The 143,456-nt window shown below is 43.9% G+C and overlaps 6 protein-coding genes, 1 long non-coding RNA gene and 1 pseudogene across 12 annotated transcripts; 1 reads left to right on the top strand and 7 right to left on the bottom strand.

The window, feature by feature from the left end:
* Positions 1-206: 206 nt before the first annotated feature.
* On the bottom strand, positions 207-17,045 carry LOC140076759 (cytochrome P450 2G1-like). The gene is made up of 9 exons (XM_072123447.1): positions 16,813-17,045; positions 13,190-13,352; positions 12,835-12,987; positions 12,126-12,286; positions 10,914-11,090; positions 9,638-9,779; positions 4,198-4,385; positions 2,846-2,987; positions 207-533 (listed from the first exon to the last, which is right to left on the bottom strand). Exons 1-9 carry the CDS (start codon positions 16,987-16,989, stop codon positions 352-354), a joined length of 1,485 nt encoding a protein of 494 aa, XP_071979548.1. The 5' UTR covers positions 16,990-17,045; the 3' UTR covers positions 207-351.
* Positions 17,046-23,248: 6,203 nt separating this feature from the next.
* Positions 23,249-34,310, bottom strand: LOC140077376 (cytochrome P450 2G1-like; annotated as a pseudogene).
* On the top strand, positions 26,242-55,228 carry LOC140077377 (uncharacterized). Of its 4 annotated transcripts, XR_011849777.1 has the most exons (5): positions 26,242-26,517; positions 30,919-31,209; positions 31,395-31,581; positions 45,677-45,967; positions 49,269-49,474. It is a non-coding gene; the product is annotated as an uncharacterized lncRNA (long non-coding RNA). The 4 variants fall into 4 exon arrangements; XR_011849778.1 differs by lacking the exons at positions 26,242-26,517; positions 30,919-31,209; positions 31,395-31,581; positions 49,269-49,474 and adding exons at positions 38,889-39,192; positions 55,105-55,228; XR_011849776.1 differs by lacking the exons at positions 26,242-26,517; positions 30,919-31,209; positions 31,395-31,581 and adding an exon at positions 38,889-39,192.
* Positions 35,269-49,453, bottom strand: LOC140077375 (cytochrome P450 2G1-like). The gene is made up of 9 exons (XM_072124480.1): positions 49,277-49,453; positions 45,919-46,081; positions 45,661-45,813; positions 43,970-44,130; positions 43,463-43,639; positions 42,992-43,133; positions 39,727-39,914; positions 37,836-37,977; positions 35,269-36,765 (listed from the first exon to the last, which is right to left on the bottom strand). Exons 1-9 carry the CDS (start codon positions 49,451-49,453, stop codon positions 36,584-36,586), a joined length of 1,485 nt encoding a protein of 494 aa, XP_071980581.1. The 3' UTR covers positions 35,269-36,583.
* LOC140077374 (cytochrome P450 2G1-like) lies at positions 49,782-64,361 on the bottom strand. Of its 2 annotated transcripts, none has more exons than XM_072124477.1 (9): positions 64,105-64,361; positions 59,348-59,510; positions 58,798-58,959; positions 57,495-57,655; positions 56,991-57,167; positions 55,527-55,668; positions 54,728-54,915; positions 54,229-54,370; positions 49,782-52,257 (listed from the first exon to the last, which is right to left on the bottom strand). In XM_072124477.1, exons 1-9 carry the CDS (start codon positions 64,279-64,281, stop codon positions 52,076-52,078), a joined length of 1,494 nt encoding a protein of 497 aa, XP_071980578.1. In that variant the 5' UTR covers positions 64,282-64,361; the 3' UTR covers positions 49,782-52,075. The 2 variants fall into 2 exon arrangements, with proteins under 2 accessions (XP_071980578.1, XP_071980579.1); XM_072124478.1 differs by having other exon boundaries at positions 49,783-52,257; positions 58,807-58,959; positions 64,105-64,360.
* A 1,528-nt stretch (positions 64,362-65,889) lies between these two features.
* LOC140077373 (cytochrome P450 2G1-like) lies at positions 65,890-74,934 on the bottom strand. 2 transcript variants are annotated; one of them, XM_072124475.1, is made up of 9 exons: positions 74,684-74,934; positions 71,879-72,041; positions 71,338-71,499; positions 70,035-70,195; positions 69,532-69,708; positions 69,032-69,173; positions 68,218-68,405; positions 67,315-67,456; positions 65,890-66,218 (listed from the first exon to the last, which is right to left on the bottom strand). In XM_072124475.1, the coding sequence occupies exons 1-9, from the start codon at positions 74,891-74,893 to the stop codon at positions 66,037-66,039; spliced, it is 1,527 nt and encodes a 508-aa protein (XP_071980576.1). In that variant the 5' UTR covers positions 74,894-74,934; the 3' UTR covers positions 65,890-66,036. The 2 variants fall into 2 exon arrangements, with proteins under 2 accessions (XP_071980576.1, XP_071980577.1); XM_072124476.1 differs by having other exon boundaries at positions 71,347-71,499; positions 74,684-74,933.
* Positions 74,935-88,347: 13,413 nt separating this feature from the next.
* LOC140076776 (cytochrome P450 2G1-like) lies at positions 88,348-114,869 on the bottom strand. Its single transcript, XM_072123474.1, has 9 exons — positions 114,643-114,869; positions 110,801-110,963; positions 109,429-109,581; positions 102,595-102,755; positions 93,875-94,051; positions 92,400-92,541; positions 91,591-91,778; positions 89,968-90,109; positions 88,348-88,556 (listed from the first exon to the last, which is right to left on the bottom strand). Exons 1-9 carry the CDS (start codon positions 114,817-114,819, stop codon positions 88,375-88,377), a joined length of 1,485 nt encoding a protein of 494 aa, XP_071979575.1. The 5' UTR covers positions 114,820-114,869; the 3' UTR covers positions 88,348-88,374.
* Positions 114,870-127,064: 12,195 nt separating this feature from the next.
* LOC140076496 (cytochrome P450 2A4-like) lies at positions 127,065-137,503 on the bottom strand. The gene is made up of 9 exons (XM_072123025.1): positions 137,272-137,503; positions 136,077-136,239; positions 132,622-132,774; positions 131,236-131,396; positions 130,607-130,783; positions 129,354-129,495; positions 128,999-129,186; positions 128,769-128,910; positions 127,065-127,783 (listed from the first exon to the last, which is right to left on the bottom strand). Exons 1-9 carry the CDS (start codon positions 137,449-137,451, stop codon positions 127,602-127,604), a joined length of 1,488 nt encoding a protein of 495 aa, XP_071979126.1. The 5' UTR covers positions 137,452-137,503; the 3' UTR covers positions 127,065-127,601.
* Between the last annotated feature and the right edge of the window lie 5,953 nt (positions 137,504-143,456).

The raw sequence follows: 143,456 nt of genomic DNA on the forward strand, positions 1-143,456 counted from the left end.
TCAACAACAGCATGCCACCAGGAGGAACTTTAAAGGATGCTCTCCCATGTGACATACAGGTACATATTACTTAATGGGTTAAGGGTAACTAAAAGAAAAGTGTAGTTTCCCTGTACTGGTTCCTGGTTCTTGTGTTGTGGCAGCCGCCAAGTCCTTGGCACAGCCGAAGCTAGAAGACATGTTGGACCATAAGACATTACAAACCATTGGATTAAATAGTTTATTTGTAATTATATTCGATTTTCTTATATTCATAACTCTTAAAAACGAAAGTTTCACCAAAAACAGTTCAAGTGAACAAAGTAAATCCAAACAAGTTTCAAAATGGTAACAGGTGCTGAACCTGTTCCATTAACGTGGAAGGAAGGCAATTTTATAGGGCTTTGGGACGTTCCCCAGTCCGGAAACATTTGGACTCATATCAACTTCTTCTAGGGGTAGCGGGGATTTCAAGTCAAAATTTTGCAGAATGGTGATAAGGAAGAGAAAGAGTTCCATCCGTACCAAAGCTTCTCCGAGACAATTCCGCTTTCCTAAGAAAAGGATACAATATTTCAGAAGTTGGTATGATACATTTGTCTTTTTGTAATGAGCGATACTTAGTTCCATGGAGGATTTGGTGTCACAGATAATAGTTTTTTCTTAGAAATTTATGTATAAAGGTTTTTATACTATTTAGCATTGGACCAATGGACCAGGTACAAATAATGTGTACTGTATATATTCTGGTGGCCTCTAAAAATTCATTGGTTGTCCTATGATCAAAATTCATCCCCTTAGAGTTTTTTTTTTTTTGGAAAGTTTGAAAAAAAGCATAGAAGATAAATAAATTATCATTTTATTGGACCTTTATATTGACCACTCAGACCCCAGAACATAGGCAGAACATTGGCCCTATAGTGAATTAGGATTCTGGGATCACCTGTCCGGTGCACCAAATTGACAATAAACTGGATAGTAATGTAGCAGCCTATTGTGTGAGTGATCAAACCCCTTGTCCACTAACATTAGAGTTGCCAGGCGGACATATATTGAAAATATAGAAGTTGATTTATAAAGGTCTATATAGGTTTTTAGAACTTGCAAAGAATGGAGATGTCTGTCATTTTTATTGTAGCTCACAACTGTGAGAGACGGAATTTTAAAAAAAAATCCAGAAAATCACATAATTCTTAAATAGTTATTTAATTTTACAGCACGAAATAAGTATTTGATCCTATAGAAAAATAGAACCGAAAATTTGCTACACAAAAATTACAGAGGTCAGAGGTTTCCTGACCAAGTTTAAGGACACTGAGGCAGGGATTTTAGTCCAGTCCTCCATACACATCTTCTCCAGATCTTTCAGGCTTCTGGGCTGTCACTAGGTCACTAGTCACTAGGAGTTTCAGCTCCCTCCAAAGATTTGTGATTAGGTTCAGGTCAAGAGACTGGCTAGACCACTCCAAGAACTTGAAATGCTTGCATTGAAATGTGGCTGCTTAGTTGCCCTGGTTGTGTGTTTTCGGTCAATCTTCAATGCTCTTACTAAGTGAGGGAAGTTTTTGTCCAAAATCTGGCAAGAAATGGCCCCACCCCCCCCTTCAATATGGTACAGTCGTCCTGTCACCTTTCCAGAAAACTACCCTAAAGTATGATGTTTCCCATGCTTCATGTTTGGGACGGTGTTCTTAGGTTTGTAGTCATCCTTTCTCTTCAAATCCAACAAGTTGATACTAAAGATTTCTATTTTGGTCTTATCTGACCACATGCCCTTCCTCCCTTCATCCAGATGGTCAGTGGGGAACTTCAAATGTTTCTGGACATGTGCTGGCATGAGCAGGTCCTATATAATTTGAATACATGACGGCATAGTGTGTTACCAATGGTTATCTTTGAGACTGTGTTCCCTGTTGGCTTCAGGCCATTGACCAGGTCCTTCTGACTTTTCTCGGAATCCTACTTACCCCATGAAGTAAGCTCTTGCATGGAGCCACAGACTGAGGAAGATTGAAGGTCATTTATTGTTTCTTCCCTTTTCTAATAATTGTATTGTCTTCTCACAAGCTGCTCGCCTATTGTTCTGTAGCCCATCCAAGCCTTATACAGGTCTACAATTGTGTCCGTGGTGTCCTTAGATTGCTCTTTAGTCTTTCCCATGGTGGAGAGCTTAGAGTGTCACTAATTGAGTGTATGGACACTCAGTAAACAAGCTTAGACAGGGGCAATATATACAGGAAATATGTGCAGAGTAGGAGGGGCTTCTTAAAGACAAAATAACAGCATTGAAAGAGTCAGAATAGTTGTTGGTTAGTAGTGGATCAAATACTTATTTCAACCGATAAAATGCTAAATAATTATTTAAAAATCATACAACACAAAATACATTTTTTTTTAGATTCTGTCACTCACAGTTGACCTACAAGAAAACTTACAGACCTCTACATCCTTTGTAAGTGGTAAAACTTGGAAAATCGGCCAAGGATCAAAAACTTATTTTCCCCACTGTATACAGGCAGTCCCCGGGTTACATACAAGATAGGGTCTGGAGGTTTGTTCTTAAGTTGAATTTGTATGTAAGTCGAAACTGTATATTTTATAATGGAAGTTCTAGACAATTTTTTTTCTTTTGCCCCAGTGACAATTGGAGTTTCAAAATTTTTGGTGTAATTGGACCAAGAATTATCAATAAAGCTTCATTATAGACATATTTAGCTGATCATTGCAGTCTGGGACTATAGTAAAGCATCCAGAGAGCTTCACCAGAGGTCACAGTGGGCAGAGGTGTCCGTCTGTAACTATGGGTTGTCTGTAAGTCGGGTGTCCTTAAGTAGGGGACCGCCTGTATATGTGTGCTCAAAACTACCTGCAGCGAAAGGCATGAAGGCCCCATTCCTTTGAAGTTCTCCTTTCATATTAAGGAAATTTTCTGGGTTAAATTCTTTTGGGTATTTAAAACAAGTTGGATCCTTTAGCACCGATGTCAACAATGGGAAAACATTAATATCCTGAAAAAAAATGAAAAAAATTTAAAATTAGATTATTTAAAGGAGTTGCCCAGAAATCTCAGGCTTATGTTTGGCTGCAGTCAGCAAGTAATGAAAAACAGGACACTGCCACTTCCAGTCTAGTGTAGCCCAGGAATAGAGGGGAGACCAGTGATGGTGCTGCCATAGTGGGCATTCAAAAGTTAGTATTTAGCTTCTTTATTGATAACAGTTTTCTTTTTTTTGAGATTATTGCTATTTACATTTTAAGGGGTACATTGTTAGTTGATTGTAGCCTCTCTTAGAGAAAGCAGAGGAGAACCAGAGGCAATGGGGCACATTTACTAAGGGTCCACAGACCGCATTTAGTCGTTTTTCCAAGTTGCGCCGCATTCAACATTGGTTTTTGTGCAATCGTGCCAACTTTCATGCGACACAAATCAGGGGGCGTGGCCTTCAAACAACCTGACTGATTCTAACTAAGTGCGGGATTTAAAATTCAAATTGTGTCGCAAGACAATGCACTTACATGCACCCGGAAGAAGAATGTGAACTCCGACGGACCTCAGCAGGGAAGCGACACAGGCAGGATATCGGGCCCACAATCTTAGTGACTCCCTGCACAGCGCATTATACACGGACAATGCACTTACATGCACCCGGAAGAAGAATGTGAACTCCGACGGACCTCAGCAGGGAAGCGACACAGGCAGGATATCGGGCCCACAATCTTAGTGACTCCCTGCACAGCGCATTATACACGGACAATGCACTTACATGCACCAGCAATAAGAAGGTGAACTCCGGGGACCTGAGCGGGGAAGCGACAAATGCTGGATATTGGGCGAATGATCTTAGTGACTCCCCGCACAGCGCAGTATACACGGACAATGCACTTATATGCACCAGGAAGTAGGGGAACTCTGGCGGACCTCAGCGGGGAAGCAACACATGGAGGAAATCAGGCACACAATCTTGGTGAATCGCACCGGACTTCATCCTCGTCGGACATTCCGGATTGGTGATTGCGACAGGACCGGGTAAGTAAATATGCCCCATTGTATCATTGTAGGCTCAATTACTCTTTGTTGGTAACTTGAGGCAACCAATGTTTTAAACACTGAGATTACGTAAAGGATTTGGATTTCTAAATTTAAAAAAATAAACTTTGCAAATATTTTTAAGGCTTTTAAGGTGTTCATATTAGATTTGTTTCTTTCTATACATGTACCTTAGGTAAAGTGTAGCCTTGCAGCTTGACCTCGTTTGTAGTTTTCCTTGGGACACCAAGAGGTATGAGGTCTATAAACCTCTGCATTTCATGAATCACGGCTTCCGTGTAAGGCATTTGGTTCCTGTCTTGTATTGTTGGGCTTCGATCTCGACCAATGACTTGGTCAATCTCCTTATGAACTTTTGCTACAGATGGAGATGAACAAGATTAGCTAATGGCAGATGCTAGGTCTTTAAAAATGACAAGCACTTAGCAAAGACCTGGAATGATGGTCAATGATCACACACTATGAATCCCTAAGAGACGGTGGTCTTTTCAGACCAAAGCATCTGAGAGGTCGATATCAATGCAAAAAAAGTAAAGCAACATTGCCCCTTGTGGATGATGGAGAAAAAAAGATTTTTATTTTTATCTGACGGCTCCCAGATATGCTGATGCTTATTTATTATTATTATTATTATTATTATTTTTCTAAAAAGTTTTTGTCTTCAAAATACAACACAGTAACAAACGCAGTAGATTGGACCAATACAAGGCTAACTATACACTTGTGTTATATAGAGACATATAATGATAAGAGAATTACATTGACAATCGCTGTAGATCTGGAAAGTGAGTGTAGCATTATGGTCAATAAAGTCTATTAAAGTTTATTGCCCATGGCAACCAATCACAACTCCCCTTTAAAATATTCGTGAGCACTGGTAAAATGAAAGCTGAGCTGTGATTGGTTGAAATATTCTGACTTTCAGACAGCTTGATAAATCTGCCCCATTGTCAGAGATGGGGAAAGATGCCCCAGTACTGCTACCATTCTATTCTGTAGTACTTCATTCTTATTCAGGTAGGTCTTTAAAAAGGACCTGTAACCCAAAATTTCGACAGTAGTTACTAAAGTAAGCAGCTCCTAGTGCTTGAACAAATTCTGCAGTGTTAGAAGGATAGTGTAAACATTCGCAAACCGATGTATTCGTTAGGGGTTGGGGCGCAGTTAGGGGCGGTGACTGCGGCATGACGTGTGGCAGTCACCGCCACCTTATGGAGCGAGCGGGACGATCTGGGGAAGAGGCAGCGCCTCGGACCGCCCCCTCATGAATACATCGGACAACTTTGCGAGAGGTCTGATTATTACATTGTGCCCCGCCGTAGTGTTAGATAGTTACCGGAGGTTTCTGGTAACACCATCCTTCTAACACTGCGGTGTTTGTTCACAAAGGTCCTCTTTAAGGTCACCCAAGCTTTGTCAGTGGAATTTCCACACCAACACATCAGTTGATCTGTTACTGCAGATATGTGATAGTCCCGTAAGCCTGTGAGGCCCAAATCCCCTCTCTGTCTAGGTAGAATATTTACTGCCACTCTTTGGGTGTTGGCAGAGGAGAAAAAGTACTGTGTATCGGCAAAGTTCTAAAGAGATAAAGAAACCGCGGTATAATGCACATTTTATATGCGGCAATTCTGCCAAACCAAGATAAATTGTTTTGGAAAAGCTGGAGAGCTCTTTGTCTATATTCGCCAGCATGGGAACAAAGTTAGCCTTGTAGAGTTTGTGCAGAGTTGAGGTTAGACGTATCCCTAAATATTGAATTGAGGAGGATTGCCAGTCCAAGGGGAAACGCTTTTAAAAATAGATCAGTTGTTTTTGGGAAATTGCTATTGGGAGGACCTGACATATTTTTTTTGTAGTGGGAAGCCGCACCATATTCCTGAATTATGTTGACGATGAAAGGGAGAGATTGAAAGGGATTTGTAGAGGTCAATATAATTTCATCCGCAAATAGCGCTATTTTCGTAGGGCCCACTTTTATACCTGAGGCGTTGGGATCTGATCTTATGAGCTCAGCAAAGGTTCTATTGAGAGGATGAAGAAACGAGGGGAGGGGGGACACCCCTGTCTCGTACCATTGGGAAGGGTGAACTTGGTGGAAAGCAAATCGATTGTGTGAAGACATGCTTTATGGTGTGAGTATAAAGAGTTGATTGCTGTTTGGATGGCTCCAATTTGGTGAGGGCTGCGAAGGCGTACAACCAATTAACCCCATCGAACACCTTCTCGGCATCTATTGTTACAAAGGTCGTCCCTATGTTGTGCCGTTCACGGAATTGTAATAGGGTGATAGGCCTATGGGTGTTATCTGGAGCTTGTCTCCCCAAAGTGAACCCCACCTGATCATTCTTGATTTAAATCCGGAACAATGGCTTGTAATCTTCTCGCTAAAGTCTTCTTTGGATATATATTTAATATGACAGTTAAGAACTGATATGGGCCTAAAATCTTAGGGGAAGTGGGTGTTTCTGCAGGTTTGGGGTTGGTGACAATGTGGGCAGCTAACATATATTTGGGGAATTCACCTGGAGCAAAGACCAAATCAAAGGGAGTTTTCATGTGGCATATTATGGTGTATGAAAATTCCATAATAAATGAAATCTTACTTTTTTGGTGTTTTTTGTTGAGAGCTAGTAGGGCTTCTGCTTTCTGCCACAATCCGATTGCGTGCGCTAAAAACCCGGGGCAATACAGGGAAAATCGACGCAAATCGGAAATATTCGGGCGAATCGGGCGAATCGGGCCCTTAGTAAATGACCCCCAATGTGTCGCAAGATCACGCACTCACATGCATCAGGAAGAAGAAGGTGAACTCTGGCGGACCTCGGCACAGCGGCGACACCTGCAGGAAATTGGACACACGACCTTAGTGAATGTTGCCGGACCCGTATCCTCGTCGGAGAACTCGCCGCAGGATCGCGACAGGACCGGGTTAGTAAATCTGCCCCAATTTCTTCTTCTTTATTTGCTATGATCTGTAGATTAAGTCACTCAGATAAGACGGTGTCAACGCTATATATACCCAATATGTGCGGTCAAAACACCAGCGAATACAATAGGAACCAGAAAAGATCTGGTGTTATAATAAGGCCTTTTCAATAAAATGCACTTTATGTAAAACTTAATATGTGTTTATTGGTATACATTAAAATCATGAAAAAAACTCATCTGAGAATGATGTGTTTTTATCACCAACCACCTGAGGTATCAGGTGGCTGGTAACTCACCCCGGCTGGAGTCCTAATACGGACAAAGCTTAAACACACTGGCACAACAGATATAAATATAAGGGTAACCATGCATAATAGTAAATGAACCATATAACATCACCACTGGGAGTCAGGCTGGGGGGAGCGGCTCTGGTTGGGAGGGTTTCTGCTTTTTGTTGGGAGGCCTCCTTCAAACAAGAGACCTTTCAAAGGGACTGTTTAGCCCCCGAGCATTAATATAGACCATTCTAATCCCCATTTGTAAACCTGAGGGAAGAGGCCTCTCCTAGCTGCTCATCATGCATAACCATTAAGATACATAACACTTGAGCCCTTAGCAAATAGCATAAGAATAGAAATGTGGGTTGGTTATAGATGAAGTTGGCCACCCTACACAATAAACTTGTTAAACTGAAAAACAAATGTTGAACCGTAGGCACTACTAGTGTGCCAAAAGAGTAAACAGATTGTACACCGTTTTTGGAAGTCACCAAAGGTGTGTTTTCTTGTGGGATAAAATTTTCCATAGGTACTCATGGATAGGACCTTACAGTTAAATTGCCCCCTGATTGGAGCCCCTAAAGTTCTCCCACCGCCTGCCATTCTCAATCAAGGCACTGAGGATTTTTCCAGAAGAGGTGCTGCACCTTCCCTCTTATGAGCTGTCCTTAACGGTCCTAGATGGATCCAGGAAACATCCACTATTCAATAATCCAGTAGAAGAAACTCTTTTGTGACCGGAGCTCAAAAACGAAAAAGACGATCCATGCAGGTTTCCTCCTTATTTGTGCACCAAACACAAGGGATCACTTTCAGGGATAAGTCACCATTCAGACCAGAAACCGTCAATATTTTCACTCCTGTCCTAGTCTCCTCCACTCAATATGTAGATAAAAAATGTGCATATCACAAATAACTCCACGAGGACAAGGGGCAAGGATTGGCGTCCTCGTGGAGTTATTTGTGATATGCGCATTTTTTATCTACATATTGAGTGGAGGAGACTAGGACAGGAGTGAAAATATTGACGGTTTCTGGTCTGAATGGTGACTTATCCCTGAAAGTGATCCCTTGTGTTTGGTGCACAAATAAGGAGGAAACCTGCATGGATCGTCTTTTTCGTTTTTGAGCTCCGGTCACAAAAGATTGACTGGAAGACCTTCCTGGCTTGCAATGTGGCTGTAGAGAGGTCCACAAAGAGCTTGATTTCTTCATATGGCGATGGTAGGGATTGCATGTTTAGGAAGACTAGCCATTTAAGGGACTCTATAAGCCCTGTCAATGCAAAGTTCATATTCGGTCAGCTCCGGAGGAAGTGCTCTAGTGAGCTTCTGGACATAAGAATGTAGCATATGACCTGGAATCATTTCAGAGATACCTCTAAGTTTGACATTATTTCTTCTCCAAGTTGATCAGCTCAGCCTGAATAGGGCTGACTTTGTCTTCTAAGGTGTTATGTGAGTCCACCAAGCTGTTATGGGCTATTGTAACTTTCTCTATCTTGGCCTCAGTTTGTGACACTCTGTCGCCTATATCGGTAACTGATCTTTGAATTGGAGCAATTGGGCAGGAGAGGTCTTTGTGGAGTGAGGAGCGACAGGCCTCTAACATTGCTGTAAGCTTGACTTCTGGAACCATTTTGTCTGAGGTTTGAAACTTTGCAAACACATCTGGTGTTTCAGGTTGGATAGCAGATGTATCCTCTGAGTATGAATTGTTATCATTCATCTTCTGCCTTTTCTTGGCTCAGCTTGCAGATGGTGAAGAGGATGAAGAGTTATGGCCTAACTGAGAGCCAGATACAGAGTTAGTGTTCTCCACAAGCTGAGGAGCTAAGAGAGGCATGCTGTACTTCTCCTGTATTTAGGATGGAGAGGACACCATATGGCGGCAGCCTGGCGGCGGGGTAGAGTCCCATTTATTGGGAATCTGGAATGGGGGGTGTATCCCCTACATTCTCTAGGTGCAAACCATGAGGGCCAACTGGTAGCAGGAGCTTAAGAGGTTTACTACGCTGCTGCTTTGCTGCATCATCACAGTGCACGGTTGGAGAAGAGGAGCTGCGGCCATCTTGCTGCATTGTGGTGTTGCATGTAAAAAAAGCTTTAAGCAGCTTATTGCTGGATCGGTGCAGTTTCTTTTCCTCCCCACCTGTCGTAATGAAGCTCCAGGCATCTTGGAGGGTTTGTTACTGCTGGTTAAGGGGGGTAAGTTGCAGGTTTTAATGCTGTGGAGACGGAGCTCCTCTCTCATGTGGCCATTTCAGTCAGAGGCCAATCCACGCCCCATCCTTATTAATTATTTAAACTTACATATTTCTGATCTCAAAAAAACTATTTAAACAGTAATTTCTAATGATTTCAACTTCTCTTATATAAATGCACTTGATTTTCCAACTTACCAAGGACATCTGGGTGCTTCAGAAGGATTAGCAGAGAGTAGGTCATGGTTGTACTGCTGGTTTCTACTCCAGCAAAGAAAATCTGAAGGGCGCTGGTGAGCAAATTCTCCATGTTAAATTCACTGTTTGGGTTGACCTTTTCCTGTCGAAAGAAAATAGTTTTTCAAAGAGATTGATTTGGTAAAATGTTAATAATGTCTTTAAAGGACATCTACCACCAGGACCAAAGATTGTAAGCCAAACACACTGACATACAGAGTGCGCGTCCTCAGGCAGGATCGGCTCTTCTTTAAGCATCTTATGCACTGTTTTATATTAAAAAACTGTAACAATTATGCAAAGAAGCCTCAGGTGCTCCAGACTTTGTATATGTTAATAGAGCTTGGAGCCCCCCAGGGCATAATTTTTAAAGTCTTTTTTTAAACAAGGTCATAAGAAGTTTAAAGAAGCAGATCCTGCCAGAGCAGCCACACACCAGTATGTCAGTGTGCTTGGTTTACCATGATTGATCCTGATGATAGATGTCCTTAAATTAACCTCTTGTTTAATATTCTTATTTAATAGTCATGCAGGTAGAGCTACACAGCACATATTTCATTCTGGAGGACCTGAAATATTTCTATATTATGCGGACAGTTTGCAGTTTTCAATAGGAAGACTGAAATGTCTTGTTCCTCATAAGTTTACACCCTCGATCAGCTGTTCTTGGGGAAGTCAGGAAGAATATAACATTACATGGTGCTGTCCAAATAAATCTATGTAATACATGGATGTCTCAGGTCTACAATAGTAGAAGCTCCTCTTACATGTTCTGCAAGGAACCCTCTCTATGATCTCCATGGGGGGATATTGCTGGTGCACCGGCATATTTTCGCAGCGCGATACATCAAGAGGGTGCCGCCTCTTGATGTATCGGGCAGGGAGCTGTGCAGCATTTATTCCATGCCAGGCAGGGCTTGGTGTAGAAATAAATGCAGCCGGCGACTTTTCACACTCCCAGCCGGCCGCGCCACCCCTTCGGGTCTTTTCACTCTCCACTGGCGTTATGGTGGCCGAGTAAGCAAAATAATCACAAGTGCTAGCAATAAGCAGGGGTCCTGATAAATATTGGAAGGAACTGTAGTCCAGATTAATACCTCTTTACATTATTTGACAAGGCCAGTTTGGATTTTTCAGGCTCGGGGTTAGATATGAACAAAACTCGGTAGTCTTACGCACAGTAGGTTTATGGACAGTGCATGATCATGATGGCTTCTGTTTACATTCTGTTCCATACCTTTTCCATTTTAATAAGGAAAGCGTCAACGTAATCTCTTGGATTATTGGGATCCAAAGTCTTCTGGTTAATCTTCACTTTGTCATTGACATACTGGGTCAGTTTGTCCAGGGACTTGAAAAACTTCTTATGATACCAAGGAACATATTTCATCACTCCAGGAAACATATCAAAGATCTAAGAAGAGCAGTGAGAAGATTTAAAGTCAATACATTTTAATGGGCAGTAATAATATTTTTCCATTATTATGGACATGAGATTTATTTACTATGCCACAAGGTCTATGGATGAAGACTTGAGAAGGACATATGAAGAGAACTTTAAGGCACTGGAGGCAGTTCAGGGGCACGCCATCCACCTGATTACCCTTCTGTTCAGAAAACACTACTAAATGGATAGTCAACAGACGTTCCCCCCCTTTGATAAATTCATCACATGGCTTGGGCCTTAAAGGCCAAGAAATTTGTGTTATATTCTTCAGTGGCTTTATTTTTAGGGTAAAACTAACATAAATGTTGAATTCATTAATGTTTCACACTATTCTAGTGCTGCACCAGATTCATAAGACTTTCAGACTTCTTTTAGACCTGATTTTAACTGGTCTAAGCTATGTGTCGCAAATCTGGTGCACAGATTTTTATGCAAATCCATAATTTGTTGATGCCGGTGCAATAATAAATTCCCCCAATGAGTAAAGTTCCTCTCTTGGAATTGATCCAATGGGGGTCATTTATCATACGCAGGCTTCGGCCTCTTGATGTATCCAGTGGGGTCCTGCACAGAGTTTATCTCTACGCCAGGCCCCGCCGGCAACTTTTTACATTTGCAGGAATGCCCCATGCCGGCCAACTCCCTGCCAGCTGCGCCCACCAACCAGCTGGCTGCTGATCCCCCTTACCCCCATCGTGAAGGGGCAGATTGGGGAAAATAATTGCAAGTGCTAGCTATAGGCTAGCTTAGTTTAAAGTGGAGGGAAGAGGATAAGGGGGGCAATGGATAAGAGTTTTGACAATGCTTTTCGATGCATAACCTGGGCCTTAGTCAAATAAAATTATAATATTTCTAACCATAGTTTTATTTTTTTAAATATTACAAAAGTAATTATTGCTATTACAAAAAAGTATTAGATCTACATATATTTACACCCCTATAAAGGACCCGGACATGTGATCATTTGTAAAAAAACACAGGAATATTGTAATTTGCCCTTACCTGTCCCCAGGGTGAGCTCGCTGTCACAAATGACTCGTATATACAGGATAAGACAGTAGCAATGTCCTCGTCCTCATATTCACAACGATTTCCAAACATGACGGAGAAGATTATGTTACAAAGGGCTCTACTGAGACACTGCCGAGGATCAAAGAACGACTCTAGAATTGATAGGTTAAGAATAGTTTTATGTTTTATACGGTATTTGAGTCACACCCTTCAAAAATTTATGTAGAAATTCTGTAATATGTCACCCTACATCAACTCATGGAATCACCATTTCCCCGACAGATGGATATACATTTTCTATACATTTAAACTGTTCATCATAAGGTGCAGGTACTTGCCGCCCCATAATGTACAGTTATGACATGGTGATCGCCTGGACTCAGAAGCTGAGCCATTGCAATCACCGCCGGATCCCGGCAGCATGTGAGAGCTGGGTTCCCGCAGCAACAGCTGAGATCTTAACGACCCTGATCCTGGCTGTTTAACTCTATAGACGCAGGGGTCATGGTGACTGCAGCATCTATAGGGCATTACAAGGACGATCCGGACCTGCCTGTTAGAACTTGAGCCCCTCAGACTTATCTGAAAATTTGATCCTGGTGGTAGATGTCCTTTAAGAACACCAAAAAATTTTGCTCAGAAAATGTATCGAGCTGTAATAGAATTCATGGATAACATTTATTGTAACGATTCTACAAACCTTTGGATTTCCTTAGCTCTTCGATCAGATAATGAGTCTCCTCTTGAATCCGGACCTCTATATTTCTTTTCCCTATTCCAAAATCCCGTAACGCGGAGAGAGAAAACCGCCTGAGCTCCTTCCATCTCTCTAAGTTTTTGGTAAATATTACCCCTGCAAAATAGATATTATGCTTAAACCACTTTATGTCCAGTATAATAGATAAAAATAGAAGACAGATGAACCCACTGATACAACGCCCATAGTCGTAAGGTACAACAACGTTTCAGTGTTTTAGTAAAGACTGTGGGACGGAGGCTGCTCAGTCTATACATGAATTATAGCCGTAATAATAAACCATACGACAGATTCTTACCATAGTTTTTGAAAAACTCATCCCAGATCGGCATATCTCCTCGGTTCAAGTAATCGTCAACTTTGTCCAAATAAATTTCCTTCACAGCCTTGTATCCAGTGACAACCACGACCGGACGAGATCCCAGGTAGACCGTGAACACATCACCGTACTTGTCACGCAGCTGAATTCACATAATAAATCGTAATAGTAATTCCAAAATTATTTTTCTTCTTAAAGCTTTTTCTTAAAATGTGATGTGAGTATAGAACGAGATCACACTGACCAGATGACTAGAACTAAAATCTTTCAAATTACAAAAATAAACAGTCAGGTTGTCCTAAACTGGTTTGTTACTGATGATGGTCTTGGTTGAGACAGACTACGAATCATCATGGTCCATTGATACATTTTTTGTTTATATAAAAAATGTATATACTGTACATAAAATGGTTGTATCATAGTATCATAGTATAGAAGGCCCTTATAACCCAGCGTCAGCATGGGTTTATGAGAGATCGGTCCTGTCAGACTAATCTGATTGGTTTCTACGAGGAGGTAAGTTCAAGACTGGATCTGGGGGACGCTGTGGATGTTGTGTATCTGGACTTTTCAAAGGCATTTGACACCGTGCCACATAAAAGGTTGGTATATAAAATGAGACTGCTGGGAATAGGAGAAAATATGTGTATTTGGGTAAGTAATTGGCTTAGTGATAGAAAACAGAGGGTCGTCATTAATGGCACATTCTCAGATTGGGTTGATGTTACTAGTGGAGTGCCACAGGGGTCAGTATTGGGGCCACTTCTTTTTAATATTTTTATTAATAACCTTGTAGTGGGTTTACACAGTCAAGTTTCAATATTTGCAGATGATACTAAGCTGTGTAAAGTAATAAATACTGAGGTCGATAGTTTAGCATTACAGAGGGATGGGCAGAGAAATGGTTGATGAGGTTTAATGTAGATAAATGTAAAGTTATGCACTTGGGCCATGGAAACAAAAAGTATAATTATGTTCTAATCGGTCAATTACTTAGTAAAACTGAAGCTGAAAAGGACTTAGGGGTATTGGTGGATGGTAAACTTAATTTTAGTGACCAGAGCCAGGCAGCTGCTGCCAAACCAAATAAAATTATGGGATGTATCAAGAGAGGAATAGATTCTCATGATAAAGACATAGTTTTGCCCTTATACAAATCGCTGGTCAGACCACACATGGAATATTGTGTCCAGTTTTGGGCACCAGTGTATAAAAAGGATATAGTAGAGCTGGAACGGGTGCAGAGGAGAGCAACCAGGATTATTAGGGGAATGGGGGAACTAGAATACACTGACAGATTAAAAAATTTGGGATTATTCAGTTTAGAAAAAAGACGACTGAGGGGAGACCTCATTACAATGTACAAATACCTGAACGGAAAGATCTTTTTATACCCAGGCCTGTGACCAGGACAAGGGGGCATCCTCTACGCCTAGAGGAGAGGCGATTTTACCATCAACATAGACAAAGGTTCTTTACTGTAAGAGCAGTGAGACTATGGAACTCTCTGCCGCAGGAGGTTGTTATGGCGGACTCTATGTACATGTTCAAGAGAGGCCTGGATGACTTTCTGGAGAGCAAAAATATCACGGGTTATGGGGATAAAGGTTGGACTTGATGGACTTGCGTCTTTTTCCAGCCTTATATACTATGATGCTATGAAACTTGACTGTGTAAACCCACTACAAGGTCATTAATAAAAAATATTAAAAAGACAATACTGACCCCTGTGGCACTCCACTGGTAACATCAACCCAATCTGAGAACATACCATTAATGACGACCCTCTGTTTTCTATCACTAAGCCAATTACTTACCCAAATACACAGATTTTCCGCTATTCCCAGCAGTCTCATTTTATATACCAACCTTTTATGCGGCACAGTGTCAAATGCCTTTGAAAAGTCCAGATATACAACATATACAGCGTCCCCCAGATCCAGTCTGGAACTTACCTCCTCATAGAAACCAATCAGATTAGTCTGACAGGACCGATCTCTCATAAACCCATGCTGACGCTGGGTTATAAGGTTATGTACAGTATAAAAAATGTAAAATCTTGTAAAGAAGTATATACTGTATTGTCTGCAATAAGCACCAAATAAGGTGTATTTCCAGGAAACAAAATCAATGTCAATGTTGACATGATGGTTTCCCATGAACAGGACAAAACGCTTGGTCGGCAGTAGTACTTGCCAAGCAGTAGTGATATTGAGTTGTGGTATTGACCAAACAATATTATGATCCTTTCAGCCTATCACATGACCTCATTTAAAATATCAGTAGTAGTTAAAGTCTGGATTCAAATGGATTCATGCAATTGAGTTGTGTTGGAATGGGACCCAACTCAGCCAAGACCACCTTCAGTTACAAGTGGTTCAAAAGTTGGGACTATGGTTATTCATCACTGGCTCTGGGGTTACTGACTTTTTAGAGCACTATACAAAATTGAAATGTGAATGAGTCCTTAGTGCTTGTATGTTTCTATATATAAAGTATACAAGAATACAAAAACTTGAAAATTCTGTACGAGTATCGGACCCCCTGCCAGTAACACCCGCTATCAGCGTCAAACCCTTGAAATGTCAACTGTCATTTAAATCCCGGCATAACATGGGCTCTGCCATTATAGGGAGGATCGTTGCTCCCCATGACATTATCGGGGATTCATAATTCCCCCAAAAATGGTGGTGCACATGTACAATGTTCATGCACCACATTGATTTGACCACAAAAGTCAAAGACCACAAAGTCACTGGTAGTGAAAGAGATAACACTGATTGCTGGCATAGGGTGAACTGAGCCAAACCTAGACCCGAACCTGAACTTTTGACTAAAGTTTGGGTCTGAGTTTAGGGGCCAAAACGGCAAAGTTTGGCATCGATTACAACTTTGTGGTTTGGGTCTGCTCAACACTACTCATGGTCAGTCTGTGACCATGGCAAAAGCTTTATGACATTTAATTCTCATAATATATTGATCCTGAATAGACAAGTCATTAAACAATTATAGAAATTTACTACGCCCAAAAGATAAATATTGTCCCATACCGTGAGACAATGTAGAAGAGACAAGAACATCTACAAAGTATAATGAATAAAATTTGAAAGGGAGGGGCAAATTAAAGTTGTACATCTCATTAAACCTGGAGGAGAACATCTCAGATACCGGCAACTAAACTTCTTTTCAACAAATCAGCTCACATTTATTAAAGTGTCTGAGACAGTTTTGTGTCCAACAAAATACTAAAAATGTGCACCTAAAGGGGGTGCTGGTGCTTGCGCCACATTTATAACTGACCTCCTCCACAATTCTGTCTGTGCCACAATTTTACGGCATGAACAAAGTGCACCAAAAAAAATTGTGCACACTTCCCGTTCCAGTGTAGGAGGCACCGGATTCATAAAGTCCATGCGCCACTTTTGATGAACCGGCCGCACTCTGCACACTGCACGTGCAAATTTCACATAGTACAGACTGTCCTAGTTTTGATAAATATGGGCCAATATGTCATTTTTTGGAGGATCATGTCCTACAAAAGTAATGCTAGACAATACATCTGACCACCACCACTATGTCATGTTATCTAATAGATACTTTACCTTCATCAGAGAATTTACAAAATCTCCTCCAATATCGAGCATGTTCCCGAGCAGTGGTAGAGGGGTTGGTCCAGGAGGGAGGTTCCCATGATTCCTAATTGACTTAAGACTTAAATACAAGATGGAGCATAAGATAAAGATGACTAGTAAAAAAGTTGGATCTTGTGGCAAATCCATCAGTCGGCTCTTGTGAACAGAGGAGCTCTCCAAATTTCATCAGCTTCGTATCTTCGTATCATATCATCCTTTTCTGAAGAAGACTAAAAATAGGGGTGGAGCAGGATGATGAAACATGGGAAGGGTAATCACATCACAGGCCAAATAGCTATCTAGCTTTATTCAACTTGTTGTAGCATGCACCAAAAACTGTAGTCAAGGAGGACTAGAAATAAGGGGGGGAGGGAGAGTAAAAGTGGCCTCACGTTGTAGGAAGTTCTTGTTGTATGAAACGGCTTTATATTATTTATTATTTAAGTGGACCTTGGAGTAGATTTTTTTTAGAATTTTGGTTTGTGATATTTATTATGTCTCTAATGAAGCTGAAGATGGACAAAACCAGTTTGCAGTGTTCTGAAGACTTTTTTTAGGATTGTCACAACCAGTTTTGCAAGATCACCTGGAGGGAGTAGTGTATTTCTTCAAACCATAAATCATATGTTTAATTTAAAATTTCATGACCTCAACCAACTCTTTACATACTTTTATAGGTGGCGCTGTCCCCACTGTTCCTGGGTAATCAGTGCCTTTTGCTTCAGCATCCAGTATTTAGTGAATTCCACAAAAACAGCCCCTGAAGGGAATCTGAATTTGTTAAAGTTTTGGGGCATCTGTCAGATTAAACTTGGCCCCAGAGGAGGTAATTTTGATCAAGTTGAAGCCAAATGGATATACCAGCTGGACTCTTAAAAAGGAAATCTACCACCAGGATGAAAGATTGTTAACCAAGCACTGACACTGGCAGGATCGTCTCTTCTTTTAGCTTCCTAAGAATTCGTTTTTACGAAAAAAGGTTTTAAACATTATGCAAATGAGCCTAAGGTTGAAACTATTTACACATTAGAATAAAGAATAGACCATAAATTGTTCAAAATGTAAATATATTTATGAAGCTCATGGATCTTACATGTAAAAGCACAGCATGAAAATATCTGAATACACCACAATACAATAGACTACTACGCCCTCTAATACAGCCACCACAGTATAAGGTGTAGAATCTCATAGCACATTTACCTTTTTAGTAAAAGCTTATTACAAAATTGTTTGTAAGGCAAAAATTAGGCAAGTAGACGAAGCAAACTACAAACTGGGATCTTAAAATTCTAGCAAGACAGAAAATGGAGAACAAATGAGACTTAGGCTCATGCACACGAATGTCCTGGCCATAGCTCGGGCGGTGGAGAGGGAAGCGGAATCTCGCCATCGAGATGCCCAGGGCTGGTGCCGTAGTACGATTAAATATAGGACATGTCCTATATTTTCCCATGCATGTTCATGGTGTGGTGAGACAACTCATGCCCACCGCATTGTGACCGGGCAACATAGGCATCAATGGGAACTGATATCCAGGCGCAAATTGTGCGGCCGAGAATTGGTTATGTAGGGTCACGTTTGTGCGCATGAGTTCTTAGTCTGTGTTCCCATTTGGACCTGTTCTGTATGGTCCAAGTCTTCTGGTTTTGGCCTAACATAGATGGAGGAAATAACTGAAGACCTAACAAACATGTGAACTGGCCATTGAGGCTGGATTTACACATGGCGTTTTAGTAGCGTTTAAGTAGCTCCCGTTGATTTGCATTGTGTACATGTAATCTAATCACATGTGTTGCACTGGAAACACCTTACAGAACAGAACCTTACACCAATTGGTGATTGCAGATGGAGTCCGGGTCTTGCGCTTGTAAAAGCAACGCAAATGCATGTGTGAACGGGCCCTGGGTTTTTGCACACGTTGCAGATTTTTGTTGCTCAATGCGGAAAATAGAATCAACTTTTTTTGAACATTCTTACAGATTTGTGATAGGGTTTTTTTTTTTATTTTTTATTAATAAGTATTGGAGAGTGAAAATCTTTCTGAAATCTGCATCAACGTGCGGTTTTCATGCAGAATCCCCTCAGCCTAAGTGGATGGGGAAAAAAAGAGGAAAAAAAATTCAAGTAGAAAATCAGCATTAAAAAATGCTAAAAAAAGCTACACTAAAGAGACAAATTTGTATGACATTTGCATGAAAAATGCACATATTACGTGTATATTGGATGCAGATTTTCCACATGTTTGATTTCCTCTTTTTTCGGAAGTGTTTGCATAGAGCTATAAGGGGCAATACAGACTGGTTGGTTCCAATTCACCTATATTCTAAGTAACTATCAGACTTCAGTCTTCATCCGAAATCTGGAACGTTCTAAGTCTATGAGTAGAAATGAGCGAGTATACTGGTCCGAGCTTGATGCTCGTTCGAGTATTAGGGTACTCGAAACGGCTTGTTGCTCGGACGAGTATTTCGCCCACTCGAGAAAATGCTTGAGTCAATGCAAATTGTCTAAGTTAGCAGATGTATGGAAACATCCGCAATGTGTTCTTCAGTGAAGATGTTTGCAGATGTTGGCAGATGTTTTCACTGAAAGAACACATTGAAAGAACACAGTGAAGAACACATTGCAGATGTTTCCTTACATCTGCTAACTTATCCGAAGACACGCGTGCAGAACGGTGTTCTTCACAATAGTATGTGAAGAACAATATGTGTGAAGAATCTTTATTGCGAAGAACACCGTTCTGCACGCGTGTCTTCAGATAAGTTAGCAGATGTACGGAAACATCTGCAATGTGTTCTTCAGCGAAGAAGAGATTGCAGATGTTCTATACATCTGCTAACTTATCAGTCATTCTTTCTCAATAAAATGACACATTTTATTGCCGAGCCTTCGAGCATCGGGAAAAGTTTGTCTCGAATAACGAGCACTCGAGCATTTTAGTGCTCGCTCATCTCTATCTATGAGTAATAAGCAGGTGACATAGTACAGACCAGTAAATAATAAAGGAGTTTTGGTCTTTTATTCCTTAGACTTATCATGAGGTTCCAGCAGAATAAAATGACACCAGCTGCAGCTTGGAGAAGTTTTCAGCTATAACCTACACCAGCATCCTGGCACTATTTTTCCTAAAACGTCATTTGAAAGTAGCGAGAGGGCAGAAAAGTCCCAATTTTCTGGCCATGCACCCGGTATTGGGAGCAGTGTACGTGTCATGATAAATGCTTCCCCATAGATTCCCAAACCATTGTTACTTGTTATCATTTATAAAATATGAAATAACTTCAAAGCTGCACTAAAAAACATAAGAAAAATAAAATCCCTTCCCGACCAACGGTTCAGACCATTAGGTGGGAAGAGTTTATTACTCCAGGACTTCATCACCTTCCACATTTTGCAGGTTAGCGGGGAATAAATGCCAATGTATAGGGTTTGGGAAAGTTCGCCACTCCGGATACATTTGGGTTTAAATCAAGTTCTTCTCTCGGCACGGGGGATTTCAAATCAAAGTTTTGTAGGATTGTAACCAGGAACAGGAATAGCTCCATCTTTACCAAGGACTCCCCGAGGCAAATCCTCTTCCCTAAAACAATAAGCATGAGAAGAGAAGGCATTAGTTAAGTGACTCAACTTAAACCCTGAAAGCTTTTTAAAATACAAATCATATGCAAATATTAGTGAGTTTGCTGAAGATGACGACCTCAGTAGAGGACACACAATGTAGGTGGAACATCCGATCTGTTGCAGAGTAGATTGGGCACTGATCTGTTTCCATGGCTTGACATGACACTGTAATAAATGGCATTACCATTAGGGGCAGAAAACAAAACCATTTGGACCCTCTTTTGGTCTCTAGAGAGCCGTGATGGGAAGTCCAGCTCTTTACAGTGAGTTGGATCATTTGGCTCAACTCACCATAAAGAGTCAGGTTCTTCTGTCTCACAAACTGCTCTCTATGTACTTACACAGAGAGAGGCTTGCAGGCAGCCAGCCACCCATCTGTCAGATTAAACTTGGCCCCAGAGGAGGTAATTTTGATGAAGTTGAAGCCAAATGGATATTCCAGCTGGACTCTTAAAAAGGAAATCTACCACCAGGATGAAAGATTGTTAACCAAGGACTGACACTGGCAGCAGCGTCTCTTCTTTTAGCTTCCTAAGAATTCGTTTTTACGGAAAAAAGGCTTTAAACATTATGCAAATGAGCCTAAGGTTGAAACTATTTACACATTAGAATAAAGAATAGACCATAAATTGTTCAAAATGTAAATATATTTATGAAGCTCATGGATCTTACATGTAAAAGCACAGCATGAAAATATCTGAATACACCACAATACAATAGACTACTACGCCCTCTAATACAGCCACCACAGTATAAGGTGTAGAATCTCATAGCACATTTACCTTTTTAGTAAAAGCTAATTACAAAATTGTTTGTAAGGCAAAAATTAGGCAAGTAGACGAAGCAAACTACAAACTGGGATCTTAAAATTCTAGCAAGACAGAAAATGGAGAACAAATGAGACTTTGTCTCATGCACACGAATGTCCTGGCCACAGCTCGGGCAGTGGAGAGGGAAGCGGAATCTCGCCATCGAGATGCCCAGGGCTGGTGCCGTAGTACGGTTAAATATAGGACATGTCCTATATTTTCCCATGCATGTTCATGGTGCGATGAGACAACTTGTGCCCACAGCACTGTGACCGGGCAACATAGGCGTCAATGGGAACCGATATCCAGGCGCAAATTGTGCGGCCGAGAATTGGTCATGTAGGGTCACGTTTGTGTGCATGAGGCCTTAGTCTGCGTTCACATTTGGACCTGTTCTGTATGGTCCAAGTCTTCTGGTTTTGGCCTAACATAGATGGAGGAAATAACTGAAGACCTAAAAACATGTGAACTGGCCATTGAGGCTGGATTTACACATGGCGTTTTAGTAGCGTTTAAGTAGCACCCGTTGATTTGCATTGTGTACATGTAATCTAATCACATACGTTGCACTGGAAACACATATGCGATTGGGCCGGGCCTCGTCTTTTTGCATTTGCATTGCATTTCTAAATGCAATACAAATGCAACCTGTGAATACTGTGGCTGCGAGCACACGTGCGGTATGCGTGGTGTTCGCATCGAGTTTCAAAACTCAATACACAGACTCCTCGTACAATCACCTATTGGAATAAGATTTGCATCATGTTTAGTGAACAGAACCTTACAATTGGTGCAATTGGTGATTGCAGATGGAGTCCGGGTCTTGCGCTTGTAAAAGCAACGCAAATGCATGTGTGAACGGGCCCTGGGTTTTTGCACACGTTGCAGATTTTTGTTGCTCAATGCGGAAAATAGAATCAACTTTTTTTGAACATTCTTACAGATTTGTGATAGGGTTTTTTTTTTTTATTTTTTATTAATAAGTATTGGAGAGTGAAAATCTTTCTGAAATCTGCATCAACGTGCGGTTTTCATGCAGAATCCCCTCAGCCTAAGTGGATGGGGAAAAAAAGAGGAAAAAAAATTCAAGTAGAAAATCAGCATTAAAAAATGCTAAAAAAAGCTACACTAAAGAGACAAATTTGTATGACATTTGCATGAAAAATGCACATATTACGTGTATATTGGATGCAGATTTTCCACATGTGTTTGAGTTCCTCTTTTTTCGGAAGTGTTTGCAGAGAGCTGTAAGGGGCAATACAGACTGGTTGGTTCCACTTCACCTATATTCTAAGTAACTATCCAACTTCAGTCTTCATCCGAAATCTGGAACGTTCTAAGTCTATGAGTAGAAATGAGCGAGTATACTGGTCCGAGCTTGATGCTCGTTCGAGTATTAGGGTACTCGAAACTGCTCGTTGCTCGGACGAGTATTTCGCCCACTCGAGAAAATGCTTGAGTCAATGCAAATTGTCTTAGTTAGCAGATGTATGGAAACATCTGCAATGTGTTCTTCAGTGAAGATGTTTGCAGATGTTGGCAGATGTTTTCACGGAAAGAACACATTGAAAGAACACAGTGAAGAACACATTGCAGATGTTTCCGTACATCTGCTAACTTATCCGAAGACACATGTGCAGAACGGTGTTCTTCACAATAGTATGTGAGGAACAATATGTGTGAAGAATCTTTATTGCGAAGAACACCGTTCTGCACACGTGTCTTCAGATAAGTTAGCAGATGTACGGAAACATCTGCAATGTGTTCTTCAGCGAAGAAGAGATTGCAGATGTTCTATACATCTGCTAACTTATCAGACATTCTTTCTCAATAAAATGACACATTTTATTGCCGAGCCTTCGAGCATCGGGAAAAGTTTGTCTCGAATAACGAGCACTCGAGCATTTTAGTGCTCGCTCATCTCTATCTATGAGTAATAAGCAGGTGACATAGTACAGACCAGTAAATAATAAAGGAGTTTTGGTCTTTTATTCCTTAGACTTATCAAGAGGTTCCAGAAGAATAAAATTGACACCAGCTGCGGCTTGGAGAAGTTTTCAGCTATAACCTACACCAGTATCCTGGCCCTTTTTTTCCCAAAACGTCATGTGAAAGTAGCGAGAGGGCAGAAAAGTCTCAATTTTCTGGCCATGTACCCGGAATTGGGAGCGGTATACGTGTCATGATAAATGCTTCCCCATAGATTCCCAAACCATTGTTACTTGTTATCATTTATAAAATATGAAATAACTTCAAAGCTACACTAAAAAACATAAGAAAAATAAAATCCCTTCCCGACCAACGGTTCAGACCATTAGGTGGGAAGAGTTTATTACTCCAGGACTTCATCACCTTCCACATTTTGCGGGTTAGCGGGGAATAAATGCCAATTTATAGGGTTTGGGAAAGTTCGCCACTCCGGATACATTTGGGTTTAAATCAAGTTCTTCTCTCGGCACGGGGGATTTCAAATCAAAGTTTTGTAGGATTGCGACGAGGAACAGGAATAGCTCCATCTTTACCAAGGACTCACCAAGGCAAATTCTCTTCCCTAAAACAATAAGCATGAGAAGAGAAGGCATTAGTTAAGTGACTCAACTTAAACCCTGAAAACTTTTTAAAATATAAATCATATGGAAATATTAGTGAGTTTGCTGAAGATCACGACCTCAGTAGAAGACACACAATGTAGGTGGAACATCCGAACATCTGTTGCAGAGTAGATTGGGCACTGATCTGATTCCATGGCTTGACATGACACTGTAATAAATGGCATTACCATTAGGGGCAGAAAACAAAACCATTTGGACCCTCTTTTGGTCTCTAGAGAGCCGTGATGGGAAGTCCAGCTCTTTACAGTGAGTTGGATCATTTGGCTCAACTCACCATAAAGAGTCAGGTTCTTCTGTCTCACAAACTGCTCTCTATGTACTTACACAGAGAGAGGCTTGCAGGCAGCCAGCCACCCATCTGCTCTCCAATTTGAACCCAAAAGGTTTAAATAAGGTGTGGTCTCAAGATAAGGGCAGGGCCTTGTATGATAAACAGCTCCTGTCTGTCACTTAAAGAACTTCTACCACCAGGATTAAGGATTGTAAACCAAGCACACTGACATACTGGTGTGTGCCTCCTCTAGCAGGATCTGCTATTCTTTTTGATTCATATTTAAAAAAGGCTGTTAAAGTTATGCAAATGATCATGAGGGGCTCCAAGCTCCATAGCTGTTCATCGTGCCTGGAGCCCCTCAGACCCCCCAGAGGACATAATAAACTAAAAGAAGAGCGGATCCCACCAGAGGGGACTCACACCACTAGGTCAGTGCTTGGTTTACAATTCTTCATCATTGTGGTAGATGTCCTTTAAAAGAGCCGGCTCTTAGAGTCTACTCGAAAGGACCGTTAAAACAAGACTGGAAGCAAAATGAGATACAGCTGAGCATAAAGGATACAGGTTCTGACACAAGACTCCTTTAAGGGAGAAGCATACAGCATGGATACATGATCTCTCCCTTACACATCTGCCTGAGACATAACTAGAGTGGTATGGAGACTTACCTGCAGCTAGGGGCATGAATGCGTCGTTCTTCATGAATTTTCCTTTCTCATTCAGGAAATTCTGTGGGTTAAATTCCATCGGATACTTGATGCAGGTGGGATCTTTAAGAACTGTTGTCAGCATTGGGTAGATATTGATATCCTGAAATACATGTACTGAAAAAATATAATTCATTTTAATTTAATTTCTTCAAAAACAACACATATTTCCAACCAAAGGGTTTTTTATAATGCTATTGTTGACTTCGTCCATATCAGATCTCCAGTGGTCAGACATTATATTTCCCACCAATAGCAGATTCTAGATCAATCAAAGATATTGTTTTGGCTTTGCCTCACCATGTGGTGGCAGCTGGTTTCCTAGAATCCCAACTGATCTGATAATCATGGCCTTAGCAATGGGATAAGTTGTCCACATAAATTCCACTGGTAATACAAGATGTAACTCAAGATCAGGACTTCTTATGTAGCCCATTGTACTTACAAAGTAACTTAGCTTTTTACAGCCATTTGCATCGGCCACATCACGTAATCCACCCCTAAATAGCCCTTTAATATGGCCCCTGAAACCTCAGGGGGATAGACACAAGTTGGTGAAGCAGGAACTGCACTCCACTGCACTGAGCTGATACAATGACAGCCGATATAATGAGAAAAGGGTGGCGTGATATCGTTGTCCCTCAACCTCCCACACCTTGGCTGGAGGGTATTAATAATTAGGTGTCATTCTCAAGCCATTGGGCATCTGGTCATCCAACCACTTGGTGGCAGTATTTTGAATACTGACCGTTACATGGCATGTATTGTACTAGTCACTGGGGTGGCTTGGAGGGGGGCCGTGGGAGCTGTTGCTCTGGGCCCAATCAGCTGAAGGGGCCCACTCATGTGCCTACCATCTCAAATGTGCTGTTGCTCTGGTCTCTTTTCGGGAAGTGTAATTACGTACGATAATGATTTCTCTTATCCTGAAGGGGAGAGATAATTATTGAGTAAAGTAGTTGGCAGCATCACTCAGCCTCCTGCTAGGGTAAGACGTTCTCAGTACAGTCCTGACTATGGAGGTCGGATAAGAAGTTGAAGAGGGAATTCTACTCTCATAATCCTTGCTTCCCTCCTTAGAAGCAGGAAAAGAGGCAGCTTTGTATGAGACCCCTAACCAGGTCTGTGTGTATGACTAGGGGGGTGGGGGGTTAGGATCTAAAGTAGCTGCAGCTTCAGTAGAATAAGTATTTTTTCTGTCCCCCTGCTGTTACCCCCATGCTCCTATCTCAAATCACACAGTATGTCCTTATGACCCACAGAGAACCTTCCGACCCCTGATTTGGCAATTCCGTGCAGCGCTGCGTAATCTGTGTGTGCTGTATAAATAAAGGAATTATTATTATTGTTTTACTTGTTGCTCACCAGACTGTAGCAGTGAATATGTCTGAGCTGTACACAATGCACCCAGGTACTCTCCTGGCTCTGGCTGTATAAACTGGTGCCAGGACCCGGACCAGATTGGCACTTGGAGGTACTTGTCAGCTTTTTCACCCCTCCTGGGTCCTCTTCTGCTTTGGGCACCGCTCTGCTCTGGGTCCCAACACCGACACATACAACCTGCACCATGACTCACTGAAGAGCGAAGCCTTGAGCATGGTAGAAGCTGCTTTTGATGCAGGGTGAGAGAAGAGGAACCAGGAAAGGTGAGATCTTATTTACCTCTCTGCTCTAGGGGGTCTCTAGTGTTGGCTTAATCTGGGGGTCTCAAGTATTTGGTCTCAGTCTCCTGTATTTACTGCCTGAACCAATGGTCTCCATCATTTGCCTGATCAGGTGTATAAACCATTTGCCCTGGAAATCTCTGGATCTAGCCATCTCCTCTAGGGGTCTCTAGTATTTGCTGTCTCTTCTGAGGTTCAGTCCCCCCTTGGGGTCTTCACTATTTTCTGTCTGTTTTGAGGGTCTCCAGTATTTGCAGTCTGCTGTGGTGTTGCTTAGTATTTGCCAATTGCTCTGAGAGTCTCTCATCTTTGTGCCGGCTCAGTCGTGAATGACCCATCAGTACAATATACATATATTAGAAGTATTATTTTATATAATGTATGTATAAGTGTACAAGCCCACACTCCAAAACTTACTGGTAGGTTGTTTAGATTGTGAGACCCATGGGGGCAGGGACTGATTTGGCAAACTCTGTGCAGCGCTGCGGAACAAGTTGGCGTTAATGTACCTTTGGTAAAGTGTAGCCATTCAGTGTGACTTCTTTTATAGCTCTCCGTGGTGCTGCCATTGGAAACATATCTGTGAATCTTTGCATTTCATGGATCACTGCATCTGTATACGGCAGGCGTGTCCTGTCTTGTAATAATGGGCTCCGATGTCGTCCGATGATGTCATCAATCTCTTTGTGCACAACGGCTGCAGTGGTGAAAAGAAATTGAAGTTCAACTAATCGATTTATGAGACCCACCTTCAATATGTCTTTTGGAAAACTCCAATGTTTGGTGACTCCCATTTCCACCATGCCCCAGAATTATAGGGATTTTCTAGGATTAATGACTGCTCGTTAGGATAGGTCATCAAAATTAGACGTGATATACACATGGAAGAGCTGTTAAAAACGAAGGCCTTTGTCTTGATGTCCATTGTCTACCTAGACCTGGTTGAAGCTCAGTCTCATTCAAATTAATGGGACAGGTCTGTAATACCAATCACAAGCACTGTATAACATATGGCGCTGTGCGTGGTAAGAAGTGAGTAGACTACATGTCTGTTGTCTGTTTAAGCAGATGATCTTGGAGGATGTTGGACCTCCAGTGATATAAATTTACTGTATACTAGTAACAGGAAAAACCATTTAACCACTTCACAACCAGTCAACGTAATATTACGTTGACCAATATTTGAAGGGTTGTATAGAGAGGGCAGATGGACGGAGACGTCTTCATTCCCGGCGGAAGTCCACTGTATGTTAACACATACACCTTCTGCTAACCAGTTATATGCCATGAAAGGCAAACTGTAATAGATAAGCAGTATATACAAGATATGCTTCATACATCTGTAAAACATCTGCCATTCATTTTGAAACATTCTTATTACCAATTTCAATAGCAATCCTAATTGACGATAACACCCTGTAGATTTTTTGTAAAAAAGATGGATGGACTAGAGGACAGGTAAGGACACACCCCACTATTAAGAAGGATGTGATTGGTTCTGGGCATCTAGTGTTTGAATAAAGAATGCCGGTCCTAAAATTGGGAAACTATATGAAAAAAAAGGTAAAGAGGTGGTTTGAAGGATTGTACTAGTAGTTTAGCTTCAGGTGTTTCTGACATTAAGAACACTAGAATCAGAAGAAGATGAAAGTGGTTGAAAGGAGATTTGGCATTTTATGGATTTTAGGACAATCACTTTATTCTAAACAATTTATGAGCATGTCCCGTTACATTGTTGATGTCTAAAGATGTTTAGCCAAGGTTATGGTTTGGTCATTAGTGGTATCGTGACCACTTACCTAGGACATCTGGGTATTTCATGAGAATTAGCAGAGAATAGACTATGGTTGTATTTAAGGTCTCCACCCCAGCAAAAAATATCTGGAGGGTGCTGGCAAGTAAATTCTTCATGTTAAATTCACTGTTTTGGTTATTTTTCTCCTGTCAATGGAAAAAAGACATAAAAATATAATATAAATTATCAACAGAAGAGGAAACCAAAAGTCACCTGACTTGCTCTATGTTAGTGGAAAATTCCATAGTAGTCCACAGCAGCATGTTGGCTGACAGGTTGGCTAAAACCTGGAAGTCCCATTTGCATGGACCGGATGGAGGACCGCCAGTCCTTTGTTCACCGTATTGCAGGAGGTCTAGATAATTGGAGGTAGAGTCATGGTGATCACCTCTGTGTGAGGTCTTCAGCTTGATGTTTATGATTTCTACAATAGAATTGCTCAAGATAATTACTCATACACTTTTACCAATATACCTTTTCCATCTTAATTAGAAAGGCATCAACAAAATCTCTGGGGTTATTTGGATCCAAAGTTGCTGGTTGATTTTCATCCTGCTCTCAACATACTGTTTAAGATTCCCAAGAAGTTTATTGATTTTCTGGTGAGGTCCTGGAATAAAACCCATTAGCGTTGGAAACATCTCATATATCTGAGAAGGAAACAGAGTGGAAAGATATTTATTCATATAGAACAAATTATAGGTGTTCATAATCTGGTTTTTGGGTCATGCAAGATTTAAAAAAGATAAAACAATACCACAATACCAGCACCTACCCACAGGATGTTTCCAGTATTGCAACTCACTGAAGTGAATGGAGCTGCAATGCCACCCCCAAACTGCAGAGGCACTGTTTCTTAGTAACTAATTTGTGACCTGATGCAAGAAGCAGAGCTTTATGCTGATTGGATCTAAATAAAACCCTGAATCATAAGAAATGTTTTCTACCTGCTGTTCACCCGTCTCTTACCTGTCCCCACGGTGAGCTGATAATCACAAATGTGTCATGTATATAATTTAACATTCTAGTCATTTCTTTGTCTTCATAGTTAGAGCGATGTCCAAACATGATGGAGAAGATGACGTTGTAAAGGGCTTTGCAGAGAGTTTCCCGAGTATTAAATATTGTTTCTAGAAAGATGTAAGATTGTCAAAGAAATGTATCGATGCTGAAGGTTTAGGTAGAAGCACCTACGGTGGGTTGTTTGTGTGTGATGTCCAAAGAGACTGAGAATGGAGAAAACATGTGACATACAAGTGTAGGAATTAATTACTCTCACCTTGATACTAATTTATAGATTATCATTAGAAGAGTCAGGTAGTGGCATGTTATGCTCCCAGTGGTGCAGAGGTCCAGAATTCCTTGTGGTTTGAAATCACTTCAAGAAAACCTACCACCACATATCTACCTATAAAGGTAAATCGAATGGTAGATGCATCTATAGGATTAATTTATTATTTCCCTAATATGCAGATTTACTAAAGAGGCTACTGGGGCGTGGAGTAGCTGAAGCTGAGGCTACACGGCGCGGCTATTCCACGCCCAGTAGCCTCTTTGATCCTCCTACCAGATGTCTTTGGCACGAAGCTCCTAGTAGCTGCGCGCCCTCGTCCACAAAAAGCCTGCCATCTGCACATGCGCAGTAACTCCGGCTTCAGAGCAGTGACCACGCAGAATCGGGGCTGCTGTTCTGCACATGCACAGACGGCAGGCTTCGAGGACGAGGTTGTGCAGCTACAAGGAGCTGCCTGCCGAAGACATCTGGTAGGAGGGTCAAAGAGGCTACAGGGGCATGGAGTAACCGTGCTGTGTAGCCTCAGCTCCGGCTACTCCACGCCCTAGTAGCTTCTTCAGTAGCCCTTAAAAGTGCTATCCTCACGTCCTATATATGCACCTACCACCTGATCTACCTTTATAGTTAGATCCATGGTAGTAGATTTCCTTTAAACCTGCACTTTTGTAATTGAAAATTAAATTAAAACTGCTACTACGTGTTTCGAGCTCGGACCCATCCACCTGAGAAGAGCCATAAATTGAGGGGTTCCAGCACCTTCAATTTGGTCATTCCATCCAATCACGCTATTTGCATAGAAATGTTTAGCCAGTTTTGGGATTATTTTTGTTTATTTTCTACAGCACACCTACAAGTTATGTCATTACATACATAGTAGGAGATTCCATGCAACAGCACCAAACATTCCTTTGTCTATAAAGTATGGACGGCATGGTACAAAAGTCTGCTGTGTATATGATGCCTTCTGTACCAGTAATGTGCTCATTGGCTCATTCTTGTTATAGGAGATTACAGCAGATTTGACCATACAAAGCTGCAGACAGAGTCCAACTGCAATTTTATGTGTGTGCATGCGCGCCATGTCATGGGATGGCCTAAGAGTGACACCAAATGGTTATGTTTTGGATTGCAATGTGTGTTGGCCAGAATTGATGGCCTATTCTCAGGTTTGGCTGTTAATCCTGGCCAATCCATTTAATTAAAGTCTCTATTTACTATCTCTTGGCACATCAGGAAGGGGAGAGGTTCTCTGTTCTGGGTGGTTCTTAATATATTTACCTTTTGTATTCTTTAGAGCTTCTACCAGTTGTTGGGTCTCCTCATGGATTCTATCTTCAAGGCTTCTTTTACCGAAACCGAAATCCTGCAGGGTCATGACAGAAAAGCGTCTGAGCTCCCTCCACTTGTTCATATTGAAAGTGAAGATGAGGCCTATAAAGCACAAATCTTAAATCTTACTCAATGGTCTAATACAATTATACATCCCAATCAGACGAAGTTATGTAAAAGAGGCCTGAATGGACTGCTCCTACTTACCAGTGTCCTTGTAGAAGCCATCCCAGGCCGGCATATCTCCTCTATTCAGGTAATCATCACCGTTGTCCAGATATATTTCACTCACAAGCTTGTATCCACATACCACCACCACTGGGCGAGAGCCCAGATGCACCGTGAACACATCACCATGTTTCTTTCTCAGCTGAAAAAAATTGAAAGAACCAGCAAGATGTATGTACTGAACTAAACCTTGTCTACATCTTCTGTCTACAGCTCTGGATTAAGAGCAGCCATTTGTCCTGAGTTGAATGTGTCCAGGTACGACTGGATGTGATTACATCATTGCGTCAATCCACCCCTGAGTAATCCGTGACCAGGTTCAGTTCGACATTACATCCACTGGTACTGGAACCTTGCACTTTATAGACATAAGAACAGGGGTAGTCCCTACAGAACAGAGGTAAGTGTTTTCTTTTGTTCTCAGTAGCAACTATTGTACTATAGGGTTCTTTGACTATACTGACAAATATAAGGTCCTGGAACTACAATGGCTAATATGGGGCACTGTGACTATATTGGCTATGATGGGGCCTATGACTATACTGGCTACCCTGGAGCACGTGACTATACTGGCTACTATGGGGCCTGTGACTATACTGGCTACTATGGGGCCTGTGAATATGCTGGCTGCTATGGAGCCTGTGACTAAACTTGCTACTATAGGGCCTGTGACTATACTGGTTACTATGGGGCCTGTGACTATACTGGCTGCTATGGGGTCTGTGACTAAACTTGCTACTATAGGGCCTGTGACTATACTGGCTATGATGGGGCCTATGACTATACTGGCTACTATGGGGCCTGTGACTATACTGGCTACTATGGGGCCTGTGACTATACTGGCTACTATAGGGCCTTTGACTATACAGGCTACTATGGGGCTTGTGAATTAACTGGTTAACATGAGGGCCAGTGACTATACTGGCAACAATGGGACCTGTTTCTATAGTGGATACTATGGAGTGTGTGACTATACTGGCTTACATGGGGACTTGTGACTATACTGGATAATGTGGAGGCCTGTGAGGCTGTGACTACTTTTTACTATGTGGTCTTTGAGAAAATTGACTAATATGGAGGTCCGTGACCACACTGGCTCCTATGGGATCTGTGCATATACTAGTTAATATTCAGGCCCATCACTATACTGGCTTATATGGAACCATACTGGCTACTATGAGTGTCTTTGTCTATACTTGTAATTATGTGGCCTATGACTATACTGGTTAATCTGGGGCCTGTGACTACAGTGGTTACTATGGGGTCTCTAGCTATATTGGCTACTAAGGGGTTTACAACTAAACTAATGTGGGACTAGTAAGGGGGCACCATTACTATATAGGCTAATCTGGGGCACCTCTAATGTATCAGCTTATGTAGGGGAGGCGTCTTTCTATAGTTTGCCTCAAGCAGCAGAGATTCTAGTTTAAAATAATTAAAACGTGAATGAGGATCCAGTGCTGCTCCACGTGTCTGATGCTTCAGATATTTGTCTCCATTATATATATTTTATCAGCTGTGCCAACTTGTGCCCTTGGGAAATGCATAAGGTTAAGTGAATTACTTCATGGTTAGGTCAACCCTCATCCGATATACTGTCAAACAATTGCAGAAATTAACCACACCCAAAAGATTAATTTGGTCCAATAACGAGTCGCTTCAAAAATGCACAAGAACATTTATAATAGAAATAGTTTTTTGTCTTTATGAAAAGTATAAGAATTAGATTTTAAAGCCGATAGATAGATAAATAAATGTTTTATCAAAGACAAATCGAGCTCATAATTCAGTATCCATGGTGCACAGAGAAAACAGAACCCCCCGAAACCCCAAAAACTTGGAGGACTGGAGAATCATATTAAAAAAAAACTTTCCAGCACAACAGATACAGTATAAAGGAAGAACTTTTGCAGTTGATTAAAATCCACCTATACTTGTGCCAATGGAACGCCAAACATACATGTACGCGTTTCGTCAAGAAGACTGAAGTCTTCATGATGAAACGTGTTTGTCTGTTCTCTGTCTCTTTGGCATTTCCTGTATAGAGATTTTAAACAACTTCAATAAAAATTTCCTTTTTACTGCCCACTGTGGATGTGTTTGAAATTTTTCTTCATCTGAAACCTGGAGGAGAATATCTCAGGTGCCTTCATTTGGGTCAACAACTCTTTTGTCTTTTTGGATCCAAATCTGCATATAATGTTGTTGTAAAGCAAAAAAATTGATAGAAAGGTAGAACAGACAGAGACAGTGAGCCCTAGTTCTAGCTAACCCAGCAGTTCCTACATAATTGTCCACCCTACCCTAAGTGGTAGGTGACAACTGGTTGATGTTTCCTTACAGCCACACAGTGAATACACAAGACAAAATAAGCAAGACTAGTTGTACAAATATGTGCCAAAACCAAGAGAAGAAGTCAGTACAGAATCCAGAGACAAACATATGGTCAGAATACAGGCAATGGCCCAGATATATTATTGTGTCTGTGCCTGTTCCCTTTCCTAAAGCACTTAGATACAGTAATTGCAGACTTCAAAGTTTGCATGAAAAAAGTGTATTTGCAGCTTTCAAGTTGGGGTGGAAATCAATAAAGACATCTACGAGAGAAATAAGCCAACCCTAGTGCAGGACAGAACTGGCACATACGTTATATTGTAACTTTTCTAAGAATACATTTGACCACCACCATGTACTTTCTCATTGTAGGTACTCACATTCAGCAGAGAATTCACAATATCTCCACCAATATCAAACATGTTTCCCAGCAGTAGAAAAGCTGTTGGTCCAGGGGGGAGATTCCCATTACCCCAAATTGACTTAACACTTAAATATAAGATGAAGCAAGAGATGAAGATGACTAGTAAAAGAGTTGGATCTCGTAGCAAATCCATTACGAGTCAGTTTTAGGGAAATGAGGAGCTCTCGAAAAGTCGACAGCCTAAAATCATATCATCCTTTTTGTAGAAGAATCAAAATTGGGTGGAGCTAGATAAAACATCTGACTAGTAATCCTATCACAGGCTTGAAAAGTATCAGGCAACATGTTCTGCCATGCACCAGAGACACGAGCCAAGGAAGAAGTAAGGCAGATAAGGCACGATCTCAACTCAGTTGAACTCATGCTCAACTCTTCAAGTGCCAACCGGTAAATGAATATTCTCCGTATTACTTATTATTTTGTTGGACTCTGGAGTAGATTTTTATAATGATTGTTATACTTTAACAGTCCAAATTATGTCTCTAATGAAGCTGAAGAAAGATAAAATCAGGGATTGGTAGATTTTATTAGATTTTGCCAGATCACCTGGGGGAATCGTTTGTTTGTTCAAACCAAATTAAGAAACATGTTTCAAGGCAATATTTCCGCACCTCCACCTCCTCTTTCCACGCTTTAATAGGTTGAAGCTCTACAGTTCCTGGCACAATGGGAATTTTCTTCTCTAGCTCTCGCTGTTCTTGGGTAATCAGTGCCATCGGGTTCAGCATCCAGTTTGTCTCTACGGTCAGGTGGGTAATCTGGCGCTGTCCAGCAGGTTGTATAGAGGCTTATACGGATAATGGGGCACATTTACCGTTCTGGTCTCTGCACAATCCGCAATCCGGACAGTCCGACGAGGATGCATCCTGCCACAGTTCATGAAGATTGTGCGCCCGATATCCTGCATGAGTCGCTTCCCCACTGAGGTCCGCCGGAGTTCACCTTATTCTTCCCGATGCATGTAAGTGCTCGACTTGCAACACAATTTTTAAGTTAAATCCTGCGGATTGTCCGACGACACGAACACCACCCCCCTCCCCCCCAATTTGTGTCGCATGAAAGCCGGTGCGATTGCTCCAAAATTTGATCACGTGCGACAAAAACCCCTTTTAAATGTTTACTTCCAGTGGACAGAAATGTGACCAGGTGCACAGCTCGTTATATCACACAGCTCTGATTATTCTCTATGATACTAACGAGCCGAGCACCTGTGTGACCATGGTAAAATTTCTGTCCAGTGGAAGTAAACAATGAAGGTTTGTATAGCAGGACAGCAAGCAGAGATCTAGAAAACCGTGAGGAATTGATGCAAAAAGTATATTGGAAAATTGTATTTTTCATTGTACAAACAATAATATTAATTTGCAGACGTGTGAGTGCTCCTTTGGGTTCCTGATATCAGCACCTTGGGACTAGACTAATCTAATCTTATTTCAGTCACACAAAACAACCTTTAAAGTGAACAGATTTATCTACATGCAGTTATGGCCACAGTGGGAGGAGTATCAGATGTACACAGGAAGATGAAGTAGAATCATTTGGCGTGTATAAGATACATTATTATTATTATCATTATCAGTAACATTATTATTTTTATAAGTATTAGTATTGTTATACATTTATAGTAATGTGTTAGAGCCAGAGACAAAACTAGGAAAATGCCCTATAAGCATGAGCATCGCTGCATTGTCTCTACATACTGGACTAAGAGCTTCAGCCTCATTGGGGCACATTTACTTACCCGGTCCATTAGCGTTCCAGCGGCGGCTTCTTGGACGAGCGTTCAGGTCTTCCAGCGATTCATGAAGGTCCTGCGCCTGAGGTCCACCAGGTGTCGCTGCTGCGCCGAGGTCCATCACTGATCTCTTCCTGGTGCATGTGAGTATGGCCCGTGCAACCAATTTTTTGTTTTAAATGCGGCGGTTTTTCCGAATCAGGGAAAATCGTCGCAAATCGGAAATATTCGGGTAACACGTCGGGAAAACGCGAATCGGGCCCTTAGTAAATGACCCCCATTGTGTAGTAGTAACTTAAACTCCAGTACATTATTATCCCCTAAATTGGTGACTTAATTAATTGGGGCATGTGATTTTCAACTATGACATCAAAACAATGCAGTTGCATGGATCATACCAAATAGAGACTCCTAAACTTATGACTTATTAAATATTAAGGAGGATATTAAACAAAGGATAAAGACCTCCCAGCAAGCAGTGAGGGCTCTGTTTCTAGCTTCTCATGTGATGCTGGGTTAAGGCATCATGGGATTGATCACAAATAGCACAAATATAAGTCCTATACTACTTATATGTTTTATGCAATTAGGTAAGTGGTGCAAGGCTAGAACAAAAAAGGTGAAACCAAAATATTCTGTACCCAATGGTTCCTCGCTGATCATAATCTGGTGGATTTCTTAGCGAGGAGTTGGGCTCATTCTAGGTTCTGCTACTGTGTTCTATCAGCTCTTTGTGCACAGATATGGAGTACATTGGTGCTTTCTTGTCAGACATTATAACGTTTAGATACTTTTAGGACAGTACATGACACATATGTCAATAATCTATATAACAAGTACAGAATTGGAATAAATCAATGCTTTGCAAATATTCAATGTGTAATCAGCAAACAAATGTGTGACGTCCAGTCAGCGGGGAATAAAAGCCAATTTATAAGGTTTCGGGAAGTTCCCCAGTCCGGATACATTTGGGGTTATATCAAGTTCTTCTACAGGTACGGGGGATTTCAAGTCAAAGTTTTGTAGGATTGTAACCAGGAATAGGAATAGCTCCATCCGTACCAACGACTCCCCAAGGCAAATCCTCTTCCCTAAAAAAAAGAAGTATAAGAATAAAAGACATTGGGGGACATTTATAAAACCGGGTCCGTCAGATTTACAGCTCAGTTTGCACATAAATACTTGTACAAACAACTTGCATATATATTTATGATGTGTTTGCACCGGTTTTGTGTCGCTTCTGCATCGTGTCCGCCACAACGCAAAATTCGGCACCTAATGAGGAAATCCTGTGCCGATACGCACCGGGCACCACTATTTTGTTGACAGTGTAACATAATCATGGCGCACGCCCATTAAACTGAGTGCACCAAAAAAACCTGATGTACTCAGTTTAAGTGCAATTGGTGCCTGCAGGGTGCGTCAGAAGATTGAAAACTCACTCATGACCCAATTATAGGGGGGGTACACAAGGCGCGAGGCCCAGGGCCCCCACCAACCGTAATCCGGCCCCTGGATAAATCTGGACTATTATATATTTGGCAACTGACTCAACTTGAGCGCTTAAAACAATAATGTTTTGTGTATAATATATACTTTATATATACTCAACAGGGTTGAGTGGATTGCTCAAGATTTGGTTTGTGTGGCCGGGTACCCAATCATGAAGGTTACTGGAGGGGCGTGAGCCTGAATGCCAAAACTGAACTTCTGGCCAAAGTTTGGATCTAGGGACCCAAACCCTTAACATTTGGTACTGACCCAAACTTTGTAGCTCAGGTCAACTCAAAATAAGAATATTCTTGAAATATAGACTATTAACTGATCTGCTGCCTCAATAGACCTAAATGGAGTAGATATCATTTAGGCAGAACATCTGGATACCCTGTGGTCTGTGGCAGAGTGGACCTGCAAATGATGTGATTCCTCTGCTGGACATGCCACTAATAAATGGAAGATACAACTAAGGGCAGCCAAGAAATTCTCTAGGATAGGTCTGAATGGCATCCTGCATGCACCGCATTTGCCCACAGATGTTACAGATTGTCCTATGGTCTAAGGAAGTTTGTTGATCTCTTTGAGTCTGGTTGTGGTTACAGACAGATAGATAGAGAGACAGACAGATAGGTAGATGGATAGATAGAGTTGTATATAAACTTACCTGCCGCTAGGGGCATGAATGCGTCGTTCCTCTTGAATTCTCCTTTCTCATTCAGGAAGTTCTCTGGGTTAAATTCTGTCGGATACTTGAAGCAGTTGGGATCTTTTAGAACCGTTGTCAGCATTGGGTAGATATTGATATCCTGGAATTTACAGGAAATCTCATAGCGATTATACAGTTTGAGAATACACAGGGACAGGTATCATCAGGCAGGGTCTTACTCTTGCTTTTCAATGTCTTTTGCTCACCAGATTTATCATAGTGACCTGAGGGACGCACCTCATGAACAGGTGGATCAGCGGACAATAAGTCAACTTGTGAAGCGCGTGAGACATTGTTGTCTTTGGTAATTGATATTCAGTCCACAAGTAATTGAGACATTGACCTTTTTGGGTGAATTCCCATCACTGTTGTTGGATTTTGTTTTAATAAATTGTTTGAGACATTTCATGCCTCTACTTATCCCCTTTGGCCATTTTAGGGCTTTAGGACCAAACCCAATTTTTAAAACCTAACATGTGTCACTATTGGTGGTTATAACTTCGAAAAGTGTTAACATATCCAGGGGATTTTGAGATTGTTTTTTTCACAACACATTAGTTGAACAATTTGGAGGCAATATTTTGTGTTTAGTTTTGAAAAAGGTGGACATTTTGCAAAAAATGTACTTTTCGGGGAGATGGTTATACCACCAAAATCATGTGCTATATGTCTGCTTTATATTGCAGGGAGGGAATTCTACTCTCATAATCCTTGCTTCACTCCTTAGAAGCAGGAAAAGAGGCTACTGCGGATGAGACCCCTAACCAGGTCTGTGTGTATGACTAGGGGGGTTAGGGGTTAGGAGCTGATGCCTGTTATTGCTCATTAGTAGCTGCAGCTTCAGTAGAATAAGTATTTTTCCTTCCCCCTCCATTTACCCCGATGCCCCTATCTGAAATGACACAGCTTGTCCCCTTATGACCCACAGAGAACCTTCCGAACCCTGATTTGGCAATCTCCGCGCAGCGCTGCGTAATCTGTGTGCGCTGTATAAATAAAGGAATTATTATTATTGTTTTACTTGTTGCTCACCAGACTGTAGCAGTGATTATGTCTGAGCTGTACACAATGCTCCCAGGTACTCTCCTGGCTCTGGCTGTATAAACTGGTGCCAGGACACGGACCAGATTGGCACTTGGAGGTACTTGTCAGCTCTTTTCACCCCTCCTGGGTCCTCTTCTGCTTTGGGCACCGCTCTGCTCTGGCTCCCAACACCGACACATACAACCGGCACCAGGACTCACTGAAGAGCGAAGCCTTGAGCATGGTAGAAGCTGCTTTGTGATGCAGGGTGAGAGAAGAGGAGCCAGGAAAGGTGAGAACTTATTTACTTGTCTGCTCTAGGGTGTCTCTAGTATTGGCTTTATCTGGGGGTCTCAAGAATTTGGTCTCAGTCTCCTGTATTTGCTTCCTGAACCGATGGTCTCCATCATTTGCCTGAACTGGTGCATAAACCGTTTGCTCTGGAGATCTCTGGATCTCTAGGGGTTTCTAGTATTTGCTGTCTTCCTCTGAGGTTCAGTCCCCTCTCGGGATCTTCAGAATTTGCTGTCTGCTCTAGGGGTCTCCAGTATTTGCAATCTGCTGTGGGGTTGCCTAGTATTTGCCATTGTCTATGGGAGTCTCATATCATTCACTGAAAAGAGCTGGTTCTTTGTGCCGGCTCAGTCGTGAATGACCCATCACTACAATATACATATATTAGAAGTGTTATTTTATATAATGTACGTATAAGTGTACAAGCCCTCACTCTTACTGGTGGGTTGTTTAGATTGTGAGACCCATGGGGGGCAGGGACTGATTTGGCAACCTCTGTGTAGCGCTGCGGAATAAGTTGGCGTTAATGTACCTTTGGTAAAGTGTAGCCATTCAGTGTGACTTCTTTTGTAGTTCTCCGTGGTGCTGCCATTGGAAACATATCTGTGAATCTTTGCATTTCATGGATCACTGCATCTGTATACGGCAGGCGTGTCCTGTCTTGTAATGTTGGGCTCCGATGTCGTCCGATGATGTCATCAATCTCTTTGTGCACAACGGCTGCGGTGGTGAAAAGAAATTGAAGTTCAGCAAATCGATTTATGAGACCCACCATCTATATTTTCTTATGGAAAACTGCAATGTTTGGTGACTCCCATTTCCACCATGCCACAGAATTATAGGGATTTTCTAGGATTAATGACTGTTCGTTAGGATAGGTCATCAAAATTAGGCATGATATCCACATGGAAGAACTGTTAAAAAAAAGGCCTTTGTCTTGATGTCCGTTGTCTACTTGGACCTGGCTGAAGCTCAGTCTCGTTCAAATTAATGGGGCGTTGTGTGTGGTAAGAAGTGAGTAGACTACATGTCTGTAGTGTGTTTAAGCAGATGATCTTGGAGGATGTTGGACCTCCAGTGATATAAATTTACTGTAAACTAAGAACAGGATAACCCTTTAACCACTTAACAACCGGTCAACATAATATTACGTCAACCAGTTTTGAAAGGTTGTATAGTGAGCTGATGGATTGAGCCCTCTCCATTCCCGGCAGGTGTCCACTGTATGTTAACACAAACACCTTCTGCTAACCAGTTATATGCCATGAAAGGCAAACTGTAATAGAGAAGCAGTATATACAAAAAATACATAATACATCTGTAATACATCTGTCAATGGAAGAATGGAGTACAGCAGTGTTCAGAATAATAAGGACAGAATGTAACTGAAGAACAAAATCATACTCATCAGCAAATCCTCAGCCAGACCTTACACAGGGCACAGATGTTACAGAAAATAAAAAATGTAGTCGTTTTTATTTCTGCAGAAATCTGTTCTTAATTCCCACTAACTTATCCTAAAATGCTAGTACAACCCTTTCACTTAACTGTCTTTTTTCATAAGGTTTCCGATTTGTAGCACCAACTGTTTCTTTTTAACTACCAGATGTTCAGAACCAATCACATTCTTTACAGAACACCCAAGGGACCCATCATATTTTATTTTCTGGTGAGCTGTGACCCCTGGGAATGTGATACACCCTACTATTAGGAAGGATGTGATTGGTTTTGGGCATCTAGTTTTTGAATGAAGAATACCGGTGCTAAAATTGGGAAACCATTTTAAAAAAAAGGTAAAAAGGTGGTTCAAAGGATTGTACTAGTAGTTTAGCTTCAGGTGTTGTCTGAAATTAAGAACACTAGAACCGGAAGAAGATGAAAGTGGTTGAAAGGAGATCTGACATTTTATGAATTTTAGTACAATCACTTTAATCCAAACAATTTATGAGCATGTTATGATAAAATTGCAATTCTTTTCCAATTGCTGTGGACCTGATTTAATTTCATCCAGAGTGAAGAACTAAGACACCCGATTTCTCGATTTAATGCACAATCTCTAAGACTGAAGTTAGAAGTGGACAGTTGACCCTATTTTCCTGCTTGGGTGGTGAGAGAAAACTGTGTCCCGTTACATTGTTGATGTCTAAAGATTAGAGATGAGCGAGTATACTCGTCCGAGCTTGATGCTCGTTCGAGTATTAAGGTACTGGAAACGGCTCGTTGCTCGGACGAGTATTTCCCCTGCTCGAGATCAAGCATTTAATTAAAAATACACAGTGAAGAACAGTGAAGAATAGAATAAAAACAGTGAACACAGGATCATTTAAGTGAAAAACACAGTGAAAAACACAGTGAAGAATAGATTACAGATGTTCGGCACATCTGCTTACTTGTCGGAAGATACGCGCGGAACAAAATAGTATGTGAAGAACAATATATATGTGTGAAAAACACATTGAAGAACTCGGGCAGCAGCAGCATGGAGACATCGGCGGAACGGGCAGCAGCATGGAGACATTGGGGGACCGAGCAGCAGCATGGTGACATCGGGGGACCGGGCAGCAGCATGGAGACATCGGGGGAACGGGCAGCAGCAGCATGGAGACATCGGGGGAACGGGCAGCAGCAGCATGGAGACATCGGGGGAACGGGCAGCAGCAGCATGGAGACATCGGGGGAACGGGCAGCAGCAGCATGGAGACATCGGGGGAACGGGCAGCAGCAGCATGGAGACATCGGGGGACCGGGCAGCAGCAGCATGGAGACATCGGGGGACCGGGCAGCAGCAGCATGGAGACATCGGGGGACCGGGCAGCAGCAGCATGGAGATATCGGGGGAACGGGCAGCAGCAGCATGGAGACATCGGGGGACCGGGCAGCAGCATGGAGACATCGGGGGAACGGGCAGCAGCAGCGGGGAGACATCGGGGGACCGGGCAGCAGCATGGAGACATCGGGGGAACGGGCAGCAGCAGCATGGAGACATCGGGGGAACGGGCAGTAGCAGCATGGAGACATCGGGGGAACGGGCAGCAGCAGCATGGAGACATCGGGGGAACGGGCAGCAGCAGCATGGAGACATCGGGGGAACGGGCAGCAGCAGCATGGAGACATCGGGGGACCGGGCAGCAGCATGGAGACATCGGGGGAACGGGCAGCAGCAGCGGGGAGACATCGGGGGACCGGGCAGCAGCATGGAGACATCTGGGGATCGAGCAGCAGCAGCATGGAGACATCGGGGGAACGGGCAGCAGCAGCATGGAGACATCGGGGGATCGGGCAGCAGCAGCATGGAGACATCGGGGGAACGGGCAGCAGCAGCATGGAGACATCGGGGAGCGGCAGCACGGATCCCGACAAGTAAGCAGATGTGCCGAACATCTGAAATCTATTCTTCACTGTGTTTTTCACAGCGTTTTTCATTTAAATAATCCTGTGTTCACTGTTTTTATTCTATTCTTCACTGTTCTTCACATCTGCTAACTTGTCGGGAGATAATATACGCGTGGAACAGTGAAGAATAGATTGCAGATGTTTGCATACATCTGATAACTTATGAGAAGACATTCTTTTTCAATTAAATAGCACATTTTATTCCCGAACTATGGTCCCTTTGAAAAATGCTCGAGTCTCCCATTGACTTCAATGGGGTTCGTTATTCGAGACGAGCACTCGAGCATCAGGAAAAGTTCGTCTCGAATAACGAGCACTCGAGCATTTTAGTGCTCGCTCATCTCTACTAAAGATGTTTAGCCAAGGTTATGGTTTGGTCATTAGCGGTATCGGTGCCCACTTACCTAGGACATCTGGGTATTTCATGAGAATTAGCAGAGAATAGACTATGGTTGTATTTAAAGACTCCACCCCAGCAAAAAATATCTGGAGGGTGCTGGCAAGTAAATTCTTCATGTTAAATTCACTGTTTTGGTTATTTTTCTCCTGGCAATGGAAAAAAGACATAAAAATATAATACAAATTATCAACAGAAGAGGAAACCAAAAGTCACCTGACTTGCTCTATGTTAATGGAAAATCCCATAGTAGTCCACAGCAGCCTGTTGGCTGACAGGTTGGCTAAAACCTGGAAGTCCCATTTGCATGGAGCTGGATGGAGGACCTCCAGTCCTTTGTTCACCGTATTGCAGGAGGTCTAGATAATTGGAGGTAGAGTCATGGTGATCACCTCTGTGTGAGGTCTTCAGCTTGATGTTTATGATTTCTACAATAGAATTGCTCAAGATAATTACTCGTACATTTTCACCAATATACCTTTTCCATCTTAATTAGAAAGGCATCAACAAAATCTCTGGGGTTATTTGGATCCAAAGTTGCCTGGTTGATTTTCACCCTGCTCTCAACATACTGTTTAAGATTCCCAAGAAGTTTATTGATTTTCTGGTGAGGTCCTGGAATAAAACCCATTAGCGTTGGAAACATCTCATATATCTGAGAAGGAAACAGAGTGGAAAGATATTTATTCATATAGAAAAAAATTATAGGAGTTCATAATCTGGTGTTTGGGTCATGGAAGATTACAAACACATGGCTGGTTTCTTTAAAAAGGATAAAACAATACGCCTACCCACAGGATGTTTCTAGTATTGCAACTCACTGAAGTGAATGGAGCTGCAATACCACCCCTAACCTACAGAGGCACTATTTCTTAATAACTAATCTGTGACCCTATGCAAGAAGCAGAGCTTTATGCTGATTGGATCTAAAAAAAACCCTGAATCATAAGAAATGTTTTCTCCCCGCTGTTCACCCGTCTCTTACCTGTCCCCACGGTGAGCTGATAATCACAAATGTTTCATATATATAATTTGACATTCTAGTCATTTCTTTGTCTTCATAGTCATAGCGGTGTCCAAACATGATGGAGAAGATGACGTTGTAAACGGCATTGCAGAGAGTTTCCCGAGCATCAAATATTGTTTCTAGAAAGATGTAAGATTGTCAAATAAATGTATCGATGCTGAAGGTCGTGGTAGAAGCACCTACAGTGGGAGGTTTGTGTGTGATGTCCAAAGAGACGGAAAAAAGGAAAAACATGTCACATACAAATGAAGGAATTAATTACTCTCACCTCGATACTAATTTATAGGTTATTAGAAGGGTCAGGTAGTGGCATATTACGCTCCCAGTGGTGCAGAGGTCCAGAATTCCTTGTCTCATTATGTATACAAATAGCAAGTTAGGAAGGAACAACTGGTTTGAAATCGCTTAAAGGAAACTTACCACCACGTATCTACCTATAAAGGTAAATCGAGTGGTAGATGCATCCATAGGACTAATTTATTATTTCCCTAATATGCTGGGCGTGGAGTAGCTGGAGCTGAGGCTACACGGTGCGGCTACTCCTACCAGATTTCCTTTGCACACAGCTCCTTGTAGCTGCACGCCCTCGTCGGAGAAGCATGCCATCTGCGCATGTGCAGTACCTCCGGTTTCAGAGCAGTGACCACGCAGAAGCGGGGCTGCTGTTCTGCGAATGCGCATATGTCAGGCTTCGTGGGCGAAGGTGTGCAGCTACAAGGAGCTGCCTGCCGAAGACATCTGGTAGGAGGGACAAAGAGGCTGCTGGGGCATGGAGTAGCCGTGTTTCGAGCTTGGTCCCATGTTTTAACTTAATTTTTTATCAAAAGAAGAGCCATAAATTAAAGGGGTCCGAGCACCTTCAATTTGGTCGTTCCATCCATTATACAATTGTCGGATTATTTTTGTTTCTTTTCTACAGCATACCTACAAGTTAGGTATAGATAGTTAGATAGTAGAAGATTCCGTAAAAGAGCACCTAACATGCCTTTGTCTAGCAGATTTGTCCATACAAAGCTGCAGAGTCCAACTGCAATCCTGAAATATAATTTAAAATTTATATTGAATTTTATGTGTGTGCATGCGCCCCATGTCATGGGATGGCCTAAGAGTGAAACCAAATGGTTATGTTTTGGATTGCAATGTGTGAACTTGTGTTGGCCAGACTTGATGGTCTATTCTCAGGATTGGCTGTTAATCCTGGCCAACCTGTTTAATTAAAGGAAACCTACCATTTCAAATGGTAGGTTTAAGCTGTAAACACTGAGCACCAGCTCAGGGTGAGCTGGTGCCGGTGCTTAGTTTCGTTAGTGTTAAAACCGCGGTATCGCGGTTTTAACACTTTTTAAACTTTATAGCATAAACTGCGCGCCTACATAGGAAATGCCGCAGGCATTGCGCGCGCACGTTCGCGCGCAGCGCCGAAGCGGCTTCTGCTATAAAGTTTAAAAAGTGTTAAAACCGCGATACCGCGGTTTTAACACTAACGAAACTAAGCACCGGCACCAGCTCACCCTGAGCTGGTGCTCGGTGTTTACAGCTTAAACCTACCATTTGAAATGGTAGGTTTCCTTTAAAGTCTCTATTTACTATCTCTTGGCACAGAGGAAGGGGAGAGGTTCTCTATTCTGGGTGGTTCTTACTATATTAACCTTTTGTATTCTTTAGAGCTTCTACCAGGTGTTGGGTCTCCTCATGGATTCTATCTTCAAGGCTTCTTTTACCGAAACCGAACTCTCGCAGGGTCATGACAGAAAAGCGTCTGAGCTCCCTCCACTTGTTCATATTGAAAGTGAAGATCATTCCTATGAAGCACAAATCTTAAATCTTACTCAATGGTCTAATACAATCATACATCCCAATCAGACAAAGTTACGTAAAAGAAGCCTGAATGGACTGCTCCTACTTACCAGTGTCCTTGTAGAAGCCATCCCAGGCCGGCATATCTCCTCTATTCAGGTAATCATCACCATTGTCCAGATATATTTCACTCACAAGCTTGTATCCACATACCACCACCACCGGGCGAGAGCCCAGATGCACCGTGAACACATCACCATGTTTCTTTCTCAGCTGAAAAAAATTGAAAGAACCAGCTAGTTGTATGTACTGAACTAAACCTTGTCTACATCTTCGAAAGGGAAAATAAAGTAGAGTTGAACAGAATGGTGGGACTGAAGTCATCAGCTGGTTAGTGATTCAGCTCTGGATTAAGAGCAGCCATTTGTCCTGAGTGGAATGTGTCCAGGTACGACTGGATGTGATTACATCATTGCGTCAATCCACCCCTGAGTAATCCGTGACGAGGTTCAGTCCGACTTTCCATCCACTGGTACTGGAACCTTGCACTTTATAGACATAAGAACAGGAGTAGTCGCTACAGCACAGAAGTATTTTCTTTTGTTATCAGTAGCAACTATTCTACTATAGGTTCCTTTGACTATACTGTCAAAAATGGGATTCTACAATGGTTAATATGGGGCACTGTGACTATATAAGATACTATGGGGCCTGTGACTAAACTGACTAACATGGGGGCATGAGACAATACAAGCATGTGTTCCTGGGACTATACTGGTTATTTTGGTGCCTATGACTGTACTGGCTACTATGGGGCCTGTGACTTTATTTCCCATTATGGGGCCTGTGACTATACTGGCTACTATGGGGCCTGTGACTATACAGGCAACTATGGGGCCTGTGACTATACTGGATACTATGGGGCTTGTGACTTAACTGGTGAACATGAGAGCCAGTGACTATACTGCAGTGATGGCGAACCTTTTAGAGACCGAGTGCCCAAACTACAACAAAGACCCGCTTATTTATCGCAAAGTGCCAGGACAGAAATTTAATTTGTGATTTATACTCCCTTCTCTGTCACAGTTTTCATTGATACCAGCACCTGAGGACACCAATAAAGCAGGAAATAGTCCCAGGTAGAGCTGCCACTTTAAAATAGCTCTGTGCACAGCAAGTCCTGGGCTGTCTGGGACTGCAGAAAGATACATGGAGTCATCTCTGGTGATGGCCTGAGTGCCCACAGAAAGGGCTCTGAGTGCCACCTCTGGCACCAGTGCCATAGGTTAGCCATCACTGCTATACTGGATAATGTGGGAGCCTGTGACAATACTGGCAACAATGGGACCTGTTACTATAGTGGATACTATGGTGTGTGTGATTATACTGGCTTATATGCGGACCTGTGACTATACTTACCAATGTGGAGGCCTGTGACTATACTTTTTACTATGTGGTCTTCGACAAAATGGACTAATATGGAGGTCCGTGAGCACATTGGCTCCTATGGGTCCTGTGAATATACTAGTTGATATGTAGGCCCATGACAATACTGGCTAATATGAGGACATGGAACCATACTGGCTACTATAAGGGCCTTTGTCTATACTTGTAACTATGTGGCCTATGACTGGTTACTTTGGGGTCTCTGGCTATATTGGCTACTATGGGGTTTGCAACTAAACTGGCTAATGTGGGACTAGTAAGGGGGCACCATTACTATATAGGCTAATCTGGGGCACCTCTAATGTATTAGCTTATGTAGGGGAGGCGTCTTTCAATATTTTGCCTCAAGCAGCAGAGATTCTAGATTAAATTAATTAAAACGTGAATGAGGATCCAGTGCTGCTCCACGTGTCTGATGCTTCAGATATGTGTCCCCATTATATTCACACTTTGTAATTTTTATTATCAACTGTGCCAACTTGTGCCCTTGGGAAATGCAAAAGCTTAAGTAAATGACTTAATGGTTAGGTCAACCCTTATCAGACATGTTATCAAATGATTGCAGAAATTAACCACACCCAAAAGATTAATTTGGTCCAATAACAATTATGCTTCAAAAATATACAAGAACATTTATAATAGAAATAGTTTTTTGTCCTTATGGAAAGTATAACAATTAGATTTTAAAGCCGATAGATAAATGAATGTTTTAACAAAGAGAAATTGAGCTCCCTACTCCCTCATAATTCCGTATCCATGGTGCACAGATAAAACTGAACCCCCGAAACCCAAAAAACTTGGAGGACTGGAGAATCATATTAAAAAAAACTTTCCAGCACAACAGATACAGTATAAAGGAAGAACTTTTGAAGTTGATTAAAATCCACCAATACTTGTGCCAATGGAACGCCAAACAGCCATATACACGTTTCGTCAAGAAGACTGAAGTCTTCATGATGAAACGTTTTTGTCTATTTGCCGTCTCTTTGGCATTACCTGTATAGAGATTTTAAATGATTTCAATAAAAATTTCCTTTTTACTGCCTACTGTGGATGTGTTTGAAAGTTTTTCTTCATGTGAAACTAAAGTTGTACGACCTACACAACCTGGAGGAGAACATCTCAGGAGCCTTTATTTGGGTCAACAACTCGGTGTTGAAATCAAAATGTGCGTATAATGTTGACGTAACCCAAAAAATAGATAGTAAGGTAGAACATACAGAGACAGAAAGCCATAGCTCGAGCTAACCCAGTTGTTCCTACATAATTGTCCACCCTACCCTAAGTCGTAGGTGACAACTGGTCGATGTTTCCTTACTGCCACAAAGTGAAAACACAAGACAAAACAAACAAGAATAGTTGTACAAATATGTGCAAAAACCAAGAGAAGAATTCAGTACAGAATCCAGAGACTGATGGTCAGAATACAGGCAATGGCCCAGATATATTATTGTGTCTGTGCCTGTTCCCTTTCCTAAAGCACTTAGATACAGTTAAGTTTGCATGAAAAAAGTGTATTTGGAGCTTTCACATACATGTATTTGTTATCTGGTTGCGGCACAATTGTGTTGAATTTTGCACCACATTTATTACTGCCCTACAGCATGAAGCAAAGTGCACCAAGAAAACAGAGGTGCAACTATTGCACATTCTGAAAGCAGATGAAATTAAGTAAGAGTCTGCAACATTATTAAATAATGTGGACAGATTGCATACAGTATATCTGGGCCAATATGTAAAAGAATCCAAAACATGGAAGTCCAGTAAAACTTACAATGAGATATCAGAGTCTGTCCATCCCAGCTAACTTAACCATCTGCAGTCCAGAACAAAGTCAACAGGAGGCAAACAGGTTGGGGTGTAAATCAATTAAGACATCTATGAGAGAAATAAGCCAGCCCTAGTGCAGGACAGAACAGGCACATATGTTACATGGTAACTTTTTGGGGATCAGGTTCCATGCAAGCAATTCTAAGAATACATTTGACCACCACCATGTACTTTCTCATTGTAGGTACTCACATTCAGCAGAGAATTCACAATATCTCCACCAATATCAAGCATGTTTCCCAGCAGTGGAAGAGGTGTTGGTCCAGGGGGGAGATTCCCATTACCCCAAATTGACTTAACACTTAAATATAAGATGAAGCATGAGATGAAGATGACTAGTAAAAGAGTTGGATCTCGTAGCAAATCCATTACGAGTCAGTTTGAGGGAAATGAGGAGCTCTCGAAAAGACGACAGCCTAAAATCATATCATCCTTTTTGTAGAAGAATCAAAATTGGGTGGAGCTAGATAAAACATGTGACTAGTAATCCTATCACAGGCTTGAAAAGTATCAGGCAACATGTTCTGCCATGCACCAGAGACACGAGCCAAGGAGGACCAGAAGTAAGGAAGATATTGGAGGATCTCAACTCAGTTGAACTCATGTGCCAACCCAATGTATGAATAATCTCCGTATTACTTAATATTTTAACAGTCCAAATTATGTCTCTAATGAAGCTGAAGAAAGAGAAAATCAGCGATTGGAAGATTTTTATTAAAAGAACCATTTTGCCAGATCACCTGGGGGAATAGTTTGTTTATTCAAACCAAATTAAGAAATATGATTCAAGGCAATTTTTCCGCACCTCCACCTCCTCTTTCCACGCTTTAATAAGTTGAAGCTCTACAGTTCCTGGCACAATGGGTATTTTCTTCTCCAGCTCTCGCTGTTCTTGGGTAATCAGCCATCAGGTTCAGCATACAGTTTGATAATTAGTCTCTACGGTCAGGTGGGTAATCTGGCGCTGTCCAGCAGGTTGTATAGAGGCTTATACCTATAATGTTTTCAAAACTAACAATACTGAATATCCAGGAACTGTGGGGGATAAAGAATTTCATTTGTGCCGGAATCAGTGTAGTGACACATATTAGAAAGCTGGTGGAAAGGCCCTTAAACTGATCTTCATTCACCAGGGATGAGAGAAGGGAACTGTATGGGACATTAAAGGGGTGTTCTCATTTCGGCAAGTAATTGATATTGTTTGAATAATGAAAAGTTATACAAATTTCTAATTTACGGTACTTTCTGTATCAATTCATCACTGTTTTCTAGGTGCATGGCTCGTTATATCACACAGCTCTGATTACTCTCTATTATACTTACGATCCGTGCACCTGTGTGACATCACATGAGCGGGGATATAACGAACCATGCACCTGTGTGACATCACATGAGCGGGGATATAACGAACCGTGCTCCTGTGTGACCATGGTCAGATTTCTGTCCACTGGAAGTAAACATAAAAAGCTTTCTATAGAACGACAGCAGCAAAAATCTAGGAAACCGTGAGGAATGGATGCAAAAAGTTGTATTTTTCATTGTACCAACAACAATATTAATTTGCCGAAGTGGGAATATCTCTTTGAGTTCCTGATATCAGCACCTTGGGACTAGACTTATCTAATCTTATTTCAGTCACACAAAACAACCTTTAAAGTGAACAGATCTATCTACCTGCAGTTATGGCCACAGTGGGAGGAGTATCAGATCTGTACAGGAAGAGGAAGTAGAATCATTTGGAGTGTGTAAGATACATTTTTAATAGTATTATTATCATCAGTATTATTATTATTATCATCAGTATTATTATTATTATTATTATACATTTATAGCAATTTGTTAGAGCCAGAGACAAAACTCGGAATAGCTACGCCCCACATCAAAATCCCCTTTAATATAAGAATGAGCATCGATGCATTGGGGGGGATTTACTAATTCTGGTGCAAGCACAACTGGCGGCATCGGAGATCAGTCTCCGGAAAGCACAGCCCGATGTTTCAAAGTGGCGCACGGCTGTAAGTAAATAATGGGTAGACAGAACTAATCAGTCGTGCGCCATAAAAATGCCGACATCAGGGATGTGCGCCAAAATCTTACATGGACTGCGCCTTAGTTTTGCTCTCTGACCAATTTTTTCCTGGTCTATTGTGCGCCTAAAAATGCAGACAAAATACACATAAATGTGATGGATAATGTGGGAAAGTTAGGCCACGCCAACTTAAGCCAAAAAAAGACAGAAGAGTCGGGATAGTCGGAAACATCTGTTATTTCTGGCACAAACATCTGTTCTTTCTGGACAAAGAGCTTCAGCCTTCAACTCCAGTACATTACTCTCCCCTAAATTGGTGATTCTTCCCCCTTAATTAGGGCATATGATTTCCAACTATGACATTAGGCTATCTGGAGAAGGAAGTTGCATGGATCATACCAAATAGGGACTTTAGAGCAGGGGACTGCAACCTCCTATCAGACTGGTGAATTATCAGCTCCTTTCACTCAGTTATAATGAAGTCTCCTTAACTTATGACTTATTAAATATTAAGGAGGATATTAACCAAAGAATAATAACATCCCATCAAATGGTTCTGATTCTGGCTTCCCATGTGATGGTGGACTAAGGCACCATGAGATTGATCCCAAACAACACAGAGATACGCCCTGTGCTACTTATATGTATTATACAATTAGGTGCAAGGCTAGAAAAAAATGAAGATCAAACCAAAAATATTGTCTACCCAATGGTTCCTCGCTGGTCATAATCTGGTGGATTTCTTAGCGAGGAGTTGGGCTCATTCTAGGTTCTGCTACTGTCTTCTATCAGCTCTTTGTGCACAGCTATGGAGTACATTGGTGCTTTCTTGTCAGACATTATAACTTTTAGATACTTTTAGAATAATATGTGACACTTATGTCTACAATCTATATAACAAGTACAGAACTGGAACAAATCATATTCAATGTGTAATCAGCAACCAAATGTGTGACATCCAGTCAGCGGGGAATAAAAGCCAATTTATAAGGTTTCGGAAAGTTCCCCAGTCCGGATACATTTGGGGTTATATCAAGTTCTTCTACAGGTACGGGGGATTTCAAGTCAAAGTTTTGTAGGATCGTAACCAGAAACAGGAACAGCTCCATCCGTACCAACGACTCCCCAAGGCAAATCCTCTTTCCTAAAAAAAAGAAGTATAAGAATAAAAGACATTGGGGGACATTTATAAAACCGGCTGCATCAGATTTGCAACTCAGTTTGCACATAAATACTTGTACAAACAACTTGCACATATATTTATGATGTGTTTGCACCGGGGTTGTGCTGCTTCTGCATCGTGTCCTCCACAACACAAAATCCAGCACCTATAGAGGGAATCCAGTGCCGATACGCACCGGGGACCACTATTATGTCGACAGTATAACATAATCGTGGTGCACGCCCATTAAACTGAGTGCACCAAAATAAAAAAAAAAACCTGATGTACTCAGGCACAATTGGTGCCTGCAGGGTTTGTCAGATTATTGAAGACTCATGGCCGAATTATAGGGTGGCACACAGGGCGCGAGGCCTAATGATAAATCTGAACCATTATATATTTGGCAACAGACTCAACTTGAGCCCTTAAAACAAGAATGTTTTGTGTATAATATATACTATATATATATATATATATATATATATATATAATCAACAGGGTTGAGTGGATTGCTCAAGATTTGGTTTGTGTGGCCTTCACCAATTATGAAGGTTACTGGAGGGGCGTGAGCCTGAATGCCAAAACTGAACTTCTGGCTGAAGTTCGGGTCCCGGGAGCCAAACCCTTAACAATAGGTACTGACCCAAACTTTGTAGCTCAGGTCAACTCAAAATAAGAATATTCTTGAAATATAGACTATTAACTTATCTGCTGCCTCAATAGACCTAAATGGAGTAGATATCATATAGGCAGAACATCTGGGTACCCTGTGGTCTGTGGCAGAGTGGACCTGGAATTGATTTGATTCCTCTGCTGGACATGCCACTAATAAATAGAAGCTACCACTAAGGGCAGCCAAGAAATTCTCTAGGACCCTGTTGAGGAAACAAGATAACCCATGATGGGCATGGAGGATATACACTCACCGGCCACTTTATTAGGTACACCTGTCCAACTGCTCATTAACACTTAATTTCTAATCAGCCAATCACATGGCGGCAACGCAGTGCATTTAGGCATGTAGACATGGTCAAGACAAGCTCCTGCAGTTCAAACCGAGCATCAGTATGGGGAAGAAAAGTGATTTGAGTGCCTTTGAACGTGGCATGGTTGTTGGTGCCAGAAGGGCTGGTCTGAGTATTTCAGAAACTGCTGATCTACTGGGATTTTCACGCACAACCATCTCTAGGGTTTACAGAGAATGGTCCGAAAAAGAAAAAACGGCAGTTCTGTGGGCGGAAGTTCTATGGGCGGAAATGCCTCGTTGATGCCAGAGGTCAGAGGAGAATGGGCAGACTGGTTTGAGCTGATAGAAAGGCAACAGTGACTCAAATCGCCACCCGTTACAACCAAGGTAGACAGAAGAGCATCTCTGAATGCACAGTACGTCGAACTTTGAGGCAGATGGGCTATAGCAGCAGAAGACCACACCGGGTGCCACTCCTTTCAGCTAAGAACAGGAAACTGAGGCTACAATTTGCACAAGCTCATCGAAATTGGGCAGTAGAAGATTGGAAAAACGTTGCCTGGTCTGATGAGTCTCGATTTCTGCTGTGACATTCGGAGGGTAGGGTCAGAATTTGGCATCAACAACATGAAAGCATGGATCCATCCTGCCTTGTATCAACGGTTCAGGCTGGTGGTGGTGGTGTCACGAGGAATTGAGGCAGTTCTGAGGGCAAAAGGGGGTCCAACCCATTACTAGCATGGTGTACCTAATAAAGTGGCCGGTGAGTGTAGGTCTGTATGGCATCCTGCACCATGTTTGCCCACAGATGTTACAGATTGTCCTATGGTCTAAGGAAGTTTGTTGATCTCTTTGAGTCTGGTTGTGGTTACAGACAGATTGTTAGAGAGACAGATAGGAGATAGATAGATAGAAAGAAGATAGATAGATATGAGATAGATATGAGATAGATAGATAGATATAGATAGAGTTGTATATAAACTTACCTGCAGCTAGGGGCATGAATGCGTCGTTCCTCTTGAATTCTCCTTTCTCATTCAGAAAGTTCTCTGGGTTAAATTCTGTCGGATACTTGAAGCAGTTGGGATCTTTTAGAACCGTTGTCAGCATTGGGTAGATATTGATATCCTGAAATTTACAGGAAATCTCATAGCGATTATACAGTTTGAGAATACACAGGGACAGGTGTCATCATGCAGGATATTGCTTTTGGATGTCTTTTGCTCACCAGATTTATCATAGTGACCTGATGGACGCACTTCATGAACAGGTGGATGGCGTCTCAGCGGACAATAAGTCAACTTGTGAAGAGCGTGAGACATTTGCATAATTTTAAAAACCTTTGTTTTGTAAAAACCAGGTCGTCAGAAGCTACAAGAAGAGCAGACCCTGCCAAAGGGGGGCACACACCAGTATGACAGTGTGCTTGGTTTACAATCCTTCATCCTTTAACTATTGTGTTGCTATAATATATATATATTGTACCTTTGGTAAAGTGTAACCATTCAGTGTGACTTTTTTGGTTGTTCTCCGTGGCACTCCCATTGGGAGCAGATCTGTGAATCTTTGCATTTCATGAATCATTGCTTCCATGTACGGCATGCGGTTCCTGTCTTGTAATGTTGGGGCGCGATTTCGGCCAATGATGTCATCAATCTCTTTGTGCGCTTTAGCTGTGGTGTAAGAAAACAACTCAAGTTCAGCAAATGTGACCTACCTTCCAATAGGATGTGGAACCTTCTTGAAAACTGTCAATGTGCAATGTTTGTCTATAGGAATGCGAGGTGACTCCCACTGCCACCAGGCCCCAGAATTTAATAGATTTCCCAGGATTAAAATAATAATGACTGCTCCTTTTATAGGTTCTGGCATCCCAATGGATCATCTGGTCAATACAGACAATATCTGCTTTGCCGTTCAAATGAATGGAGATGAACTGCAATCCCAAGCATGGCCAAGATACAACATACAGCGCTGTGTTTGGTAAGAAGTGAGTAGAAGGCAGAACATGTTGATCTCCAATATATAGGGGCTGTCTTTTAAAAGCTATACTAATTATGACCAGCTTGATTGATAGTGGGGGGGGGGGGGGTCAACACCAGGCACCACTAGCTGTTATACTCTATGGATGGAGTTATGGTCTTCCAACTCTGTCTGCAGTATATCATTGCAGATTGGTCTGGTTCCTCACCCCCACCAATCTTCTAGTATTCCAACGCTTGGTGACTAGTATTATAGGTATCTGGAAAATCCCTTTAAAAATGTTATAAACTGTCCCACTTACCTAAGACATCTGGGTATTTCATGAGTATTAGCAGAGAATAGGTTGTAGTAGTACTTATGGTCTCCACCCCAGCAAAAAAGATCTGGAGGGTGCAGGAAAGTAAGTTCCTCATGTTAAATTCACTGTTTTGGTTAATTTTCTCCTGGTGAAAGATACAAAAAAGATAATTGAAAACTATTTTCTGAACAGGGGACTGAAAGTCTTCTGGTTCCGGAGTTCTAGTAGAAGTCACTGGAGCACAGAGCATAGCTCCATCCTCTGCACCATCATTGACTTATATTGGACTACCAACTTGGCTTACAGGTTGGCTGAAACCCAGAAGTCCCACTGGCTTGGAGCAGATCATTCAGGGGTCTTGTGATTGGAGGAAAGGCAGAGGTCTAAAGATCTAATGTTCTCAGCTTAATAGATATGCAATGTTTTTTCTAAAAAAAAAATCTCTAGAAGAATTACTAATACTCTATAACAGTGATGGGCAACCTTTTGAGCTTGGTGTGTCAAAATTCGCCAAAAAACCGAGCATAACTCGGGTGCTGTGTCACCTTCAGATAGAAACCAAATTTTGTAATAACATGTCCAGCAGCGGCCTCCCCTTATTAATAACATGTCCAGCAGCGGCCTCCCCTTATTAATAACATGTCCAGCAGCGGCCTCCCCTTATTAATAACATGTCCAGCAGCAGCCTTCCTTCCCTAATAAAATACCCCAGCGGCCTCCATTTACTACTAAAATACCCCTAGCGGCCTCCCTTTACTACTAAAATACCCCTAGCGGCCTCCCTTTACTACTAAAATACCCCTAACGGCCTCCCTTTGCTACTAAAATACCCCTAGCGGCCTCCATTTACTACTAAAATACCCCTAGCGGCCTAGCTTTACTACTAAAAAACCCCTAGCGGCCTCCCTTTACTACTAAAACACCCCTAGTCGCCTCCCTTTACTACTAAAATACCCCTAGCCGCCTCCCATTACTACTAAAATACCCCTAGCCGCCTCCTTTTACTACTAAAATACCCCTAACCGCCTTCCTTTAAATATAATATAATATGAAACTTATATACATACTCAGTGATGTCTTCTTCCCTGTAGCTTTACTGGCAGGTCTGACGATAATGGCGGCTCGGCTCCTCCAGGTTGCACCGCGCGCCTCGGGCCACGTGACTAACGTGGCCTGAAGTCAGGTCGCTTCAGTTACGTGACGAGCAGCGCACACTGCAGCCTGGAGGAGCCGGAGGAGTTGCAGACAGTGGGCGGACCAACGCGGCGCCGGACAGGTAAGCAGGGGGCAGAAACACAGGGACGGGGGCGGGACATTAACACAGGGGCAGCACATGACATAGGGAGGGGGGCGGACCGCGGGCGCTGGGCGGCCGCGTGTCACCAAAAATGGCTACGCGAGTCAGTGCTGACACGTGTGTCATAGGTTCGCCATCACTGCTCTATAATTAAAATTTTACCAATTTACCTTTTCCATCTTAATTAGAAAGGCATCAATATAGTCTTGGGGATCATCAGGGTCCAAAGCCTTCTGGTTGATTTTCACCCTCGTATCGACATACTGACTAAGATCCCCCAGAAGTTTACTGATTTTCTGATGAGGTCCTGGGATAAAACCCATTAGCCATGGAAACATCTCATATATCTGAGAAAGAAGCATACAAGGGGAAATATATTTATTCATCTAGAAAAAATTATATGTGTTAAAAATCTGGCTTGGGGTCATGAAAGATTATTTTAAAAAACTGTCTAGTTTTCTTAAAAATAAAACGCACAGGATGTGCTCATTGAAGTTTTGGAGAATGGAGATACATTGCAATGCCACCCCCAACCTGCAGAGGCACAGTTTTTCAGAAAATAAATGCCCATGTCCCATTATGATCCCTATAGTTATCAATTGAGTGCCCACGCAAGAAAGAGAGACATCTGGTCAAATCTAAAGACAACCCCTGAAATATATGAAGTATATTACCTGTCCCCAAGGTGAGCTGATAGTCACAAATGTTTCATATATACAATTTAAAATTGTAGCTATCTCTTTGTCTTCATAGTTGTAGCGATGTCCAAACATGATGGAGAAGATGACGTTGTAAAAGGCTTTGCTGAGACTCTGCCGAGGATCGATGAATGTATCTAGAAAGTAGATTTAGAGCAAATCAACCACTAAAAAAACATTAAAGCGAATCTACCACCAGGATGAAAAACTATACAAATCAGCCTGAGGGGCTCCATGCTCCATTAACACCAATGGAACCTGGAGCCCCTCAGGGTCATTTGCATACAGTCCTCCATACCGGTGGTAGTTGCCCTTTAAAAAACCTACAATTACTCATCTCCTCTTCATCTTGATCAGGACGATGTCCGTCGCTAGTCTTGAGACGACAGAATCACCAAGAAAAGAAAGTTTTAATTAGCAGCATGGTGTGCGGAGACAAGATGTCCGGTGCTCTGGGCTGCTAATTATGCACATGACTGCACCTCCATTTCACATGCTGGGAGACGGAGGTGACATCACACTAGAGGCATGCATAATTAGTAGCCTGGAGCAGCGGACATCTTGTCCCTGCGCTCCATGCTCCTAATTATAACTTTCTTTTCTAGGTGAACTCGGTGTGTCAAGACTAACGATGGACAGCACCGGGATCAAGATATAGAGGAGTGGAGGTGAGTATTTATAGTTTTTTTTTATGTTTTTTAGTGGTTGATTTCATTTAAGATTTTTAACACAAATAGAAAGTATAGACTAGTTTTGTTACCTTTATACGTTTTGCCTACTATTTAAGTCAATGAATATATATGAGTATACACAAAAGCAGGAGACATGGTAAGTTACAGGCACTGTTAGGTTTTGTCCCTGGAGATCTGCGTAATCATACAAATCATCATGAAAAATTGATTTATATTTCATGATCGTAGCTGGACTTGCGGCACTGGGGGAGTGTCCTCACACCACTGCGTTCTTTGATTTCTTCATTCAAAGTACTCTCTATCCATTCCCCCTCCTCGGCTGTAATATCTAGCTAGGAGCCTGCTACAGCTCTCACACAGAAGTGCACCAACTGCAGCTACAACCCTGGAATATAAATCCATCCTCAATGTCCTGCTTCTAAATTGTATCGCAAACTGATATTTTATATGTTATATTGTAAGAGTTCCCGCCATTTGGTAGCCTTGTAGATCAGAGTAATCCCCCCCCCCTTCCCGGTAAGAAATGGGTCCTGAGTATAGGCCATCTATAGTTTATCTTAGATCCTTTGTCCTGGAGTGGTTCTTACTATATTGACCTCCGGAATTCTTTAGAACTGCTACCAGGTGTTGGGTCTCCTCATGGATTCTATCTTCAAGGCTTCTTTTGCCAAAACCAAAATCTCGCAGGGTCGTGAGAGAAAAGCGTCTGAGGTCCCTCCACTTGTTCATATTTGCAGTAAAGACGAGGCCTATGGACAACATTTCAGTATGAATGTTACTCAGTGGTCTTATAAAATCTTACCTCCCATTGAGCCTGGTTTCAGTGGCACAGTATCTGATTTTGGGATCTCTCTATCATTCTCCAGGCAACAATGGAAGAAAAACGGGGCCACAATGGGGGAAGGAGACATTAAAAGAGTGATATCAGTTTAGAGGGCACAATAGGGGGCTGATGAGGTTATAAGTGGGGTCAACGAAAAGGCTGTAAAACATGAAGGATGCTAAAGAGGGCATTTTACATTGTGAAGGCCAAAAGGCCTATTTTTGGGGAATATTCAGTGTGGGGGACCAAACCAAAAAAAAAAACCTTCTGAAAAACACCTGTAAAATTAGCCAGAATGGACTGCTCCTACTTACCAGAGTCCTTGTAGAAGGCGTCCCAGGCCGGCATATCTCCTCTATTCAGGTAATCATCACCATTGTCCAGATATATTTCGCTCACAAGCTTGTATCCACATACCACCACCACCGGGCGAGAGCCCAGATGCACCGTGAACACATCACCATGTTTCTTTCTCAGCTGAAAAAAATTGAAAGAACCAGCAAGTTGTATGTACTGAACTAAACCTTGTCTACATCTTCGAAAGGGAAAATAAAGTAGAGTTGAACAGAATGGTGGGACTGTAGTCATCAGCTGGTTGGTGATTCAGCTCTGGATTAAGAGCAGCCATTTGCCCTGAGTGGAATGTGTCCAGGTACGACTGGATGTGATTACATTATTGCGTCAGTCCGCTCTGTCACCCCTGAGTAATCCGAGACCAAGCTCAGGCAGACATAGCATCCACTGGTACTGGAATCTTGCACTTTATAGACATAAGAACAGGGGTAGTCGCTGCAGCACAGAGGTAAGTATTTTCTTTTGTTCTCAGTAGCAACTATTGTACTATAGCAGTGGTGGCAAACCTATGGCACGGGTGCCAGAGGTGGCACTCAGAGCCATCTCTATGGGAACCCAGGCCCATTACCCCAGCATAGAGTTTTCCAGATACTTCCTGCAGGAAGAGGAAGTAGGTGTAGATAGGGCTGGATTATTATTGGAGCTTCTGTCCACAATTCCTCTTGCTCAAAAGAACCCTGGAGGAAAGCTACATTGATTATCTGAATATCCCTCCTTCACTTAATGGTTTTGGTGTCCTCAATATGCCAATACAATTGAAAGTTGTGGAAGAGCAGGGAGCAATACATTGCTGATTAAATTGCCCTGTTGGCAATTTGTGATAAATTTGTGTTTTTGGCTGTAGTTTCGGCACTCAGCCTCCAAAAGGTTCGCCATCACTGTACTATAGGGTTCTTTGACTATACTGACAAATATAAGGTCCTGGAACTACAAGAGCTAATATGGGGCACTGTGACTATATAAGATACTATGGGGCCTGTGACTGTACTGACTAACATGGGGGCCTGAGACTATATAAGCTAACATGTGGTCCTGGGACTATACTGGTTATTTTGGGGCCTATGGCTATACTGGCTCCTATGGTAACTGTGACTTTATTTCCCACTATGGGGCCTGTGACTATACTGGCTACTATGGGGCCTGTGACTATACTGGCTACTATGGGGCCTGAGACTATACAGGCAACTATGGGGCCTGTGACTATACTGGCTACTATGGGGCCTGTGACTATACAGGCAACTATGGGGCCTGTGACTATACAGGCAACTATGGGGCCTGTGACTATACTGGCTACTATGGGGCCTGTGACTATACTGGCTACTATGGGGCCTGTGAATATACAGGCAACTATGGGGCCTGTGACTATACTGGCTACTATGGGGCCTGTGACTATACTGGCTACTATGGGGCCTGTGACTATACTGGCTACTATGGGGCCTGTGAATATACAGGCAACTATGGGGCCTGTGACTATACTGGCTACTATGCGGCCTGTGACTATACTGGCTACTATGGGGCATGTGACTATACTGGCTACTATGGGGCTTCTGACTTAACTGGTAAACATGAGGGCCAGTGACTATACTGGATAATGTGGGAGCCTGTGACAATCCTGGAAACAATGGGACCTGTTACTATAGTGGATACTACGGTGCATGTGATTATACTGGCTTATATGTGGACCTGTCACTATACTGACCAATGTGGAGGCCTGTGAGTATAATTTTTACTATGTGGTCTGCGACAAAATTGACTAATATGGAGGTGCTAGTTGATATGTAGGCCCATGACTGTACTGGCTAATATAAGGACATGGAACTATACTGGCTACTATGAGTGTCTTTGTCTATACTGGTAACTATGTGGCCTATGACTCTGGGGCCTGTGACTACAGTGGTTACTATGGGGTCTCTGGCTATATTGGCTACTATGGGGTTTCATAGTTTCATAGTTTCTACGGTTGAAAAAAGACACTTGTCCATCAAGTTCAACCAAAGAAGGGAAGGGATTGGATGAGGAAGGGATTTAGGGGAAACAATTCTATATAACATAACCATCAATGTTATTTAGGTGTAAAAAGGCATCTAGACCCTTCTTGAAGCTCTCTGCTGTCCCTGCTGTGACCAGCGCCTGAGCTCGGCTATTCCACAGATTGACAGTTCTCATAGTAAAGAAGCCCTGTCCCCTCTGGTGATTAAACCTTGTTTTCTCCAGACGGAGACAGTGCCCCCTCGTCTTTTGATTTGATTTAATCTGGAACGACTTACCACCATATTTTTTGTATGGACCACTCATATATTTATATAAATTAATCATGTCCCCTCGTAGTCGTCTCTTTTCCAGACTAAATAAATCTAGTTGTTTTAATCTTTCCTCATAACTAAGACCCTCCACACCCCTTATCATTTTTGTGGCTCTACGTTGAACCCTCTCCAGCTCCAGGGCATCCTTTTTATGTACCGGTGCCCAGAACTGGACAGCATATTCCAGGTGTGGCCGAACCAGTGCCTTGTATAGTGGTAATATTACATCCCTATCAAGAGAGTCCATACCACTTTTGATACATGACAAGATCCAACTAGCTTTAGAGGCAGCTGATTGACATTGTGCTGTTATTCAATTTATGATCTACTAGTACCCCCAGGTCCTTCTCAACAAAGGACTCTCCCAGATTTACTCCCCCAAGGACATATTTTGCCTTTGGATTATTGGCCCCCAGGTGCATAACCTTACATTTATCCAAATTAAACCTCATTTGCTAAGTGGATGACCAAATATTCAGTTTGTCCAAGTCACCCTGCAGCATATGAACATCCTCCATAGACTGTATTACACTACACAGTTTGGTGTCATCTGCAAAAATAGACACAGTGCTATTAATTCCTACCTCTATATCATTAATAAATATAACTAAACTGGCTAATGTTCAACTAGTAAGGGGCACCATTACTATATAGGCTACTCTGTGGCACCTCTAATGTATTAGCTTATGTAGGGGAGGTGTCTTTCTATAGTTTGCCTCAAGCAGCAGAGATTCTAGATTAAATTAATTAAAACATGAATGAGGATCCAGTGCTGCTCCACGTGTCTGATGCTTCAGATATTTGTCTCCATTATATATATTTTATCAACTGCGCCAACTTGTGCCCTTGGGAAATGCATAAGCTTAAGTAAATGACTTAATGGTTAGGTCAACCCTCATCAGACATGTTTTCAAATGATTGCAAAATTCAACCACACCCAAAAGATTAATTTGGTCCAATAACAAGTCGCTTCAAAAATGCACAAGAACATTTATAATAGAAATAGTTTTTTGTCCTTATGGAAAGTATAACAATTAGATTTTAAAGCCGATAGATAAATTAATGTTTTAACAAAGAGAAATCGAGCTCCCTACTCCCTCATAATTCAGCATCCATGGTGCACAGAGAAAACTGAAACCCCAAAACCCCCAAAACTTGGAAAACTGGAGAATCAAATTGAAAAAACTTTCCAGCACAACAGATACAGCATAATGGAAGAACTTTTGAAGTTGATTAAAATCCACCTATACTTATGCCAATCGGACGCCAAACACACATATATACGTTTCGTCAAGAAGACTGAAGTCTTCATGATGAAACCTGTTTGTCTGTTCTCTGTCTCTTTGGCATTACCTGTATGGAGATTTTAAACAATTTCAATAAAAAATTCCTTTTTACTGCATACTGTGGATGTGATTGAAAGTTTTTCTTCATATGAAACTTGGAGGAGAACATCTCAGGTCCCTTCATTTGGGTCAACAACTCTTTTGCCTTTTTGGACCCAAATCTGCTTATAATGTTGTTGTAAGGCAAAAAATAAATAGTAAGGTAGAACAGACAGAGACAGTGAGCCCTAATGCTAGCTAACCCAGCAGTTCCTACATAATTGTCCACCCTACCCTAAGTGGCAGGTGACAACTGGTCGATGTTTCCTTACTGCCACAAAGTGAATACACGAGACAAAATAAGCAAGACTATTAGTGCAAATATGTGCCAAAACCAAGAGAAGAAGGCAGTACAGAATCCAGAGACAAACAGATGGTTAGAATACAGGCAATGGCCCAGATATATTATTGTGTCTGTGCCTGTTCCCTTTCCTAAAGCACTTGGATACAGTAATTGCAGACTTCAAAGTTTGCATGAAAAAAGTGTATTTGGAGCTTTCAAGTATATTTGTTATGTGTGTAGCACAATTTTGTTGCAGTTGCATTTTGTCAAATACTTTGGAAAACTGTGCACCTAGGGGGCGTGTTGGTGTGTTCCTAGGTTGCACCACATTTATTACTGACCTACAGCATGAAGCAAAGTGCACCAAGAAAATAGAGGAGCAACTGTTGCACATTCTGAAAACAGATGAGATTAAGTAACACTATTAAAAAAAATGTGGACAGATTGCATACAGTATATCTGGGCCAATAGATAAAAGAATCCAAAACATGGAAGTCCAGTAAAACCTCCAATGAGATATCAGAGTCTGTCGATCCAAGCTAGCTTAACCATCTGCAGTCCAGAACAAAGTCAACAGGAAGCAAACAGGTTGGGGTGGAAATCTATGAGAGAAATAAGCCAGCCCTAGTGCAGGACAGAATGGGCACATACGTCACATTGTAACTTTTTGTGGATCAAGTTCCAGGCAAACAATTCTAAGAATACATTTGACCACCACCATGTACTTTCTCATTGTTGGTACTCACATTCAGCAGAGAATTCACAATATCTCCACCGATATCAAGCATGTTTCCCAGCAGTGGAAGAGGTGTTGGTCCAGGGGGGAGATTCCCATTACCCCAAATTGACTTAACACTTAAATATAAGATGAAGCATGAGATGAAGATGACTAGTAAAAGAGTTGGATTTTGTAGCAAATCCATTACGAGTCAGTTTTAGGGAAATGAGGAGCTCTCGAAAAGTCAACAGGCTAAAATCATATCATCCTTTTTGTAGAAGAATCAAAATTGGGTGGAGCTAGATAAAACATGTGACTAGTAATCCTATCACAGGCTTGAAAAGTATCAGGCAACATGTTCTGCCATGCACCACAGACACGAGCCAAGGAGGACCAGAAATAAGGCAGATAAGGCAGGATCTCAACTCAGTTGAACTCATGCTCAACTCTTCAAGTGCCAACCGGTAAATGAATATTCTCCGTATTACTTATTATTTCATTGGACTCTGGAGCAGATTTTTATAATGATTGTTATATTTTAATAGTCCAAATTATGTCTCTAATGAAGCTGAAGAAAGATAAAATCAGGGATTGGTAGATTTTTATTAGATTAACCATTTTGCCAGATCACCTGGGGGAATAGTTTGTTTGTTCAAACCAAATTAAGAAACATGTTTCAAGGCAATATTTCCGCACCTCCACCACCTCTTTACATTCTTTAATAGGTTGAAGCTCTACAATTCCTGGCACAATGGGAATTTCCTTTTCTAGCTCTCGCTGTTCCTGGGTAATCAGCCATCAGGTTCAGCATACAGTTTGCTAATTAGTCTCTACGGTCAGGTGGGTAATTTGGCGCTGTCCAGCAGATTGTATAGAGGCTTATACGGATAATGGGGCACATTTACTTGTCTTGTCCCTGCGCAATCCGCAATACGGACAGTCCGACGAGGATGCATCCTGCCGCGATTCATGAAGATTGTGCGACCGTCTTCCTGCATGTGTCGCTTCCCCGATCAGGTCCGCCGGAGTTCACCTTCTTCTTCCCGATGCATGTAAGTGCTTGGCAATTTTAAGTTAAATCCCCGGTTTGTCCGAAGTCGTCGGATTGTCCGACGGCACGCACAAGACAATCCCCCCTGATTTGTGTCGGTGCAATTGCTCCAAAGTTCGATCGTGTGCGCGAAAAACCTCTTTTAAATCCCTGTCCCAGCGGCGCAAAACAGAAATTGGCAGGATGTCCGATGAAAGAGCGGTTCTCCAGGGATGAGAGTAGGGGACTGTATGGGACATTAAAGAGGTGGTCTCATTTCAGTACGTAATTGATATTGTTTGAATAATGAAAAGTTATACATTTTTCCAATATACTTTCTGTATCAATTCCTCACTGTTTTCTACATCTCTGCTTGCTGTCATTCTATAGGAATCCTCATTGTTTACTACCAGTGGACAGAAATCTGACCATGGTCACACAGGTGCACGGCTCGTTATATCACACAGGTGCGCGGCTCGTTATATCACACAGCTCTGATTACTCTCTATGATACTAACGAGCAGTGAGGGCTCTGTTTTTAGCTTCCCATGTGATGCTGGGCTAAGGCATCATGGGATTAATCACAAATAACACAGAGATATGTCCTATACTATTTATATGTATTGTACAATTAGGTAAGAGGTGCAAGGCTAGAAAAAGATAGAAGATCAAACCAAAAATATTGTCTATCCAATGGTTCCTCACTGGTCATAATCTGGTGGATTTCTTAGCGAGGAGTTGGGCTCATTCTAGGTTCTGCTACTGTCTGGAGTACATTGGAGTACATTGGTGCTTTCTTGTCAGGCATTAAAACTTTTAGATACTTTTAGAATAATATGTGACACTTATGTCTACAATCTATATAACAAATACAGAACTGGAATAAATCATATTGAATGTGTAATCAGCAACCAAATGTGTGACGTCCAGTCAGCGGGGAATAAAAGCCAATTTATAAGGTTTCGGAAAGTTCCCCAATCCAGATACATTTGGGGTTATATCAAGTTCTTCTACAGGTACGGGGGATTTCAAGTCAAAGTTTTGTAGGATCGTAACCAGGAACAGGAATAGCTCCATCCGTACCAACGACTCCCCAAGGCAAATCCTTTTTCCTAAAAAAAAGAAGTATAAGAATAAAAGACATTGGGGGACATTTATAAAACCGGATGCGTCATATTTACAGCTCACTTTGCACATAAATACTTGTACAAACAGCTTGCACATATATTTACGATGTGTTTGCATCGGTTTTGTGCTGCTTCTGCATCGTGTCCGCCACAACACAAAATTCGGCACCTATAGAGGGATTCTGGTGCCGATACGCACTGGGCACGACTATTTTGTCGACAGTATAACATAATCGTGGCACACGCCCATTAAACTGAGTGCACCAAAAAAAAACTTTATGTACTAAGCGCAATTGGTGCCTGCAGGGTTGGTCAGATTATTGAAGACTCATGGCCGAATTATAGGGGGGCTCACTAATGATAAATCTGGACCATCATATATTTGGCAACTGACTCAACTTGAGCCCTTAAAACAAGAATGTTCTGTGTATAATATATACTTTATATATACTCAACAGGGTTGAGTGGATTGCTCAAGATTTGGTTTGTGTGGCCGGGTACCCAATTATGAAGGTTACTGGAGGGGCGTGAGCCTGAATGCCCAAATTGAACTTCTGGCTGAAGTTCGGGTCCGGGGACCCAAACCCTTAACAATCGGTACTGGCCCAAACTTTGTAGCTCAGGTCAACTCAAAATAAGAATATTCTTTAAATATAGACTATTAACTGATCTGCTGCCTCAATAGACCTAAATGGAGCAGATATCATATAGGCAGAACATCTGGATACCCTGTGGTCTGTGGCAGAGTGGACCTGGAATGGATTTGATTCCTCTGCTTGACATGACACTAATAAATGGAATCTACCACTAACGGCAGCTAAGAAATTCTCTAGGACCCTGTTGAGGAAACAAGATAACCCACGATGGGCATGGAGGATATAGGTCTGTATGGCATCCTGCAACACATTTGCCCACAGATGTTACAGATTGTCCTATATCCTTTGTTGATCTCTTTGAGTCTGATTGTGGTTACAGACAGATCGTTAGAGAGACAGATAGATAGAGAGACAGGTAGATAGATAGATAGATAGATAGATAGATAGATAGATAGATAGATAGATAGAGTTGTGTATATACTTACCTGCCGCTAGGGGCATGAATGCGTCGTTCCTCTTGAATTCTCCTTTCTCATTCAGAAAGTTCTCTGGGTTAAATTCTGTCGGATACTTGAAGCAGTTGGGATCTTTTAGAACCGTTGTCAGCATTGGGTAGATATTGATATCCTGGAATTTACAGGAAATCTCATAGCGATTATACAGTTTGAGAATACACAGGGACAGGTATCATCAGGCAGGGTCTTACTCTTGCTTTTGGATGTCTTTTGCTCACCAGATTTATCATAGTGACCTGAGGGACGCACTTCATGAACAGGTGGATCAGCGGACAATAAGTCATCTTATGAACAGCGTGAGACATTGTTGTCTTTGGTAATTGATGTTTAAGTTCACAAGTAATTTAGACTGTTGTTGACTTTTGTTTTAATAGATTTTTTGAGAGGAGGAAATCAACATTGGATGCTTCTACTTTGAAAATGCTACAGTCACCATGACCCTCAATGGTTAAACAGCCAGGTTGAAAGCTTTTGTTGCCTGTGTGAATACCGCTGTATGTCTAGATGCAATGTCTTCCAGTACAATTACGCCTCGGTGCTGGAAGTTTTTACATTTTTCCCCAGAAGTCAAATATCCCTAACTTTTTGTATCCCTAACATATCTGAACATGGAATAAAAACACCACCGGGTCTTTTCTTCACAATGGACCTTTGAGCTGAGTTTTCAGTTTTTCAACAATTGAAAATTTAAGGAAAAAAAGCTTTAAATACCTTTGTTTTGTAAAAACCTGGGCATCAGAAGCTACAAGAAGAGCAGACCCTGCCAAAGGGGGCACACACCAGTATGACAGTGTGCTTGGTTTACAATCCTTCATCCTTTAACTATTGTGTTGCTATAATATTTCTTTATATATATATATATATATATTGTACCTTTGGTAAAGTGTAACCATTCAGTGTGACTTTTTTGGTTGTTCTCCGTGGCACTCCCATTGGGATCAGATCTGTGAATCTTTGCATTTCATGAATCATTGCTTCCATGTACGGCATGCGGTTCCTGTCTTGTAATGTTGGGGCGCGATTTCGGCCAATGATGTCATCAATCTCTTTGTGCACTTTAGCTGTGGTGTAAGAAAACAAATCAAGTTCAGCAAAAGTGACCTACCTTCCAATAGGATGTGGAACCTTCTTGAAAATAGTCAATGTGCAATGTGCAATGTTTGGCTATAGGAATGCGAGGTGACTCCCACTGCCACCAGGCCCCAGAATTTAATAGATTTCCCAGGATTAACATAATAATGACTGCTCCTTTTATAGGTTCTGGCACCCCAATGGATCATCTGGTCAATACAGACGATATCTGCTTTGCCGTTCAAATAAATGGAGATGAACTGCAATCCCAAGCATGGCCAAGATGCAACATACAGCGCTGTGTTTGGTAAGAAGTGAGTAGAAGGCAGAACATGTTGATCTCCAATATATAGGGGCCGTCTTTTTAAAGCTATACTAATTATGACCAGCTTGATTGATAGTGGGGGGGGGGGGGTGTCAACACCAGACACCACTGCCGATCAGCTGTTATACTCTATGGATGGAGTTATGGTCTTCCATCTCTGTCTGTAGTATATCATTGCAGATTGGTCGGGTTCCTCACCCCCACCAATCTTCTAGTATTCCAACGCTCGGTGACTAGTATTATAGGTATCTGAAAAATCTCTTTAAGAAAGTTATAAACTGCCCCACTTACCTAAGACATCTGGGTATTTCATGAGTATTAGCAGAGAATAGGTTGTAGTAGTACTTATGGTCTCCACCCCAGCAAAAAAGATCTGGAGGGTGCAGGAAAGTAAGTTCCTCATGTTAAATTCACTGTTTTGGTTAATTTTCTCCTGGAGAAAGATATAAAAAAGATCATTGAAACTATTTTCTGAACAGGGGACTGAAAGTTCTCCAACTTCTCCAAATTCTGGTTCCGGAGATCCAGTAGAAGTCACTGGAGCACAGAGCATAGCTCCATCCTCTGCACCATCATTGACTTACTTACTGCACCGACTTGGCTTAGAGTTTGGCTGAAACGTAAAAGTCCCACTGGCTTGGAGCAGATCATTCAGGGGTCTCGTGATCGGAGGAAAGGCAGAGGTCTAAAGATCTAATGTTCTCAGCTTGATAGATATGCAATGTTTTTTCTAAAAAAAAAATCTCTAGAAGAATTACTAATACTCTGTAATTACATTTTTACCAATTTACCTTTTCCATCTTAATTAGAAAGGCATCAATATAGTCTTGGGGATCATCAGGGTCCAAAGCCTTCTGGTTGATTTTCACCCTCGTATCGACATACTGACTAAGATCCCCCAGAAGTTTACTGATTTTCTGATGAGGTCCTGGGATAAAACCCATTAGCCATGGAAACATCTCATATATCTGAGAAAGAAACATACAAGGGGAAATAGATTTATTCATCTAGAAAAAATTATATGTGTTAAAAATCTGGCTTGGGGTCATGAAAGATTATTTTAAAAAACTGTCTAGTTTTCTTAAAAATAAAACGCACAGGATGTGCTCATTGAAGTATTGGAGAATGGAGATACATTGCAATACCCCCCCAACCTGCAGAGGCACAGTTTTTCAGAAAATAAATGCCCATGTCCCATTATGATCCCTATAGTTATCAATTGAGTGCCCACGCAAGAAAGAAAGACATCTGGTCAAATCTAAAGACAACCCCTAAAATATATGAAGTATATTACCTGTCCCCAAGGTGAGCTGATAGTCACAAATGTTTCATATATACAATTTAAAATTGTAGCTATCTCTTTGTCTTCATAGTTGCAGCGATGTCCAAACATGATGGAGAAGATGACGTTGTAAAAGGCTTTGCTGAGACTCTGCCGAGGATCGATGAATGTATCTAGAAAGTAGATTTAGAGCAAATCAACCACTAAAAAAAACATTAAAGGGAATCTACCACCAGGATGAAAGACTGTATACAAATGAGCCTGAGGGGCTCCATGCTCCATTAACACCAATGGAACCTGGAGCCCCTCAGGGTCATTTGCATACAGTCCTCCATCCTGGTGGTAGTTGCCCTTTAAAAAACCTACAATTACTCATCTCCTCTTCATCTTGATCAGGACGATGTCCGTCGCTAGTCTTGAGACGACAGAATCACCAAGAAAAGAAAGTTTTAATTAGCAGCACGGTGTGCGGGGACAAGATGTCCGGTGCTCTGGGCTGCTAATTATGCACATGACTGCACCTCCATTTCACATGCTGGGAGACGGAGGTGACATCACACTAGAGGCATGCATAATTAGTAGCCTGGAGCAGCAGACATCTTGTCCCCGCGCTCCATGCTCCTAATTATAACTTTCTTTTCTAGGTGAACTCGGTGTGTCAAGACTAACGATGGACAGCACCGGGATCAAGATATAGAGGAGTGGAGGTGAGTACTTATAGGTTTTTATGTTTTTTCAGTGGTTGATTTCATTTAAGATTTTTACAATAAATAAAAAGTATAGACTAGTTTTGTTACCTTCATACGGTTTGCCTACTATTTAAGTCAATGCATATATATGAGTATACACAAAAGTAGGAGACACAGTAAGTTACAGGCACTGTTAGGTTTTGTCCCTGGAGATCTGCGTAATCATACAAATCATCATGAAAAATTGATTTATATGCCATGATTGTAGCTGGACATGCGGCACTGGGGGAGTGTCCTCAAAACACTGCGTTCTTTGATTTCTTCATTCAAAGTGCTCTCCAGCCATTCCCCCTCCTCGGCTGTAATATCTAGCTAGGAGCCTGCTACAGCTCTCACACAGAAGTGCACTAACTGCAGCTACAACCCTGGAATATAAATCCATCCTCAATGTCCTGCTTCTAAATTGTATCGCAAACTGATATTTTATATGTTATATTGTAAGAGTTCCCGCCATTTGGTAGCCTTGTAGATCAGAGTAATCCCCCCCCCCTTCCCGGTAAGAAATGGGTCCTGAGCATAGGCCATCTACAGTTTATCTTTATCCTTTGTCCTGGAGTGGTTCTTACTATATTGACCTCCGGAATTCTTTAGAACTGCTACCAGGTGTTGGGTCTCCTCATGGATTCTATCTTCAAGGCTTCTTTTGCCAAAACCAAAATCTCGCAGGGTCGTGAGAGAAAAGCGTCTGAGGTCCCTCCACTTGTTCATATTTGCAGTAAAGACGAGGCCTATGGACAACATTTCAGTATGAATGTTACTCAGTGGTCTTATAAAATCTTTCCTCCCATTGACCACAGTATCTGATTTTGGGATCTCTCTATCATTCTCCAGGCAACAATGGAAGAAAAACCGGGCCACAATGGGGGAAGGAGACATTAAAAGAGTGATATCAGTTTAGGGGGCACAATAGGGGGCTGGTAATATGTGGGGTCAACGAAAAGGCTGTATAACATGAAGGATGCTAAGGAGGGCTTTTTACATTGTGAAGGTCAAAAGGGCAATAATATATTTTGGGGGAATATTCAGTGTGGGGGACCAAACCAAAAGAAAAAAACACCTTCTGAAAAACACCTGTAAAAGAAGCCTGAATGGACCGCTCCTACTTACCAGAGTCCTTGTAGAAGGCGTCCCAGGCCGGCATATCTCCTCTATTCAGGTAATCATCACCTTTGTCCAGATATATTTCGCTCACAAGCTTGTACCCACATACCACCACCACGGGGCGAGAGCCCAGATGCACCGTGAACACATCACCATATTTCTTTCGGAGCTGAAAAAAAGATTGGATGAACATTGAAGGGAACCTGTCATCAGGAAGGTCACTTTTACATGATGACAGGTTCCAATAGCCTCTGGCATGTTGATTTAAAGAGCCCCAGTGGTGCATGAGAATAATTCCAGTGCTTTTTAGGTGTTTCCTTAATTTTACCTGCTCTCTGCCAGCAGTGCGTGGTGACTCCCCAAAGGATTTTGGTATAAAAACCCCTTGTATAATGACTCCCCCAATGTGGTCTTTACCCCACTTTAAGGCAAAAATACTTGTTGCTCCACCTGCAGCCCCCACATTCAATAATTCTCTTCCCCTATACGCTAAAACTCTTGTACCCCAATAATAAATAACATTTATGGTGTGAATAGAGTTGTAGTCAGGATATTGAGAACTAACAGAATTGTGCCACGCGATCCGACTAGGCACTAACTTGCCCCTTTTGGTGCAAATTTTTTTCTGCGTTGTCACAGTGCAGACACAAAACTGGCTCAGACACTTCATAAATACATGTACACGCAGTTTGCACGTTTTTTTTGTAGTCAGACAGAAAACTGGTGCAAAGGCTTTAATAAATGTGGGCCATCGTGTGACTGGTTTGAAAGCGTTTTTCTTCATTGCCGGAAGTGCAAATGCTTTCAAACCAATCCAAAAGCCCGGTAACAATTGGGGGGTCATTTACTAAGGGCCCGATTCGCGGTTTCCCGACGTGTTACCCGAATATTTCCGATTTGCGCCGATTTCCCCTGAATAGCCCCGGGATTTTGGCGCACGCGATCGGATTGTGCCGCATCGGCGCTGGTATGCACGCAACGGAAATTGTGGGGCGTGGCCGAACGAAAACTCGATGGATTCGTAAAAAACCACAGCATTTTAAAAAAAATGCGCTTACCTTCACGGTGAACTTGAGGGCATTTCGGCGGGCCTCGGGGAACTTCAGCGCAGCAGCGGCACCCGGTGGACGTCGGAGGAACTGCCTTAGTGAATCCCGACCAGACCCGAATCCACCGTAGAGAACGCGCCGCTGGATCGCGAATGGACCGGGTAAGTAAATCTGCCCCAATGTGACATTAAAACACATGTGTTTCAGAAATGTGATAAAAGATGTATTGCAAACGCCACATGTGACCGCACCCTGACCGATCCGCATGCAGGTCCCACGGTAAATAGCGCTGTCTCTCTTGGACCTGTGTTGTATGTTTCCATCATGTCCTTCTAGTATTCAAAGTACTGAAGCCCATTTTTTCTGCTATAAGTAACAGAAGAATAATAGGTGGAACCCCCACACATGTAACAAAATGGGAAATGGTGGGAGGACGGAGACCTTCTATACAGTTTCCGTAATTCTCTTTTATAACAAAAGTGAAACTATTAACCGTGTTGTGATCTGACACTGTATGACCGGTCAGGATCTGACGTCTACGAGAACAAGGTCTATCCACACAGCATTTATAATGGTGAAATGTGTGATAAATCCACAGCGGAGGTGTATATTAAGAGGTTTCTGTAGCAACTTGCAGATGAGATGTGTAACGCGATGTGCTGTGGCAGTTGAGGTGTGTATTATAAGGTTCTGCAGCAGATGAAGTATGTACTATGACGTTCTGAAGCATCTGAGGTGTGTATAATGAGGTTCTGTAGCTGCTGAGGTGTGTATAATGAGGTTCTGTAGCTGCTGAGGTGTGTATAATGAGGTTCTGCAGCAGCGGATGTGCCTTGGGAAGTGGGACCCACAAAATTTGCCAGTCTGGGACCAGATATTCCTAGTGGTGGTCCTGCGCACCAGCATGTAAGTGTTCTGATACTGATGATTGATGTCCTTTAAGACATCTACTAGGTCCAGGAGGTTAACTTTCTGGCCCCTGCGATCCACGTATCGGATCACAGGCACACTCGTGCCCTTCTACATGGCGGCACCCCGTCCCGAGCGCACTCTGCTCTCTGTGTTTCTGCCCCTGTCCCGGCTGGCCAGCTCCCTAGGGCGCACTCGCAAATTTGAAGGGCCAGCGCGCCACTGATTGGCGCTGGCCACTTCTGGGATTCCTTAAAAGCCGGCTGCTCCCAGAAACCCCCTCCGGATCTTATAGCTCCTAGCCTTTGAGAAACCTTCCTATGTGCATTCCTTGTATTCTGACCTCCCGTTATGAACCCTGGACATGACCCTAACCTTGCTCCTTCGCTGACAGCCCTGACCTCCTGCAACGTCCCTGTTTCTGCACCCTTGCCGTCTGTCCTGACTATCTGCCTGTCCCCAACCTCGCGACTGTCTAGCTTTCCTGTGCCTCGACCTTGGCTGCCACCGCGGGCAAGTCGTACCTGTGGAACGTCCTGGTGGCACCACGCTGCAGCACGACCATCCTGCTTTGCGGCGGGCTCTGGTGAAGACCAGGTGCTACCAGGTGTCGGCTTGTGTCATCGCCCACGGTGGTCCAGGGGGGTTCACTAACCCTGAAGCCTGACAGTCACTAGAACTCGGTTGAAGGACTTCCAAACCGTCATGAGAATAGGGGTTTCTTTTACCAGAAAAGGACACGTTTAGAACAAGTTTTGTCTACAGTGTAAGTACCTTTTAGATCAAGTCTGTGGTTAGATTGATTTCAATCTATTACCTTGCATTAAATAAGGAAGAACTTGAAATCACTTACCTTCATCAGAGAATCTACTATATCTGCTCCTACATCCAGAGCATTACCCAACAATGGAAGAGGAGTGGGCCCCGGGGGGAGACTCCCCCTACTCCACAAAGTTTTTATGCTTGAAAATAAGATTATGCATGAAATAAAAAAAGCAAGAAAAAGAAGCAGATCTTGGGGTAAATCCATCACTGTCTTGTCTGCAGGCAACAGAGGCTCCATATACTGTACAGTCAACAATACGTTTACATATCCAAAATACTGGGAGGAAAAAAAGGGGCAGGAGTCTGGAAATGTAACTGTTTCGAATTATGCTTTGAGCTCATTGGCTGGCCTAACATTCACCCTTTGTTCTGTGTATGTTGTTGTACATTCTTGTGTCTACAGAATATTAGATAAAGAGATGAAAGAATTCCCTGTTGACATTTCAGAATGGACCTGGACTTCTAATATATAAAGCTGAATGTATGTGAGTGTATATGTCTGCCAAAGGCATCTGCAGCGTCGCGTTTACAGTCACCAAATTTTGCACAACCGCTCTCTGTGACCCAGGGACTCTGTGAAATTTTCACCTTGTGCTTTCCAAAATCTACTTATTACCCACCATATACAGGAGCCATTGTCTATTGCTGCTGTGGCAGTTAGAAGCTGAGCCTTGATTGGCTGCTGTTCTGCCACAGGTCATTAGTATGAGCTCTGAGCTTTGATTGGTTACTATAGTCAATGAGTATAAGACGCTTAAGTGTGAGGTAACATGGATAGGGGTACAGAGATAGGGGCAGATTTATCAGAAATATCTGAGGTAAAACTGTTCCAGTTACCCACGGAAACCAATCAGAGATCAGCTGTAATTTTTTAAACACCTTTGGGAAAATGAAACATGATCTCTGATTTGTTGATATGGGTAACTAGAGCAGTTCTGCTCTCAGACACTTTGGATAAATCTCCCCATAGACAAGGTGACAGTCGGAGACAGAGACAGTCACTGGAATGAGAATGTCTGAGACAGTCACTGGAATGAGAGTGTCAAAAACAGTCACTGAATGAGAGTGTCAGATAAAGTCACTGAAAGAGACTGCCAGAGACAGACAGTCACTGAAAGAGACTGCCAGAGACAGACAGTCACTGAAAAAGACTGCCAGAGACAGACAATCACTCAAAGAGACAGTCAGAGACGGTCAATCAAAGAGACAAAAACGGTCAGAGACAGTCTAAGACAATCTATAGATACATATAAAATATTTTTTGTTAACCCATTATATTTTGTTATAGCTAAGAGCAGTTAGTGGACCAGAAGTGGACCCTCCTCTAGCTCCATGAACTCCAACTCTTATAGGCTTTTATAGGTTTTCTACCACCACTTGTCGCATAGTTGGAATTTTCTCTGTAGACCCCTCCACTCCCGATCAATTTATCAATATAAGGCTGGGTTCACATCACATTTTGTTATATACGCTATGCATCGGGACAGCACCGGACCCTTACGCTTAGCTTATCAATTGAGAAATAGTGGCAGACGGAGGTCTAGTAGCTGCTTCTGACCAATATTCCTCCTGTATGTCAAAAAATGCAAGATTTATTGCCTCACCCCCACAGCCCCATGGAGTCCATACGTTGTTCAGCAGGAGGGGCACACCATTGATGTCCCTGTCCATATTAGAACAATGACATCACTGGGGAACAATCCGTTCATAGGCAGCAGCCAATGTACACTCCTCCACGGCACTCAGGGGGGGGGGTGTTTCTCGGTTGACATATCCCATGTATCCTGACGTGTCCTTACAACGTATGCCCAAAAATATGGTGTGAACCCAGCCTAATTATTTTCTAGTCTCTACCATCACGTGGGCAGTGGCAGGTTCTTTGCTCCAGAACAGGACCAACCATCTCGTTAGCCTAATTAGCATTTTGTGTACTTAGAGTACCATGAAGCTATGCTAATCCCTTCTTTCAGATGTCAGATTGGCGGTCTTGACTCGTGACTAGTTATAAGTAGACCTGAACCAGCAATGATTGGGTATGTGCCCTAAACTAAAGCAACATGTTTGGGTTCCTGTTCCGGATCAGGTGAGGCAATCCTCTGGAAATTGATGGCATTATGGAAGTTTCCACAGAACAGTCCAAAAGAAAATACCTTTACTCTATTCAAGTAAAAACCTAAAGTTGGTGGTACTTGGTGGTCACAGAATCAAAGACACATAGTTTGGCTGTGCAGTCTCTGACAGGAGTATAGTGTAATAGTACACCACTAATAATTCCGGTTGTTGGGCTTGTTGGTTGTTTATCTGAGGGGCTCACAGCTTGGCAGTTACACATCTATCATAGGCACACAACTTTACAGTTAAAATTTTTACTGCAACCATTGTAGCCCCTTGCACCCTTGCTTTGTAATTTACAGTTTTCTGAGTTTTTAAGTTACACTTTCTCCAAGATACCATAATATGTTGTGACTTCACCATACTACAAACCTTGTTAGACAGCAGCACTTCCCCCCTCCCACTGTTTGAGATTACATCATACAGAAGGAGCAGAGGAGACAGTGTAACAGCCTGTAAAGCTATTGTAAGCTGTATAGCATTAAGGGGCTCTGGTAATGCCCCCCGAGCCCTTCTGGCTCATTAGCATAATTTAAAAAAAAGTTGATTTTAGAAAGAAGGAGGCCATGAATTACACATATAAGAAGATAACCATGTTAATAGACAATCAAAGTATAATGTGAGGAGAAACATCCAACACCCAACATGCCCAAAGGATCCTGAGAATTGTAGCTTCACAACAACTCCTGTACAGGATTATTACTGCCCCTTGTATAAGAATCTTGGTAATATCTTATGTAATTGTCGGCCTTTGCCAAAAAAACATTATGAAATATCTGTGCTGATGTTGACGTCCTGCCATCTGCGCTTATCAAAAGAAGCTGCTCTGAAAAACATGGATATATTCCAAGTAGGACAAAGGGAGACATATAATGAGTTACTATGGAGAATGTAGGTCTAGAAACATATAGACAAATCCTGCAGATGTAAAACATCTTCATTGCCGTTTCCCCTCAAAGATGGTGATGGATGGTCAACAGCAGATTGTCCAACTCTACACAAACAGATCCAATCATCAACAATGGATCTGTAGATGTCTGAGAAATCGGTGATCTGACGTAAAAGTGATCTGTATTACAACCAGTATACTGTATGTTCATATGGATTCAAATGTCAGGGAAGAAACTAGAACTTGTCACCAGGAGCCATTTTTCAAAGTTGACCATTTTCTCTCCTAGTCAGTGTATCGTGTCCCACAGGTGTGGTAAGTGAGGAGCAGTTTCCCACCCTCGGGAAATGGCACCGTGTCCTCTCCGTCCTCCTCTCGCTGACTGCGTCAGGAACGAGGGTAAAGGGAGGAGGGAGATGAGCTTTTTTTATTTGAAACCGGCTGATGATGGAACAGTATGGAGAAAGACAGGAAAATATCTAATAAGACGTGAAGGTCTGTGCTTGAAACCTCTGGGGCCATAATATGTCTGTTCCCTATATAAGGAGACCATCACTAGAGGCAAAAGATTATAGTTGATGGCCTAGTAGAGATTTTTCTACTACCACCAGGCTCCTGAAGTGAAACAAGTAATGTCCTGGGCTGTCGAAGACCTCATGTGGTCAACCTATGCATTGCAGATCACCAGGAAGTCCTAGAACAATGAAACCTCTGTTATCATCTGGGAACGTGATGGATTACAATTAGAGATGAGCGAGCACTAAAATGCTCGGGTACTCGTTATTCGAGACGAACTTTTCCCGATGCTCGAGTGCTCGTCTCGAATAACGAGCCCCATTGAAGTCAATGGGAGACTCGAGCATTTTTCAAGGGGACCAAGGCTCTGCACAGGGAAGCTTGGCCAAACACCTGCGAACCTCAGAAAAGGATGGAAACACCACGGAAATGGACAGGAAACAGCAGGGGCAGCATGCATGGATGCCTCTGAGGCTGCTTAATCGCACCATTATGCCAAAATTATGGGCAACAGCATGGCCATGACAGAGTGACCGAATGAAGCTAGATAGCATCTAAAACATCCAATAATTGACCCTGACACTATAGGGGACGGCATGCAGAGGCAGCGGCAGCAGCGGCAGGCTAGAGAGTGGCATGGCGACATACCCTAAATGGACTCAAACCAATGGGTGGCAGAGAGGAACCAAAGAAGGTGAGCAAGAAGCACTCAAATAATATCGGTACATGATAAAAGTTTGCCAGTATATTTTGTGGATTACACAGCAGGGTGGCGACAAAGTTAACATGGAAGCCATGAAAACAACCCAAAATTCTGCCTGACACAGCTCGTTTGATAAGGGGACCATGTATGGAGGCAGTGAACTAGTAGTAGATTAAAGGTGCTGCAGTTAAAACTATGTTAGTTGGATCCTGGCATGGAGCTGGCGCTCCGCTGCCAGGCGAGCTTTCGCCAATCCAAGCCCCTGTCTCTAGGCTACTCCCCAAACAGCACTTCTAAGAACCTTTTGTATAAGATCAAGTGTAGTAGCGTTCTTATAAGTTTAGGATATGGCGGGTGAGGGGAATGTAAACAGATGCGCAAGAAGCGCTGAAATAATATCGGTAAATGATAAAAGTTTGCCAGTATATTTTGTGGATAACACAGCAGGGTGGCGACAAAGTTAACAAGTTTGATGTGGAATGCCCTGTAATAGCTCTTGGGCGGTGTGCCTTTTATCGACTAGGCTCAGCAGTTTGAGCACCGCCTGCTGTTGCTTAGCGACGGCACTGCTGCTGTGCCTAGAGCTACCGACTGATGGCGCCATGGCCACGGATGGTAATTCGGAGGAGGAGGAGGTGGAGGAGGGGTGGGAGGAGGAGGAGGTATACTAGGCCTTTGAGACCTGGACCGAGGTAGGCCCCGCAATCCTCTGCGTCGGCAGTATATGACCAGCCCCAGGGTCAGACTCGGTCCCAGCCTGCACCAAGTTAAGTGTAGTAGCGTTCTTATAAGTTTGGGATATGGCGGGTGAGGGGAATGTAAACAGATGTGCAAGAAGCGCATGATGCGCATGGAGCTGGCGCTCCGCTGCCAGGCGAGCTTTCGCCAATCCAAGCCCCTGTCTCTAGGCTACTCCCCAAACAGCACTTCTAAGAACCTTTTGTATAAGATCAAGTGTAGTAGCGTTCTTCTAAGTTTAGGATATGGCGGGTGAGGGGAATGTAAACAGATGCGCAAGAAGCGCTGAAATAATATTGGTAAATGATAAAAGTTTGCCAGTATATTTTGTGGATAACACAGCAGGGTGGCGACAAAGTTAACAACTTTGATGTGGAATCCATGAAAACAACCCAAATTTCTGCCTGACACACCTCGTTTGATAAGGGGACGATGTATGGAGGCAGCTATATGGACGTCTTTTGGAGGTAGCAATGGAGACAACGTGTGGAGGCTGCTATGGAGACAATTTAATTTGGATAGTGCCTGTATGTGGCAGTCCAAAAAAGTTTTCAAACCAGAGGAGCAGGTAGGTGGCCCTCCAGAAAAATGAAATAGATTGAGTGCCTGTATGTGGCAGTCCAAAAAAGTTTTCAAACCAGAGGAGCAGGTAGGTGGCCCTCCAGAAAAATGAAATAGACTGAGTGCCTGTATGTGGCAGTCCAAAAAAGTTTTCAAACCAGAGGAGCAGGTAGGTGGCCCTCCAGAAAAATGAAATAGATTGAGTGCCTGTATGTGGCAGTCCAAAAAAGTTTTCAAACCAGAGGAGCAGGTAGGTGGCCCTCCAGAAAAATGAAATAGATTGAGTGCCTGTATGTGGCAGTCCAAAAAAGTTTTCAAACCAGAGGAGCAGGTAGGTGGCCCTCCAGAAAAATTGAATAGATTGAGTGCCTGTATGTGGCACTCCCAAAAATTGTTTAAAACAGAGGACCGGGTAGGTAGCCCTCCAGAAAAATTAAATGCATAAAGTACTATAGCTAGAGCCAGTGGGCCCTGTCAAAAATAGCCAGTTTCCTCTGCTTTAGTGTACAAAGAGGAGGAGAAGGAGGAAAATGAGGAGGAGGAGGAGTGCATAAATTATTCAGGTTGAGCTTCCTTCACCTGGTGGAGATTGGAAATTATGAGAAATCCAGGCTTTATTCATCTTAATAAGCGTCAGCCTGTCAGCGCTGTCAGTCGACAGGCGTGTACGCTTATCGGTGATGATGCCACCAGCTGCACTGAAAACCCGCTCGGACAACACGCTAGCGGCAGGGCAGGCAAGAACCTCCAAGGCGTACAGCGCCAGTTCGTGCCACATGTCCAGCTTTGAAACCCAGTAGTTGTAGGGAGCTGTGTGATCATTTAGGACGATGGTATGGTCAGCTACGTACTCCCTCACCATCTTTCTGTAAAGATCAGCCCTACTCTGCCGAGACTGGGGACAGGTGACAGTGTCTTGCTGGGGTGACATAAAGCTGGCAAAAGCCTTGTAAAGCGTACCATTGCCAGTGCTGGACAAGCTGCCTGCTCGCCTACTCTCCCTCGCTACTCGTCCCGCAGAAGTACGCCCTCTGCCGCTAGCGCTGTCAGAAGGGAAATACTGTTTCAGCTTGTGCACCAGGGCCTGCTGGTATTCATGCATTCTCACACTCCTTTCCTCTCCAGGGATGAGAGTGGAAAGATTTTGCTTGTACCGTGGGTCCAGGAGAGTGAATACCCAGTAATCGGTGCTGGAATAAATTCTTTGAACACGAGGGTCACGGGATAGGCAGCCTAGCATGAAATCTGCCATATGCGCCAGAGTACCAACGCGTAAGAATTCACTCCCCTCACTGGCCTGACTGTCCATTTCCTCCTCCTCCAACTCCTCTTCTTCTGCCCATACACGCTGAACAGTGAAGGACTCAACAATGGTCCCCTCTTGTGTCTCGCCAACATTCTCCTCCTCTTCCTCCTCCGATATGCGCTGAGAAACAGACCTAAGGGTGCTTTGGCTATCAACAAGGGAATCTTCTTCCCCCATCTCTTGTGACGAGCGCAAAGCTTCCGACTTCATGCTGATCAGAGAGTTTTTCAACAGGCCAAGCAGCGGGATGGTGAGGCTGATGATGGCGGCATCGCCACTGACCATCTGTGTTGACTCCTCAAAGTTACTCAGCACCTGACAGATATCAGACATCCACGTCCACTCCTCATTGTAGACTTGAGGAAGCTGACTGACCTGACTACCAGTTCTGGTGGAAGTTGACATCTGGCAGTCTACAATCGCTCTGCGCTGCTGGTAAACTCTGGATAACATGGTTAATGTTGAATTCCACCTCGTGGGCACGTCGCACAACAGTCGGTGAGCGGGCAGTTGGAGGCGGCACTGCGCTGCCCTGAGAGTGGCAGCATCTGTGCTGGACTTCCTGAAATGCGCACAGATGCGGCGCACCTTCGTGAGCATATCAGACAGATTGATGTATGTCTTGAGGAAACGCTGAACTATCAGATTTAACACATGGGCCAGGCATGGCACATGTGTCAGTCTGCCGAGTTGCAGAGCCGCCACCAGGTTACGGCCGTTGTCACACACAACCATGCCTGGCTTCAGGTTCAGCGGTGCCAGCCACAGATCAGTCTGCGTTGTGATGCCCTGTAATAGTTCTTGGGCGGTGTGCCTTTTATCGCCTAGGCTCAGCAGTTTGAGCACCGCCTGCTGTCGCTTAGCGACGGCACTGCTGCTGTGCCTAGAGCTAGCGACTGATGGCGCCATGCCCACCGATGGTAGTTCAGAGGAGGAGGTGGAGGAGGGGTGGGAGGAGGAGGAGGCATAGTAGGCCTGAAATACCTGGACCGAGGTAGGCCCCGCAATCCTCGGAGTCGGCAGTATATGACCAGCCGCAGGGTCAAACTCGGTCCCAGCCTCCACCAAGTTAACCCAATGTGCCGTCAGCGATATATAGTGGCCCTGCCCGGCAGCACTCGTCCACGTGTCCGCGGTCAGGTGGACCTTGTCAGAAGCGGCGTTGGTCAGGGCACGGATGATGTTGTCTGACACGTGCTGGTGCAGGGCTGGGACGGCACATCGGGAAAAGTAGTGGCGGCTGGGGACCGAATACCGAGGGGCGGCCGCTGCCATGAGGTTGCGAAAGGCCTCGGTCTCTACTAGCCTATAGGGCAGCATCTCCAGGCTAAGCAATCTGGAGATGTGGACATTAAGGGCTTGGGCGTGCGGGTGGGTTGCACTATATTTGCGTTTTCGCTCCAGCGTCTGGGGTATGGAGAGCTGAATGCTGGTGGATGCTGTGGAGGATCGTGGAGGCGACGATGGGGTTTTTGTGCCAGGGTCCTGGGCAGGGGGCTGACTATCAGCTGAAACAGGGGAAGGAGCAGTGGTGTGCACGGCCGGAGGTGAACGGGCTTCGTGCCACTGAGTGGGGTGTTTAGCATTCATATGCCTGCGCATACTGGTGGTAGTTAAGCTAGTAGTGGTGGAACCCCTGCTGATCCTGGTTTGGCAAAGGTTGCACACCACAGTCCGTCGGTCATCCGGTGTTTCCTTAAAGAACCTCCAGACTTCTGAAAATCTAGCCCTCGCCGCGGGAGCCCTCGCCACGGGAGCTTCACTACGTGACACATTTGGCGCTGATGCACCTGCTCTGGCCCTGCCTCTCCGTCTGGCCCCACCACTGCCTCTTCCAACCTGTTCTGGTCGAGGACTCTCCTCCGTCTCAGAAGCACTGTGTTCACCCGGCCTCTCAACCCAGCTTGGGTCTGTCACCTCATCATCCTCCGATCCCTCAGTCTGCTCCCCCCTCGGACTTCCTGCCCTGACAACAACTTCACCACTGTCTGACAACCGTGTCTCCTCATCGTCGGACACCTCTTTACACACTTCTTCCACTACGTCAAGAAGGTCATCATCACCCACAGACTGCGACTGGTGGAAAACCTGGGCATCGGAAAATTGCTCAGCAGCAACCGGACAAGTGGTTTGTGACTGTGGGAAGGGTCCAGAAAACAGTTCCTCAGAGTATGCCGGTTCAAATGCCAAATTTTCCTGGGAGGGGGCAGACTGGGGGGGAGGAGGCTGAGGTGCAGGAGCTGGAGGAGTGCCGATTTCGGTGACATGGGTGGACTGCGTGGAAGACTGACTGGTGGACAAATTGCTCGAAGCATTGTCGGCAATCCACGACATCACCTGTTCGCACTGTTCTGGCCTCAACAGTGCTCTACCACGAGTCCCAGTAACTTCAGACATGAACCTAGGGAGTGTAGCTCTGCGGCGTTCCCCTGCTCCCTCATCAGCAGGTGGTGTCTCACCCCGCCCAGGACCACGGCCTCTGACCCCTGCAGTAGTTGGACGCCCACGTCCCCGCCCTCGTCCTCTACCCCTAGCCCTCGGGTTAAACATTTTGAAAATGAAAGTAATAACTTTAATTTTTTTTAACTTTTTTTTGTGTTTTTTTTTTTTTTTTTGTTTGTTTTTTTTAGTTTTTAAAACCAAACGATGCTATCCTATTGCTATGGCTATTTTCTAGCCAAGTATGAAAGCACACTGCTATGCCAGATGAGATGACGCTGAGTTATGAAAAAATAAACGTAAAATAAAAAGAAACTGCCAGACTGTGCCTAATTGAAATCCAACCCCTAATAAATTTTCCCACTTCGGTCTTTGCGATGGATATGTGCGTCATTAAGTGCTAAACACAGCGGTCGCAAGTCTCACTCCAAATTCCTCACAATTTGCTAGTAGATGCACTGCAGCAAGGACAGCCACCAGCAGATCAACCAGGAATAAAATATATATAACGCTATTGTAGGCCTAAGTAAGACGTTTGGATTCTCCTATGGCTATTTTCTAGCCAAGTCGGAAAGCACACTGATGAGATGACGCTGAGTTATGAAAAAATAAACGTAAAATAAAAAGTAAATGGCAGACTGTGCCTCATGGAAATTAAACCCCTAATAAATTTTCCCACTTCGGTGTTGGAGGTGGATATGTGTGTCACTAAGAGCTAAACACAACGGTAGCAAGTCCCCCTGCAAATTCCTCACAATATGGTACTAGCTGCACTACTAGTGCCAGCAAGCCCAGCCACAAGCAAACAAAAAAAAAAAAGTATAACGTTATTGTAGCCCTAAGAAGGGCTGTTGGGTTCTTGTTGAATCACTCCTGCCTAACACTATTCTAATAGAACAGCCTAACGCTTTCCCTGACCAGCAGCAGCTCTCTCCCTAGCGGCATCCAGACAGAGAATGATCCGAGCAGCGCGGGCAGCGGCTAGTCTATCCCAGGGTCACCTGATCTGGCCAGCCAACCACTGCTATCTACGTGTAAGGGTACCACGTCATGCTGGGTGGAGTGCAGAGTCTCCTGGCTTGTGATTGGCTCTGTTTCTGGCCGCCAAAAAGCAAAACGGCGGGAGCTGCCATTTTCTCGAGCGGGCGAAGTATTCGTCCGAGCAACGAGCAGTTTCGAGTATGCTAATGCTCGAACGAGTATGTTCGCTCATCTCTAATTACAATCCATTGGAATTGAATGATTTCTATTTTTATATTTTCCATTTTCTTACACTCAGATTGTATAATCCTCCTTGATTCAGATATTACAGCTATTAACAACTAAATTTATCCTAAAAATGGGTCAAGTGAAAGTAGTTAAAATATATATGTTAAGCCAACTCACCTACCCCTTGTAGTGGCAACATCTGGTGCAGGGATAACTCTTTTCGGCAGCTATAGTAAATGTGTAGCTAAAGATGATTTTTATTGCACTCTGCTCGAGTCCAACAATGGTCCTAAACTTTATTGTTCAAATTACATGTTCTCAATACAAGTTGAGGTCCACAAAAAGGCGTGGTGTTCGACATGTTTCGGTTAGAATGTAGCTTTAGTCATAATTAGAGATGAGCGAGCATACTCGTCCGAGCTTGATACTCGTTCGAGTATTAGCGTACTCGAAACGGCTCATTGCTCAGACGAGTATTTCCCCTGCTTGAGATCGAGCTTTTACTTAAGGAAACACAGTGAAGAACAGTGAAGAATAGTGAAGAAAACAGTGAACACAGGATCATTTAAGTGAAGAACACAGTAAAGAACACATTGCAGATGTTCCGTACATCTGCTAACTTATCCGAAGACAAGGGTGTTCTTTACAATAGTATGTGAAGAACAATATGTGTGAAGAACACATTGCAGATGTATGGAAACACATTGCAGATGTTTAACACGGGTCATTCTCCTTTTTGAATAAAAAAAACCCAAAGAAACAGGACTGACTTCCTTATTTCTCAATAAAATGACACATTTTATTGCAGAGCCTTGGTCCCCTTGAAAAATGCTCGAGTCTCCCATTGACTTCAATGGGGTTCGTTATTCGATACGAGCACTCGAGCATCAGGAAAAGTTCCATTCGAGCAACGAGCACTCGAGCATTTAAGTGCTCGCTCATCTCTAGTCATAATCTAACGTGTCAATCACAATGATTTTTTGTGATTGACATGTATTTAAAATTTGGAATTTTAAGTATAGAACCAATGTTTGACGACAGCACTGGAGTCCTGGAAAATCGTTGCCGTGCTGTAAACACAAAAAGTTTCCACAAGTCAACTCAAGCTTTAACCCCTTAAGGACGCAGCCATTTTGCAGGTTAAGGCTCAGCCCGATTTTTTGGATTCTGACTTGCTTCGCTTTATATGGTTATAACTTTTGAACACTGTTACTTATCAAAACGATTCTGAGATTGTTTTTTCCCCACATGTTGTACTTCATTTTAGTGGTAAATTTTGGCAGATAAGTTTTGCGTTTATTTACAAAAAAAAGAAAATATGATAAATTTTTTGAAAAATTTGCCATTTTCGAAATTCTAAATCATTGCGTTTTCAGGCAGATAGATTTACCACCTAAATAAGTTGCTGAATAACATTTCCCATTTGTCTACTTTACATTTTCATAATTTCTGAAATGTTTGGATAATTTATTTTGATGTCACGCGGCTTACAAATAGAATATCGCTTTTCCGGATTTTCAGAATTGACTATTTTGGGGATAAATACAGTTTTGAATGAAATTTTACATATTTAGCATCAAAACCCCCTATATAATCTACCCATTTTCAAATCTGCACCCCTCAAGCTATCAGAAACAGCTTTTACGAAGATTGTTAACCCCTTGAGATCTTCATAGTAATTGAATCAAAATGTAGGTGAAATTTAGAATGGTCATACTGTTCCCTTATACGTTCATTTAGCACTAAAATTTACACATTTCCAAAATATAAAAAGAGAAAACCCACCATACAATTTGTTCTGCAATTTCTCCTGAGTGCAGCGACCCCCCACATGTGGCCGTTACTTGTTTTATGGGCGCACAGCAAGGCGCAGAAGGGAAGGAGCGCCCTGCAGCTGCCAGGATTTTAGTTTCCTCATTGGCCCCTTTTGAAGGCTATAAAATTTTCGCTTTTTCGATATTGGGGCATGTGACGGCATTTTTTTTGCGGGATGAGATGCTTTTTCCATTGTTACCATTTTGGGGTTGGTATCACCTATTGTTGAAAATTTAGGAACTTTTTTTGAGGGCAGGAGTAGAAAAGCATCAATTCTGTACTGGATTTTTGACTTTTTTTTTTTTGGTGTTCACCGTATAGACTAATAATCATGTTATCTTTATTCTATGGGTTGATACGATTACGGGGATACCAGACATGAATATATTTTCTTACGTTTTACTAAATTTGTCAAACAAAACCCTAATGTGGGGAAAAATCTATAATTTTTGTATTGCCATCTTCCAAGTGGCATAACTTTGTTACGTTTTTGGCTACGGAGCTGGTTGATGGCTTGTTTTTTGCGGGGCATGTTGTACTTTGCACCAGTATCATGTCTGAGTACATAGGGTTTTTTGGTCGCATTTTATAGCATTTTTTGTGGGATTGAAAAGGTAAAAATCATAATTTTTGGAGGGTTTATAACAGTTTTTTTTTACGGCGTTTATCGTGGGGGTTCAATAATGATTTACTTTTATTCTACGGGTTGTTACGGACGCGGTGATACTATATATGTGGGGTTTGTGTTATGATTTAGACTTTTTTTTTGAGTTATATGTCTCTTTATATGTTTTGGGGGTTTGGGGCATTTTTAGTGATTTATGACTTTATTTTTTTATTGAATAACTTTTTTTTTTTACTTTTTTACTTTTATACCATGGGATATGAACAAGCAATCCTCTGATTGCTTGTTCATGATAATATTCTGCAATACTCATGTATTGCAGGGTATTATCAGTGTCAGCCTATGCACTTGCATAGGCTGGCACTTTGCCAGTAAGATGACGTCACAGACGCCATCTTACTGGCAATTCTTGCTAGTAACTCTGGGGTCCAGATCGGACCCCAGAGTTACTATAGCAACGATCGGCGCCCCCCGAAAACGGTTCGGGGGGGCCGATCGTGGGGGAAAGACACCCCAGATACTTGTTAGATGCCGCGGTCGCGCTGACCGCGGCATCTAAAGGGTTAAGCACCCGCGATCGGAGACAACTCCGATCGCGGGTGTTACACTGGGGTGCCGGCTATTAGTTACAGCCGGCACCCCGTGTTTCCCGATGCCGGTTCGGCTCTGATCCAGAGCCGAGCCGGCATAAGCGCCGTGGCGGATATATCCGCCACTGAGCGCTAAGTCACTGCGCTCCGTGGCGGATATATCCGCCGCGGAGCGTGAAGGGGTTAAAAACTGGTAACAGATGTCGAATTCTTCCATTAACGTGGAATAAAAGCAATTTTATAGGGTTTTGGGAAGCTCCCCAGTCCAGATACAGTTGGATTAATGTCAACTTCTTCTAAAGGTAACGGGGATTTCAAGTCAAAATTCTGCAGGATGGTGATAAGGAAGAGAAAGAGCTTCATCCGTACCAAAGCTTCTCCGAGACAATTCCGCTTTCCTAAGAAGAGAAACAAATGGAGTTTCACTGATAAAAATTGTTCCTAGAACAATAACTTTACGATATTCATTGGACCACAAAGGAAGGTTTGCAAGTTCAACTTCCGGTGGTAGGTGCATCTAACGTATGGTGGATAGTGGATATATATTTATCTTTTGTAATGTGAATAGGTTATACTTTTTTGTATTGGCAAGACACTGTTAATTATTCAATTATTGGACAACACATGAATTAAAAGAAAACCTACCACTATGGACCTACCTAGTAAGGTAAATGTGGTGGTAGGTGCAACTAATGTGTGTAAGGATAACCCTTTTAAGGGCTAATACGTTACTCTCCTCGATCTTTTCTAATCTTTAATCAGGGTAATATGCAAATTTTCTAAAGAGGCTACTGGGGCATGGAGTAGCTGGAGCTGAGGCTACACGGCACAGGTACTCCACGCCCCAGTAGCCTCTTTGATCCTCCTACCCAGAAATCTTCCGCTCTCCAGCCCTGGAGTGGCCGCACCGTGTAGCCTCAGCACCATCAGGTGGTGCCTCTGAAATATACAACTCATCCACAAAAACCAAACCTTCATTCAGCTATAAAAATAGTGGAATGAAAAAGTATTAAATTAGAAAGTTGTTTCTAATTGAATAATTGCCATACAATGCTATTGCGAGAACAAAGCACATAAACTAACATTAGTAAATTAAGATAAAGCCTGGAAAATCGTTGCCCTGCTGTAAACAAAAAAAGTTTCCACAAGTAAATTAAGATAAAGCAAAAATAATAAGCCATGCATCTTACAGCAGCAGATAGGCAACATTTTCTGTATGGTTGGGAGTTCCTCTGGAATCTTAAAGGGGTCTTCCCATCTGGGCATTCACATTTATTTTAACAAATTTGCCATATGTAAACATTTCTTCAGTTGGACGTTATCAAAAAAATGTTCCTTTGTGAAGATAATTTCTTATAAATGTAGCCATGTTGTCCCCTAGAAATGAGACTGTGTCCTTGGATACGACCACCCTGCACTCTGGCAGCAGTGGCCAGACATGCACTATTGACCCCTGTCTAAACACCTGGATTCAGCGTTCATTACCACAGGACGGCTTTGGGACCTGCAGTTACTCCCGGACATTATAAATACAAAAACTTTTTGTTTCTTTGTGCAATCACTCCAGCTGCGGTGGCCGTATCCAAGGACACAGTCTTGTTTCTAAGGGACAACGTGGCTGCATTTATTAGAAATTATCTTCACAAGGGAACATTTTTTTTAATAACATCCAATTGAAGAAATGTTTACATATGGCAAATGAATTAAAATAAATGTGAATTCCCAGATGGGAAAACCTCTTTAACTATTTAGAGTATATCATATTGTAGTAGCCCAATACAACTTTACTGAAAACATAGCATAAACTACCTGCAGCCAGAGGCATGAAGGCGCTATTCTTCTGAAATTCCCCCTTCTCGTTTAAAAAGTTTTCTGGGTTGAATTCCTTTGGGTACTTGAAACAAGTTGGATCCTTGAGCACCGATGTTAACAATGGGAAAACATTAATATCCTGAAAAAATATAAAGCATTCCAAAATGAGATTATACATGAGCCATTTGGGCATTTACACCCAACTCTAAATATGCTCTTTGTACGGTTTTACCAACAGTGCTGCCTGGTGGCAAACGGTTACTAAAGAAGTAGTTAAAGTTGGAACAGGTATTTACTAAGACAGACAAATTGGGGGTCATTTACTAAGGGCCCGATTCGCGTTTTCCCGACGGGTTACCCGAATAGTTCCGATTTGCGCCGATTTCCCCTGAATTGCCCCGGGATTTTGGCGCAAGCGATCGGATTTTGCCGCATCGGTCCCGGCGTGCAAGCGACAGAAATCGAAGGGGCGTGGCCAAACGAAAACCCAACGGATTCGGAAAAACCGCCGCATTTAAAAAAAAAAATCTGTCGCAGAGCTTGCACTTACCTTCACTCAGCCCGAGCAGGTGAACTCCAGCGCGTTCAAATGCTTTTCAGCGCAGCAGCGCCACCTGGTGGACGGCAGAGGAACTACCTTTATAAATCCTGGCTGGACCCGAATCCAGCGCAGAGAACGCGCCGCTGGATCGCGAACGGACCGGGTAAGTAAATCTGCCCCATCAAAATCTTGAGTTGACAAGGGAGCAAGAATTAACAGTAATGGATCTTTATAAACACCTTATAGTTGATCATTGCAGCCTTCGACTGAAGTAAAGTAAATTTCCAGCATCCAGAGACCTTCACAGAGGTCACAGTGGGCAGAGGGGTGTGTCCTTATGCCGGGGACTGCCTGTACTTACCTTTTCTATCCCCCATTGTTCCAGGTAGTCTGGTGGTCACTGCAGATCTTTGTCTACTTGTCCTTCAGATGGTCACTACATTCATGCACCAGACTTATGTTTGGCTTCTGTGGCCAGCATCGATGAATAGCCTAGTGATGAGCGGACCTGAACCAGGTCTGTGCTGAACACTAGTCCCCGAACCTGGACATCAGCCAGAAGTTTGGTCTTCAGGTTCACCTTGAAAAACTAGTTGATGGGCAGCTAAGGAGCCCATCAACCCACTTTTCACACCCACTGGTGTTAGCAGCGTGTTTGGGGTTGGGTACCCGAATGAAACTTTTTGCAAAGTTCACCTGATTTTGAACCCGGCCTTCTCAGCTCCTCACTAGACATCAGCACTTCCAGACTGGCTGAGGCTGGAAATGATGAGGCATTATGATGGCATTATGCCATTACAAAAATAGTACATTTTTAATTTAGCTTTTGGTATTTTTGCTATATACATGTCATAAGATACGTATAAGGGGTTTATTGTTAAATGCCAGCAAATACCACTAAACAAAGCAAAGGAAAAACCATAAGCAAAATAGAAATGTAAGATCAATGGTTCTCTATTGGCAGCTAGAAGCGACCAAACATTTCAAACTCTCAGATAATGTAATCCAACCATTCTAATAATCATCAGTTATTTACCTTATATTGATTATTAAAATTTGACTTTGATTTCCACATGTACCTTAGGTAAAGTGTAGCCTTGCAGCTTGACTTCCTTTGTAGTTTTCCTTGGGACACCAAGAGGTAGGGGGTCGGTAAACCTCTGTATTTCGTGAATCACGGCTTCTGTGTACGGCATATCGTTCCTGTCATGAATTGTTGGGTTGCGATCTCGACCAATGACTTGGTCAATCTCCTTATGCATTTTTGCTACAAAAAGAGATTAGCAAAAACGTCCCCATGTATACATCTCATTAGAATATAAAATTTCAAACAATATATTTGACTCCTTTTCACGATCAACTGCATAGCAGATGCTAAATATCTCTAAATCTCTAATAATATGATACTTATCACATAGCACAGACCAGGAATAAGGGTCATTGATTAGCGATAACTGTGATCACAGACCGTAAACCCCTCAGATGTTGTGGTCTTTTCAGTCCACAGCATCTGAGTGGTTAATTTCCATGAAAACAGATGGATGGAGAAAGATATTACCATATATACTCGAGTATAAGCCTAGTTTTTCAGCACAAAAAAAATATGCTGAAAACCCAAACTCGGCTTATACTCGAGTAAAAAATATATAGGTTTTACCAGGTTTTTGTGGTAAAATTAGGGGCCTCGGCTTATACTTGGGTCGGCTTATACTCGAGTATATACGGTACATTTCGATTTGCAGACCCCTAGGCACCAATTCTATTTAACTCCTCAACCCTGAATGATTCTGATCCCAAAGAATAACTTTTGGAACAGTCTTTTCATGTGATTTTAGGTTCTCTTAAAAATATAAAATATATATAAAAATATACATGGTTTCCAACTTACCCCGGATATCTGGGTATTTTAGAATTAATAAGAGAGAGTAGGTCAAGGTTGAACTACTGGGTTCAACTCCAGCAAAGAAAATCTGAAGGGTGCTGCTCAGTAGATTCACCATGTTATATTCACTATTTGTTTTTCCTTTTTCCTGTGGAAGAAAATAGATCTTTGAGGGGTTTGAGTGTTGGAAAGTTCTTGAGGCAAGTTTATCAAAAGTGTTGTTAGATAAGACAATGCAGAGTTAGACTACGCAGTCTTGAGTTGGTTGATAAATCTGGCATAGTTTAAGACTTTGAGACTGTCTAAGACTGTCTTTGGCTTGATGCCAGAAAACTGGACCAAATTAAGATATTGGGGCACATTTACTAATTGTCCAAACAGCGCATTTCTGTTGGGTTTCCCAACTTTTTACCATTTTGCCCTGAATTGTTTTTTGGCGCACGCGATCAGCTCTTGCGACACAAATCGGGGGGTGGGGAAGTCGGACAACCCGACTGATTCGGACAAACCATGGAATTTAAAAAACGAAATTGTGTCGTAAGATCAGCACTCACATGCACTGGGAAGAAGAAGGTGAACTCCGGAGGGGGAAGCGATGGATGCAGGAAATCGGGCGCATGAGCTATGTGAATCGCGGAAGATCCAAAACCTCGTTGGACAGCGCACAGCGGGGATCTCGACAGGACGGGTAAGTATATGTGCCCCATAGAGTGTGAGTTGTGCATAAACAACAACCATGGAGATCATGTTTTGGAACATTTACTATGTCATCAATAATTGGTATAATAAACCACTATCCGTATGTTGTCAAGCAGCTGAGAAGCTTCTAGATCATGTTTCTTCCATGGTCTGGTGTGGTGGCATCATCCAGAAAATCAACTTTGAAGTGAGATGTAAATTGGTTTTATGAAGTCAAGGAGGTGGGGATTTTAACACTGAAGTCAAGCTCTCCCTGCCTTAGAATACCCCATTCACTGTAATGGATGGTCCTGCGTCCTGGGACATCACTAATAAGATCTCCTGATCACATGGGAGGAGGTTTTCAGAGAGGAAGAGAATCTGACTTCAGTGTTAAACTCTCCTCCGCCCCCTGACTTACATCCTACTTCAAAGTACATTTACTGGATGATGCCACCACATTGGGCCATGAAGAAACATGAAATAGAAGCTGTTCAACTGCTTGACAAAATACAAGTAGTGGTTTAATTTAATTGCAAAGAACTAATGTCTTCTCATCTTTACATCTGGGAGACTTTTTGTGACCATTGAGTTGCAAGAGGGTGGTCGCCATGAGCATCAGTGAAAGAGATTAACAATTTGGCCGCTGTCTACACATGTAACCAATCTGAGTATAGTCAGTAGCTAAGTCTAGGAGAACCTCTAGGGAAGACCTAAGTTATAGCTCGCTTAATATCCCTGGCAAGGATTAAAGCACAGTGTCGCGCCAAATGTGTGAGGAGGGATGTCGCGATGGTTCTTACCTTTTCCATTTTAATGAGGAAAGCATCAATGTAGTCCCTTGGGTTATCGGGATCCAAAGTCTTCTGATTAATCTTCACTTTCTCATTGACATACTGCTTCAGTTTCTCCAAGTACTTAAAAAACTTTTTGTGATACCAAGGAACGTATCTCATCACTCCAGGAAACATCTCATAGATCTAGTGAAGAGCAATGAGAAGATTTAGGAGCAATATGTGATTTTTCCATGATTCATTATGTCACTAGGCCTATAGGTGAAGACAGGAGGGGTGTCACGGGCACCCCCGCGATCCATACCACGGATCGCGGGTGCACCCGTGCCTCCGTTGCGGGCACCCCCGCGATCCATATCGCGGATCGCGGGTGCACCCGTGCCTCCCTCCGCTGCCCCACTGCTGCTCCGGTGCACTCACCTCTCCGGGCTCCCGCTCCCGTCCGGACTGGGTCTCGCGCGCGGCCCCGCTCCCTAGGGCGCGCGCGCGGCACTGCCTCAAGATTTAAAGGGCCAGCGCACAGGTGATTAGTATTGGTCATTTCCTGTCTTGTATATAACCCTTTGTTTCCCATCATTCCCTGCCGGATCTTTGTGCCTCTTAGCCTTAGAGAAAGCTTCCTAGCGAGTATTGCTGTGTTCCTGCGTTCCAGTGTATTCCTGTGTGTTCCCGTTCCTGAGTTCTGTGTTGCCGTGTTACCTGTGTTCCTCCCTGTTGCTGTGTGCCTGTGTTCCCGTTCCCTCCTGCCTGGACCTCCTGTTGCTGACCCCGGACTTGAACCTGACGTTGCATCTCTGCCGCCTGCCCTGACCCTGTGCCTGGACCCGACTACGAGTTTGTCATCCGTTAAGGTACCTCGACCTCGGCTGCCACCGTGGGCTAGTCACACCTGGGAACGACCTAGTGGTATCCTGCCGCAGCAAGTCCAACCCGCTTTGCGGCGGGCTCTGGTGAAAACCAGGTGCCGCTAGGCTCCGGTTCCGGGTGTTGGCTAGTTACATCTCCCGCGGTGGTCCAGTGGATCCACTGATCCTAGCAGTAAGATCCGGCCATGGATCCCGCCGAGGCTCCTTCTCCCAGTCAGCCTGATCTCGCCACCATCGTGATCCACCAGTCCCGGCAGATTGCAGCACAGCGGAATCAGCTAGAGCAAGTCACCGCCATGCTCCAACAACTACTTGCTACCCAACATCAGCAACAGTCTCCTGAAGCGGCCGCTGCGACCCCTGCTGCTCCGGCTTATCTTCCTGCTGCTGAACCCAGGCTACGCCTCTCTCTGCCCGGCAAGTATGATGGAGATCCAAAGATGTGCAGGGGCTTCATAACCCAGTGCTCCTTGCACATAGAACTGATGCCGTCGCAATTTGCCACAGAGCGGTCCAAGGTGGCATTTGTCCTCAGCCTTCTTTCCGGGAAAGCCCTGGCCTGGGCTACTCCGCTTTGGGACAGAGATAAACCGGTCCGTCACCACCCAGATGACAGTATTGCCCGAGGAGACAGGCAAATCAGTAACAAAGTCCATTGCCACGTGAGACCACGGGCGACTGGGTATCGGCAACGGGAGTAACAGTCCAGCCGGTTTGAGACGAGAGGCTTTATTGCGGGCACAGGAGGAGCAGGATCCCACAAACTCCCGAACATCTTTGACCAGGTCTGGCCACCAGTAATAGCGGGAGATGAGGGCCAAGGAGCGCTGCACCCCAGGGTGCCCAGCCAGACGAGAAGAATGTCCCCAAGACAGAATCCTCTTCCTGAGAGCAGGTCTAACATACGTCTTGCCAGGAGGCAGCTGCCGAAGGTCCACCGGAGCTGCAACAACAAGCTGATCAGGAGAAATTATGTGCCGAGGAACTGGTTCATCTCCAACAACATCTGACGAACGGGACAGAGCATCAGCCTTGATATTCTTGTCTGCCGGACGAAAATGAATCAGCAAGTCAAAGCGGGAGAAGAACAAAGACCACCGGGCTTGCCTGGGATTCAGGCGCTGGGCTGTCTGGAGGTACAGAAGATTCTTGTGGTCAGTGTACACACAAACAGGATGGAGAGCTCCCTCCAGAAGATATCGCCATTCTTCAAGAGCAAGTTTGATGGCTAATAGTTCTCTGTCTCCAATGGAATAATTTCTCTCAGCAGGAGAAAAAGTCTTGGAAAAGAAACCGCAAGTCAAAGTTCGGCCCTTGGGCCCTTTCTGAGTGAGCACCGCTCCAGCCCCTATGGAGGATGCGTCCACTTGCGTGGAACGATGCAGCCCTCATCGCTACATTTAAGAAAGGGCTCTCTGCGCAGGTCAAGGACGCACTGGCAGCTCGGGATCTTCCATCTACTCTGAGTGACCTCATCACCTTGGCCACTCGAATTGATGTTCGGTTTAAGGAGCGAGCTGAGGAACTACGCTCCGAGTATCCCCTAGGCCGTGTTAGACGCATTCCTCGCCTGGCGCCAGTCTTCCAAAGGCCGCTCCAGGGTCCGCCTGAATCTTCTGCTGAGGAACCCATGCAGGTTGACCGAACCCGGCTCACTCTACGAGAGCGTTCAAGACGCCGACAGGAGAACCTATGTCTGTACTGTGCCAGCCCTGAGCATTTCATCGGTTCCTGTCCTGTCCGTCCTCAACGTCCGGGAAACGCCAGCACCTAGGCTTCTTGGGAGAAGCGTCCCTAGGTGTTAATACAGCTTCTCCACGTCTGACTCTTCCCGTGCTCCTCAGCGTTGGCACCGGTACCCAGATCCAGGTTACTGCCTTCCTGGACTCGGGCTCTACAGCGAACTTCGTGGATGCAGCCTTGGTCTCTCGGCATCACTTCCCGGTGGTTCGTCTTGAGAAGCCATTGTCTATTGCCTCGGTCAATGGTCAGATTCTCTCCGTACCCATCTGGTTTCGCACGGAGCCCCTGCTTCTGCAAGTTGGTGCCCTACATCAAGAGAGACTTTCGTTTTTTGTGCTGCCCCAAAGCACATCTGCTCTACTGCTGGGTCTCCCCTGGTTGCAGCTTCATGCCCCTGTACTGGACTGGTCCTCCGGGCATATCCTCCGTTGGGGTCCGAACTGTGCTTCACGTTGTATGCAGGTTCCCCGTCCGCTACCTGTGAGGACTTCGACTCTGGCTCCCAAGTCTCTGGAGGGTCTGCCAGCTTGTTATCGGGACTTTTCGGACGTTTTCTCCAAGAAGCAGGCGGAGATTCTACCACCACATCGTCCCTATGATTGCCCTGTGGATCTTCTTCCTGGCGCCACTCCTCCCAGAGGTCGTGTCTACCCTCTTTCAGTACCTGAGTCTCTAGCCATGTCCGACTACATCAAGGAGCATCTGCAGAGGGGTTTTATACGCAAGTCCTCCTCTCCGGCTGGCGCAGGGTTTTTCTTCGTTACCAAGAAGGACGGCTCCCTACGTCCCTGTATAGACTATCGTGGGCTGAATAAGATCACGGTAAAAAAACCGTTACCCTCTGCCGTTGATTACAGAACTCTTTGATCGCCTACGTGGTTCCAAGGTGTTCTCCAAGCTGGACCTCCGTGGTGCTTACAATCTCATCCGGATCCGCAAAGGTGATGAGTGGAAGACGGCGTTTAACACCCGTGACGGGCACTTTGAGTACCTAGTGATGCCCTTTGGACTGTGTAATGCCCCTGCTGTTTTTCAGGAGTTTGTGAACGACATTTTTCGGGACCTTCTTTATACTTGTGTCGTGGTCTACCTCGATGACATCTTGGTGTACTCTCCAGACCTTGAGTCCCACCAGGCACACGTACGCCAAGTTCTAGGTCGACTTCGTGCCAATCACCTCTATGCCAAGTTAGAAAAATGCCTGTTTCACCAGCACTGCCTTCCCTTCCTTGGTTACATAATTTCCAACAGAGGCCTTCAGATGGACCCCGCGAAGCTGTCTGCAGTTCTTCAGTGGCCACGTCCAGAGGGTCTCCGAGCCATACAGAGGTTCCTGGGGTTTGCGAACTATTACCGTCAGTTTATTCCCCATTTCTCCACTCTGGTGTCCCCCATCGTGGCGCTCACCAAGAAGGGTGCCAATCCACGTGCCTGGTCTCCAGCTGCTGAAATGGCCTTCTCCAAGTTAAAGTCTGCTTTCTCCTCGGCTCCCGTACTCTCTAGGCCAGATACGGACAAACCCTTTCTTCTGGAGGTGGACGCATCCTCCATAGGGGCTGGAGCGGTGCTCACTCAGAAAGGGCCCAAGGGCCGAACTTTGACTTGCGGTTTCTTTTCCAAGACTTTTTCTCCTGCTGAGAGAAATTATTCCATTGGAGACAGAGAACTATTAGCCATCAAACTTGCTCTTGAAGAATGGCGATATCTTCTGGAGGGAGCTCTCCATCCTGTTTGTGTGTACACTGACCACAAGAATCTTCTGTACCTCCAGACAGCCCAGCGCCTGAATCCCAGGCAAGCCCGGTGGTCTTTGTTCTTCTCCCGCTTTGACTTGCTGATTCATTTTCGTCCGGCAGACAAGAATATCAAGGCTGATGCTCTGTCCCGTTCGTCAGATGTTGTTGGAGATGAACCAGTTCCTCGGCACATAATTTCTCCTGATCAGCTTGTTGTTGCAGCTCCGGTGGACCTTCGGCAGCTGCCTCCTGGCAAGACGTATGTTAGACCTGCTCTCAGGAAGAGGATTCTGTCTTGGGGACATTCTTCTCGTCTGGCTGGGCACCCTGGGGTGCAGCGCTCCTTGGCCCTCATCTCCCGCTATTACTGGTGGCCAGACCTGGTCAAAGATGTTCGGGAGTTTGTGGGATCCTGCTCCTCCTGTGCCCGCAATAAAGCCTCTCGTCTCAAACCGGCTGGACTGTTACTCCCGTTGCCGATACCCAGTCGCCCGTGGTCTCACGTGGCAATGGACTTTGTTACTGATTTGCCTGTCTCCTCGGGCAATACTGTCATCTGGGTGGTGACGGACCGGTTTTCCAAAATGTCCCATTTTGTTCCCCTTCCAGGTCTTCCGTCTTCTCCACAGCTTGCCAGTTTGTTCTTCAAACATATCTTCCGTCTGCATGGCCTTCCACTCCACATTGTGTCCGATCGAGGAGTCCAGTTTGTCTCTAAATTCTGGCGTTCTTTATGTAACCAACTGCAGGTCATCCTTGACTTTTCTTCTGCTTACCACCCTCAGTCGAATGGTCAAGTAGAGAGGGTGAACCAGACTTTGGGCTGCTACTTGCGCCACTTCGTCTCAGCCCGTCAAGACAATTGGACTGACCTTCTACCTTGGGCTGAGTTCTCTTACAATTCTCTGGACTCGGGATCTACTGGTTCGGCTCCGTTCTTCGTGGTCTATGGACGTATTCCTCGCCCACCTCTCCCGCTGTCTACTCCCTCTGTTGTCCCTGCGGTGGAGGATCTGGTGCAGGATCTCAAGGCTGTTTGGGACCAGACCCGCCAGTCCCTTCTACGAGCTTCAGACCGTACCAAGACCCAGGCTGATAAAAGACGTCGAGCTCCTCCTGTCTTCTCTCCTGGTGACAAAGTATGGCTATCCTCCAGATACGTCCGGCTTAAGATACCCAGCTATAAACTTGGGCCCCGGTTCCTTGGCCCCTTTGAGGTAATCAAGCGCATTAATCAAGTGGCATACAAGCTCCGCCTTCCTCCATCTATGCGCATCCCGAACTCCTTTCATGTATCCCTCCTGAAGCCAGTCGTCTTGAACCGCTTCTCCCAGCAATCCCCTCCTCCGGCTCCTGAGGCTGATTCTCCAGATGTATATGAAGTCAAGGAGGTTCTGGACATGAAGTTCGTAAGGGGTAAGCGGTTCTTCCTTGTAGATTGGAAGGGGTTCGGGCCTGAGGAGAGATCCTGGGAGCCTGAAGAGAATATTTTTGATCGGACTCTCCTCCAGAGGTTTCTTGGGACCAAAAAGAAGAGGGGGAGGCCGAAGGGGGGGGGTACTGTCACGGGCACCCCCGCGATCCATACCACGGATCGCGGGTGCACCCGTGCCTCCGTTGCGGGCACCCCCGCGATCCATATCGCGGATCGCGGGTGCACCCGTGCCTCCCTCCGCTGCCCCACTGCTGCTCCGGTGCACTCACCTCTCCGGGCTCCCGCTCCCGTCCGGACTGGGTCTCGCGCGCGGCCCCGCTCCCTAGGGCGCGCGCGCGGCACTGCCTCAAGATTTAAAGGGCCAGCGCACAGGTGATTAGTATTGGTCATTTCCTGTCTTGTATATAACCCTTTGTTTCCCATCATTCCCTGCCGGATCTTTGTGCCTCTTAGCCTTAGAGAAAGCTTCCTAGCGAGTATTGCTGTGTTCCTGCGTTCCAGTGTATTCCTGTGTGTTCCCGTTCCTGAGTTCTGTGTTGCCGTGTTACCTGTGTTCCTCCCTGTTGCTGTGTGCCTGTGTTCCCGTTCCCTCCTGCCTGGACCTCCTGTTGCTGACCCCGGACTTGAACCTGACGTTGCATCTCTGCCGCCTGCCCTGACCCTGTGCCTGGACCCGACTACGAGTTTGTCATCCGTTAAGGTACCTCGACCTCGGCTGCCACCGTGGGCTAGTCACACCTGGGAACGACCTAGTGGTATCCTGCCGCAGCAAGTCCAACCCGCTTTGCGGCGGGCTCTGGTGAAAACCAGGTGCCGCTAGGCTCCGGTTCCGGGTGTTGGCTAGTTACATCTCCCGCGGTGGTCCAGTGGATCCACTGATCCTAACAAGGGGACATATGAGGAGCATTTAAAGGTACTGATTTCAGTTTAAGGGCTTGTCATCCACCTGACAGGTTCCCCCTTTAATTAGTCACCCTTCTGTTCGGGACCGTTTCTACTATCGCTTGGGATGTGCAACACTGGACAGAGAAGGGAGACACAAAAACTTAGCAAGAGGTGTTACACAGATATTATGGTTGATAAAAGACATCAAGTTTAATCAAGGAAGGAAGGAAAGGGAAGAGATTGGATGAGGAAGGGATTTGAAGAAATACAATTCCAAATTATAACATAACTGTTAATGTTATTTTGAAATAAAAAGGCATCTAAACGCTCTTTGAAGCTCTCTGCTGTCCCTACTGTGACCAGCGCCTGAGCTCAGCTATTCCTCAGATTTACAGTTCTTAGAGTAAACAAGCCTTGTCATCTCTGAATATTAAACCTTGTTTTCTCCAGACGGAGACAGTACCCCCCTTGTATTTTGTTGTGATTATACCTGAAACAACTTTCCACCATATTTTTTTGCATGGACCAGTTATAAATTTATAAAATTAATCATGTCTCCTGTTAGTCGTCTATTTTCAAGATGAAATAAATCTAAATGTTTTAATCTTTCCTCATAACTGAGACCCTCCATAACGGTTATCATTTTTGTGGCTCTTCGTTGTCTCCTCTCCAGCTACAGGGCCTCCTTTTTATGGACAGGAGCCCAGAACTGGAAGGCATATTCCAGGTGAACACCTAGAGGAGAGGAGGTTCTACCATCACCATAGACAGGGGGCATCCTCTACACCTAGAGGAGAGGAGGTTCTACCATCACCATAGACAGGGGGCATCCTCTACACCTAGAGGAGAGGTGGTTCTACCATCACCATAGACAGGGGGCATCCACTACACCTAGAGGAGAGGAGGTTCTACCATCACCATAGGCAGGGGGCATCCTCTACATCTAGAGGAGAGGCGGTTCTATCATCACCATAAACAGGATACATCCGCTACACCGAGAGTAGAGGAGATTCTATCAATACCATAGGCAGGGAGCATCCTCTACACCTAGAGGAGAGGAGGTTCTACCATCACCATAGACAGGGGACATCCTCTACACCTAGAGGAGAGGCGATTCTACTATCACCATAGACAGGGGGCATCCTCTACACCTAGAGGAGAGGAGGTTCTACCATCACCATAGACAGGGGGCATCCTCTACACCTAGAGGAGAGGAGGTTCTACCATCACCATAGACAGGGGACATCCTCTACACCTAGAGGAGAGAAGGTTCTACCATCACCATAGACAGGGGGCATCCTCTACACCTAGAGGAGAGGAGGTTCTACCATCACCATAGACAGGGGGCATCCTCTACACCTAGAGGAGAGGAGGTTCTACCATCCATCACCATAGACAGGGGGCATGCATCCTCTACACCTAGAGGAGAGGCGATTCTACCATCACCATAGACAGGGGGCATCCACTACACCTAGAGGAGAGGAGGTTCTACCATCACCATAGACAGGGGGCATCCACTACACCTAGAGGAGAGGAGGTTCTACCATCACCATAGACAGGGGGCATCCACTACACCTAGAGGAGAGGAGGTTCTACCATCACCATAGACAGGGGGCATCCTCTACACCTAGAGCAGAGGAGGTTCTACCACCACAATAGACAAGGGGCATTCTCAGAAAGCTAAAGGAGAGGAGGTTCTACCATCACCATAGACAGGGGGCATCCTCTACACCTAGAGCAGAGGAGGTTCTACCACCACAATAGACAAGGGGCATTCTCAGAAAGCTAAAGGAGAGGAGGTTCTACTATCATCCTCTACACCTAGAGGATAGACAATTCTATAAATCGCCATAGAGAGGGGGAATCACCTATAGATAGAGGAGAGTCGGTGTTACCAACACCATAGACAAAAATCTGTAGTGGAAAGGCGTTTCTGCGGCAGATTTCTTTTTGCTTTATTTTAAATTTTTCCATCCTGAACAACTTTTGACTGTCCTTATATGGAACCTTAACATGATCACATGACTGCTTGTATAATACACAAGGACATTTTTTTGCTCTTACCTGTCCCCAGGGTGAGCTCGCTGTCACAAATGACTCGTATATACAAGATAAGACAGTAGCAATCTCCTCGTCCTTATATTCACAACGATTTCCAAACATGACGGAGAAGATTATGTTGCAAAGGGCTCTGCTGAGACACTGCCGAGGATCAAAGAACGACTCTAGAATTGACATATAAAACATAGTCTTATTTTTTTTATACAGCAATTGCAGATTTTTCTATACTTACAAGACCATAGGGTCATGTTAATTATGTCATGAATGTCACACTTCAAAAATTTACCTAGAAATTCCACAATTTGCCATTTGCTTTAACTCATGGAATTACCTTAAAAAATGTTCCTTCCCTAATAAAGCTATCGATTGGCAGATGGAAATACATTCTCTAACTTTCAGTCATGTATTCGATGCCATGAGGCGAATTGAGCCTCTTGCCTCAGACAACAACAACTGCAGCAAAATGGTGTGCAGCATCAGGGTGCAGTCACCCGCTACAAAGCAGAACTTGATGCTTAAAATAGTGTTTCTTCACCCCAGATGTCAACCTATGTGCTAAAAAATAACCATATATATTACTACTGGATGGGGGGTAATACTACTGAGGGGGTGCCCTTTTATAGTTTGCCGCAGACAATCAATAATGCCACAACTGGTGATGACTGTTATTATAGTAAATGTCATTCGCATTGACCATTTAGGAAAATCAGAATTAATTTTTGAACATTAGTTTTGTTATTTTTTGGTGAAGGAAGGGAAGGTCAACCAGTTGTCACTTAGTGTTTAGAGTAGGATGGGTATTAGGTATGGACAGCTGGGGGTGCCTAGCTTTAGAGCACACTGGGGGTCATTTACTAAGGGCCCGATTCGCGTTTTCCCGACATGTTACCCGAATATTTCCGATTTTCGCCGATTTTCCCTGAACTGCCCCGGGTTTTTGGCGCACACGATCGGATTGTGGCGCATCGGCGCCGGCATGCACGCGACGGAAATCGGGGGCGTGACCAAACGAAAACCCGACGGATTCGGAAAAACCGCTGCATTTTTAAAAAAAAAAAATGTCGCTCGGCACGCGCTTACCTTCACTCAGCCCAGCTCGGTGTACTCCAGTGTGTTCCGATGCTCTTCAGTGCAGGAACTACCTTAGTGAATACAGGCCGGACCCGAATCCACCACAGAGATTGCGCCGCTGGATTGCGAATGGGCCGGGTAAGTAAATCTGCCCCACTGTCTGTGTCTACCCTGACTTTCCATCTTATTTTCTGCTTTGAAACATATGTATATATATATATGTATATATATATATATATATATATATATATATATATATATATATATATATATGTCAGGTTCGCTAGGGAGATTGCTGGGACTTCTGGTTCTTCTGGTGGTGCCAGCAGCGTTCTCCGTACCCCGGCGCGTATCCGCGCAAACTCCACCTCTCGTCCTGGGCAGCGGCTGCTAAGATCTCGCGCTGTCTAGGAGGGGCTGGGACTTTGAACCTCTGCTTGGTGCCTGGTTATTCTGCACCGTGAGGGGTTAATTCCCAGGAACTGTCCAGCTCCTATCAGATTCTGGAGGTGGAGTTCTGGCTGCATAAATTGCAGCTTCACAAGTCTCCAGTGCCAGTGTTTGAAAATCCCTTTCTCCACCTGGTTGCTGCTAGTTTGTATTGCTCTGTATCTATATTGTTGCTAACTCGGCTAGTTTTGGACTTTGACTCTTTGCTTACTGATTCTGCTTTTGACGTACCCTCTAGTTGTGACTCCGGCTTGTTTACGATTCTTTTATGTTTTATGTTTGTCAGTCTGTTTGTGTTCCCCTTCCCACACTTACCCAGAATATTTCGAGTCTTCAAGTAGTCGCCCCACGGTTTAGCGTGGGGGGGCTATAGGAAGGGACAGAGGTTGGGGCAAGCTCAGGGCACACTATCCCCTGTCTTTTGTGTACCAATCCTAACAGAAACACTGGCCACACATAGGTCTGCATCCTGTATCCGACCTGCTACATTCTCTCCTTCCATGGAGCCTTTGTCAGCTGTGGTCGCTCAGGTCCAGACCTTAACTCAGCTTGTTCAGGATCTAGCTTCCCGTCTCCAAATTCAGGAATCTATGCAGGTTCCACGGCGGACATCACCGCAGGATCCACTGCCACCCACGCCTGAACCTAAGGTTCCTCTCCCTGACGTGTTTTTTGGTGACCGTAAGAAATTTTTTTCATTTCGGGAGGGCTGTAAACTTTACTTTTCTTTACGCCCTCGTTCATCGGGCACAGAGATTCAAAGGGTGGGCGTGGTAATTTCCCTGTTGCGTGGGGATCCGCAAAATTGGGCTTTTTCTCTCCCACCTGACTCTCCATCCCGTTCTTCTCTTGACGCTTTTTTTTCTGCTTTAGGCCAGATTTATGACGAACCTGACCGTCGAGCACTTGCAGTTTCCCACCTTAGATCTCTGTGTCAGGGAAAACGGACAGCAGAAGATTATTGTGCCCAGTTCAGACAGTATGTGACTGACTCGCAATGGAATGACTGCGCCCTAAAAGACCAATTTATGTCCGGACTGTCAGACCGAGTACAGGACTTAGTCTTAGCTTATGCCGAGCCTCAGACATTAGATGATGCTATGACTCTGGTCATCCGAGTTGATCGTCGCCTAAGATCCAGGCGATCACCTCGGGTGTCCTCGGACTGTCAGCCAGCGGCCAGTCCGTCTCCAGGTAGTCCAGAATTGGAATCCATGGAGCTGGATAGCATCTCTCCTGCACAGCGGAAGCAACATCGAATAAAACGCCATCTTTGTTTCTACTGTGGAAGTCCTGATCATCAGATCAACACCTGTTCCAAGAGGCAGCAGCAGGAAAACTTCCGCTCCTAAGCAGTAGTCGGGGGGACTGCTTAGGAGCTCAGGTACTCCCTATTGTGTCTAGAATGTATTTACCTTGTACGGTTAAGTTTCAGTCTGTTTCCTGCACTGGTCGCGCCTTTTTGGATTCAGGTGCTGCGACTAATTTAATCGATTATAATTTTGTCTCTCAGTTTTGCATGTCATTGATTCCATTGTCCACTCCTATCCAGATGTCGGGTGCGGATTTGACCCCTCTACAGGCAGGGTTGATCAAATTCCGAACCCCGCAGATAAAGCTTATGGTAGGAGCTATGCATGAAGAATGGTGTTCTTTCCTAGTTATGGAAAACCTGTCTGAAAATGTCATTCTTGGTCTACCCTGGCTCCGGATCCATAATCCGGTAATTAATTGGGAAACTCTGGAGCTGGTTCATTGGGGTCCTCTCTGTAAGGAACACCTGACCAGAGTTTCACTATGTACAGTAGTGACGGAAGATCAAAGTCTTCCAGGTTTTCTCTCTGACTACTCAGATGTGTTTTCAAAACCCTTGTCCCAAGTCCTTCCTCCTCACAGGGAGTTTGATTGTAAAATTGACCTTCTTCCTGATGCTAGATTGCCAAAGGGTCGTATATATAACTTGTCGGTGCCAGAACGGGAGGCACTGAAGAGTTATATTGAGGAGAGTTTGGCAATCGGACATATTCGTCCCTCTGAGTCGCCCACTGGGGCCGGGTTCTTTTTTGTTGAGAAAAAAGATGGTGGTTTACGGCCGTGTATTGATTATCGAGAATTAAATAAGATAACGGTAAAAAACTCAGGTCCCCTCCCCTTGATCCCGGATGTCTTAAATCAGGTTTCTGGGGCCCAAGTTTTCTCTAAATTAGACCTCAGAGGGGCTTATAACCTGATTCGGGTCCGAGAAGGGGATGAGTGGAAAACCGCATTTAATACACCTTTGGGGCACTTTGAATACCTGGTTATGCCCTTTGGTTTGAGTAATGCCCCAGCGGTTTTTCAAGGCTTTATGAACTCTATCTTTCATGATTACATCGGTGTGTTTATGGTGGTGTATCTAGACGATATTTTGATTTTTTCTCCTGATATGGTTTCTCACCAGCAACATCTCCGCCAAGTACTTACCAGGTTGCGCAAAAACCACCTCTTCGCTAAGCTGGAAAAGTGTGTTTTTTGCGTCCAGAAGGTTTCCTTCTTAGGTTATGTTGTGACTCCCTCTGATGTACAGATGGATCCGAGTAAGGTTCAGGCGCTCACGGACTGGGTTCGGCCTACCAATCTTAAGGCCCTACAACGATTTTTAGGTTTCGCTAACTATTATCGGAACTTTATAAAGAACTTTTCTGTGATCGCCAAACCCCTCACGGATCTAACCCGTAAGGGTGCTGATCCAAACAACTGGTCCCCTGCCGCTTGCTCAGCGTTTGAAACTTTAAAAGCGGCATTCTCGTCAGCCCCAGTTTTGGTTCAACCTGACCTCTCTCTACCGTTTGTTGTGGAGGTTGATGCCTCCGAGGTAGGAGTAGGTGCAGTGTTGTCTCAGGGGTCCTCCACTCTCACCAGACTGAGGCCCTGTGCATATTTCTCTAGAAAGTTTTCCTCTTGTGAGAGGAATTATGATATTGGTAATCGAGAGCTCCTTGCCATTAAGTGGGCATTTGAAGTCTGGCGACACTTTTTGGAAGGAGCTCTTCATCCGATAACTGTGCTCACAGATCATAAGAACTTAGTATATTTGGATACTGCTAAGCGTTTGAACTCACGTCAGGCTAGGTGGGCCTTGTTTTTCTCTCGCTTTAATTTTGTGGTCACCTACCGACCTGGGTCAAAAAATGTGAAGGCTGATGCCTTGTCCCGTAGCTTCGGGACTCCTGAGCTTCCAGCGACTACGGACAGTAATATTTTGTCTCCAGGTGTTGTGTTGGCAGCTGTCTCCTCCCACCTCTCCTCTCAAATTTTAGCAGGACAAAAATCTGCACCCAAAGACCTTCCGGAAGGCAAATTATTTGTTCCTCTTTCTTGTCGTTTGAGAGTGTTGGAGGAGACGCATTGCTCGGTATTGGCAGGTCATCCGGGAATGCGGAGTACCTTGGATCTCTTAAAGAGAAGTTACTGGTGGCCTCACATGACTAATGATGTGCACGCATTTGTCCAAGCCTGTCAGGTCTGTGCGCGAGGAAAGACTCCCAGGAGACGTCCTGAGGGGCCTCTTCTTCCGCTTCCAGTTCCCACCAGGCCATGGTCTAAAGTGTCAATGGATTTTGTCACTGATCTGCCAGCATCTCAAGGCTATACAGTGATTTGGGTGGTAGTGGACCGTTTCTCCAAGATGGGACACTTTGTTCCATTAAAAAAGTTACCTTCAGCTGAAGAATTGGCTGATTTGTTTATACAGAATATTGTACGCCTCCATGGTATACCAGATGATATTGTGTCTGATAGGGGCGTACAATTTGTTTCCAAATTTTGGCGAGCATTTTGTTCTAGACTGGAAGTTAATCTGTCGTTCTCCTCAGCGTTTCATCCTGAGTCTAATGGTCAGTCCGAGAGAATGAATCAGGAAATGATTCAATATCTGCGACTCTTTGTCTCGGACAGTCAGGACCAGTGGGTGAAATTCCTTCCGTTGGCAGAATTTGCTATTAATAACCACTGTAGTTCGTCCACACAGGTATCTCCGTTTTTCTGCAATTATGGTTTTCATCCTCGTTTCTCTTTTTCATCTGTGCCTGTCTCTAATATTCCTCGAGCGGAAGCTATTGCATCCAAGTTGCGCTCGCTCTGGTCACAAGTTCGGGAGAATATTCGGAGGGCACAAAATTCTATGGTCCAACAGACTGAAAGAAGGCGCACTAACTCTGATTCGTTTGTGGTGGGGGATAAAGTGTGGTTATCCACGAAAAACCTTAAATTGAAGGTCCCCTCTTTGAAGTTTGCGCCCAGGTTTGTGGGTCCGTTTGTTGTTACTCATATGGTTAACCCGGTTTCCTTTAAGATTACACTTCCAGCAGGGTGGCGGGTCCATAACACCTTCCATAAGAGTCTTTTGAAGCGGTATGTTGAGCCTGTTTTGCCTCTTCCTGACCCTCCTTCTCCATCTATTGTGGAGGGGAATCTGGAATTTGAAGTGGAAAAAGTGGTGAATTCCAGATGGGTAGGTAACTCCCTGCAGTACCTGGTCCATTGGAAGGGTTTTGGTCCTGAGGATAGGTCTTGGGTTCCGGCTAGAGATGTTCATGCTCCACGGTTGCTCAGGTTGTTTCATCAGGCCAACCCTCAGAAGCCATCTTTAAGATCTAGGGGTCCGAAGGCCCCCCGTCAGGGGGGGGGTACTGTCAGGTTCGCTAGGGAGATTGCTGGGACTTCTGGTTCTTCTGGTGGTGCCAGCAGCGTTCTCCGTACCCCGGCGCGTATCCGCGCAAACTCCACCTCTCGTCCTGGGCAGCGGCTGCTAAGATCTCGCGCTGTCTAGGAGGGGCTGGGACTTTGAACCTCTGCTTGGTGCCTGGTTATTCTGCACCGTGAGGGGTTAATTCCCAGGAACTGTCCAGCTCCTATCAGATTCTGGAGGTGGAGTTCTGGCTGCATAAATTGCAGCTTCACAAGTCTCCAGTGCCAGTGTTTGAAAATCCCTTTCTCCACCTGGTTGCTGCTAGTTTGTATTGCTCTGTATCTGTATCTATATTGTTGCTAACTCGGCTAGTTTTGGACTTTGACTCTTTGCTTACTGATTCTGCTTTTGACGTACCCTCTAGTTGTGACTCCGGCTTGTTTACGATTCTTTTATGTTTTATGTTTGTCAGTCTGTTTGTGTTCCCCTTCCCACACTTACCCAGAATATTTCGAGTCTTCAAGTAGTCGCCCCACGGTTTAGCGTGGGGGGGCTATAGGAAGGGACAGAGGTTGGGGCAAGCTCAGGGCACACTATCCCCTGTCTTTTGTGTACCAATCCTAACAATATATATATATAATACAAACCTTTGGATTTCCTAAGTTCTTCTATGAGGTGACGAGTCTCCTCTTGGATCCGGTCCTCTGTGCTTCTTTTCCCAAAGCCAAATTCCCTCAACGTGGAGAGAGAAAAGCGCCTGAGCTCCTTCCATCTCTCTATATTGTTGGTTAATGCCAAACCTGGAAAAAACGAAAAATGTGCTTTTATCACTATATGTCCAGTAAATTGAATATAATAGATAAACATAGTAAATGAATAAATCCATGTCGATAGTCCACCATGTGCAACAATATTCCTGCAGGGACTGTGGGACGAAAGTTGGTCATTCTATGCATGAGTAGAGATGAGCAAATCAATGTTTCTCCAATTCACTTTAGTTTAAATAAATACATTCATTAGGGTTATGGATAAGGTTTGAAATTCGGCTTCTTAAAAACTACTAGCTGTAGCTCCCGGTGTTGCCCAGGATAGTAAATAACTGCTTTTAGCTATAACAAAATAGAATGGGTTAACAAAAAATATTCTAAATGTATCTATGGACTGTCTCTGACCTTCTCTGTCTCTGGCAGTCTCTTTCAGCGACTATCTGTCTCTGGCAGTCTCTTTCAGTGACTGTCTGTTTCTGACACTCTTATTTAAGTAACTGTCTCTGACACTCTCATTCTAGTGACTGTCTCCAACTGCCATTGTGTCTATGGGGAGATTCATCGGAGGTGTCTGAGAGTAGAACTGCTCTAGTTTCCCAATGCAACCAATCAGAGCTAAAATTTCATTTTCTCAGAGCTGTTTATAAAATTACAGCTAATCTCTGATTGGTTTCCATGGGCAACTGGAACATTTTTACATCAGACATGTCTGATAAATCTCCCCATCTCTGTATCCCTATCCAGCTTACCTCACACATAAGTGTCTTTTACCCATTGCCTATAGTAACCAATCACAGCTCAGAGCTCATATTAATGACCTGTGGCAAAACAGCAACCAATCACGGCTCAGCTTCCAACTGCCACAGCAGCAGCAGCAGACAATGGCTCCTGTATACGGTGGGTAATAAGTGGATTTTGAAAAGCATGGAGTGAAACCTAGTCTATGATTTTACCTGAGTCACGGATAGCGGCTGTGCAAAATTTGGCGATTGTAAACGCGATGGTGCAGATTCATAGAGCTTTATATATTTAGATTTGTCAAAAAAATAACAAAGCTAGAGAGGTGGTATTTTGTCTGTGTTTAACAGGAATGGATGGAATAATATGCAAATTTCCAGGATCCTTGGGGCAGCAATTCATTCCAGACTTTAACAAAAAAAAAAAAAAAAAAATCGGCGAATCTTTGGCAAATCGATTCTTGAATGATTTGCTCATCTCCATGTATGAGCTATAACCATTAGCAGATTCTCACCATAGTTTTTGTAAAAGTCATCCCAGATCGGCATATCTCCTCGGTTTAAGTAATAGTCTGATTTATCCACATAAATTTCCTTCACAGCCTTGTATCCAGTGACAATCACGACCGGACGAGATCCCAGGTAGACCGTGAACACGTCCCCGTACTTGTCACGCAGCTGAATTGAGATGAAAATTGTAAGGATGAAGGATTAATTTTCTCTCAAAAACATCTTATTACAATTATAATATACAACTGGGAAGAGCATCAAATTAACCAAAATTACAACTTTACATAAATTTTAAGATATGTTATTTGGCACCATTAAACTACCATCATGCCTTTATATAGTTACTGTAAATCATCATTAAAGTGAACCTTTCACCAGGAATGTCATTGTAGCTGATGACAGGTTCCTGTAGCCTATGCGATGCTGATTTAAAAAATGCCTTTGTCAGCATTCTGAATCATTTCAGTACTTTATATAAGTTTAATGCACATTACCTGCCTCCTTAGCTGCAGAGTGTGGTGAGTCCCAGGGACACAAACTGGCTGCATCTAGCCCTCCACCGGGACTCACCTCATGCTGCTGGCCTAGAGCCAGGTAATGTGAATTTTAATGTGAAGCTTGTATAAAGTACTGAAATCATTCATAAGGCTGACATAGGCATTTTTAAAATCTGCATAGCAAAGGCTAACAGAACCTTTCAACAGGAATGTAATTTTTAGCTGGTGACAAGTTCTGTTAGCCTATGCTATGCTGATTTTAACATATTTATTTCACTTCTACCTGTTGTCACAACCTTGAAAAAAAAACAAGATAAAAGGTGCTTGGGGTTCACTGATGTGAGCAGGGATGGACCAAGATGGCCATTGGCCATATTTGTGTCCACTGTAGATACATGTAGCAGAGGAGGGTCAGATACAACAGGGCTGAGTGGCACCGATTTAGCAGACCTGAGTAGGGAGGGTGTACCAAATATGCGGGTGGAAACATTGGGGCTAATTTACTAAGGGTCCGTGGATCCCATTTCCGTCGAACTTCCCAACATTTTTGGGATTTGCGCCTCTGTGACAGGTATTTAGCAGACGATTGGGTCGCACGCAATCAGATTTTTTGTGCAGCTGCACTGGCTTTCATGCGACAGAAATCAGGGGGCGGGCCATCAGACGATCCGACTCATTCAGACTGAGTGCGGGATTTAACATTAAAATTGTGTCGCAAGCCCAAGCAGTTACAGGACGAAGAAGGTGAACTCCAGGGACCTGAGCGGGGAGTGACACATTCAGGATATCGGGTGCACGATCTTAGTGACGCCCCACACAGTGCATAATACACGGACAATGCATTTACATGCACCAGGAAGAAGAAGGTGAACTCCGGGGACCTGAGCGGGGAGTGACACATGCAGGATATCGGGCACAGGATCTTAGTGACTCCCCGCACAGCGCATTATACACAGACAATGCACTTACATGCACCAGGAAGAAGAAGGTGAACTCCGGGGACCTGAGTGGGGAAGCGACACATGCAGGATATCGGGTGCAGGATCTTAGTGACTCCCCGCACAGCGCATTATACACGGACAATGCACTTACATGCACCAGAAGAAGAAGGTGAACTCCGGGGACCTGAGCGGGGAAGTGACACATGCAGGATATCAGGCGCACGATCTTAGTGACTCCCCGCACAGCGCATTATACATGAACAATGCACTTACATGCACCAGGAAGAAGAAGGTGAACTCCGGGGAACTGAGCGGGGAAGCGACACATTCAGGATATCGGGCGCACGATCTTAGTGAATCGTGGCACACTGCATTATACACGGACAATGCACTTACATGCACCAGGAAGAAGAAGGTGAACTCCGGGACCTGAGCGGGGAAGTGACACATGCAGGATATCGGGTGCAGGATCTTAGTGACTCCCTGCACAGCGCATTATACACGGACAATGCACTTACATGCACCAGGAAGAAGAAGGTGAACTCCGGGGACCTGCGCGGGGAAGCGACACATGCAGGATATCGGGCGCAGGATCTTAGTGACTCCCCGCACAGCGCATTATACACGGACAATGCACTTACATGCACCAGGAAGAAGAAGGTGAACTCCGGGGAACTGAGCGGGGAAGCGACACATTCAGGATATCGGGCGCACGATCTTAGTGAATCGTGGCACACTGCATTATACACGGACAATGCACTTACATGCACCAGGACGAAGAAGGTGAACTCCGGGACCTGAGCGGGGAAGTGACACATGCAGGATATCGGGTGCAGGATCTTAGTGACTCCCTGCACAGCGCATTATACACGGACAATGCACTTACATGCACCAGGAAGAAGAAGGTGAACTCCGGGGACCTGCGCGGGGAAGCGACACATGCAGGATATCGGGCGCAGGATCTTAGTGACTCCCCGCACAGCGCATTATACACGGACAATGCACTTACATGCACCAGGAAGAAGAAGGTGAACTCCGGGGAACTGAGCGGGGAAGCGACACATGCAGGATATCGGGCGCATGATCTTAGTGAATCGCGGCACACTGCATTATACACGGACAATGCACTTTCGGGAATTCCGGTGGATCAAGTAAGTAAATGTGCCCCATTATGGCAAATGTTAAAGATGTCACATTAAAAAAAAATGGATAAAAAGTGATCACAAATATTTACTGTTGGACATTTCCCACAATAATATCAATGAAAACATCACCTTGTTCCGCAACAACATTTCACCTGCGTAAGGTGTAGCTTCACGTACATCCCTTAAGCATGAAGCTGTTATGGGTATGATAAAATAATGATGAGATTTCTTTTTCAGGACCTTTAAAAGTGTCAACACAAAACAAAGCCACATAAATGAGGTATCTCTGTTATAAAGCATAAAAGGGATGTGTCATTTGGGCTGTAAAAACAAAGCTTATAGAAAATGGCGCAACTTCACTTTTTTATTCAATTGTGCTGCAATTTCTTTCCCTATTTTTTCCATTGCGATTTGTTCCGCAGATATTGGGGCTCATTTACTAAGGATCCGAATCGCGCATTTTCATCCGGTTTCCCGAATATTTCCGATTAGTGCCGAATTGCCCCGGGATTTTGGTGCACGCGATCGGATTGTGGTGCATCGGCGCCGGCTTTCACACGACATAAATCGGGGGGCGTCAGAAATCGGGGGCGTGGGCATCGGAAAAAACGCAGAATTTTTTACAAAAATTGTGTCACAAGAATAGCACTCACATACAACGGGATGAGGAAGGTGAACTCCGGTGGACTTCAGCGCAGCAGCGGCACCTAGTGGATATCGGGCGAACGACCTTAGAGAAACCCGGCAAGCTCCGAATCAACGTCGGACAATGCGCCGCGGGATCGTGACTGGATCGGGTAAGTAAATCTGCCCCAATGAGTCTTCATATAGTTCTGCTTCAGATATGTGTCCTCATTATATTCACACTTTGAAAAATTATTTACATCAACTCATTGCCAATCTGTGCCCTTGGCAAAAAAAATAAGTTTATTAATTATAGGTTATGTCGCTCCTGAGCAGACACGCCAAAAAATAGCTGCATAAATTATCTACATCCAAAAGATTCATGTTGTCCTACATCGAATATGTATCAAAAATGTGCAAGAACATTTGTGAGAAAATTAGTTTTGCTTCTATTTAGGAGAAGTACAAAGATGAGGGACAAACTAAAGATTTGCATCCTATTTGACCTGGAGAAGAACATCTCAGTTGCCCTGGTTTGGGTTAATAAATGTTTTTTTAAAAAACCAAAGTGTAATCTTTTGTGGATCAGGTCACATACAAGCAAATACATTTGACCACCTCCACCATTGTAGGTACTCACTTTCATCATGGATTTCACAAAATCTCCACCAATTTCCAGCATGTTCCCGAGCAGTGGTAGAGGGGTTGGTCCAGGTGGGAGGTTCCCATGACCCCAGTTGGACTTAAGACTTAAATACAAGATGAAGCATAAGATAAAGATGACTAGTAAAAGAGTTGGATCTTGTGGCAAATCCATCAGTCGGCTCTTGTGAACAGAGAAGCTCTCCAAAAGTTGTTCAGCTTCAAATCAGATCATCCTTTTTTTTGTAGAAGACTAAACGTAGGGGTGGAGCTGGATGATGAAACATGGGAAGAGCAATCACATCACAGGCCAGAAAATTATCTAACTTCATTCACAGGTTAATTGAACGCACTGCAGCTTGGAGCCAAAGAGTAGCAGAAATCAGGACTGGGAACTTACAGTGGAGGAGGGTCTCAACTCTTGTAGAGAGATTCAACTCTTCATACCCTGAAGTAGGGTCCCTAATAAAGCAAAAGATTGAGAAAGCCGATTGAAAGGGGTTGTTTATAGGTCGGTAGTAGTCGGCTTGTAAGCAACGAGTACCGGTAATTTTAGCACACAGTACTACACAGTACCCCTAATTAAATTTTACTAGTAGGCTACCTAGTCTCAAGCAGGTGGTCCCAGAAGAAGCAAACAGCTTGACACCACCCACCTGACAGCAAAGGGTCATGTTAGGATAAAGGGTGTCGAAACTAAAAGCTCTGTGGGGGCTAGATAAAAAAAATTCCAATTGTGCCACAATCAGTGCAGTGCCACATATTTAAGGGGCTGGTGGAGTTGGCTCAGGAACTTAAAAGGGCTATTAGTATAGTATTAGTATTAGTAAGTATACCTGGATGAGGCCTGAAATTCCTGAGCGCAGCCCTGTTGGTCCTCAGTACACGCTCTTCCGATCTTTAAATGAACTCATGCTTAACTTAACTCTTTGGTAGAAATCTAGCTGGCAACTAAAAGCTGGAAAACCCAAGGGGGACCAGGGCAGAGTTAAGCAAAAAACAAAACTAAGTGGACTTTACCCTGCTGCAGCTCCTGGTTCCTGTATTATAGTGGTCATCTGATCTCCACCACAATCAACCGAGTTGGAAGTGTTAAGGCTTACAAGACATGAAGCGACCATACATTGCCCTCTGTTGGCCCTGGTGACATGAAACAAGTGACCTCAACAGAATTCACTTTGGCCATTGTTTAGCAATTTGGGGTTCATGAATTCCAATGTTCTTTCTTGACCAGAAATATTTTGTCTTAACCTATAGAAGAATTCTGCAGATGTAATATGTCTTCTTTCCGGTGACCACTTGAAGCCAACATTTTGAACTGTTAAGAATGTACAACTATATACAGACCATAAATAGTTAAAATTTTCGCATAGGTCATAAAAAACAAATGCAGGACCGGCCTGGCAAAGAATTGTGTCTTAGCCTACGCAGACTATGCCTAGTATTCAGAGGGACAAGTAGCCCATAATGGCCCAATATGTTTCCCGTCAGGCCCCTTTTCACAGCCCTCGATGCCCAAGTGGCTTTGAGGTGGCATAAAAGGGGAAATAGGAACGATTCCTGGCTATATGCCAGTACTTGTATGCCAGTACTTGTATGAGAGAAATCTTGTATTTCAGGGTTTGTAAGTCAGAAAAATAATTTTGTGGATTGGGTTATTGAAAGAAATATAATTGTGTTGCCACTGCATGATATGTATATTCAAATGTATAATAAATTTTATTAGTCACACAATGATACAGTGACCTGCTAAAAACACTAATGTTTATACAAGAAAAATCGATGTCCGATGCCCTCGCACTAACCCAAACATTAATTAGTAACTAAAATAAGAACAATAAAATACAAAAAATCACCAGCGCACAATTCATGGGGGGATCATGTAAAGTGCAATCATAGAAGAGTCAAGATTGATACTAATTTCTACTAATAATTTATCTGGTATATCACCACATGCTATCAGTAGAAATTGGTATCAAGTGCACACACACAGGAATCTTTACTCTTCTTCTGCACTTTATTCAGTCGGAACAGAAAGTATTCAGACCCCTTAAATTTTTCACTCTTTATTTCATTGCAGCCAATTGGTAAGATCAAAAAAGGTCTTTCTTTTGCTCCTTAATGTAAACTCTGTCCCCATCTTGACAGAAAAAAAGAAATGCAGGTAGTTTTGCTAAATTATTAAACAATAAAAACTGAAGTATAAGTATTCAGACCCTTTGCTGTGACACTCGTATTTAACTCACACACTATCCATTTTCTTCTGATTCTCCTTGAAATGGTTCTACTCCTTCGTTGGAGACCAGATGTACAGTATTTATTTAAACTTATAAAGAAAGGCACACACCTGACTATATAAGGCCTCACATGGCATGTCAGAGCACATGAGAATCATGAGGTCTAAAGAACTGCTCATGGAGCTCAGAGACAGAATTGTGGCAAGGCACAGATCTGGACAAGGTTAAATAAGAATTTGTACAGCACTCAAGGTTCCTAACAGCACACTGGCCTCTATAATCCTTGAATGAAAGAAGTTTAGGACGACCACATCTCTTCATTGACCTGGCCATCCAGCCAAAATAAGCAATCATGGAAGAGGCACCTTGGTGAAATAGGTAAAGAAGAACCCAAAAATGACTGTGTTTTAGCTCCAGAGATGCAGTAGGGAGATGGGATCGTCAACTATCACTGCAGCCTCCACCAGTCCGGCTTTATGGCAAAGAATTCAAGACACAATTCAAGACAAATGAAAGCCACATACAGTGTGCAAAAACAAGGGAGAGGAATGTTTCTAATTTGTTGTAGCTATTACACAGTTAAACTGATGACAACTCCCATATGTGTCTACGCAACTTTTGCCAGAATATTTGTGTTTGCCAATCTCTCTCTGCAGACTCTGAACAGACATTCTTTATCTGATATAAATAGTCTAGTCTAGTTAACAGTTCAAGTTAAAAATTAAGTTTGACAGGGACAAGCACTAAAGTTCCTCCTACTGGCACTATTCATTGCGTCTGCATTCATTCCTAGAACACCTGAGAAAAGCATAAAAAAGGGTAAAAAAAAAAAAGGCAGTCAAAAAATTTAAGAACATTAGTTGTAAACATAAATTAATTGCAATAGATCTTTGAAGCCAGAGATCTGATCAAACCATGCCTGGCATTGTGTATCTAATAAGTCACTGTCACGGGTGGTCCCGCGACCCACATCGCGGGTCGCGGGCTCACCCGTGCCGCCCTGCCCCCGCCAGCGCGCCGCCAGCGCATCTCACCCGTCCCGGCTCCTGGCTCACTCCCCTCCGCTGTGCGCGCGCGTCCCCGACTGCTAGGGCGCGCGCGCGGCACCTTCTCCAAATTTAAAGGGCCAGCGCGCCATTAATTGGCGCTGGCCATATTGCCCAATTCTTCATAAGCCTGCCTCTTCCTGTTACCCTTGCCGGATCTTTGTGCCTCATAGCCTTAGAGAAAGCTTACTAGCGATTATTCCTGCGTTCCTGTGTATTCCTGCGTTCCCGTGTATTCCTGTGTTCCCGTGTATTCCTGTGTGTTCCCGCTCCTGTGTTACCCGAGTTCCTCCGTGTTGCTGTGTGCCTGTGTTCCCGTTCCCACCTGCCTGGACCTCCTGTTGCTGACCCCGGACTTGGACCTGACGTTGCATCTCTGCCGCCTGCCCTGACCCTGTGCCTGGACCTGTCTACGAGATTGTCATCCGCTAAGGTACCTCGACCTCGGCTGCCACCGTGGGCTAGTCACACCTGGGAACGACCTAGTGGTATCCTGCCGCAGCAAGTCCAACCCGCTTTGCGGTGGGCTCTGGTGAATACCAGGTGCCGCTAGGCTCCGGTTCCGGGTGTTGGCTAGTTACATCTCCCGCGGTGGTCCAGAGGATCCACTGATCCTGACAGTAAGATCCGGCCATGGATCCCGCCGAGGCTCCTTCTCCCAGTCAGCCTGATCTCGCCAACATCGTGATCCACCAGTCCCGGCAGATTGCTGCACAACGGAATCAACTGGAGCAAGTCACCGCCATGCTGCAACAGCTGCTAGCTACCCAGCATCAGCAACAGTCTCCTGAGGTGCCCGCTGCGACTCCTGCTACCCCGGCTTATCTCCCTGCTGCTGAACCCAGGCTACGTCTCTCTTTGCCCGGCAAGTATGACGGGGATCCCAAGATGTGCAGGGGCTTCATCACCCAGTGCTCCCTGCACATAGAACTTATGCCGTCGCAATTTTCCACAGAGCGGTCCAAGGTGGCATTTGTCCTCAGCCTCCTTTCCGGGAAGGCCCTGGCCTGGGCTACTCCTCTTTGGGACAGGGATGACCCGGTTGTCACTACCCTTTCGGAATTTCTGGCAGAGTTCCGGTCAGTCTTCGAGGAACCGGCCCGAGCTTCCTCTGCGGAGTCTGCATTATTGAACCTGCGCCAGGGTAACTCATCTGTGGGAGAGTACGCGGTTCAGTTCCGCACCCTGGCTTCTGAACTTGCCTGGAACGATGCGGCTCTCATTGCTACCTTCAAGAAAGGACTTTCTGCGCAGGTCAAGGACGCGCTGGCAGCACGGGACCTGCCGTCAACTCTGAGTGGTCTGATCACCTTGGCCACTCGAATTGATGTGCGCTTTAAGGAGCGCGCTGAGGAACTACGCTCCGAGTACCCCCAAGGCCGTGTTAGACGTCTTCCTCGCCTGGCACCTGTATTCCAAAAGCCGCTTCTGCCCCCGGCTGAATCTTCTGCTGATGAACCTATGCAGGTGGACCGAGTCCGGCTTTCTCTACAAGAGCGTTCCAGGCGACGTCAGGAGAACCTGTGCATGTATTGTGCCAGCCCAGGGCACTTCGTCGGGGCTTGTCCTGTCCGCCCCCAACGTCCGGGAAACGCCAGCACCTAGGCTTCTCAGGAGAAGCGTCCCTAGGTGAAAATAAAGCTTCTCCACGCTTGACTCTCCCCGTACTCCTCAGCGTTGGCACTGGCACCCAGATCCAAGTTTCCGCTTTCCTGGATTCGGGCTCTACAGCGAACTTTATGGATGCTGCCCTGGTCTCCCAGCATCACTTCCCGGTGGTTCGTCTCAGGAAGCCATTGTCCATTGCCTCGGTCAGTGGCCAAATTCTCTCCGTGCCCATCCGGTTTCGCACAGAACCCCTGCTCCTGCAAGTTGGAGCATTACATAGAGAAAGACTGTCCTTTTTTGTGCTGCCCCAGTGCACTTCCACTCTCCTGCTGGGCCTTCCCTGGTTGCAACATCATGCCCCTGTTCTGGACTGGTCTTCTGGGGAGATTCTCCGCTGGGGTCCGGATTGTTCATCACACTGTATGAAGGTTCTACATCCGCTCCCTGTCGGGACTTCTACCTTGTCTCCTAAGCCTTTGGGGGGGCTTCCCGCTCCATACCAGGACTTCGCGGATGTGTTCTCCAAGAAACAAGCTGAGACCCTTCCTCCACATCGTCCCTACGATTGCCCCATCGACCTGCTGCCTGGATCTTCTCCTCCTCGGGGTCGGGTGTACCCGCTCTCGGTACCTGAAACAGCCGCCATGTCCGAGTATGTCCAGGAGAATCTACAAAGAGGCTTCATTCGTAAATCCTCCTCTCCGGCAGGCGCCGGCTTCTTTTTTGTCACCAAGAAAGATGGCTCTCTCCGCCCCTGTATTGACTATCGCGGTCTTAACAAGGTCACCGTTAAGAATCGCTATCCTCTGCCGCTGATCACGGAGCTGTTTGATCGCCTACGGGGTGCGAGAGTCTTTACCAAGCTGGATCTTCGTGGGGCCTACAATCTTATCCGCATCAGGAGGGGCGACGAGTGGAAGACCGCCTTTAACACCCGTGATGGGCATTTTGAATATTTAGTTATGCCTTTCGGACTCTGTAATGCGCCAGCCGTTTTCCAAGAGTTTGTCAACGATATCTTCAGGGACTTATTGTACCGCTGTGTTGTGGTTTACCTGGATGACATCCTTGTGTATTCTGCTGACCTCGAGTCCCACCATTCCCATGTACGGCAAGTGCTCAGCCGCCTCAGGGCCAACCATCTCTACGCCAAACTGGAGAAGTGCCTGTTTCATCAAAAAAGCCTTCCATTCCTCGGCTACATTATTTCCGATAAAGGCTTGCAAATGGATCCTGATAAGTTATCTGCGGTTCTTCAGTGGCCACGCCCAGTGGGACTACGGGCTATTCAAAGATTCCTGGGCTTCGCAAATTATTATAGACAATTCATTCCCCACTTCTCGACTCTGGTAGCTCCTATGGTGGCGCTAACGAAGAAAGGTGTCAATTCTCGTGCCTGGCCCCCAGCGGCTGACCAGGCCTTCACGAGACTAAAGTCTGCTTTTTCTTCTGCATCTGTCCTTACCAGACCAGATACCGAGAAGCCATTTTTTGTGGAGGTTGATGCCTCCTCCGTAGGAGCTGGAGCGGTCCTTACTCAGAAGGGGCCTAGGGGCCGTACTCTATCTTGCGGCTTCTTCTCCAAAATTTTCTCCCCTGCAGAGAGGAATTATTCTATTGGAGATCGTGAGCTTCTGGCCATCAAGCTTGCCTTGGAGGAGTGGCTTCATCTGTTGGAGGGAGCCAGATTTCCAGTCAGCATCTACACTGACCACAAGAACCTCCAATACCTACAGTCGGCTCAGCGGTTGAACCCGCGTCAAGCCCGGTGGTCTCTCTTCTTTTCCCGTTTTGACTTCCAAATCCATTTTCGCCCTGCCGAGAAAAACATCAAGGCTGACGCCTTGTCCCGTGCTTCGGATGTTATGGGGGAGGACTGTGCCCCGAGATACATAGTTCCTCCTGAGAGACTTGTGCTGGCAGCGCCGGTGGACCTCCGGCAATTACCTCCCGGCAAGACTTATGTGCGACCTGGTCTTCGAAAGAGGATTCTGACCTGGGGACATTCCTCTCGTGTGGCTGGGCACCCTGGGGTGCAGCGCTCTGTGGCCCTAATTTCCCGATTCTATTGGTGGCCTGATTTGGTCAAGGACGCTCGGGATTTTGTGCGGTCCTGTACCTCTTGTGCTCGTAATAAGCCCTCACGACAAAAACCAGCTGGTCTTCTGTTGCCGTTACCCGTGCCTACTTGCCCGAGGTCTCACGTGGCTATGGATTTTATTACAGATCTGCCACCATCATCTGGCAATACCGTTATCTGGGTGGTAACCGACCGCTTTTCCAAAATGTCTCATTTTGTTCCTCTGCCAGGCCTGCCGTCTGCTCCACACCTTGCCAGCCAGTTCTTCACCCACATCTTTCGCCTACATGGACTTCCGTTGCACATCGTCTCGGACCGAGGGGTCCAGTTTGTCTCCCGCTTCTGGCGAGCCCTGTGTAATCAACTGCAGATAAAACTGGACTTCTCTTCTGCGTACCATCCTCAATCTAATGGACAGGTTGAAAGAGTTAACCAGACTTTGGGCTGTTACCTGCGTCACTTTGTCTCTGCCCGTCAGGATAACTGGTCCACTTTGCTACCTTGGGCAGAGTTCTCTTATAACTCCCTGGATTCGGAGTCTGCTGGTGCATCACCCTTCTTTGTTCTATATGGAAGACATCCACGTCCACCCCTACCTCTCTCCGTGTCTGCTGATGTTCCTGCTGTGGAAGAGTTGGTAACGGACCTTAAAGCTATTTGGGAACAGACTCGTCAGTCCCTGCTTCAGGCCTCTGCCCGCACCAAGACTCAGGCCAATAAAAAACGCAGGTCTCCTCCCATCTTCTCTCCAGGGGATAAAGTGTGGCTGTCTTCAAAATATGTCCGGTTGAAGATTCCCAGCTACAAGCTTGGCCCTCGCTATCTGGGTCCATTTGAGGTGCTGAAGCGTATTAACCCTGTGGCCTATAAGCTGCGCCTTCCTCCCACCATGCGCATCCCGAACTCCTTTCATGTCTCCCTGCTCAAGCCTGTCATCTTGAATCGCTTCTCCCAGCAAGATCCTACTCCTACTCCAGTGGCGGACTCTACCAACACCTATGAGGTAAAAGAGATCTTGGACATGAAGACGGTGAGGGGGAAGCGGTTCTTCTTGGTTGACTGGAGGGGGTTCGGTCCTGAAGAAAGGTCGTGGGAGCCAGAGGACAACATATTGGATCGTAGTCTTCTGCAGAGGTTCCTCCAGCCTAGGAGGAGGGGGAGGCCGAAGGGGGGGGGGTACTGTCACGGGTGGTCCCGCGACCCACATCGCGGGTCGCGGGCTCACCCGTGCCGCCCTGCCCCCGCCAGCGCGCCGCCAGCGCATCTCACCCGTCCCGGCTCCTGGCTCGCTCCCCTCCGCTGTGCGCGCGCGTCCCCGACTGCTAGGGCGCGCGCGCGGCACCTTCTCCAAATTTAAAGGGCCAGCGCGCCATTAATTGGCGCTGGCCATATTGCCCAATTCTTCATAAGCCTGCCTCTTCCTGTTACCCTTGCCGGATCTTTGTGCCTCATAGCCTTAGAGAAAGCTTACTAGCGATTATTCCTGCGTTCCTGTGTATTCCTGCGTTCCCGTGTATTCCTGTGTTCCCGTGTATTCCTGTGTGTTCCCGCTCCTGTGTTACCCGAGTTCCTCCGTGTTGCTGTGTTCCGTGTGCCTGTGTTCCCGTTCCCACCTGCCTGGACCTCCTGTTGCTGACCCCGGACTTGGACCTGACGTTGCATCTCTGCCGCCTGCCCTGACCCTGTGCCTGGACCTGTCTACGAGATTGTCATCCGCTAAGGTACCTCGACCTCGGCTGCCACCGTGGGCTAGTCACACCTGGGAACGACCTAGTGGTATCCTGCCGCAGCAAGTCCAACCCGCTTTGCGGCGGGCTCTGGTGAATACCAGGTGCCGCTAGGCTCCGGTTCCGGGTGTTGGCTAGTTACATCTCCCGCGGTGGTCCAGAGGATCCACTGATCCTGACAGTCACCAGGCTCAGACGTATAAATTTACTCTGCAAACATATAAAATGGGATTTTTAGAGCCCCAGGAATGTGCCCTAGTAAGGTCTTATATAAAGATGTATTATAGAAACCAATGGCCTGTACCTGTGGTGGATAACCCTCCAACATTGGGCCATAAATGCGATGGTTAACCATCCACACCAGGAGGCCATACCTGAGATGGCTACACCTTCACACCAGGGGGCTATACCTACAATGGTTCCCCTTCCCCGGCCATACCCGTGATGGCTACCCCTCCACATCAGAGATCCATCCTGGAGTGGTTACACTTCCACACCAGGGGGCCATACCATGATGGTTATTCCCCCACACTAGGGGGTCATACTTGTGATAGTTACCCCACCACAAAAGGGGGCCATACCTGTGATGGTTACTCCTCCACACCAGGGGTCTATACCTGCAATGGTTCCCCTTCCACACAAGGGGCCCATACCCATGATGGCTACCCCTCCACATCAGAGATCCATCCTGGAGTGGTTACACTTCCACACCAGGGGGCCATACTATGATGGTTATTCCCCCACACTAGGGGGTCATACTTGTGAAAGTTACCCCACCACAAAAGGGGGACATATCTGTGATGGTTACTCCTCCAAACCAGGGGGCCATACCTGTGATGGTTATGCCACCACCAAGATGATCACCATTACTGGTCAAATCATTAGAAACTTCAAGGATCCATAAAATGATATTTTATATATTATATTTTATATATATAATATACCTAATAACATAAAACCTTAGAGTCCCCACTTTAAATGTGTCTCCCCAGATTACAGGCTATTACCATTAATGAGCGATGCTGCATTATATAATGTAATAATAGTAATAATATAATGAACCTGCTGGTCCAAAAACTGTCCAGCTGAATCCAGAACGGTTGGGAGCTATGCATATCAAAGTTGTGTCCCCCTTTGCTTTCGGCTTTGGGGTGTCTTTTAGTTATCTATGCCCTTGTTTTTGCAAAAGAAAAAAAGGCTTTAAAAATTATTCAAATGACCCTGAGGGGCTCCAGGCTCATTTAGCAGCAATAGATTGTGGCTAATTTGCATAATTTTTAAAGTCTGTGAACACAAGAGCATGTGAAGCTATAAGAAGAGCTGATCCTACCATAGGGGGCACACATAGCATGTACCTGTGCTTGGCTTACAATCCTTGAACTTGGTGTTATATTTCCTTTAACTTGATGAAGTTTCCATCTGTAAGTGATCCATCCATGGGTCATCAATAGGTGATAGGAGGGGGGAGGGGGGTGAAACACCCAACACCGATGGTATTAGAATGTCTTATTCCACCTCCATTTGTGGGTTCCATCATTAAAAATATAATATATGATTAGGTCCTAGTAGTTTGGAGCTAAAAAGAAAACCCTTACAATATTATACAAGATATTCTAGAGCTGAATTTTGGTCAAAATCCATCATGTGAACAATTGCTCGCTGTTTACTTTTTGCACTACATTTTGTTGTTGTTTTTAAGCATTTTCTTCTTCTAGCAAACTATCGACTACTTTACTTAGTTTTAAGGTTTCTTCATGTTGCTGGGATTTAAGCCAAAGCAAATGAATTATGCCCCACCTGAAACACAGCTGGCATGAAGCTGGAATGCACCTAAAACAATTCTTAATCTTCTTTTAGTTTAACCAGTTCCAAACTTAAATGAATTCAAATGGGTCTTCTGAATTTGGGGGTTGGGGTTAAAAAAAAGGGTTCTTAACCTGCTTTTTTCTCCCTCTTTATTTGTCACTGAAAGTGCTGGGGTCATGGAACCCTCTTCATCCAATTTCTGGCCTTCTCTGACCATGGGACATCTTGTCCAATTCAGATCTACGGTCCAAAGAGGCCGCTGGTTGGCAGAGGCAGGTCACATGACCCCATAGAACTTCCAGCCTAGCTGTCAGAACCAGATGTTGAAGCAGGTTAAGTAACACCTTATTCTTGTCACCTGCTCCGATCTCCACAAGGTTTTCCCAGATTCCTTAAAAACCCATTTAATGATGATGACAGGACATTCATCATACTTGAAGCTGGTGCCATTCATGTTATATATTTAGCATTTGGAGCAGGACTTCTAGCTTAATTCTCACTGAGCTCTTATTAATTTACCGGCTCATCTCCCTGGTTAATTGATTCTTGCCAACTAGCTAAGTAATTGAATATAAATAATGTTGCTGATGCTTTAAGTTTAATTACTCAAAGCATTGTTGTTTTTTCTTTAAATTAGTAGGCCATAACTAGACATAACGGGGGTCATTTACTAAGGGCCCGAATCACGTTTTTACGTTGGGTTACCCAAATTTTACCGCTTTGCGCCGATTAGCACTGAATTCCGCCACGTTTTTGGCACACGCAGTCAGATTGTGGTGCACCGGCGGCGTCATGCACGCAACGGAAATCGGAGGCGTGCCCAATGGAAAACCCGTTGGATTTGGAAAAAAACGCAGTGTTTGTCACATGACACGCACTTACCTGCACCCAGTCTAACTTGGTGAACTTCCGACGGACTTCAGCGCAGCAGTGACACCTGGTGGACATCGGGCGCACGACCTTAGTGAATTGCCAGAAGACACGAATCAGCGTCGGAGAACCCGCCGCTGAATCGCGAATGGACCGGGTAAGTAAATCTGCCCCAACATGTCTAGTTGTCAATGCTGCACACGGCACACATTGACAACTAGACATTATTGGTAATGTATCAGTTACACTATAGCAATAAACTTAACCACCTCGAATTTGAATCTTTTGGCTTAGTAGGGTCTGTAGTTGTCTCCCAGCATCAGAGATCTTGTTGTTCAAAGCAGGTGTCCTAAGCTGTGTTTGAACCCAAGGGAATCTGATCTCTCATTCATCCAATATTTGTCCATGAAGTCTATTTGGTCTCGTAGTGTTCTGATGTCCTGATCTGGAACAAGACCACAAATTTTGAAGATCTCGCCAGCACTGGGGAGTCATAAAACTTACCCTGGTCAAGTTATCTGATTACTTACTGATTCTATAACAATTTGTGGAACTTATCAACTTGCACAACACTTGGCTCGTGTATTTGATCCTAAGAACATGTTGTTTCTGTTAGTTGAATTATAGTCAAACTCCTCACAGCGAACTTAAAAGAACCTTATAAGATGAGATGCGTAGAGGTTAGGATATGGAGAAGACTGAATGTTGCAGGATTATGTAGCAGCTGATAACGATGAGATAGGACATTAGTAGATGATTGGTTGGGTGGAACACCTGAAAACCGCAGCGATTGGTTGAGTACAGTGGAGCTGGGGGATACTTTGTATTGTATAACATGACTGCTGTTATAGGCATATCTTAGTGTAGAAGGAGTGGTTACCAATGAGTCATGATAACATTTCAGTCAACACACGTTTATGGTATTTTCCATAGCTTCGGGCCAAAAACATTTCTCATTAAGCTTTAATGTAAACTTTATGGTATAATTAAGATAATGCTTTAATATAATATTATAATTAAAAAAAAGCATACATAATCCTATAAAAATGCAGTTCTAGCTGCAGAGTATTGTATGACTGTAGTACCTCGGACCTCCCATTAACCACCTCTTATCATTGTACTGCCTTTTCACATTCTAATTTAAAGTTCAACAATGCAAAATTGTGAATTTCCAATATGTCTGTCTCTTTCCCTTGTTTATTTGATTACATTACATAAATCTATGAAAAATGTTAAGTGACAAGGGCTCGGCGTGTTCTCTCCAACCAGCTCTGAGATGACTGAGAGCTAGAGAAGGAAAAACTGCTAAAAATGCAGAATAAAGTGATGTATTGCCCTGGAATGGTGTTATTCTTTACATAAACTACTATACTACTGATACAAATGGTTTAGAGATAAGTTGTAAGTATTGATGTATCTGAAGATATCATTTTTATACAGCAATGGGTTCCAGACCACAGAAGGGTCGAAACATCTCCAACTGTCCCTATGTGAAGTTGGAGGACTTGAGGCTGAGAGATGAAATCTTCCTTAAACACATAAATTGGGTACATAGAGACACATATCTAGATAAATGATAACATTTAACGAGGGATAAAAGACATTTTATACGGTTTTGGAATGTTTCCAAATCCAGATACGACTGGCGTGATATCCAAGTCCTCCGGAGGAACAGGTGATTTCAAGTCAAAGTTTTGCAAAATAGGAATCAATAAATTAAACAGCTCCATGCGAACCATTGCTTCTCCCAAGCAAATTCTTTTACCTGGAGTAAAAACAAAAATTGCAGAGTCACTTAGCTGCACCTGCCATATGGTATCATAGGAAAAGATAAGGAGTTCACCAGTTGCAACTTTGACCTAATCTTAAAGAGGACCTGCAACGACCATTCGGGACATAAAAGCACCTAAAGGTCCATATGGTTTAGTGTCCCAAAGTGCCCTTTTCCACTGTGCCCGCAAAACAAAAAATTATACTCATCTAGAGATGGGTCCGATAAAACACATCAGACCCATCTCTTGTGCTCCCTGTGCCTGTGAAGTTGTATAGTGAAGCCAGAGATGTACACCCTGGCTTCATTATGCAAGCTCTATAATCACGGCACACGGGAACCAGTGGGCTGTGGTAAGTGTAGACTTTTTTTCTTTTGTTTTTTCAAACGGGTACATTGGTAAAGGGCAATTTGGAACCCTAACCTATGGGTGTTTTAGTGTTCAAAATCGCAAGTGGAAGGTCCCCTTTTATGGGGGATGGTGCAGGAGTGCGAAAAGAAAGAAAGTGCACCTAACCTTCTCTGGGTCGTGGTTTCCACATTAGCTTGGCACTTCTAATGAGTGGCCTCTATAGACCGCGGGACTTCAAAAATAATGACACATGGTCTGGGGGTTTGAAGCTGATCCAAGTCACCAGACCCATCACTATGCCACTCCAGAAACTCAAAGGTAAAAAAGTTTGAAACTCTTAACCCCAGCTGCATGAAGGTATGATGGTGGTTATGATACTCCCAAACCTACTGAAAGGTTCCCTGCTGCGATTCCTCTTGACCCGATTAGTTGAGATATTAATTGATACCAGAGCCAATGGAAGTTACGGGAAAGTCTTGTAGTAAATGACATGATCTGTCAAAGGGCTGTCGATTGGTGTGAAGCCATCACCAAGGTTAAAAGGAAGACATCTTTCATGAGAGTTACATAAATTCCTTTATAATGTTAAGGTTCACAGGTCTACCTACATACTATAGCCGGATATACCTGCAGCCAGAGGCATGAAGGCATCATTCTTCTTAAGTTCACCACTTTCATCCAGGAAATTCTTGGGGTTAAATTCATTTGGGTATGTGAAGCAGGTAGGGTCTTTCAGCACCGAGGACAACATTGGAAACACATTGGTGCCCTAGGATATAAGGCAATGTAGTTTAAAGAAGTTAAGGGTCTTTCTATTGGAAACTCTATTAACCAGCTACAATTAAGAGTCAACATACCTTAGGTAGAGAGTACCCTCTGTATGTAATGTCTCTTGTGGTTTTCCGTGGCACTCCCATTGGAATCAAATCTATGAAACGTTGTATTTCATGAATAACAGCGTCAGTGAATGGCATCTGATTCCGGTCTTGAATCTTTGGGCATCTGTCCCGGCCAATGACTTTGTCAATTTCCTTGTGGACTTTGGCTAGAAGGTATGAACAATTTTGACAATTACATGTATAATCAGGTTTTAAATAAGAAAATATGGTGTTTAGGAAGAAAATAAAACTTTTCGACCTAGATATGCCAAGGCATAGCGATTGGCACTCAAAGTCTCTCAGAAGAGAAAACAATGGCATTTGGGTCACCTACCAAGAACATCTGGATATTTCAATAGAAGAAGTAGAGAGTAGTTCAGGGTTGTGCTGATTGTTTCTACCCCAGCGAAAAAAATCTGCAGGGTACTGTTCACTAAATTGGTCATGTGGAATTCACTTTTGGGATTATTTTTTTCCTGAGAAAAGAAGAGGAAATTTTATTTCCAAATATATTATAAACTGTATTTTAATTATGTATTTGGAAAAATAATAAATACTGCAATTTTAGGTCATTCTTCCAATGTGGTATCACTATAGCCATGTGTAGTTTAAGGGTAACAGTTGCACCAGGACCTGGGGCAATGAACCTGTAGCCACGGAAAATGACAACCGTTTACAGATATAAAACCTAGAGGAGTTGGACCAAGTTTATTATCCCCTATCCACAAGGCTCCTACTGATCATGAGAATAGGGGTCATATTCCGAGAGATCCTATAGAGCGTGAATGGTGATGCTTAATTTGCCACTCATTTTATGAGGAATGGATGTTAGGGTCTAAAAGCTGTAAGCGTGCGGATAGGGGATAACAAATAAATTTGGGCCAACCCCTTTAAAACTCATGGTTCCCAAGATATAATCTGCGGGATCCCTCCCTACCCATCAGTAGAATCAGAAACCGTACATGGTAGGTGGATGGTTCTGTTTTCTTCTGGGGCTTAGGATCTTCAAGGTAACCTTATGGGGCACATTTACTTACCCGCTCCTGACGCGATTCCCAAGGTGCATTGTCCAATGAGGAGGAAGTCTGGCGCAATTCACTAAGCTCGTGCGCCAAATATCCTGCATGTGTCGCTTCCCCGCTCAGGTCCGTCGGAGTTCACCATCTTCTTCCCAGTGTATGTGAGTGCATTGCGTTGCGACACAATTTGAATTTTAAATCCCGCGCTTAGTCCAAATTAGTCGGGTTGTCCGTCGGCCATGCCCCCCGATTTGCACCACATGAAAGACGGCACCATAATCCAATCACGTTCGACCAAAAACCCCTGTTAAATGCGGCGCAAATCGGAAATAGTCGGGAAACCCGACGAAAATGAGGTCTGCAGACCCTTAGTAAATATGCCCCTATGTCTCTAATTTACAGCTGGTGGTAACATGACGTGGTGCAAGTTTACTGTGGGCCACCGGCCATCAAAACACTACCATGAAAGTGCTGGGTGTACAGTGTTGTTGGTTATTTTTTTGCATATGTTTGTCTAGTTTTGCTTATTACTTGTAGCATTTGGCTCCCCTGGGGCCTTTCTACTTACTTTTTTCATTTTAACAAGAAAAGCATCAACATAGTTTTGGGGGTTATTCTCATCCAAAGTTTTCTTGTTCATTTCAACACTTTTTTCTACAAACCGAAGAAGTTTTTTCAAACAGACGAAGATCTTCTGGTGTTTCCCAGGGATCCATTGCATAATGTGAGGGAACATCTCATAGATCTAAAGCAAAAGTGAAGGATTAGAGACTATTAGTAGTAGTGACCAATATCAGGCCGCATCTGTCAACTAATAACTAACGATGAGCAGACCCAGTTGGGTCAAAGCATTTTGGGTGGGGTCGTTGGTCATCAAGAAGTCATTATGGAGTGACACTCCACCCCAAAATGGCAGCGGCCTGCTGTTGACTATGCCAGCAGTTTTTAAAAGTTAAAGCTTGGTGCCAGTTCCGATTGTGGGTGTTAACACCAGCAGGAGGTTTAGCAACATGCAGCACCTACCTTGAACTTCTGGGGCTGGTCCTGGGGACCCAAACCCACTAAATTTGGTACCAACCCAGATTGGGATATATAACGAATATAAAATTACGCCCCACTCTCTCTACATTCTACTTCAAAGGACTGACACCAACTTCCACAATTTTCTGAAGGAAGGAACCTTTTCTTGGGTCTTACGTTGCCCCATGTTGAGCAGATAATGGTGAAGGATTCATGCATCAAGGAAACCACTTCCACGAGCTCCTCATCTTCATAGTCATGGCGATGTCCAAACATCATGGAAAAAATAACATTGCAAGTGGCTTTACTAATGTACAGTCGGGGCGCCACCCACGATTCTAGAACACACAAATAAAGAGTCAATAGATTTATACATCATACATATTTATTTTAGCCTGTTACAAAATATCTCACGGGAGGTTCGTAAAGTATCAAGGTCCTTACGAATTTTTTCATTAACATTAAACAATTAACTAAAAGGATGAAATGTTGTAAAATTAATAATCTATATATACTGATCAATGTGATATGGTTCTTTATGGAAAAGGGTCAATTTTTGAGGTGTGATCTTTGACCCAGTTAAGGTAATGCAAAATACAGTTGGGGAGGTGGACATTAGGCAGTACGAATACTCCAGCTAGGACACCATGCAGCAATGTGGTGTCTTATTATACTATGGCAAACAGGTTGGTAGTTGAATTTTTAGGCTACATACCCACGACCATAAATGGTGACTGCGAGCTAGCCAAAATAACGTCATACAGCTAATGGCAGCCATTGAGGTCTATTGAGCACGGTCACGGTGTGTTAAGCACGATGGGGCAGGTCAAGCTGTCTGAAAGTCAGAATATTTCTAATTGCCCATGGAAACCAATCACAGCTCAGCTTTCATTTTACCAGTGCTCATGAATATTTTAAAGGGGAGCTGTGATTGGTTGCCATGACTTTCAGAAAGCTTGATAAATCTGCCCCAATGTGCCTCACCAAGCCAAGAAAGAAAGAAAGAAAGAAAGAAAGAAAGAAAGAAGCCACCAGGATCAAATGTTATCCTGTTTCTAGGCAAAGACGATTAGCAAAGCAGTTTGAGACCAAAAGAAAGAATGAGGTTCTCTTTTGGATTTGGTCTATATCCGAAAAATTGTGTACATGGACAAAACATTCTAATGTTAAAGGACATCTACCACCAGGATGAAGGAGTGTGAATCAATCATACCCTGGGGTTCCCCACCTTGGGTAGGATCTTCTTTAATCTTCTTATGCCCTTATTTTCAATAATACGGCTTAAAAAAATTATGCAAATGACCCTGAGAGGCTCCAGGCTTCATTAAAACCTATGGAGCCCATAGTGTCTCAGGCTCATTTGCATAATTTTAAAATCCCTTTTTTTGCAAAAACCAGGGAATAAGCAGCTAAAAGAAGAATGGATCCTGCCAGAGTGGGCGCACACCAGTACGGTATGTCCATGTGCTTGGTTTACAATTCTTCATCCTGATGTTAAATGCCCTTTAAAGAAAACCACAGCACAGTAGACGTAGTAGACATGAAGTGATTGACTGTAACAACCTTTTGTTTTCTTCAGTTCCGTCACCAGGCACTGAGCCTCTTCCTGTATCTGATCCTCCGTACTCCTTTTCCCCATGCCGAAATCTCGCATTGTAGAAAGTGAGAATCTCCGTAGATCCCGCCATCTCTCTATGTGACTGGTGAAAGCGATCCCTAAAAGGGCAAATAATGTCTTACATTGAGCTTTCTATGTACCGATACATATTAATGCAGGCAGTAAATATCCAAAGTGAATCAAGTGACAAAAGAATGTAAGGAGGGTGTCAAACATATCCGGGGGGGGGGGGGGGGGGGATTTATGAAGCCACTTAGGTCAGACTTCTAGAGTAATTTGTGCCAAAAAGAGCCTACCACTGCTCCCATGGAGCGCGCCAACCTGTAGGCTATTTAATACTGATGCCGACACATACTTTAATTTGGGACATCAACCTTAAGTTTAGCTAAAAAATCAATTTCCCTACACATTGAAATGAGCCTTCGGTGCTACCCCTACGTCACTGGCTGTGATGTCACGTCGCTCTCGGCACTTATTGCCCATGCGCAGAGACAATCTATAGCACAGCTGCAGTGAGAAGTGGCAGGCTGCGCAACAGTTTTTCTCTGCGCATGTGCGATAAGTGACGTCATGACTCTCGACACCAGAGGGGGGGGGGGCGCATAAGAAGACGGAGGCGTGCATAATTAACCATTGGAAGGGAACGAAAGGTGGCCAGTGACGTAGGGGTACCACCCAAGTCTCATTTGAATATGTAGGTAAATCGATTTTTTAGCTAAACTAACCCAAAGTATGTCCCTAGCCAAAGTATGTGCTGGCATCAGGATTAAATAGCCTACAGGGTGTCAGCAGTGGCAGGTTTCCTTTAAGACACATTCATATAGGTTTCCACTGCTCTACATTACATGAGTATTGTAGTAGAGTATATTGGATCAGAGCAGCGCTGGTTCAAGTTCAAGTTTTGGATTTAAAAAAAAAAGAGAATAAAAAGTGAGTTTAAAACAATAAAATAAATCTAAATAAATAAAATATAAGTCCCAAAAATTTAAATTTCCCATAAAACACTTATTAAAGTACAAAAAACACAAATCCACCCCCCCTCCCCATATTTGGTATTGCCGCATCCATAACAATCTTTACTATAAAACAGAATCCCGCAAGGTGAACGCCGTAAAAATAAAATGTTCCGAAATCAGATCATTTTTAAATTATTTTTAATATCTTTAAAAAAATTCTCTAAAAGTGATTAAAAAATGTTACACGCTCCAAAATAAGAGCGCTAAAATGAACAACTCTCCTCACACAAAAAAAGCCCTTAACCATATTTGTCAGCAGAAAAATAAAAAAGTTATGCCTCTGAAAAGAAGGTGATGCTAAAATTTCCAAGATTTTCTCTAAATTAGTTTTTATTCCGAAAAATTGGAAAAAATAAAATAGCCCTATAAATGGGGTATTTCCGTAGTCAAGGTAATAAAAAAATAAAAATAATGGATAATTTTTTTCTGGTATCATGAACAGCCAAAAAAAAAAAAGCAAAAAAATTCTGATGTACCAGAAAAGTACATCTCATGGGTCAAAAAAAAAATTAGCTAATTTATATAAACATTAAAAATTTGAAAAAAATATTGCCTGTTCAATTTAACAATCCGCTCCTTCCCTTCTATGCTCGGTCGTGCGCCCATACAGCCGGTCACCACCACATATGGGGTGTCAATACACTCGGGAGAAATTGGGTATCAAACTTTGAGGAATTTTTTTATAATTTCATCCATTGTGAAAGCTTAAATTTCTGCCTAATATAAATGTATTGTCCGAAAATATTACAATTTGTAGACCTCGCCTCCATTTTGTTTTAGCTATAAAACAGCTAAAGGGTTAACAAACTTCTTACAAGACGAAGGTTGTAATTTGCATAGGGGGGTAATTTAAAAAAAAAAAATTTTTAGTCTATCATTTAGGCCATTCACAGTCAGTCGAAAGTTAAGCGGGTCCCTATGAATATAGGTTTTGGCAATTTTCCAAAAAAAGTGAAAAATGGCGCCGAAATTCTAAGCCTCATAACATTCTAGTAAAATATGTGCAATCTTAAAAAAACATCCTAACCTAAAGCAGACATTTGGGAAATGTTATTTATGGATTAATTTGGATGCTATGAGTATCTGCTTCAAAAGTAGAGGATTTAAAAATTTGAAAATGAAGAATTTTTATTAAATATTTGTCCAATTTCCATGTTTTTCATACCGAAACGCAAAAGATAACATCCAAAATTTTTTAACTAATTTGGCCACCTGCATGACATCACGTCGCCACAGACCTATCTTTTATCTACAGGAAGTAAAGAATGAAGTTTCCTGTTACATGACAGCAAGAAGAGATCTAGAAAAAATGTTAGGAATTGATAGAGAGAGTGGACAACCCCCTTAAAGGAAATCTACCATTTGTTTTCATGCATTATGAAGCAAACATACCTTAGCTACACTGATGCAGAAACATATCTTGTTTAATCCCTGATCCGAGTGGTTTTGCTCAAAAATTAATGATTAAATTCAGGACCTTGGGAAAGCTGGGTGTCTACATAAACACATTAGACACTGTACAGTGCAGACAGGACTTATCAACCTGAGCTGGATGACTCATACACAGCAGCTGGGGGATGGTGCAGCGATTGATTACTTCTACCTGCCAGGTACAACACAGTAAGTACAGCATTCTCTAGAGCAGTGCATAATTAGAAGCCACAGGAGCAACAGAGCCTCATTATCATAATCTGTATTTGTTTTTTTAGCAAAACTACACCATTCAGGGATTAAACAAGATGTGTTTCTGCATCAGTGTAGCTATAACATTCTCAAGGTATGTTTGGTTCATGATGCATAAAAGCAAATGGTAGATTCCCTAACTGACCTTATACACAGGATATGTTCACATAATGCATTGCCCTATTGTTAAGGTTTCTGCCTCATAGAGGTTTGAGGTTCAGTGACAAATATGTATGATTTTGCTAGAGAACCTTCCTAGAGGAAATCTTCCACCAGGATCGAGGACTGTAAACCAAGCACACTGACATACTGGTGTGTCCCCCCTCTGGTAGGATCTGCTCTACTTCTGCTTCTTATGCCTTTGTTTTTAAGAATAAAAGGCTCTAAAAATTATGCAAATTAGCCTAGGGGTCTCCGGGCTACATTAAAACCTACGAAGTCCTTCAGACTCTTTTGCATAATTGCTAAAAATGTTTTTGTAAAAACCAGGGAAACAAACGCTCAAAGAATAGCGGATTGTGGCGTAGGGGGCACACACTAGTATGTCAGCGTGCTTGGTTTACAACCCTTGGTCCTAGTGGTAGATGTCCTTTAAGGGTGGTCCACAGTAAGCTCTTTGCCCATTGGCCACACATAGAGCTCATGTACAAGGTTCCACTGTTATACAGTTTATATTATTAATCTGAGGGCACGTTACTCACCATAGTTTTTGTAGTAGAAATCAAAGGAAGGAACGTCACCTCGAGCTAAGAAATCATCTCCTCTGTCCACATAAACTTCTTTCACGGCTTTGTATCCCGAGACCACAATGACCGGTCGGGAGCCAAGATAAACGGTGAACACATCTCCATATTTCTCACTGTGCTGGATGGAAAGAAACAACGTCATCATATTAAATTAATGAGCCTCCTGGTTCTCCAAAACAAGACAAGAATCTGAACAACATCGAAGATGGAAGACGGTGAAGAACACAGTAGTCTATGATGACCACAATGAGGTCAAGGTTCCTTGTTCCATAGAAGCCCTATTGGCAATAGTTTTGGCACCTGAGGAGTGGGGTCAATTAAGAAATAGAATAATTATTCTGTGAGACGATGGCCACAATAAAGTGCAGATCCCTCATCAGATATTGACCCTACAGCAGTGGTTCTCAACCTGTGGGTCGCAACCCCGGCGGGGGTCGAACGATCAAAACACAGGGGTTGCCTAAAGCCCTCGGAGCCACGATTTTATTGCCTTTTTTGGCACGAATACAATATTCTTGTACGTGGTTTGGGGTCACCACAACATGAGGAACTGTATTGCAGGGTGACAGCATTAGAAAGGTTGAGAACCACTGTCCTACAGGAATTTTTTGTTCATACCTCTTTCTCTACCAGATAGTCTTCCTCTACCATGAGAAGATTCATAGAAGAGTATTTCACAACCCGGCTTAGATCCTTGTGCCAACACATAAGTATTGCCTTCATGTGGATTTTCAGAAATTGTTTGGTACAAAATACGGTTAAAGAGCCATTTTTAAATATTGCAAAATTGGTGCCATGTGTTGTCACCACAGAGGTGCAAAACCAAATGTTCAACGTTCTTAAGCTCAACCATGGTCGAAGCATGTGGCTGCTGGTGGCATCATTACTATTGATGTGGCCAAACACAAACCTTAAAAATTATGTTAAGGGTCGGGTCTTGAACCAAATCCAAACCCCAATTGAGGGTGTTAACTCTTTAAATGCAGTGGCAAAGCTGATAGCGGGTGTTAAATAGGGAGGGGGGAGGGTGCCAAACCCCAACCTTACCCTAAACATCATTGCAGGTCTGTTCATCACGAATCATAACATATACATAGGACAAGTAATGGTCTAGTTACACTCAATGTTGGAGGATAACTCAAAGACTAACCTTCAGCAGAGCTTGCACTATGTCTCCTCCGCTTAGCTGTAGAAAGTTCCCCAGTATTGGTAGAGGGGTCGGTCCAGGTGGTAACGTTCCCTTTCTCCAGAAATGCTTAAAACCCATAAAAAAGATGAGACACGATAAGAAAGCCACAAGGAGGAGAGTGACTTCTTCGGAGACATACATCCTGACTGCTGACTGTTCTCTAGTTCTCCTGAATAATCTCTCTTGGAATAAGTTCTTTCCTCTCGATGTAGAGGTAGGATAAGGACACTGGGCGGGGGAATTGTTGATTTATGTGTTAACCCATTTTTATCGTGTTTGGTCAACCAGACCAGGTTACAAAGGGTTGAGAAACTGTAAACTATGTTTTAAAAATACAAAAGGGATGAATATTGCAGTTGTTTATGTCGGCAAAGGTGCAAAATTTGGATTGGGGACATATATTCAGTATCTAATTTCTTGCTGCCACCCTGTCACACCCATTACATTTGAGAATAGATATATGCTAGACATATAGTCACAGCCCCACACTCATATGCCAGTCTTCCCTCATTCATGAAATGTCTGCAGTCTCCCCTCACTAATAATGTGTCCAGAAGCAGCCTACCCTCACTAATGAAATGTCCTTCAGCAGCCTACCCTCACTAATGAAATGTCCTTCAGCAGCCTCCCCTAACTAATGAAATGTCCAGCAGAAGTCCTTTAAAATAATGAAATGCTTGCAGCCTCCCCTCACTAATAATGTGTCCAGAAGCAGCCTACCCTCACTAATGAAATGTCCTTCAGCAGCCTCCCCTAACTAATGACATGTCCATCAGCAGCCTCCCCTCACAAATGAAATGTCCACCCCTACCCTTAATAATGAAATTCCAGCAGCCTATCCTCAATAAGATGTCCAATAACCTCCCCTCCTGCAGTCCCTACAGGACTCTAGTAATATGAGGTATCAATATGCCGTCCTCTTCATTCCCAGGTCTTTGCACTCTGCTTGCGCGCACTATATGATGTGGCTCCGCTTGATGACATCATACAGTGTGTGCAGGCAGAGAGTGCGGGCTTTTCTTTGCCTGTGCCGCTATTGTAATGAATGAGTGTCTTACACACATACAATTGATTCTATTCTCCTCTTGTGGCCCCACAGCCCTACCCTCTTCCTGCAGGGAGATGACCCCTGGGTCCGTCTACAGATATTCTGTGCGTCGGTAAGTACATGCCTTACTTCTAGGCCTTTCCAGCTCTGCCAAATTCAGATTAATATGGGAATAAATTATGTGAAAATAATTTTCAGGGTGGGATTAGGAAAACTTTGCCTTCGCAGTCTCCTTTACACCATTCATGGCCTAAGACTGGCTTAGCTATTATCTTGCATCATGTCACTAGGGTGCTGCCATCATGTCACTAGGGTGCTGCCATCATGTCACTAGGGTTCTGCCATCATGTCACTAGGGTGCTGCCATCATGTCACTAGGGTTCTGCCATAATGTCACTAGGGTGCTGCCATCATGCCACTAGGGTCCTGCCATCATGTCACTAGGGTGCTGCCATCATGTCACTAGGGTGCTGCCATAATGTCACTAGGGTGCTGCCATCATGTCACTAGGGTGCTGCCATAATGTCACTAGGGTGCTGCCATCATGTCACTAGGGTCCTGCCATCATGTCACTAGGGTGCTGCCATCATGTCACTAGGGTTCTGCCATCATGTCACCAGGGTGCTGCCATCATGTCACTAGGGTGCTGCCATCATGTCACTAGGGTTCTGCCATCATGTCACTAGGGTGCTGCCATCATGTCACTAGGGTTCTGCTATCATGTCACTAGGGTTCTGTCATCATGTCACTAGGGTGCTGTCATCATGTCACTAGGGTGCTGCCATCATGTCACAAGGTTGCTGCCATCATGTCACTAGGCAGCTGCCATCATGTCACTAGGGTGCTGCCATCATGTCACTAGGGTTCTGCCATCATGTCACTAGGGTGCTGCCATAATGTCACTAGGGTTCTGCCATCATGTCAATAGGGTGCTGCCATCATGTCACTAGGGTGCTGCCATAATGTCACTAGGGTGCTGCCGTCATTTCACTAGGGTTCTGCCATCATGTCACTAGGGTGCTGCCATTATGTCACTAGGGTTCTGCCATCAGGTCACTAGGGTCCTTCCATCATGTCACTAGGGTGCTGCCATCATGTCACTAGGGTGCACCCATTCATGAACATCATGTGCAGCTACAGCAGATATAGACAGGAGAGAGACATCCTTGGATGTTTGTCACCAGGTTTTTCACTATTAAATTTTCCGCAGGTCAAACGATTGCCATGACTTCTGGTTGTATGGCTTCTGCTTACGATGTGCCACTGGCATATTGTAAAGAATCCCATGTACAAAATTTCATATACTGCAATATAGTAGTATATGGTAGGAACAATCAGACCTTCTAGGGTTTAAGTACCCTAGAGGGTCCAAAATAATAGTAAAAAAAATATTTAAAAAGTTAAAAAATTAATAATAAAAAAATAAATCACTCCCCCATTTCCCTTGAACTGATATAAAACTAAATAAACAGTAAAAATCACAAACATTCCAGATGTATCAAAAAAGGTTATTGTCTAATGGAAAATAGCGGCCAAATGCCCAAAATTTTATGCCACTTTTACATCATTTTATATCACATTAAAAATGTTATAAAAAGTGATCAACAGATCCCACAGTCCTCAAAATGGTAGCAATGTAAACGGCATCTCATCTTGCTAAAAATGACATCTTATACAGCTTGGTATACAGAAGTATTCAAAAGAAAAAAATTTTCTTGTACACATTGGGGCAGATTTACCAAGAGCTTTGTGCCGCACGTTTGTCGTACTGTGCATGTTCATCATGGCTAAAATGGCTGAACAGGTATTTAATAAATGTCTGCACTGAGATTGAGGCAGATTTAATTACCCGGTCCTGTCGCGATCCTGCGGTGCGTTGTCCGACAAGGATTGGGGTCCGGCGAGATTCACTAACATCGTGCACCCGAGTTCCTGCATCCGTAGCTTCTGTGCTGAGCTCCGCCGGAGTTCATCTGCTTCTCCGTGGTGCTTGTAAGTGCTTGATTTCTTTTTTGAAATTCCGCGGTTAGTCCGAATCCGTCGGGTTGTCCGACGGCCACGCCCCAGATTGCTGTCGCGTGCAAGCCGGCACCAATGCGACACAATCCGATCGCGTGCACCAAAATACCGGGTCAATTTGGTGCAAAACATAAATTTTCGGGGAAAACCCGAAAAAAATCGCTGTCCATGGACCCTTAGTAAATGTGCCCCATTGTGTTACACGCGACATAAATTAGGGGGCGCGCCCTTTGGACAGTCCATCTGAATCGGACCGAACGTGGGATTTAACCTTCAAATTGTGTGGCACACCCTATGTTAAAGATGCACCACAAAAATGATGGAGAACTTTGTCGAACCTGAGTGGGAAATCGACACATTCATGATTTCTGGTGCTCGATTTTAGTAAATGGCCACACACGTGATGGAATTACAGAGGACCTGTCACCCAAAATAATGGGGGTCATTTACTATAGGCCCAATTCGCGTTTTCCCGACGTGTTACCCGAATATTTCCGATTTGCGGCGATTTTCCATGAATTGCCCCGGGATTTTGGTGCACGCGATCGGATTGTGGTGCATCGGCGCTGGCATGCACGCGAAGGAAATCGGGGGGCGTGGCCGACCGAAAACCCGACGGATTCGGAAAAACCGCCGCATTTAAAAAAAAAAAAGTGTCGCGGGACTCGCACTTACCTTCACTTGGTCCGGCTTGGTGAAGATTAGTGCATTCCGGGGAACTTCAGCACAGCATCGCCACCTGGTGGACGTCAGAGGAACTACCTTAGTGAATCCCGGCCGGACCCGAATCCACCGCAGAGAACGCGCCGCTCGATCGCGAATGGACCGGGTAAGTAAATCTGCCCCAATGGGGGTCATTTACTAAGGGCCCGATTCGCGTTTTCCCGACGTGTTACCCGAATATTTCCGATTTGCGCCGATTGTACCTGAATTGCCCCGGGATTTTGGCGTACGTGATCGGATTGTGGCGCATCGGCGCCGGCATGCGCAGGACGGAAATCGGGGGGCGTGGCCGAACGAAAACCCGACGTATTCGGAAAAACCGCCGCATTTAAAAACCGAAAATGTGTCGCTTGGGAAGCGCTTACCTTCACCTGGTCCAGCTCGGTGTATTCCGGCGCGTTCAAATGATTTTCAGCGCAGCAGCGCCACCTGGTGGACGGCGGAGGAACTACCTTCATAAATCCCGTCCGGACCCGAATCCTGTGCAGAGAACGCGCCGCTGGATCGTGAATGGGCCGGGTAAGTAAATCTGCCCCAATGAGTCCAATGAGCCCTACCCCAATAATAGCAGTGTTAAACCGTTAGCTTTATCGGAACATACCGATGAACTAGCAAGCACTACATAGCCGGTCCTCTTAAACAGCCACAATCATACCTGCGTGTGGTACTTAGCAGGGCTGCAGGTGGCACCCACACCTAACAAAAATGTACAATATTCTGCATTGCAATTACCGTATATACTCGAGTATAAGCCGACTCAAGTATAAGCCGAGGCCCCTAATTTTATCCCAAAAACCTGGGAAAACCTATTGACTCGAGTATAAGCCGAGGGTGGTATATGCATTGGTCACAACCTCCCCAGTATATTGCCTGCTGGACCCTGCCCCACAGTATAAAGCCTGCCAGCCCATATCCCCCAGGATATAGCCAGCACCTGCCCCCCAGTATATAGCCAGCCCCCTGCCTCAGTATATAGCCAGCAGTGGGGGATATTTTTTTTAACTCGAGTATAAGCCGAGTTTGGGTTTTCAGCACATTTTTTGTGCTGAAAAACTAGGCTTATACTCGAGTATATATGGTATATTGTTGGAGTGACCAGACCACCAAGGGTTGAAATAATAGTAAAAATGTAATAAAATAAAGAAAAAAATAGAAAATAAAATATAAAATAAAAAATTCTATTCACCGCTCTTTCTCTTGAACACATATTAAAACAAACAAGTAACATGTTAGATATCCCCAAGTCCCAGGATGTCCTATCCATATAAATGATTATTCCATGGTGTGAAGTCTAAAGCATCGGCTTTTCCACATTTGCCACATTTCAACAAAATGTAAATAAAATGTTACATTGATAAACATCCAAGCATCAGCTCATCCCACAAAAAATAACAACCTACTCAGGTCCGTGCACCAAAGTAGGAAAAAGTTTTTGGGTTTTGTGTGTTTTTTTATTTTCACACAAAAGATTTACATTTTTTTTTTAAATGGAATGAAGCATAAATAGAACCTACACAATTTTGGTATCTCCACGGCTCTACCAACCCAAAGACTAAAGGGAACGTTTCACCTGGAGTGTGAATTATTTCCAAATTTCCAATTTTTTCCATAGTTTTTGAAGGCAGGGAGAAAAAACTGGTTTAAAATCGGAAAAAAAAAGTTAAACAAATATCTAAGCAGCATCACATACTTTCTCATCTAATGTTCCCAGCCTTCTAGCTCTTCCCCTGCCTTAGCAGAATCAAGTTAAACATATGGACAGGCAAAACTTTCTGGGATTATTTAGATTCCTTATTTTCTGGCCAAGAACTGTTGACTTTGTTCCAATCTCAGGATTATTTTTATTAAACAAGCTGAGAAAGCGTCAGACATGGGATCCCTTGAAGATGTACAACACAAACAAGGGTCAGACAGAGAGAGTCTGTTCCTTCTGGAATAGATATACTGGTTTAGCTTAATCCCACATCATGTTTTTAGACTTCTTGTAGGTCATACTTGGTGTTAAGGGGGCTCCCTTTCAAGGTAGCAAAAGGAGGCATTGGGGGTCATTTACTAAGGGCCCGATTCGCGTTTTCCCAACGTGTTACCCGAATATTTCCGATTTGCGCCGATTGTACCTGAATTGCCCCGGGATTTTGGCGCACGCGATCGGATTGTGGCACATCGGCGCTGGCATGCACGCGGCGGAAATCGGGGGGCGTGGCCGAACAAAAACCCGACGTATTCAAAAAAATCGCCGCATTTTAAAAAAACGAAAATGTGTCGCTTGGGAAGCGCTTACCTTCACCTGGTCCAGCTCGGTGTATTCCGGCACTTTCAGATGATTTTCAGTGCAGCAGGGCCACCTGGTGGACGG

This window comes from Engystomops pustulosus, chromosome 9, assembly GCF_040894005.1.
Source record: "Engystomops pustulosus chromosome 9, aEngPut4.maternal, whole genome shotgun sequence".
NCBI lineage: Eukaryota > Metazoa > Chordata > Amphibia > Anura > Leptodactylidae > Engystomops > Engystomops pustulosus.

Excerpts from the sequence above, each read along its gene's own strand:
- LOC140077373 (XM_072124475.1), bottom strand. The coding sequence starts at position 74,893 with ATGGAGCCTCTGTTGCCTGCAGACAAGACAGTGATGGATTTACCCCAA. Across the intron at positions 69,174-69,531 it reads TTCTAATTAAGATGGAAAAG|GAGAAAATTAACCAAAACAG; the intron begins GTAAATTGGTAA and ends ATCTTTCTCCAG. Across the intron at positions 67,457-68,217 it reads ATGGTTACACTTTACCAAAG|GATATCAATATCTACCCAAT; the intron begins GTACAATATATA and ends TGTAAATTCCAG.
- LOC140076776 (XM_072123474.1), bottom strand. The coding sequence starts at position 114,819 with ATGGATTTGCCACAAGATCCAACTCTTTTACTAGTCATCTTTATCTTA. Across the intron at positions 110,964-114,642 it reads TTGTGAAATCCATGATGAAA|CTGCGTGACAAGTACGGGGA; the intron begins GTGAGTACCTAC and ends ATCTCAATTCAG. Across the intron at positions 94,052-102,594 it reads CGAGCTCACCCTGGGGACAG|ATCTATGAGATGTTTCCTGG; the intron begins GTAAGAGCAAAA and ends GCTCTTCACTAG.
- LOC140076496 (XM_072123025.1), bottom strand. The coding sequence starts at position 137,451 with ATGTATGTCTCCGAAGAAGTCACTCTCCTCCTTGTGGCTTTCTTATCG. Across the intron at positions 131,397-132,621 it reads GGAACTGAAGAAAACAAAAG|AATCGTGGGTGGCGCCCCGA; the intron begins GTTGTTACAGTC and ends TGTGTGTTCTAG. Across the intron at positions 130,784-131,235 it reads TCTGCTCAACATGGGGCAAC|ATCTATGAGATGTTCCCTCA; the intron begins GTAAGACCCAAG and ends CTTTTGCTTTAG.
- LOC140076759 (XM_072123447.1), bottom strand. The coding sequence starts at position 16,989 with ATGGATTTGCCACAAGATCCAACTTTTTTACTAGTCATCTTTATCTTA. Across the intron at positions 2,988-4,197 it reads AAGGCTACACTTTACCTAAG|GATATTAATGTTTTCCCATT; the intron begins GTACATGTATAG and ends ATTTTTTTTCAG. Across the intron at positions 534-2,845 it reads CTTCATGCCTTTCGCTGCAG|GAAAGCGGAATTGTCTCGGA; the intron begins GTAGTTTTGAGC and ends TCCTTTTCTTAG.
- LOC140077374 (XM_072124477.1), bottom strand. The coding sequence starts at position 64,281 with ATGGATTTGCTACAAAATCCAACTCTTTTACTAGTCATCTTCATCTCA. Across the intron at positions 57,656-58,797 it reads GAATTCCGGAGGTCAATATA|ATACATTCATCGATCCTCGG; the intron begins GTAAGAACCACT and ends TCTACTTTCTAG. Across the intron at positions 54,371-54,727 it reads ATGGTTACACTTTACCAAAG|GATATCAATATCTACCCAAT; the intron begins GTACAATATATA and ends TGTAAATTTCAG.
- LOC140077375 (XM_072124480.1), bottom strand. The coding sequence starts at position 49,453 with ATGGATTTGCTACGAGATCCAACTCTTTTACTAGTCATCTTCATCTCA. Across the intron at positions 46,082-49,276 it reads TTGTGAATTCTCTGCTGAAT|CTGAGAAAGAAACATGGTGA; the intron begins GTGAGTACCTAC and ends AATTTTTTTCAG. Across the intron at positions 39,915-42,991 it reads GAAATACCCAGATGTCCTAG|CCGTTGTGCACAAAGAGATT; the intron begins GTAAGTGGGCAC and ends TCACCACCGCAG.